The sequence below is a fragment of the Adiantum capillus-veneris genome, chromosome 26 (assembly GCF_014529385.1).
Source record: "Adiantum capillus-veneris isolate H3 chromosome 26, ASM1452938v2, whole genome shotgun sequence".
Taxonomy (NCBI): Eukaryota; Viridiplantae; Streptophyta; class Polypodiopsida; order Polypodiales; family Pteridaceae; genus Adiantum; species Adiantum capillus-veneris.
In genome coordinates, this window is record NC_140956.1 from 68,712,354 (window position 1) to 68,856,532 (window position 144,179).

The following is a 144,179-nucleotide window of genomic DNA, read 5'->3' on the forward strand; positions in this document are numbered from 1 at the left end:
AGTTTATTCTCCCTCAAAGATTGAAAGATTACCTGGAGATGTTGCTTATGCTCCTTGAGAGAATTGGAGTAGATGATGATATCATCAAAGAATACTCCAGTGTACTTGCGGTAAGGCCTAAAAAATTTCTCAATTAGGCAATTGAATGTGGCCGGAGCATTTATGGCTCCAAAAGGCATGACAAGGTATTCATAAAGACCAAACATTGTGCGAAAATCAGTCTTTACAATATCTTCATTCACTATCCTTATTTGATGATAGCCACTTTTTAGGTCAATCCTACTAAAGCAGGTAGAGTCTTGTAGCTTATCAAAGAGATCTTCTACTCGCGGTACAGGAAATCTGTTTTTGATAGTGATCTGGTTTAGTGCTCTATAGTTGACACACATACGATATGTGCCGTCTTTCTTTTGCACTAGTAGGACAAGTGAACAAAAGGGAGAGGAACTAGGCCTCACCATCCCCTTATCTACCGGTTCATGCACTTGCCTCATAATCTCCTCTTATTGAGCTTGAGAAACTCTATAAGGAGGCTTATTAGGCGGTGAGCTCCCAGGTAGAAGCTCTATTCTATGGTCATCATCCTCTCGTTTTGGAAATAACTCCATAGGGATGTCAATGATAAAAACATCTTGGAATCTATTTTGAAAATTAGACAAATCTAATTCTTCTTGATTCCTACCTCTTTGTTTTGGTAAAACATTAGCATCATTTATGAACTCTTTGACAAAAATGATATACGCGACAAAAGCTGGTGAATTTACAAGAGGTATAGTACAACCCGACTCATTGGCATATATATACATGTTATTTTCCCTGCAGGTGAAATAAGTTCTCCTTTCAAGGAACTTCATATTCGGAACCATGCGGTTGAACCATGGTGCCCCTAGGATAACATCCTCATGTTGGAAAGGGAAGACGAAAAAATCCTCTTTGTTAACGTAGCTTGGACATGAAGCCTCCATTTCCCAATCAAGGGAGTAACGGAGGCTTGTTGTCCCTTAAAAGCTCCATCAACAGTTACAGTATCTCCTATCTCAAAAGCTTGTATGCCCAGCTTAGTGGCCAACTCCGTTAATATGAAGTGAGTAGATCCAGGGTCAAAAAAGATGAAGGCATCATGCTCCCTCACCTTTCCCCAAGCATAGGAAAGGGATGATCCTTTGCAATGAGCATCCTCTTTTGGAGCTTCGACCGTGGAAGCTCTAGGAGTCTTATTGCGTGCATTTCTTTTGGGGTAAGAACGATAACCATGCCCTTGCTCCCCACACTTGAAAACATTTATGATCCTTATCGAAAAGCCTCTAGCTCTTCAGGAGAGAGTTTATTTTTACCTTTTTAAACTCTTTTCTCCTTGGTCTTGTTGTTGTTATTGTTGTTGTTGTTGGAATTCCTTGGGAATAACTTTGAGCATTGTTCTTTCCTCTTGAATCATTTCGGTCTTTGTTTTCCATGGGCTTGTCATTCCTTTTAGCCCCTTGTTGGAAATTAATGCGAGAAGCAACCATAGTGTGGTGGATGACTTCGGTGATAGTACTAGGCCGTTGTGAACTGACATACTCGTCCATTTCTTCAAATAATCTTGCACCAAATTGTTGCTTTTGCTCGACGAAGTCTATCTTTTGAAAGATTGTAGCTTTGAGATTTACAACCCAAAACTTGTCCACATATTTGCGGATAGAATCATTGGGGAGTAGCTTCAAACTCCGCCATTCGGTGAGCACTTTATCTTTGGCGTCGCTTACAAGGAATTGTTCCATGATGGAAACTCGTAGAGTTTTCCATGTCTTTGGAGCTTCGCCATTGCCGAAGGCTAGCCCACCATTGTCGAGCAGATTTTTGAAAGCGCATAGCTTCATGACGTAACTTGGAGGACTCTTTGAAGCCCTCGTCTCCAAAGGCGGCATCAAATTGCTAGATGAAGGCCAACAAAAGTTTGTTGTTAGCACCAAAGGTTCCATCATAGGTGAGAAAAGAGATACTCTTTCCTCCCTCTTTGAACTTCTTAAGCTTGTAGGACCTTTTCCAAGCAAGATAGGATTTGTGATGTCCTCTCCTCTTGTATTCTCTAGGAAACTAACCGTTGCTTTCATTGGAAGAGAAGGAAGATACTGAAGATGGAGAAGAGGGTGACCTCTTTCTCGCCTTTTTCTTCCTTTGATTCCTCTCTTCCCTTTCGGTGTGACAAGGGGAAGGACTATAGGATGATCTTTTTCTCTTGGGAGGAATTGGAGATCGTCGAGACCGTCGTCTTTGTGGAGCCACATCTTTAGAGGAATTCGGAGATTCACTGCTTTCTCATTCATTGGATTCCTCTTCTTCTCTTAATGGAGAGAGTCCTCTTTTGGAAGTCTCTACAAGAGGTTTCCTAAGCTCTCTCTTTTCTTGGGGAAATCCCATAAGCACGAAGTTGTTGGGTAACTTCAGCTTGCAAGGCAGGGTTGCCCATAGCTTATTGCAACCTAATAATAAAATAGTTCACAAACATTGGGGCATCATTAGTAGCACCTTCATGTGCAAAATCAAAGTTGTTAGTATTCATTCTACTCTCTTTATTATTGTCAGCCATGCTAACTAAACGTATGTATATGCTACTTTGTGCTTTGGTACCCTCAAAAACCTTAGTTGCTACTCTTCTTTACTTTTAAAAATTAGCTCTCAAGCAGCCACACCCATGGTTTAGAGATTGTTAATTGCAAAGAGTAGTGGAGAGGGTATAACATTGCTCGGTTGATTATGGTTCTTGTTGAGCTTGCTAGTAGCTCAATAATGGTCAAACCAAAGGCAAGCCCCAAAAGACTCCATTATTAAGTCTATATATCCCAATGGTGTACCTCGAACTAAGTCCTTTTCAACCAAGTTAATAGATCCATGTCCCACTTACCCTCTTGCAATGAGTAGGTCCAACATTTCATGGACAACTTATGGACCTCTCTTCTTAAGCAAGAAAAGAGAAACCAATAGCTCTGATATCAATGTAATGAAATATGACTATGACATTAATTGTAACAAAATTGAAATAACAATAGTGAGCAATTCTTTCAAGAGAATTCTTAAAGAGCATAAGAAGAGTACTCGATTAAAGGTAGCAAAATGAACATTACACCTAATTAGCTTGGCGTGAACAATACTTGTAAAAGAGAGAGAGAATTAGAGAAATTGACAACATTTGAGGACCGGATGTACTTGGAGCTGGTCCCCTCTTCAAAAGGCTTTTCTATTATAGATTCTCCCATGAAGAGAAACCTGGTACAATACAATATTTGTGTTCCTTGCAACCTTGTTGGTGCAATGAAGATGGTAAGCTTCATGCACCAAGGTTATGCCATTAACTATCTTACCAAAGCATTAACTTATCTCCGGCTTCAATCCCAAGACCTCAAACACCTTCGAAGGTGGGTTCTCTCTCATCCCCTCTTATGCCCCTCTTATGTAGGGATCCCATTGTTTTTAAGCACCTCAAGCACCTTAGCACTCAAGCATGACAAGCACCTGAAACACCTTAATCATCAAGCATGAGAAGCACCTTAAGCACCGTAGCCAGCAAGCACCTCAAGCACCTTAGTCAAGACAAGCACTTCAATCCTAGGCAAGGTTCCCACCTCAAGGTCAACCCTAGCTTGCCTAAGGTCCTAGGTCTAAGGATTTTTATCACTGACCCTTGGAGGTCTTTACTGAAGCTAACTCTAAGGTATTTTAAGCTCCATTATTTGGTCATTGCACTTTGATAGACCATGTCCCTTTTGGACCCGTTGCCTCCTCTCCCTTTGGCCTCATGTTGAGATAGATCTAAAAGCACATGTCTATATTCTAACTCTTGTTCCCGTTTATTTTCCCACATTAAATGATCAATTCAATATGAGAAAATTATTTGGGTTCGTTAGATATAGATTTTACGACACACCATGTGGATGTTCATTGGCACCCTAATTGAGTAGTGGGTTCCCTTGGCAAGCCCTCTTGTGTTGATCCAGTTTCCCCCATAGAGGAGACAGCTATTTGGAGACTATGGATTTGGGATGGAGTCCCCTTGTCGGAGTTGGTATGGGATCTTGGTGGATGGCAGTGGCCTTTTAAACAGATTGATGGAGAGCCAAAACCTCCTTCTTTGACTATAGTGTTCACATCGGGTGTCGGATCCTTCTGAGGGCGCAACACCCTCCATAAGGTTAGCCCTAGTCAGGGCACTGATATAGGTAGTGCATCTCTCCCACTTTTAGCTATAGTTTTGGTCATGCATTTCGAGCCTTAGTTAGCCAGTAGATATGCTTCTTATGTGTTGGGTTGCACGTACTAGCCATGATCAACCATATCAACAATGTACCACATAGCACAAGGAGTCCCTATGCCATTGCTTTTTATATGCCCATACGCACATCTGGTTTGGCAGGCAATATGTTGTTTGCTTATTAGAGCCAGAATTCATCATAGTTTTGTGACATGGGGGGCGGTTCCATGGCTATTGCAATTTCCTGGGGCACACACTCTTTTGAGGGACCTCCAATAGATCTAGTCTTCTTGCTCACATATTTGAGCTATAGATGAGGCACTCTTGATCCCCTCTTGATATGCTTCCATCCACTATGCATCAGTTTGATCTCCATTTGCAAGATACAATTTTTACCATGATTTGTTGCATTACCTTTTGATAACGTGGAAGGCTCATTGTGCTCACATCTTGGGCTTGCAACTTTCTCCAACACCTACGACTTTGACAACTATCTGCTCAGAGTTGTTACTCTTCGTAGCTGGTGAGATGCATCAAAAAGCTCATCTAGGGAAATGGAGTGGCATAGATACTCTTTTCTTCAGCTATGGGTGTGGTCCTTTTTGTTTTTCAATCTGGATCACAAACACATCACATGGCATTATGCACATCCTCGATGGTTCATACTACATTTTTCCTATATGCCACTGTGACTATAGCTAGTACTCATAGTGCGTCACTAAAATTGGTACTTCTTCTAGGAGATAGGCCCATCGAGCATTGCAAGAGGTCTCTTGTACATAGTATATAGCTTCTTCTTCTTCCACACACACACACACACACACACACACACACACACATATATCGGGTTAACAGACAGTGGCCGGATTATCATATAAATTAGTAGCCCTCTAAATATAGGATGCCTTAAATTCCCTCTCAAGTCTGATAATAAACACACACATTCTTAACATGACAACATAACACACATCTACATCCTATTGGTCCAAGGTATGCATGGACACTCGCATGCTTATTACTATCGGTAAGGTGGTCGTTATACACACCTTCAGGGCCATTATCTTATCCATCATTATCTTGGTTGCAACACTCATATTTATTCGGAAGGATATGATTTCTCTTTAATAATGTTAGCCGAGGCCCCACTTGTTGACCTTGAATTACCTTAGTGCTCATACACATATGATACATTAATGGCAGCTAGCTGGCTTACATAAGTCTATATCCTTCGAAAGGATTTATGTGGTTTTGCATAATACACCCACCCAGACAAATATCTTCACATGAACCCTCATAACTCCTCCTCGTATCTGCCCTGTTAGACTCAAAGCTACGCATGAGATTTTTTTTATTTGACTTTCAAGTGCGCATGGAGCTTTCTTTTTAAACTTTCCAGGCCCCGCTGAGAGCTTGCGCAGGCAGATCCACTCCACACACACACACACACACACACACACACGGTTGCAAGGGAGGCCCCTCTCGGATTGCAGAGTAGCCGCGTGGAGCATACATATTGAGGACCTGAGGGCAAGGAACCCTACTTGGTGACGCACTAGCAGTACGAGTTCTCCTCCCCTTGGGGTTTTCAACTACCACATACGCAAGTATTTTATCATATATAATCTGTTTTTCTACACTTGGTCGATGCACCATTGCTATATCTCTCGAGGATGTTACAAACACACACACATATACACTTCAATTGTTGTTGGCGGTTACTCATGATGACTCGCATCTAAGACCCCTGATTTTCAGAATTCAATCTTGCATAAAAATGCTCTCATTCATGAAAGTGTGTTCTCGAACACACACACCTCTCCCTCTTTCGAGCTATGTACATACTGGGGAATTAGGTCTCTGCAAACTCATGGTATATATCACTCATGAAAACTCTATGAGATGATTCAGCTGTGCAACGGTACACAAACTACCATACTCGACATACACACAAATGCATCAATTTTGTGATTCTATAGGATGTCAGAAACACATGTAGATACACTTCTGCCTGCTGACGGTTACTCATGACAGCTCGCATCTAGGAGTACCCTGCGCTTGGTTTTCTTTCGTCAATCTTGTAACGTAATGTATATTCCACAATTAATCGTATATGAACTATTTTTACATAAAGCTCGATACATGGCTGATGCATGCAGGGACACTTGTGTTACTGACTATTACTCATGATAGCTCGCATATAGGAGTACTTTACCCTTGGTTTTCTGTATTCAATCTCGCATAGTAATGTACATTTCAGGGACTTTGGAATAGACAATTTTGGACCCACACATAGTACAGAAAAATACCAGGCTTGTCGTGAAGAAAAGCTGGATGTAGCACTTGTGAGGTAGGTGCATCTGCACCTACTTAGAACCTTTTATGCATTTACTAATACGTACTAAAAGCTAAATAAAGAAAGAAAAGGATCTAACATAATAAGATTTCCTTGTTCATCTTCATCTATTTTAAAGTTGTTATAAAAATTGTATAATATGGGAAGCAAGAATGAATATCCTCATGTGAGGGTCTCCAAATAGAGATGGTTATTAGCTTGGGTATTTTCAAAAATCAAGATAGAATCTTTTGTATGATATTACTTTGGTCTTTGATAAAATCAGGTTTTTGTCTTAATCAAACTCTTGGATCGATGGTCCATACATAGCAAGTAGTGAATTGGGATATGCTTATTGGACCTTTGGAAACTTGTTTGAAGTACTAACACGCTAATACCATAATTTTATTAGGATGGCCATACATAGTAGAATGTGATGTTATGATGATTTTGATACATGAAATACCTAATTTTTTTTTCTGTTAAGGAAGCCTCACACCTCCCATGGAGGGTCTCAATGTAGGTATTCTCTGTGCTATGGAAGCCTCAAACCTCCCATGGAGGGTCTTAGTTTGAGATGGCATATACGATTTTTTTGAAAAATTACTTGGAATACAAACAAGACTCTGCCCGATTTTTTTCAATCATGGTCAACATACTTTATAGACTTTGGACTTAGTAGGAGTAAGTAGAATATGTGAGATTTTTTTATCTAATTTAGTAGACATCTCAACACATGGTACAATTGTTTATGGGAACTTGATAAGGTTTGCTCCTAGTACAAATAAAATAATGCCCATATTTGTTTTCTATTTGAATCACACTTCAAGGTTGACTCTTTTGTAGGATACTACTTGGGTCCTTGAAAAAATAAGGTTTTTGGTGATCAAATCCTTGGATTGCGGGTCCATACATTAGAGTAGACATATAGGAAATTGGGATATGCTTACTAATCTTTGGAAAGCTTTCTGAAAAACAAACACAATAGAGATTTATCAGGATGGTTCTACGAGCTAGTAGAAATACGACTTATTACTAGTTTTGTTACATGGAATACCGTTTTTCCTATCCATGAAGCTGCAAACCCACTTTTGGAGGGTCTCGTTGAGAGATGGCATTAACTGGGGTTTTGAAAATTTAATCAAATCACAAGCAAGATGTTAGGTTGTTTATATTTGTCTTTAATCCAAAAATATATAGATGTGTGTATCAGATTTGGTTGTAGATACTATCATTTTTTCTTTGGAAAAACTCGGTGAATATTGGATACTTGTGACTTTACAATCAGAGTTTAGCTTATTTGAAAGTTCAACTAAATGGTAAATCCTTAGGGTAAGTTGTAAACTAGGTCTACAAGTGTGACATGGATAATAACTGGATCCAGTGTCGACACTTGCAACACGCACAAACATAGCCAGTTCTAACTGAATGTCTTTGTATGGATGCAGGTAACAACTGGATCCTTCTCCATGTAGATGTAGTGGAAGCTCATCCCAAAAAGGGTGGACACACAAAGATACAACATCAAGATATCAATTTGTAATGATCAAAGATCAAAGTTTTGATCTAAATGACTATATTATCCATTAGATACAGAATGTTGTATTGGTCTATATGAAATGTTAATTCAGTTTTATGACATCTTGTTTTAAAATATTGTTATTTAATATATTATTTAATACAATTGTCTAAGGGTGGACACACAAAGATACAACATCAAGATATCAATTTGTAATGATCAAATATCAAAGTTTTGATCTAAATGACTATATTATCCATTAGATACAGAATGTTGTATTGGTCTATATGAAATGTTAATTCAGTTTTATGACATCTTGTTTTAAAATATTGTTATTTAATATATTATTTAATACAATTGTCTAAGTATGGCTCAATTATGAGGGGATTTTCATACTTAAACACACACACACACACACACACACACACACACACATAATTTTGCAAGTAACAATCACATAGAGGAGAAAGTGGGAGGCGAGAAGTGACATGTCGTGATAAGAAAAATAGCATAAGCAAGAGGGAAAATCCATATTTTAAGACCTTATACAATCCTCAAGCCAAGATTTGTGGAAGAGACTCAACTCCTCTTAGGGATGGGTTGCGGGATTAGTGGGGGGTAGTTGTACACAGGGTCGGACCTTGAATGTAGGAGAACATGTGTGCAAGATTTTCCTTTCTCATTGGTCTACATTTAAAAAAAATAAGTAGAGCTTCTCTTGAACCTAAACCGAGCTTAATACCTCCCTTTTTCAAAGTGGTAGTGGGGTTATCTTTCCCTCTCTTAATGATGGCTTGTTTTTCTCATTTTACAAAAATGGTTAACACTCTACCCCCACTCCCCTACGACACCTTGGTAGCAACAACAATGACAAACAATTATTTTTTGTTTTTTTCAAGTGGTTAGTAGAACTCACATACATGAGATGAAGGTTTTAACTCTGCTACCCTTCACCACAAGGGCCTCTATGGCCTTCTGCTACGGGGCATCCACATTAATTTTAAAAAAGCAATGTGCTTGCTACTTTCCCCTCCACCTCCTGCTTGCGCCATGCGCCTTTGTCCCCCACTTCCGCCTCCTACTTGCATGGTCTCTGCCCCCTCTTTCGCCTCCGGCTTCCACAGCCTCTGCACCCCATCTCTGCATCATATGAGACTAGTATGTGACCCGCGCATTGCTGCGGTTAAGAAAAAGTAAGGTTGGGGGCACAATGGAACACGGAAGTAGAGCTAAAAAGGAGCCTCTTTTGTCGCCCCTCAGTTCACACTCAAGGGTGGAAAAGTACTTAGACCACACTTATGCCACTGCCTCAAGGTTCACACTAAGGCAACCCCAAGTGTGTAACCGCACCATTGCAAAACATTAGTAGAGCACCATAGAACTCAATAAATTGCAATTGAAGGGTGGTTTTTGTTAGCCCAAAATTGAGAGAGAGAGAGAGAGAGAGAGAGAGAGAGAGAGAGGAAGAACCCTTTTTGTGCCTTGCATCAACACTGGTTGTATCACTTATCGTCATAGTCTGAATACCTATAATATCTAGCTATTGCGCTCTCATTGGATATCCAAGATGACTCGCGATTGCCGTCGTGCAATTTGAATCCAGTCTAAGGCCCAATTTTGGTACCCCTACCTAGAAAAGGTGACAACATGTGGAAATATTCTCTATGCATCCAATTCAAGGTAGTGACACCTATATCTTATATGTGTCATTTAAGTGGTAAATTTAAGGTTTTCCATTAACTATCAATAGTGACATCTCTTTCTCACTTAGTACTTCCAATAGTGTTAAAAAAAACCCTAGGTTTAGTGTAATCCCACCTACAAATTTTGGCATTTATTGCTAAATTTCAAATTTGAGGTGAGAAACCCAAAAAGTTTAGAGAAATCTGGTGTTAAAACATTCCAATATAGTCAATTTGACTATTGCCTCGATGCTTGTGCTAATTGCCCTAATGCCACTAAATTTTAAATTTGAACGTGATAAAACCTATAAAATTTAGTGTAAAAACCTTTCAATATAGTCAATTTAACTATTGCCCTGATGCTTGTACTAACCGTCTAGATACTATCAAATTCTAAATTTGAAGGTGAGAACACCTACAAAATTCAAAGAAATTTAGTGTAAAAACGTTCAATATAGGCAATTTAACTATTTCCCTAATGCTTGTGCTAATCGTCTCAATGTCCCATGCGAGTCATTCCTTCCCGATCGGCCGTCGTGAACCATCGGCTATCATCGAATGCGACTTCGAACCTTTCTCTCTATTGTCTATGCGAGCATGACCTTGGGAGGAGATTTTTGCCCTCCTCTCTCTCTCTCTCTCTCTCTCTATATATATATATATATATATATATATATATTGGCGAGAGCACTACATCTTAGCCTTTCTTTGCCTCTCTCACTCTCTCTATCTCCATGCACCGGCAACATAAGTGCTATGGCTCTCTCTTTCTCTATTGAGCACTTCCAACAATGCTTGAAAAGTTGTAGGTTTAGTGTAATCTCCCCTACAAAATTTTATATTTACCATTAAATTTTACACTTGAAGGTGAGAAAATTTACAAAATTTAGACAAATTTTGTGTGAAAACCTTTCAATATAGTCAACTGACCTATAAAAATTCTCATATTTTTGGGAAAAACAATTTCGAGCACCGACTTTGAGTCTCTCTCTCTCTCTCTCTCTCTCTCTCTCTCTCTCTCTCTCTCTCTCTCTCTAGTTTGAGTGCTTACATCAAAAGAGAAGTCTCTAAAGTGATGACGCAAGGTTTTCAACACACAGTGCACACCCATACACACACAAAATGTCACAGCTTGTGGAATGAGTCCTGTCAGCACGGAGTAAGCGAAGTGAGTGGTGACCTCTCATCATCCATGTTCAAATGACCAAGCTATCTAGCAAATTAGGAATCCATTACACCCTGCATTTGACTAATACAAAGTAAAAATCGTTAATCGACCAAAATTGCTTGTTAATTCTTCCTCTAGCTGCCAAAGTATGGACCCCGGCCACTGCCATACCTGCTTCCTCCACCATAGGGCTTTCACTATATATCGGCTAGCTTGCACTCGTGGAAAAGCAGCCTGAGCCAGTTGACAGTCAACTACATTTGGCTGGAAACAATGGAATGAAAAATTCAACATGTTTTCCACTCATGTGCTTCGAGCTCCTGACCTCAACATTTAGGTGCGCTTGCCTTACCATCATGCTACCTGCGTGTGCTTGCGAGTAAATTGGAGCCTGTTGTTGATAGCACCACACTACCTGCTGCGCCCCCAAAAGTGAAGTGACCTGCTGCATCGATCACGTCCACACACAAGTTGGCAACCAAGCCAATAGTTACCCACAGCCCCACCATAGCCATTTCTTCCCCTTTCGTAGTATCCACCACCTCCTCCACCATAACTGTTGCACTATGGCCCACCATCATAGCCTCCTCCATTTGACCTCCCTCCATACCCACCTTCCCAGGCTATCAGAATAGTGTGAACGTCCACTGCTATAGCCTCCACCCCCACCTCCGGATCCTTGATATCCACCTCCCTCCACTAAGGCTTTGGGCGTGGTTCTCAGTGATGCTTTGTCTATCCAAATCTTTTCCATTCGTGACTTCAATTGCGTCCATCATGTCTCGTCAAAACGATCAAAAGGATATGACAATCTAGCTTAATTAAATGTATCCATATAACAATAATACTTGGAACATCTAGATAGTCACTCTACTTCGTGCGTCTCTGAAAGTACTTTGCAAGTCTCTGTCATATGAGAGTATAATGAGCTATCGGACCCAATTCTTCCTCTCGTACATAATGTGGCTCTTGGAAAATTAGCAAGGGAAAAGATACAATGGTGGAGGATTTTCTCTAATTTGTTTTTTCATCTTAGGGCTGGTACATGGCCGACCTCATTTCAGCTCACGCTCATCTCCCGTCTCTCAGCGAAAGCATAGCAAGGGCCTTGCTAGACATTTTACGACCATGTTGATGGTGATTTCGGGATGCCATATTAACCCTCTTATGCAGCTTGTAAGCCCACCCTCGTGAAGACTCTTATGGCTAACCAGTTTTGAGGAGGCACGTGCATCTGAGAGACAAATTTGGTATGCATTGATTGTTGTTAAATTGTTCGTGCTTCCATGGCTTCCATAGGATCAACCACATGTGCACATGGCAAACACGATCAATGTTATATGCCTAGCAGGGATTCTATGTGCTTGAAACTTGCTTTTATCACTTGTAGCTTTGTGCCATGGCCATACTGGCTGCTTTGCATAAAACTCATGTTCCCTACATGATTGTTCACTGCTCCAACCCCCTTGCTAGCAGAGCCATCCCAGGTAGCGATTCTATGTGCTTGAAACTTGCAGCTCGTACCGCCTGCTCTGCGGGCAATGGTTACGTTTCGGGGTGCTTGCCCCTGTGTAGGTGGAGGCCGGTCACATAGTTTTTTTTGGTGAGGAGAAAGGCAAACAAACACATAGGACATCAGTCGCCTCTTACATGCACAAGCGCGGTCGACAGTGTTCACAGAAAAGTGGCCTTTAATGTATTTTTAAAGGATAGAAACTGAAAATTCTTGGTTAGTTTTGAGGGCCGCCTTGAAGGAAACCGATTGAATTTTGAGGATTTCAGTGTAAAAACACATAAGAACTGGCTAAATTTCTCTAAAAGCCAGTAGATTTTCAAATCTCTCCTTTTTCCATTGGTTCCTAAAAACGTTTTTGGTAAACACTGGCGTTTGAGACACACCTCCTGAGGCAGCAAGTGAAGAGTTCGACTCTGTATGCGCTCCGCACTGCCTGCACTTTCAACAGCCTGTGGCCCGCTTGATGTGACTGGGAACCGGAAAGGAGGTGTTTGCCACGAAGGCAAGCACCCCGATATCTAAGCAAATCCCTGCTTTGCGCCATGGCCATATTGACTGCTAGTAAGTAAAACAAAATGAGCATGCACGTCGTCCTCGAGTCCCTCCATGATAGCAACGCCTGCAGCCTCTCCCTTGCGTCGCCATGTCCCCCATCACCGTCTGAATCCTCTCGGATCTCCTAGTTGCCAGAAGAGCATCCGGAGAGAGAGAGAGAGAGAGAGAGAGAGAGAGAGAGAGAGAGAGAGAGAGAGAGAGAGAGAGAGAGAGAGAGAGAGAGAGAGAGAGAGAGAGAGAGAGAGAGAGAGAGGCCATGGCTGTAGGTTAAAAAAAATGAACATGCATGTTGCCCTGGGGTCCCTCCACGACAGCACCTGCAAATTGAGTGCCGAGGCTCGACCATGACAGTGTCCTCCTTTTTAAATCTATGTTTTATATCGTATATTGTACATTTTTGCTGTGGGCAACCAATCAACTGGAGGCGTGAACGAATGGGGAGCTGGCAAGTCATAGCGATAGTGGAAGGTGTGAGAGGATGGCACACTGGAGCCTGCGTCGTTCTTTTTTGCAGCAGTGGAGAGTGACTTACTCAGCAGGGACGGAGAGAGAGAGAGAGAGAGAGAGAGAGAGAGAGAGAGAGAGAGAGAGAGAGAGAGAGAGAGAGAGAGAGAGAGAGAGAGAGAGAGAGAGAGAGAGAGAGAGAGAGAGAGAGAGAGAGAGAGATTAACGAATGTACTCGCCCTCGGTCCCTCCATGACAGCAGCAACTTTAGCCTCTCCCCCTGTGTCGCCATGTGCTCCTGTACCATCTGAATCGTCCTGGATCCCCTAATTGCCAGAAGAGCCATCTAGCTGTAGAGAGAGAGAGAGAGAGAGAGAGAGAGAGAGAGAGAGAGAGAGAGAGAGAGAGAGAGAGAGAGAGAGAGAGAGAGAGAGAGAGAGACGGCCTTGCGATCTCCAACTTGAACGCTGCCACTAACCCTAAGCCTAGAAACGTAGAAGAGGGAGATGAAGGGACTCACACACACACAGGCTGTGCACACATGAGCGCATGCTACCTGTCGTTCTTCTCTCACTCTCTTACACACACACAAACACACACATGATGTGTAATGCTATTAACCGTTCTTCTGATCTCTCTCTCTCTCTCTCTCTCACACACACACACACACACACACACACACACACACACACACACACACACAAACACAGGCTCTGTAGTATGTACTGTAGGTACAGTCATTTGTGTCTTTTCTTCTCTAGACTCTAGACCTCTATCCCACTTCGCACACACTCTAAAACGCCTTGAAAGAGGCAAAAAGGCTGCTGTCCGTGCAAGGCTACTCTGTGTGTGTGTGTGTGTGTGTGTGTGTGTGCGCGTGCGCACGCAAGTGAAGTTGTCAATGCAACTCTTGGAGGAGTTGACATGTGGATGCTCTCTCCTTCCTCAAAAAATTTAAGCTGCATTATGTATAGTATAGATTCCCCTGTTTTATCAAATTAACTCCAGCCGGTACCCCCTACTCGCTCATCTAAAAATAAATTCATCAACTGAAAGATGCCTTCGCATCTTTCAATGCAAACGTCTCCTTTGGCCGACTGCCTGCAGACGCAGAACACAAGCAAGCCTTGCTGTGTGCGACCTGAGAGAGAGAGAGAGAGAGAGAGAGAGAGAGAGAGAGAGAGAGAGAGAGAGAGAGAGAGAGAGAGAGAGAGAGAGAGAGAGAGAGAGAGAGAGAGAGAGAGAGAGAGAGAGATAAGGGACTGCCCCTCCTCTTCTCTCACATCTCAAGGCTTTGACGCGCCTCTTCTCCCTACCCTACTGCGTTAAGTCCCACCTGCGAGAGTTGAGAGAGAGAGAGAGAGAGAGAGAGAGAGAGAGAGAGAGAGAGAGAGAGAGAGAGAGAGAGAGAGAGAGAGAGAGAGAGAGAGAGAGAGAGAGAGAGAGAGAGAGAGAGAGATAAGGGACTGCCCCTCCTCTTCTCTCACATCTCAAGGCTTTGACGCGCCTCTTCTCCCTACCCTAGTGCGTTAAGTCCCACCTGCGAGAGTTGCGAGAGAGAGAAAGAGAGAGAGAGAGAGAGAGAGAGAGAGAGAGAGAGAGAGAGAGAGAGAGAGAGAGAGAGAGAGAGAGAGAGAGAGAGGCCCGGGCTGCAGCTTGTCATGGGCTTTTGTATGTGCATCTGCATGCGCAACCATCCACCTGGAGTTTCATAGCTGAGACCTTTTTACGAGCATGAGGAGAATCTGTGTTATCCTCCTCTTCTTTTCATTTTCAAAAAGTGTATCACCTACTCATGACCTACTAGGTCTACTGCACTTCATTAATTAATTTCCCACGCAGATTCCCTCAATAACTTAACTCTTGAGACTAGTCTCGTAACTGGAGACGCTGCACACGCATGTCGTCCTCCTCTTTCGCGGTCGCACTCATAGTCACGTGCAGATTCTTCCCCTGTGCAAGGCTTTCAGCCTATTTGCATCGCGCTCAACGCTCGGCCTGCCACCAAACTGCTCAGCAAAGTCTTTTTCCTGTTCGCTGAGGCCCCCACCCCATATCCTCCATCGACGCATTGGCCTGCCTCGCGTACAGCCCTTTCATAGCTCCAAGCCTCACAATACTCCCTTGCCTTAGCTACAACAGAGCTCCGACCATGAAAACGCTGATGCGAAGATCGCAGGGCAGCATCCGAAAGCCAGGAGAAGTCTGACTACTGCTCCTCGTTCTCATTACCTGCTCGCTCAGAGTGCCGACAACATACACGTGCGCTCTCTCTTCATGCTCGCTACAGATGTCATGCCCATCTTTCTCTCTCCTTCTCTCTCTCTCCCTCTTCCATGTGCATGCAAACGTGTCTCTGGTCCTCCCCTACTCCACTTGGAGGCCTACTCTATTCTTGGGCTTACTCTTAGCTTCCCTTTTACCTCCTTAAAACAAAGGTATCTCCACAGATTCCTTTGAAAACAAATGGAAAAAAGATTAGGGCCACATACTGGCAACTCTTACCATTTCTACTCAGATTCCCTTGCGGATCTCAAGGCTCAGCCTTCCAAGGACCTCACACATTAAAAGGGCCAATTGATCTTAGGGCGTCCAACGTAGAGAGACTGCTAGTGATTGGCCTAACCACAAGCACTGCCAGCTCGTCGTGCAGCTGTGAGCGATTTGTAAAATAAACAAAAAACAAAACTCTGCGCCTGTGTCTTCCCGCCTCAACCTCCTTCCCCCCCCCCCCCCCCCCCCCCCCCCCCCCCCCCCCCCCGTCGCGTCGCCCACCTTTTCTGCCTTGGATGCCTCTGCCCTCGCTCGCGCATCACTCGCCTCCTTATTTTCCTTCCTCCTATTCAATCACCAAGGGGATCTTCCCCGATTCTTGCTAATAAAACATTTTAAAAGATTGGGTACTCCCTACTCGGTCAATGAGTGAAAACCATCCTCTTTTGAGAGTTTTAGGCTTTGAACTTGAGGCCTTGAAGAAAGTGAATGGTGAATATCGATTCTTACAGTTAAGAGTAGAGGAGAAACGCAGCTCATAGGCATGAAGCGCTTCTTCCCAACACTGCAGCGAGATGCCTCCATCAAGAAGGTGGCCGTGTCGCAGGAGGGCGAGATTATAGCGAGCAGCCCTTCAGCTGCTGCTGAAAATGGACCCCTTCCCGGTAATTCCTGTCCCTTTCCAGAAGCAGCACCAGCAACATCAACAGCAGCAACAACAACCGCAGCTTGTGTTTCCCGCTCAGAAGAAGATGCTGAGAATCAAGGGCCCCTCCGGTTCATGTCGTGGAACGCCAATAGCTTCTTTCTCAGAATTAAGAACAACCTTGAAGAGATAACTAGCTTCATTCAACGTGTTGATCCCGACATTATTGCGATTCAGGTCCTTGCAGCTTCTCTATGCACATGGTTTCTATACAGCAAATTAGTAATACTGGCTAACTTATCACTTATCGATGCACATATCTCCAGTTGTGTTATTTGAATGCATGCATCATCCACACTCTTTTTTGTGGGTATGCTTGCAATGTCTCATTTATTGATATTAGTATCACTAAATGCACATCTTTTCCTGATTTACAATTTTTAACTGAAGAATGTGGCTGTGTTCAAAAGACTATCAGACATGTAGACAAGCACACACACACTCTCTCTTTTGTGCGAGAAATATTGCAGCAAGCTAGACAACCATCCACACCAAAAAGCTGAGCCCATACTAAAGATTTTGAACCCTAAGCATCACTATATGTGAGACAGCTTCATCAATCTGCAAAAAAAAGCCGAGAGAGTAGGACAAGCCGATCAAAAGATCCCCCCAAGCACATTGAAACCACTCTGTGTGTGTGTGTGTGTGTGTGTGTGTGTCTGTGTGTCAGCTATTTGTTTGTATATGGTAGCCGTCCAAACTTGCATGCATTGTGTCTTTCCATCTTTTCTACTAAAGATATCATCAAGAGCCGAAAGCTGTTACATTACAAAACTTTGGACTGTAATTTGAGAGTTTGAGTAACATGCTCAAGAAGCTATGGTAATTATAGTGTGCTTATCTCTGATAACAAGATGTTACATTTCAAAACTTTGGACTATAATTTGAGAGTTAGTAACATGCTCAAGACGCTATGGTAATTGTAGTGTGCTTATCTGGGTGGGAAAAGTATTTGCCTCCATTGGAGTTTGCTTACAATAACAAAGTTCACATGTCTACGAGGAAGGCGCCGTTTGAGACTGTCGAGGGTGGTAGAAAGGTTCCGCCAATTTTGTGCACCAAGGACAAGATTTTTGAAGCAAATCAATACACACAGGATTTAGAGACTGCTTTTGCCAAGGTAAAGGAGGCTTTGTGGAAGTCTCAAGCACGGCCTAACAAGGAAGCAGACAAGCATCCTCGTGACTTGCAGTTGAAGGAGAATAATTGGGTGCTACTTCGGTTTGAGAAAGCATGCCTACACAAGAGGAAGGGTAAGGAGCGGCTTTTCCCAAAGTCCCAGGTGTAGGAGAAGGTTTTATGATTTTAGCTCGAATCTAGTACTTCGCACAAACACAAGGTTACTTTACTTCAATTGAGAGAATTGAACACAATGAGAGAGGCAAAGAGAGAAAAAAGAGAGACTACCCCATATGTCGGGTCCCAACCACCCTCAAGGACCCCCTTGCTTTGTTGCCATAGCAAGTACTTGCTTTAGATTACTTGCGCAAATGCAGATACAATGGCTAAATGCTGAATACTTCATGCTGATGATAGTCGAAACGTTGGGGCTGATCTGATGCAAAAACGCTAGGGCTGAGGCTGATGTTGAAGACGTTGGTGCTGACTTGCTGATGCTGAGGATATTGGGCAAAAACGCAAGGGCTGATAAAAACACTAGGCTAATCTGTCTGGGGATATTAATGGATTGAAAATGTGAGCCTTAGGCTCAATTATATACTAAAAATAGAGTAAGGTGAGCGGCCCCCACGACTTCGCTTAAAAGGGATCATTTATTATTAAATGGCTTTAGTGACTACTCATATGCCTAATTGCTAAAGTGATTGTAATGTGCAAGAGAGGGCATGCAACTATTGACCCGCTTGATCATTTAGAGGCTTACAAAATGCTAGGTCAACATGTCAACGCAATTTGCGGAGTGTCCGTACTGCTACCACGTCATCAGTTCTTGCACAAGTGTCTTTTTGTGTGTGTGTGTGTGGGTCCTGCTTTATTTTAATTCCTTTATGTCAGTTGGGCCCCATCAGACGGGGTCCCATAAGTTGGTAGGACTTCTTCTTCTTCTGTTGCTTATTCTTCTTAGGGTTTAGGCCCCTCGGCCGTGATTTGAAGGTTGGCTCTGTTCTTCAGTGACTTGACAAGTAAACAATTCGTAATAGGGAATATCGACAGAGTGAAGTACAAATGTCAACTGCAGGTTGACGTGTGTGAAACAATTGATCAAGTACTCCAAAGATCTGAAATTTATGAATCTTCGGAGGAATTATTCGCTTGATGAGATTCACTCGAGACCCTCATTTCCCTCTCAAGATGGTAATGAAACAAAAAGCAAAGTGTAACAAACTGTTGACGTGTCAAACCCTAAAGAATGGAGCTAACTTACAGATGTGGCCGAGGGGCCTAAACCCTAAGAAGCACAAGTAGCAGAAGAAGTCCTACCAACTTATGGGGACCCCGTTCGATGGGGCCCCAAGTGACATAAAGGATTAAAATAAAGCAGGATGTCACGTGACACATCCCAACCCTATGTGTCCGTGGACAAGCTACACCACAACAGGGTTCAGTCATTTCAGTCAAGTCTAGATTAGCAGTGATCTGGCACTTTTGTGAGTCTATTCGTAGACCGTGCATGCCCAGTCACTTAGCATAGATGCATATCCTCCGGTTGCACACAGCATGATCATCGGAATTCCCATCAGAATCCATTAGCATCAGTTAGGGGAATTTTCCAGTGCATTTAGCCTATTTTCCTATTTATTGGGATTTTCACTTATTATTTTTAAGTGACTTTCCAACAAAAGTAGGTAGGGCAATTTTGCTAAGTTAATATATAAGCAAACCCAAGTTAGCACTTTCTGGCAGAAGAGGCAGCAGGAGCTTTCGGCTCAATAGGCAACTTCTCAGCAGTACCCCCCTTATGACCCCGCGCCATCCTCCCACTCCCCTTAGCGTTTTCAATCCACAGCAGAACCTCAGCTTCATTAGCGTTTTCAGCCTTGGAATACCTGCACATCCCAGCGTTTCCAGCCTTGGAATACCTGCAGATCCCAGCGTTTTCAGCAAACCCTAAAAACGCAGAAAACCCTAAAAAAACCAGCGTTTTGGGATCAGAAATTCCAGCGTTTTTGGATCAGAGATTCAGCAGTCGAAACGCAGGTTCAGCCTTAGCAAAGGTAGCAGATCAGCCCAAAAAGGTTGCAGATGGTTCCCCATTTTCAGCCATAAGAACACAGCCCAAAACAGTCATTTTCAGCCACCGAAACAGTCCCAGAAATTCAGCATCAAGAAGATCCCAGATTTCAGCCATCGTCGTCGTCGTCGTCATCGTCGTCGTCATCGGCATAGACCAAGTTGCATAGTCCATTGCATACGCATTGTACACCTTTGTGCAATCAAAGTCGACCACTCTCGCCGACGAGAGTGGGGCCTTCGGAGGAGGGTTTTACAACCTCTCGGGTGTCGTATCTCTCTTCTCTCCTTCTCTCAGTCTCATTCACTTGCACGCACAATATCCACTCACTTTGTTCGTGACCAGCACTCTACAAGACGGAAAGCTCTCTCTTTCCCTAAGAACTAAAAGGAACCTTGAGCAATAAAGATCACTAATCTTGAGAAAATACAAAATTCATTCCGCTGCACTTAACATAGGACCCGCACATATGCAAAAAATCTGATGACGTGGTAGATTTTCGAAAATTGCGCTGGCAAGATGACATGGCAAGCTGTACGGAATTCCGCGTTTTGCGTTGGCTGATGACGTGGCAGGCTATACGGATTTCTGTAAATTACGTTGGTAGCTTTTTGGCTTTGCTTTTGGACCAGACGCTTTTGAGTTTGAAGGCTTTTCACTGTAATTGCTTTTTAGGCCAAGGGCCTTTAAATATGAGGTTAGGGCTCATTCTCTGGCATGCTTCCTGGAGAAGGTGCAGAGTCTGGAGTACCGGTTGTACTGTGCTGATGCAATATAAAGAAATACCGAAAGGGGCGCCAAGGTTTGGGGCCAATACTCTCTAGGGTGGAATTTCGCCACTCCGTGTCGCGCATCGTCTCTCTCTTTCAGTTCAGTTGTTATTGAAGTGCTAAAAGTCTGTTCAGTCTGCTCTTTTCTATTGGCACGTGATGCCCGCCTTGTGACAGATGTAACAAACTGCTGACGTGTCAAAGCCTGAAGAATGGAGCCAACTTACAGATGTGGCCGAAGGGCTTAAACCCTAAGAAGAACAAGTAACAGAAGAAGTCCTACCAACTTATGGGGACCCCGTTCGATGGGGTCCCAAGTGACATAAAGGATTAAAATAAAGCAGGACCCTCACATAGGCAAAAAAACTCATGATGTGGCAGATTTTCGAAAATTGCGTTGGCAAGATGACGTGGCAAGCTTCACGGAATTCCGCGTTTTGCATTGGTTGATGACGTGGCAGGGTGTACGGATTTCCATAAATTACGCTGGCAGCTTTTTGGCTTTGCTTTTGGACCAGATGCTTTTGAGTTTGAAGGCTTTTCACTGTAATTGCTTTTTAGGCCAAGGGCCTTTAAAGATGAGGTTAGGGCTCATTCTCTGGCATGCTTTCTGGAGAAGGTGCAGAGTATGGAGTACCGGCTTGTACTGTGTTGATGCAATATAAAGAAATACCGAAAGGGGTGCCAAGGTTTGGGGCCAATACTCTCTAGGGTGGAATTCCGCCACTCCGTGTCGCGTTTCGTCTCTCTCTTTCAGTTCAGTTGTTATTGAAGTGCTAAAAGTCTGTTCAGTCCGCTCTTTTCTATTGGCACGTGGTGTCCGCCTTGTGACAGTGGTATCAGAGCATCAGGCGTGTGCTTTTCTGAAAGCATACCGGTCCGGTCCTACAAAAGAGCAGACAGATTTTATCGGAGGTATCTTCGCCCTCCAACCCGGACTTATTAGCCACTCCCACCCTTACTTCATCGCGCATTGGGCGTGCTCCCGTCTTCATCGCTCATGTCTTACAGGGCATAAGCCATAAAGATCACTTGCAAGAGAAGGATCCAAGATTTGTTCCGAGCCGTTGTTTTTCTCAGAGGCAGTGCCATGCAGATGTTCATAGCTACCAAGCAGCATACTCCAAGTACTTGACAAGCTTTCAAGAATTTTTTTTTGCCCGAAGTTATATGGTTTCTGACATCTTCCTTCGAAGTGCAACTTCTGGTAGAGTGGGGTATCCTGAAATGCTTGCCATGGAGATTATAACTTGAAGTTTCTTGACATCTCCCAGTAGATGTCTCTTCACGATCAGATGACCTTGGAGGTCCAGTGTGATTGCTATCTCTTGGAACTACCATCGCCGCCAAAGAAACACTGTCTGTCCAAGAGCTGATGGACCATGCTGTGCTCGGCTACGACCTCATGGAAGGAACCTAACCCTAATTTTTGGTGCAGGTTTCAAGATGGAAAGTCAATCGACTTTTCAAGCTCGACTGATGTCAAGATTGCTTTTTAAGTTTGAGTTCTGTTTGATCTTGTTTGGTGATCCTGTTTGGAATTTGTTTGAAATGGATGGTATCTGTTTTGAACCTGTTTTGGTGCCGATGTGAATTGCTTGACTCTGGTTTGATACTGGTTTCAATGATTGGTGATTTTACTCCCGAGTGGAGAAGTGAGAAATACTGTTTTGGTATTGTTTGAACCTCGGAACGGTGCAGGCCGATGCTTGGGGAGCGTTTCGTTGTATGTTTGAAAACGTCGGAACGACGGAGGCCGATGCCTGGGGAGCGTTCCGTTGTATGCTAGAAAACCTCCGAACGACGATGCCTGGGAAGCATTTGGTTGTATGCTTGAACCTCCAAGCGATGCAGACTGCGGTCTGGGGAGCGTTTGGTTGTACAATCCTCTGAGCTCATGGCCCGTACCTTTTTAGGTTATTTGCGGGGGGAAGTGACGAGGTAGTCATTGAGTAGCTTCATACCGCAGCCCGTTTGTCTCCAGGGAGTGCTCAACGGCGCTGTTTGTTGTGTCTTGTAACATGCATATGTAAGCATTTGTGTTGCATTGTGATGTGCCGATTACTGAATATTCCTAATTGGATGAGATTGCCTGCGTATATTTGGGTGTGATGGCTAACTACGCCGGAATATCAAGAGTTCCGATCTGGACGAAAGGAGAAGCTAACTCCTTGATCAAAAGAGCAGAAAGGAGAAGCTAACTGAAACCGGCCTGTTCAATCGAAAAAGGGCGGTAGACTTTACTTCAAACCTTGATTTAGCTTTCACCCATTATTAGTCGTCTATTTTACCTGTACTTTCAAGACACAACAAAGGGGAGAGGGATACAGGCTGCTAGATTGCACCTGTATGAGTAGACGGACACCAGATTGGCCCCTAACTTAGGCGCCCCTTTCGGTATTTCTTTATTGTTCAAAAGAGGGAATAAACGCTGTGGTTCCCTACAAGCTGCCCCGCACAAACTCGGCTGAATTTCCACTGTTCTAGCCCGATTTCGGCAGCATAACTGTACTAGAACCCTTCACAGTCAGTATTCCCACGCATTGGCCGACTTTCCCGACGCATACGGGCACTTTGCAAAACCTGGCGAGAATCTGCAGCACGCTGAATTCTCTGTTTTCAGCCCTGAAATTGCGCCAGATCACCTGTACAGCGGTCCCCTTGCGTCCCCGAACCTCCTGGGGGTATTAGGGTCCGTTTAGGGCCAAAACCCTAAACCTGCAAAAATACACAGCAGGCTGTAATTTACTGTTTCGGGCTCCGTTTCGCGTGCCGGTCGCATCCGTAGCAAGCCCTCGAGCTCCCGCACCTGTAGGGATACTTGCCCTTTGAATCGGACGAGATTTCTGGCGTGAAACCTCTCCGAATTCACCTGTACCTGCGGGGGGATTAGCCGCTAGCTAATCCAGTACCTGTGCAAGAGGCTCTTGCCTCGGCAATCGCGCATGAACCCACTCAACTGTACATTGGTCAAATGAAGAGCCCACTAGAGGGGCATAACATACTGCCAAAGGGGAGAGAGAGGGCAGTGGGTAGCGTGCAGGGCATCACTCCTGGCACCGCACTGTGCATAAGAGGGAAAGCAAGCACTCCATAGCTCTTAACCTGTGACAAAATCTGAAAATGAGGCTCTCTCTCCTTCAAATTCAGCGCCACTTCTTGTTGCATGAGGCAAGTGCACCAGAAGGTGCCACTTGGCACATTTATAAGCATTTTCCCGTTTCGGGGTTGCCGTCTAAAAATATCCCAACCGGTTGCCCAGTTGACTTCACGACAGAGTAAGAAAATGTTCCCCTTGTCATTCCGGAGGTAATGACGTCAACACCTTTTCAGGTCCCAAAATAGCAGTTCCCTAAATTTTAGGAGATGCTGCCATTGTATCTTTCTAGGTCATCCGACCCTCTTTGTACACTGCGGCCACATCCAGAACTAAAATGTAGCCTCTGTAGCAAAGGATTCCACTTTGGCTAGTCAATGACCCCACTTGGCTAACCATAGTCCTTGTCCAACCTTAGTGCTCTCTTGCCCTCAGGCCTGGACTCCCTCTGGACAGTTCCACACTAGCTATGCAATGCAGGGCAGTTAGATTTCCCGAGGGGTGTTTCCAAAAAGTGAAAGTAAATAGATAATAAGAAAGAAATCAACAAAAAGGATAGATAGTAGTCACACGCTGGTGACATACCCCCCTCTTGAAATCTCAAACGTCCTCGTTTGCATCTATGTCGTTCATGCTCCTAGTCAACACTGATGTACTCAACACCTGTCGACACATGTACGACACATACATGCTCGTTGTCAACCCTGGTGTATTCAACACCTCATCGACTCATGTATTGCTTGCGAGTGAACCCTGTCCCAAAGACATAGTGGTAGCTTCGCACTCTGCCATTGCTTTGAGTCACTAACTTTCCAATGACAAAATGGTAGCTGCACATTTTGCCACTGTCTTATAGTACACGTTGGATCCCGTAACACTTTCGAGCATACCCAAACCGACAGTTTAAGAATGCAGTTACACATGTACTCTTCAATAGAAGCAATCACTGTATCCTTGATAAACTGACAAGAAATACTCACTTCTATAGCACTAACCAAACTTTTGGACATTCCATAAGAGCAATTGCCAAACTGACAATCTGTACAGCTCTAACATTCATGTAACAGGTATTTGATTTGAGCTCACTTTAAATACCATGTACATCATTTGTTTCAGAAGCCATTGTCACACTGACAATCCATTTAGCTTTGAAACTCAAGGGGTCAAGGTAGGTTGCAAATCGAAGGCTTCAAGGTAAAGTGATAACACAGTTGGTGACTCTGCAAGTTCACCTTCTTCCATCCACTTAGCATCCATTGGTGGATAGTTTCTAAACTTTACCAAGTAACGCCTAGCAACCTTGCCTTTCACTTTCCTTTCTTTGTGTGCCAAAATCTGTTCAGGGACCAAGATCTCGTCAAGTTCCTCGACTTCCGGCTGATCTTCAGCTGGCATATCTTCTGGCACATCACCCACATAGGGTCTAAGAAGACTCACATGAAACGCATTGTGAATCTTCCAACTGTCAGGCAATTTCAGCCTATATGCAACATCACTGATTATGTCGCACACTTGAAAAGGCCCATAGTAACGCATGCTGAGCTTTGGAAACAGTCTTTCCTTGCCCTTCATCTTCTTTAACCTTGCCTTTTCAAAGCGTAAAAGCACCCAATCACCAAGTGAATATACCACTTCACGACGGTGACGATCAGCTGCTTTCTTTTGCTTTGCTTGAGTCCTTTCTAAGGCCACTTTGACCTTCTTGTACATTTCATCCATGTCCTGAACATACTTATCTGCTTCAAATATCTTGTCCTTTGTATGCAGTATGGGAGGAACTTTCTTGCCACCTTCAACTATCTCAAAGGGTGCCTTGCCAGTTGATGAATGCACTGTATTATTGTATGCATACTCCACCAATGGCAAATACTGCTCCCACTTTCCTTTATGCTCTGACACATAGCACTTCAGCAGATCTAGGACAGTAGAATTTGCCTCTTCTGACTGCCCATCTGTTTGAGGATGAAATGACGAAGAGAATTTGAGCGTGGTGCCCATATTCTCAAACAAACCTCTCTAGAACAAACTTGTCATGCGTGGATCACGGTCGCTAACAATCGACTGTGGCATGCCATGATACTTGAAAATATTGCTCATAAACAAGCGTGCCATCTGATCTGGCTTTATCTTCTTCCTGACAGGAATAAAATGAGCCTGTTTGCTAAATCTGCAAATAATGGTCCAAATACCATCGTTTCCTATCTGCGTTCTCGGAAGATCAAAGATAAAATCCATAGCAATACTTTCCCATGGTTTATCTGGAATAGGTAGTGGTTGCAATAACCCTGGTGCCTTTTGCCTGTCAAACTTGACCTTTTGGCATATTAGGCATTCTCGCACAAAGGCATCCACATCCCTTCTCAATGTAGGCCAATAGAAGAATGTCTCAACCGCTTTAACTGTAGCATCAATACCACGATGCCCTGCATACGGTGGGACATGACTCTCTTCCATAACTTTGCGTCGCAATGGCTTTGTGACACACAATCTGCCATGCATCATCATGAACCCGTCTATAAGAAGATAGTGTTCATGACGTTGTCCATCCATTAGTTGCTCGAAGACCCTTGCAAAATCTTCATCATTTGCATACTGTTCTCTCATATCATCAAGTTCATGATGATAAGGAATCGACACAGCTGAAATTTGTGGCTTCCTTGACAAGGCATCAGCCACAACGTTCTTCTTGCCTTCCACATGCACAATCTGAAAATGGAACATGGACAAGATATTTGCCCATCGCATATGCTTCTCAGATAACTTTGTTTGTGTCAAGAAGTATCGCAAGGTCTGATGGTCCGTTTGGACAACGAAATCTGCACCTAGCAGGTAGTGTTTCCAACTTAAGAGCGCATGAATCACAGGCAGTAACTCTTTCTCATAGACCTGCATGGTCATCTCTGGCCCTTGCAAAATTCTGCTCTCATAGGCTACTACCCTGTCATCTTGCATTAGCATTGCACCAATGCTACTACCACAGGCATCACACTGGACCACAAATGACTTCCTAAAATCTGGCATCACAATGACTGGATTTGAAGTCATCTTTTCCTTTAAGAGATTAAAAGCTGAAATCTCTTTCTGTGTCCATCTAAGGGTAACTGCCTTCTTTTGAAGAGCATGTAAAGGTGAAGCAATCTCAGTGAAATTTCGGATAAACCTTCTGTAATAGGAGCATAGTCCCAAGAAACTTCGGACATCGTGCACCATCTTCAAATATGGCCATGACTTGATCGCTTCAACTTTTGCAGGATCCATTCTGACACCATCCTTTGAGACAATGTGTCCCAGAAAGTGGATCTCTTCCAGAAAAAATTCACTTTTCTTTGCATTGATGAGCAACCTATGACTGCGTAGCTCTTCGAACACAATGGCCAAGTGATGCCTATGCTCCTCTTCATTCTTTGAGTAGACTATCATGTCATCAAAGAATGTACCAACAAACTGCTGGTGTGGACGGAAAATTCTGTCCATCATCCTATTGAACGTAGCAGGAGCATTTGTGAGACCAAAGGGCATCACTAAAAATTCGTAAAGGCCAAACGTCGTTCTAAAAGCAGTCTTGTGCACATCCTCTGATCTAATGCGGATCTGATGGTACCCACTCTTTAGATCTATCCTGCTAAACATAGCTGCTCCTTCTAATTTGTCCATAATATCATCAATTCTAGGTATAGGGAACCTATTCTTGATGGTATTCTTGTTCAGTGCACGGTAGTCGATGCACATACGCCATGAGCCATCCTTTTTCTGCACCAACAACACTGGAGAACAGAATGGAGATGAACTGGGCTGAATCAGCCCCTTTTCTAACAACTCCTGTACTTGGCCCATTATCTCTTTCTGCTGAGCTGCACTAACCCTGTACGGAGGCTTATTTGGTGGGCTACTGCCTGGCACCAAATCTATCGCATGGTCCTCGGGTCTCTCTGGCGGTAATTGAGACGGTAATGAATCGGAAAAACAGTTACTATACTGTTGTAAAAACATTGACCTTTCTTTATCTAGCACAGATAAATTTGATTCATCACAATCTGACACTTCACGTGCAAAAACCAAGTACGCAGAAAGATGCTTTTTCATTACAGAAGTAATAGCAGAAGCTGATACAGTAGGAATAGACTCCCCTTTAAGCTTTACATCCAGAATGTGAGTCTTTCCCCTGCTCTGTACAGTGATCTTTTTGTTGTAGGCATCCACGATTCCCTGTACACGAAACAACCAAGGAATACCTAACAACACATCACATCCGTCCAGTGGCATGATGTAAAATTCTTCAGCATCTACATAGGACTGGATATGTAGACGCAACTTTCCAATGATGGTTGTCACAGCCTCTGTATGGCCAGGACATGCCAAACCTGCCTCTGCTGTATACCCCATCTCTTCAGGTCTGATTCCCAACTTTGAAGCCAATTCTGGGGAAATGAAGTTGGCTTTGGCACCTGGATCAAAGAAGATAAGCACTGTTTGATCCCTGACCTTTCCCCATGCTCTGCAAAGCTCACTTGCATCTGAATTTGGCTTATCGCCCACCATATCTGGCACTAGACCAGCCATGGGCTTCTTTCCTTTCCTGTCCTCCTTGTCTTCAGAATGAGCTGGCCTTTTCTTTGTAGGACAATTGTAAGCAATGTGGCCAGGCTGCTCACATATAAAGCATTTGTTCTCTGTCCTCAGGACCTTCTTTTGCTCTTCTGACTTGTGAGGAAAACGTCTTTTCCATTTCTTTGCTGGTCCTTTTTCTGATTCAGCCGTAGCTTTGTCTTTCCCTGCGTTGGCCGACTCCTGAGTCCCTTTAGGAGCCTCATTGGGAACGTGCTTCTTGGCTGAATTTTTCTTGCCTGATCCTGCCTTGACGCCAGTGTTAAATTCACAATCTTCTCCCTTGAGCAAACCATTGCCAGTGTTTGCTACCTCGATGAGCTGCGTCAAAGTAGTGACTTTTGTCTTCGTGCAGTATTTTCTCAATCCTTTGGGTAGGCCACAACAGTATTTTTCAATCTGTTCTGTCAATGGCACAAACCTATAGGAAGTTACTGGAAGTAGAGCTTTCCAAAACTTCCGATTGTAATCATCCAGGTTTCTGCAAGTGGCAGCATTAAGCTGGTGCCATTCTGTCATGACATCTGCTTCAAAGTCATCAGATAACCATGCTGCTGTAAAAATCTGCTTGAAGTAAATCCATGTGGACGGAGCTTGCCCTTGAAGCAATAAAGTTGTCCACCATTGTCCCGCATTCCCTGTCAAGAAAGTGGCTGCCTTGCGGACCTTTGAAGCCTCTGTAAAGTTTCCCCTTGCATAGGCCTTGTCAAACTGTTGGAGGAATGAGAGAGCCTTCTTCCTGTCATCAAACCCTGTAAAGGTCGTGAATGACACACCTTTGCCACCTTCTTTGTATGGAGTTGGCCTCTCCAACGGCGTTAAATTGTCATATGGAAGTGACTGAAACATGGGAACACTATTAGGGTTCATCTGTGCTCCTTGGCCGCTATTAACTTGACCTGGAAATGCCATATTTGGCTGCTGATTTGTAATTCCAGCCATACCAAAATTTGCCTGTGGCATCCCAAATTGGCCCTGAGTGCTCTGAAACCCTGGTTGCATACCCATGACACTGTACATGGGGTTAGGCATCATCGTTTGAGCACCCCCAAACACTGTTCCTGGCGTGTAAAACTGATTTCCAGGTGCATGACCAGCCATGCTCTGGAATACCGATCCACCTCCAAAATAGCCAGGGTGTATTGAAGGTGGTGGGAAGACCTGTTGCATAGCCTGTAGGTTGCTTCCCTGCCCATTAGAACCAGCTATAGGCTGCTGAAAGGTGGCGGGCTGAATTGGTACAGCTTGAAATATTGGCATCTCAGCCACCTGTTCTTGCACCTTAGGCATAGGTTGTGGAGACTGCATGTTCTCCGTCAAGTGTACAGGTGTTTCCATTGACTGTGCGGTATGAATCACCTGTGCTCGAGCCTTAACAGGCTTTTGAATATGATCCAGTGACCCAACTTGCTGAGACGGAACAGGAGGTTGCAGAAAGGCTAAAAACCTTGGGTTCTGCATTACTTGTGTGAACATAGCCACAGCAGTAGCCAACTGGGTCCTGAATATATCGTCATCTGTCTGTGGTGGTCTTGAGGACTCACCCACTTCATGTGTCTGTTGACCCTGTGAAGAGGAAACCTCTTCAGTCACATCATCTGGTCTGTCAGCCATAATTGCAATTCCCTGTGTCTGGTTTATGATCCCCTGTGTCTTCAAGTCCAAAACTGACCAAGGCTCACTTCTATGGGAAAAAGTGATTTAATCCCGTCAATGGAACCATGAAACCGGCCTGTTCAATCCAAAAAGGGCGGTAGACTTTACTTCAAACCTTGATTTAGCTTTCACCCATTATTAGTCGTCTATTTTACCTGTACTTTCAAGACACAACAAAGGGGAGAGGGATACAGGCTGCTAGATTGCACCTGTATGAGTAGACGGACACCAGATTGGTCCCTAACTTAGGCGCCCCTTTCGGTATTTCTTTATTGTTCAAAAGAGGGAATAAACGCTGTGGTTCCCTACAAGCTGCCCCGCACAAACTCGGCTGAATTTCCATTGTTCCAGCCCGATTTCGGCAGCATAACTGTACTAGAACCCTTCACAGTCAGTATTCCCACGCATTGGCCGACTTTCCCGACGCATACGGGCACTTTGCAAAACCTGGCGAGAATCTGCAGCATGCTGAATTCTCTGTTTTCAGCCCTGAAATTGCGCCAGATCACCTGTATAGCGGTCCCCTTGCGTCCCCGAACCTCCTGGGGGTATTAGGGTCCGTTTAGGGCCAAAACCCTAAACCTGCAAAAATACACAGCAGGCTGTAATTTACTGTTTCGGGCTTCGTTTCGCGTGCCGGTCGCATCCGTAGCAAGCCCTCGAGCTCCCGCACCTGTAGGGCTACTTGCCCTTTGAATCGGACGAGATTTCTGGCGTGAAACCTCTCCGAATTCACCTGTACCTGCGGGGGGATTAGCCGCTAGCTAATCCAGTACCTGTGCAAGAGGCTCTTGCCTCGGCAATCGTGCATGAACCCACACAACTGTACATTGGTCAAATGAAGAGCCCACTAGAGGGGCATAACATACTGCCAAAGGGGGGAGAGAGGGCAGTGCGTAGCGTGCAGGACATCACTCCTGGCACCGCACTGTGCATAAGAGGGAAAGCAAGCACTCCATAGCTCTTAACCTGTGACAAAATCTGAAAATGAGGCTCTCTCTCCTTCAAATTCAGCGCCACTTCTTGTTGCATGAGGCAAGTGCACCAGAAGGTGCCACTTGGCACATTTATAAGCATTTTCCCGTTTTGGGGTTGCCGTCTAAAAATATCCCAACCGGTTGCCCAGTTGACTTCACGACAGAGTAAGAAAATGTTCCCCTTGTCATTCCGGAGGTAATGACGTCAACACCTTTTCAGGTCCCAAAATAGCAGTTCCCTAAATTTTAGGAGATGCTGCCATTGTATCTTTCTAGGTCATCCGACCCTCTTTGTACACTGCGGCCACATCCAGAACTGAAATGTAGCCTCTGTAGCAAAGGATTCCACTTTGGCTAGTCAATGACCCCACTTGGCTAACCATAGTCCTTGTCCAACCTTAGTGCTCTCTTGCCCTCAGGCCTGGACTCCCTCTGGACAGTTCCACACTAGCTATGCAATGCAGGGCAGTTAGATTTCCCGAGGGGTGTTTCCAAAAAGTGAAAGTAAATTGATAATAAGAAAGAAATCAACAAAAAGGATAGATAGTAGTCACACGCTGGTGACACTAACTCCTTAATAAAAAGAGCAAACTGATTGTCCCTCGGAAATTTTTGAGCTAACTTGAGTTGTTTTGCAGATATGTTGTAATCGCGGACGATTACTCTCTTTCAAGAAGTTTGAGATGTAACAAACTATTGACGTGTCAAAGCCTAAAGAATGGAGCCAACTTACAGATGTGGCCGAGGGGCCTAAACCCTAAGAAGAACAAGTAACAGAAGAAGTCCTACCAACTTATGGGGACCCCGTTCGATGGGGCCCCAAGTGACAAAGGATTAAAATAAAGCAGAACTTGCACATACGCAAAAAAAACTGATGACGTGGCAGATTTCCGAAAATTGCGTTGGCAAGATGACGTGGCAAACTGTACGGAATTCCGCGTTCTGCGTTGGCTGATGACGTGGCAGGTTGTACGGATTTTCGTAAATTACGTTGGCAGCTTTTTGGCTTTGCTTTTGGACCAGATGCTTTTGAGTTTGAAGGCTTTTCACTATAATTGCTTTTTAGGCCAAGGGCCTTTAAATATGAGGTTAGGGTTCATTCTCTGGCATGCTTCCTGGAGAAGGTGCAGAGTCTGGAGTACTGGCTTGTACTGTGTTGATGCAATATAAAGAAATACTGAAAGGGGCGCCAAGGTTTGGTGCTAATACTCTCTAGGGTGGAATTCCGCAACTCCGTGTCGCGTGTCGTCTCTCTTTCAGTTCAGTTGTTATTGAAGTGCTAAAAGTCTGTTTAGTCTGCTCTTTTCTATTGGCACATGGTGCCCGCCTTGTGACACAAGGCCGAGTGTAGAGAAGCAGAAATTGTACTCGCAGAAAGAGTTTGCCAAAGCTCTTGAAAAGAATACAAACTAGTTGATGAAAAGCTTAAAGCGCTCTTGGAAGAAGAGGAAATCAACAGATTCCCCCAGTTATTTGGGCCGGAAGTCAACTTTCAAGGTGGTAAGAAGATCCAAGAAGCGTGCTTGTTTCAAGGATGACCCAAATTTTTCTTTGTCTTTCGAGAGTTCCAAGAGTTCGTTGTCCTCTAATTCCAGAGAGGATGAGAAAAAGCAGAAGCGGAGAAAAAGCAAGCAAAGCAGTTTTTTGAAAAAAGTCTAGAAGGTACAGGGAGCCATCTAGCAGTTTAGAGGAGGAGACTCCATCCTCTTTCGACAATTTAGACAGTGAGCAGAAGAACAAGAAGACCAAGGAGTTCAAGGATGGGGTTGCGCAGTCAAGTTTGACATGTTTTCAGGCTACTAGGACACCCATCGAGCCCTTCGATTCATACAACAGTTTGACATTGCCTTCTTGGGAGGTGGTTTCTCGGAACGCTCCAAGGTGCGAAGGGCGACATCTTACTTGAAAGGAAATGCACATACATGGTCTACTCTGTTGTTGCGCAGAGAAGCACCTAAGAAGTGGATGAAATTTGAGAGAGTTTTCACTTTTTCGTAGATAACGGAAGGATATGAGGAAGATGTCATCACGGCTTGGCGTCATCTGAGAATGACTATAAGGAAGACACTTTGGATGACTATTGCTAGGGGTTTTGGGATACCTATTTGCCAATGTCCTCGTTTTGGAGGGTCGCTTTGAAAGACCAGATTGAGCGGTTTTGTTGTGGTTTGCCAAACTTGATTCAACGGTATTGTTTGCAACAGAAGTCCGACTCCATTCAGAGACTTATGGGACATGCCAAGCAAGGAATTGGCATGCATCCGGCTCATTGACCCATCCTATAAACAAGCAAATGTCCACCTCAGCGGGGTAACAATCTTCGAGCGAAAAGAAAGAACCAATGGAACTGGATGAAAGTTCACCATGAAATTTCAAAGAAGTAAGGAATCAGAGACTTATGGGACATGCCTAACAAGGTTTATGGGACATGCCAAACAAGGTTTTGGTATGCATGACTCCATAAGTCTCTGACTCCATTCAAAGATTTATGGGACATGCCAAACAAGGTTATGGTATGCATGCCGGCTGGATGGGGAGGAGAGCATCGTAAATTCTCTTCAGTTTTGAGCTGTACCTTAAAGCTTTTGGATTATTATCAGTGTTTATGCCAAAAATTACCGATGAATTAGCAAGTTGAATCTGGTGCAGTGCGGATTGCACAAGAGGGGAGCCACTCCACTCTTTTGTCACAGATTGCTAGATTGAATAAAGTCACTAATTTCTCCTTGAGATTTTAGGGATACTGACAGACTGACAATATTTTGCGGAATGACTTTATGAAAATATGCACATTGAATTGGAATTTTCTTGGAATTGAACACCCCTTTCATGTGTGTATTTGTTAGTGTAGGAAAGATGAAATGTATGCAGCATTTTAACGGATGCTGTTAGAGATCAGCGAGATCTAGACGTGATGGCTAAGTGAATGAGAACTAAATGTGATTCTAGTGTATCAAGATTTCTATCTAGATAAGATGACTGGATACTGTTGTCACTTGTGAGTGCATCAAGAGTTCCGGAAGGATGAGATGGCTTGATAGGGATCTAGGTGCATCAAGAGTTCTCGACGGGATGAGATGGCTAGATTGAATGATTGAAACATAGTGCTCAATGTGAACCAACTTTGTGATTTTGTGAACTGCATGCTCTGGGAATGTACTGTCTTGTGGGGATGGTTAGGGGCATGGTTTGTTTGAAATGTGAAAAGAAAGGATGGTAACAAGATTTAGTATATCAAGACATCTGTGAAATGATCAGCGCAGTTTGGATGTGATTGCTAAATGGTTACAATGATCATGATTTGTATTTGAGACCCTCGACGAGAAAGTGATACGATCAATGACTGATGTTGTCACGAGGATGTGGCAACTGCTAACCTTAGTTGTTGGTTTCATTCCAATGATTTTTGTTTAATTTTTGAGACCTTTTTGAAGTTGCAAATGGTCGAACATTGTATGGCCAATGTGAACGGTAGTTCTACCCGCAGACGGAAAGTTGGTCGGTACTAGAACTCGTCAAGTAAAAGGATATCTAGGCTCAGTTCAAGATCATGTAGGTTCCCCCGTCGCACTTAGCAAGTTGGTGGAAACTAGGAAGTGAACTCAATAAAGGCATAAAGTCAAGGTGGGATCACCAAAAAAAAGTATCCTATAGTTGGGCAACATTGCACTTTTGGATGCGGTCCCAATGAGGATAGATGGTCAGAAGACCAGTGGGAGCCCAACGGAAGCATGGCCATGAAATCTGTTGGCGTCATTAGCTTCAGAATGACAAGGGGAATATTTTATCACTCTGCTGCAAAGTCAACTGATGCACCAATTGAGAGATTTTTAAGCAGGAAGCCCAATGCGGGGAAATTGCTGTTGGCGTCATTAGCTTCAGAATGACAAGGGGAACATTTTATTACTCTGCTGCAAAGTCAACTGATGCACCAGTTGAGAGATTTTTAAGCAGGAAGCCCAATGCGGGGAAATTGCATGCATGAGTGCCAAGTGGCACTTTTTGGCCACTTTACCAGTTTGGGAGAACAGAACTCGTAACTGACTTTTTGGAGCAGTTTTGGAGGTTGGTAACTCTGATATTCAGCCATTTCTCTCCACTTTTGAGCTTCCCATGACTTTACCTAGGACCAAGGAGCTCATTTTCAGCATTGGAAGGCATCAGATGCATGTTTACAAGGCTGTTTTGTTGCGTTTTCAACGATACGCAGGTTTTGGCAGCCATGGAAATCTTTCCCTTTTTGCATCTATTTGTTCACAGATGCATTACAGGTCAAGCGTAGAAGAGGGGGTGCTTGATTAATGCTGGGGGGATGCTTCATTGAGAACCTGTCATAGGTTAAGAGCTATGGAGTGCTTTCTTTCCCTCTTATGTACAGTGCGGTGCCAGGAGTGATGCCCTGCATGCTACGCACTGCTGTCTCTCTCCCCTACGAGCAGTTATGTTATGCCCCTCAAGTGGGCTTCTCATTTGACCAATGTACAGCTGTGGGGATTTATGCTTCTGTGCCGAGGCAAGAGCCTCTTTGAACAGGAACAGGGATAGCTAGCTGCTACTCCAAAGCAGGCACCGGTGAGAGTCATAACTTCACCGTACAGGTGCATTTTCAGCGCTGTGTATGCACTGTAAATTGACTGTTTTTCAGCCATACGGACGCCAAGACCATTGGGAATAGTGCCCCACTGGTAGTGGACAGTTAGAGGATTGTTTGGGGCTGAAAACAGGGCAAAAACCAGTAAATACAGCATGCTGAATTTACTGTTTTTGGGCAGGATTCAGAGGGTTTATGCCCGTGGAAGTGAGTTCCAGCAGGGGAATTGGTTTCGCGCAAGTTTGGGTTTGTTATGTTGCCGAAATTTGGCGAAAATAGGTGGTATCTAGCGGGATACTGGTAAAGGATTCCTAGGACTCTACTTTGTAATTTACCCTCTCAAAGTATAAAGAAATACCGAAAGGGGCGCCAATTTTGGGGCCTACAAGTTGTCGGCGTCTGCTCGGAGCATTCTAGCTTCCGAGCCGTGTGTGTGCTTAAGTGTTAATCCCCGTCGTAGGTTTCCTTTGCACGTTCTCTTTGTGTGTGTCTAAAGTAAAAAATTTCGGGTGAAAGCAAAAGTCTTCCGCTCTACGGGCCGATTTCAGATGTCTTTGTATAAGTGCTGGATTTGTGGAAGTCTAGTGCATGGGTACATAGAGTGAGTGTCTACTAAAGAAAGTTTGTGTCCTTTGGTTGCTTTGTAGGCGTAATCGAGGGCGATTACAATTTTTTCAAGAAGGGGGTATGTCACAAAGTGACGATGTGGCGTGTCCAACTACAAAGACTGGTCGAGAGGACAAGAAGAACTGAACCCAAAACAAAAGGAGTTAGGGTTTAAAAAAAACCTAAGGCTACCCAACTTATGGAGCACTAGTCGAGGGGCCTAAATACTAAAACTCAAAAGCTTGAACACTGGAGCTGATTTTCGTAATTTGCGTTGACATGCTGACCGTGGCAGGTTGTACGGATTTCTACGAATTGCGTTGGCTGGTTTTAACTTTTGCATCTTTTCGCGTGGGATTTTTGAGAAGATTCTTTTGAGTGCAAGAGGCTTTTAGAACTAATGCTTTTGGGGCTCTGCTTTTGGGCATCTATTAGTGGCCAGAGGGCCACTCTTCTGAGAGCATCTGGACGCATAGTCTTTGAGAGAGTTGGACCATGGGGGCGAAGCAATAATAAAAGAAATACCTAAAGGGCGCAAATGTGTGGGGCCAATGCATCTGGTTACGGAACTCCGTCGTTCCGTGTCGACTCTCCTTCTCTCTCCAGTCAAGTTCAATTATTTGCAGATTTTGTTTGTGTCTTGCTATTGATTTCTCGCTTGGAGTGTCCAAGCCTGTAACATGGCTCAAGTGTAATGTGCACATGACACAAAGCTTAGTGTGCGATACTATGGGCCCTTCAAGATTTAGGAAAAGATAAACGATCTATCGGTCCGATTGAAGTTGCTAGATACTTGGAAGATTTACAATGCTTATCATATGAGTGTCTTGAGACCTTTCATAGGTGAGGTGCTAGAGGACAGGGAGCGAGTGGAGCAACCAGAAGTGGAAGAGACAAAATAGTTTCTTGTTCCAAAACATTGACAGGCCGACAACATTTTGTGGAATGACTTTATGAAAAGATGTATTCCTAAAATGAACTTGTTACATGTGCTCTTATGTTTGTATTGTTTGAGTATGTGCCAAAAAGATGAAATGATTGCAGCGTTTTATCTATTTCCCCTGATGGGTGATGTGAATGTGATAGTAACAAGATTTAATAGATCAAGACGTCTGTGGGGTACGCCACAAGTGTGATGATGTGGCACATGTACATGGTTCAGGTGGACCATAATCGGCCCACTATAGAGGCCGGACCGAACTAGGATAAAAGGTCACGCCCAAGTCAGAAGAAAACTCAGTGCAAAATCCCTTGCAGATCACGAGTTGACGTGGCAGTATGTATGGTAGTCATAGAGGACGCCGTTCTTGTGAGATTTTGGAGCCTTTGCTTTTGGCCAGTGAAAAGCACCTTAGGGCACCCAGTTTAGGGGCCCATGTATCTATAAAAGAGTGGCTTGGGGTTTCCTCCCTACAAATTAGCTTGGGAGTAATTGTAGAGAAGGAGCATTCCCGACGGTTGTACTTTTGTGATCATCAAGAAGAAAGAATACCGAAAGGGCGCTAATCTTTGGGGCTAGTGCTTTTGGAAGTGGAACTCCTCCGCTTTGTGTCAACTCTCCCCTTCTCTCTCTCTCCATTCAAGTTTAGTTGTTGCAGTTTTTGTTTGTGTGTGGCTATTGATTTATCGCTTGGGTGTCCAAGCCGGTTACACTTCCAGTTTTGGAACCCTCTTGCATAAATGGTTTATGCATGCGTTTTGACAAGATGTTATCACACTTCAATGGTGATTTGGAAAACGAGCATGTAGATTAGGTCTAGAGGAAGGTGTTGTCGAGTTTCCAAGTCAAATGGATCACTAGTTATTAAGATACGACGTGCACAATGCTAGAAACTCACTTATTTGGACATCGCACATTCTAAGGCAGCCAAGGTGATGGATGTAACAATAGTCGCTTTGGCGGTTGTTATTACACTTTGGTGGGCATGTGGCAAAACGAGCTTGTAGATTAGGTCTAGAGGAACGAGTTGGTTGAGTTCCCAGGTCAAATGCATCACTGGTTAGTGAGATACGGCCCGCACAATGCTTGGAACTCACTTATGTGCACATTGCACATTCCATGGCAGCCAAGATGACATCCGGAATTCGAGGCTGAATTACCCCTATATAAGTGACCTTCCCTCTCTTGTTTCCTCAAACTTCAAAGAGACTAAGCTCTTCTGCAACCTCAGCCTTTGGCCTTTTGTGAGCATTGTCACCTTCCCCTTCTCTAGCATTTTCTGAGTGGAGATTGCAGCCAATCTTGGCAGTGTTTTTCAACAGCAAGCGACTCCATTTGCAGACAACTGTGGCAGCCCATTGCCCTCCTTTCTCTAGCGCCCCATTGCTGGAGTCTTGAGCCCCATCTGGTGCCCTTAAAGTCCCTCATCGGTCACATCAGCTTTTAGCCTGCGGTAATGCCAAACCTGCTGCGTTTTCAGTGTCTCGGATCTGTGATTTTGCAGCCCCTATTTAGCCCTTGAATCCTCTCATGTGGGGTGTGTAAATCAGCCTAGATCTACCCCTTGGTGTCCACTTGTAACTCTTATGGAGCCGGATTCTTCTGGTGCATCTAATCAGCCCTGTAGGTGCTTCATTCTGAAGAGTTACTGTTGCTACGTCGAGTCAAGAAGAGTCTGTACATTCCATAACACAATGTCAGGCCCTTGAGAGGGTTGGTTGGGACCTATCAATGCATCTCTCTCTCTCTCTCTCTCTCTCTCTCTCTCTCTCTCTCTCTCTCTCTCTCTCTCTACATCTCTACCTCATCTCTACATCTGCATACACTGAGATCAGAGGCAGGTATGAGGCCTTATTCAGAGGACAGCCCACTCTCCGAGAGATCATGGACTCTCGAGATCAGAGACAGCTCGGACGTTTCTTACTAGAGATACAGAGCCATCGGGACACACTACTACAGCCACACACTGCTACACAGACAGAGGGGAGATAGTCGCAACTCACAGACTTCTTTCAGAGGATTGCCGCCCCTCCCTCACCAGACACTCAGAGGGGAGTGACACTCCCACAGGCGGAGGTGAGCCGAGCTAGACGACGACCACGAGTCATAGGCTACAAGGGCGCAAGGACAGATCGAGGAGATCCGAGCCCGGGAGCGCCGTGCCACTGAGGAGCGAGTGGCTCAGATGAGGGCCGACCCGACAGCTTTCATCCGGGTAGCCTTGGCACCAGACCCGCCCATGTACCACATCTTACATCCCCCCATTAGTACAGGATGGAGCTAGATAGCTTGATGCATTCTCATGATTGTACTACCTTGAGCATATAGACATGCATATACCCCTAGAGATAGAGCTCCATCCATCCCTCCTCAGATACTCCACTACCTACATTCAGTTCAGTTTTGTATCAGTTTTGTTTCATTTGTCTTTCCGATAGACGGATGACATACACACCATGTACATTTGATTTGTCTCATAGGCCGATTTCGGCCTGACATAGACGTTAAAAATCTTTCTTTCTTTCTTTCTTTCTCTCGAGTATCTAAAAGGAACCATTGATAATGCAATGCTACATTCATTAACGCAAGGAAAGAACAAAGAATTATGAAAGTGTGATTGCTTGATTCTACCTACTCTCTCAATTCCGCTGCATTTGACAGTAAATTTATCTCTAAAACATGTTGAATAAGTTAGGTGCCGACCTTTAGATTCTAACAAAAGTTGAACATTTGGCATCCCAACTATCAAAGAAATGACGAAGAGAGTGGCAAAGCTCATCAAATGCATAAATTTCATGGTGTGTGCAGGTTTATGCAAGTGGAAGCTAGGTGTACCTTGTTATATTTGGATATTTAGAACAATTAGATGCAGGAATAGTGAAGATATAGGTTGTTGACAAGGAGGAATTCACTGATGATGTGTATACAGACAATGATAAATATTATGCAATTTTTTTTCTTTTTAATGTGGAAGAAACACTGGTGGATGTGGTTCTTGAGTTTTAATTTTTTTAATCCATAAGGTACAGAACCATTCAAAAGGTACAGCTCCACGATTTTCTTTATGCAGTTTTTGCAAACTCTGTGTAAACACAGCATTGTGTAAAAACATGGTTTATCTATATGGTGCTTTAGCATCCTGTTGAGAAGATTCGTAATAATTGATCCATGGTTTTGGGTTATTCATACCTTGGGTTCTATGTGTAGGAGGTTCGTATTCCAGCGGCAGGTCGAAAGGGTGAGCCTAAAAACCAAGGAGAGATGAAGGATGATACGAACCCTGCCCGAGATGAGAAGCAGGCCAGTTGTCAATCAGGCAGACATTGAATTCAACTTCACTTTCTGTTGTTATAGGTCATAGCTTGAATGAATATTGTTAGTGGTTTTGAAGTGGAAGGTGGTTATTGGTCTCAGATTCTTGATCCTTTGTGCAGATAATGATGAGGGCACTCTCACGGCCACCTTTTGGAAGCTATAAGACCTGGTGGAGTTTGGCAGATACCAAATATGGGGGCACAGCCTTACTTGTGAAGCATTGCTTTAAGCCATTGAGCGTTAAATTTTCTCTGGATGAAATAGGTACACACTGGGCATGCTTTTCTTTGGTGGAATGTTGTTGCTCTTGTGCCAGTTCATATAAATCTTTGGGAAGGCTTATTAAATGGGGAAACAAGAAGGGGGGTAATTAGAAAGAGCCAATGGGTTGTCTGCTGTTCTCTTTCAAAGAGCTGTCCTCTCTATACTGATTAGGAAGTCCTCATGCCCATATCCTGCCCAAGCTCCATGGAATCAATCATAGTAATGCTGTTGTATGTAATTATCTTTAGTCAGGTTTCCCTTTATTGTCGCAGAGGCATGGAGTGACTGTCAGAAAGTCGGATGGAGAGGGCTCTCATCGTTGCGCTTATTAACGTCTACGACTTGCTGGATGGAGGGCTGAATTTTGTTTCATTTTCTCTGACTTCAATGCATGTATTGTTGCATGTGTCTCTGTGTGGTCTATCTGTCTCTCTCTGAGCAGCAGACACTAGACTGACTAGAGCACATGCAACATTGGGTGGATTGGAGAGGATGTGTTCACAGATTCAGTTTCAGGAGCCTCGGACAAAACTCTGGCTTTTTGACACTTTGGTGGCTTCTGCATTGCTCTATGGAGTTCAGTATGGGGGCCTTCATTGGACCATCATGGGAGGTCGGGTCGCATTGATGGAGAAGCCTCTAGTTTCTATGATCTCGTGGCTTATTAGAGCCAAGGCTTCAGTACCACCTAACATTATTCGAACAGAGCTAGCTGCCTCCCCACTAGTGGTTGAGGTGCTTACTAGATCAGTCTCCTTTTTACACCGCTTGTGGGACCTCCCCAGAGAGACAGATATGCCCACCTAGCACTTGAGTCCTCTCAACCGTTAGCTTTGCAGGGAGACACATCATGCTGGTATGGGGAGATGACATCATGGTTTCAAGTACATGGGTTCGGCATGGACAAATTGCCCCCCTTCGAGTACTCATTGGATGCACCCTCTCTGACCTTATACAGTCCGAGATCACCAGGCTCATCCACCAGGACCTAATTGAGCTAGATACTAGGAGGACTTGGATACACCCGGCTCAAGAGTTGGGCACGAAGGTGGCTCTCTATATTGGGCACGAAGATGGCTTTCTATAGAGAGCATCTTCTCCAGCTTACTGAGGATGGTTTTGTGACGAGGCTCAGATACATGGACTCCCACTTATCTCATGGGATACGATGTGCTATTGGCCAGATACGCACATATTCACACCAGTTCGGATCGAGACTGGTAGATACAGCGGAGTACCAGCAGAGGCCAGGACATGTCCCCTATGTCACATGGAGCCTGAGATAGAGATGCACTACACATGCCACTGCCGAGTTACTATGAGATACGAGGCCGCTTTCATTGACTGTTCAAAGAGGGCTTTGGACCACTCTCTAGAGTCATGGGGTATGAGGACCAGAGATGTCTGGGTCTGTTTTTTTCTCGAGCTGCACTGACACACAGAGAGCCCAATGAGAGGAGAGGCTAGCTAGTCTCAGAGACGGATCACAAACTTTTTTAGAGTGGACATTGGGCAGCCAGAGGTGCAGCTACCATAACAGAGCTCACATTCTCCTTACACAAGAGGCACGTAGATTGATTGAGCTAGGGAGATCTAGATGCCCACGACTATGGAGGACTACACAACATCGACGGAGACTGCATCAGAAAATTCGAATCACTTTGGGCCGACATGCACGACGCTCGGTCAGACTATTGACCATGGAGGAGATTGATAGAGATTGCTTCAAATGAGAAGGCACACATATCAGAAGAGGAGCTGACACAAATCCTTGCAAATATCTTTATCGGAAGATTTGAAGATGCTGATGGAACAAAGTAAAGACAACAATATTTCCGAAAGAGCCTTGGAATTTACACTGATAGCAAGAAGTGATTGAGGGATCATGATGCCTCTAGATGGATGCTTTTTTCCTACTACAGCCATGGGGAATGGACTTCAAGTGGGCCCATGAGTTGATGTCCTCTATCCAGTACAACGGGGAGGCAATACTGACTGACAAAGATGGAGCCGAAGTCAAGGTCCAACACTTTGGATATGATGAATCATGCAAAAGATAGCACTTGGCCTTTATTATCCAGTCAATCTTCAATGAAGTAGACACCTTTTGTTGCAAGGAAATAGGCCTTACTAGGCTCGTGGACAGCCAATGGCTTGTGGACTGAGCTTCAGTGAATACTTTCCAAACAAAGCGAATTAGAACCATCATTCAAACATAGAGTCCAATGAAGAAACTCTACAAGCTTTTTCCATGCTAAAATCAGTTTTGTAGAGAGTGGACAACCAGGAATCTTGCCATCAAAATGACCAAAACTGCATCCCAATGTGTGACTGTCTGAACCTAATGCGTGGCTGCGAAGAGTATGCAACAACTTAGTCTAGAGGTCTCTTTTGTCCCAAAATACAACCCCCTTTTCTTGCAAAAAAAAGGCGCACGCGCGTGCGCACACACACACACACACACACACACACACACACACACACACACCTACACACATTGAAACCGGCCCTTAGGGTGATAGACTTTAGCTTTCACCCGATCATTACTTTTAACTTTGCGATACAAAGGAACTTCACGTATAAGCTTGTGGTTGGAATTCAAAACTTCAAAACAAAACACGGCTTGGCAGCTAGAGCGCTTCCAAGGAGACAATGACACCCTGTAGGCTCCAAAGACTAGCGCCCCGTTCAATATTTCTTTATTCTTATCACTTGAGAAAAACCTGTAAACTTCTACAAGCTTTCCCACTTTTATCGGGCTGAAATTCCCCTACTCTAACCCGATTTTGGCAGCATAACCACAATAGAAGTATCCACGGACAATCCCAAGTAAAGAGTGACTTTCCACGCACTTTAGAGCACTTTGCAAAACCTGGCGAGAAATTACAGTGCGCTGAAATCTCTGTTTTTGGCCTCAAATTTGCACCAAAACACCTGTTCAGTGATTTTCTAGTTTTCCCGAAGCTCTCGGGATCTGTAGGCATCAAAACTGGCCAAAACCCTAAACCTGCAAAAATTACAGCAAGCTGTAATCCTCTGTTTTGCGCTTCGATTCGTGTGCCGATCACTCCTGTGGGTAACCCTCAAGCTCCCGCACACGTAGGGTCACTTGCCCTCTGAATTAGACGAGATTCCTTGCGGGAATTCTCTCTAAATTGTCTTGTACAAGCATCCAAGGCTTTCACGAGGCTCCCTTGGCATTACATTGCAAGTTAGATACGAAACCCTAAACGTGCAAAAAAACACAGCAGGCTGCAATTCTCTGTTTCGCATCATTTTGAGCGGAGCAAACATGTGTACGCGTGTGTCAAGAGCTCCCGCACGCAATGGGACAGTTCCCTTTTGAATCGGACGAGTTTTCACGCGAGAAAACTCTCCAATTTCGCATTCCCTCGCGATGGAACTGTGCATACTTGAAGGGGATTAGCATTTAGCTAATCCGGTTCCTGTACAAAAGGCTTTTGCCTTGGCAAACACACATAAAACCCCCAGAACTGTACATGGTCATCTGAGAAGCCCAACAAGAGGGGCATTACCATATGTGCAAAGGGGAGAGAGAGATGCGCGAGAGCAAATCATCACGCTACATAGAGCAAGGGAGAAGGCAAGCTTTCCATTAAAGCTGTGATCACCTGCACCCACTACTCACACACATTGTGTGGCATACTTATGAAGTCCAAAAATCAATCCCCACTAAAAAATGGGTGCCCCCTCTTAGATGAGGCTTCTAGAAAGTGTGTTGGCCTTCATGCAGCTTCCCTACTGCCAAGTGTCCATTTGACTCCTTTTGGTTTAGTTTCCTAGTACCCACCAACTTATAAAGTCTTGCCGAGGGGCCTAAATGACTTTGAACTGAGCCTAGCCAACCTTTTACTTCTCAGAGCCATGCAATGTCCGAGCATTTGTGATTTCAACAAGAGGGTCCCAAAAATTAAATAAAAATGAAGGGGAAGAAACCAACAAATATATAAAGTGGTTGTCACAATCTCGTGACATACCGCCCTCTTAAAATCGCAAACGTCCTCGATTGCATGCCATAGATGATTTAGTGTGGTTAGCACCCTTTTATCATGGCATGCATCTGCAAGAAAGACTGTCAAACATGTGTACAAATGACTTAAGGTGACCTTCATACTTTTGTCAAGTAATGTACACTTCTATTGCACCAAATCCTTACGTACATGTGAAGTGCTGGCTCTATCATCACCCCTCTTTTTAGCACGTGTCAAGCCCTTTGACCTTTGCTCTACTGAAGTGACCTGAGTTGGGGAATACGTGGGTTGTAAACCAAAAGCTTCAAGGTAACAGTGCAATACATTTGGTGACTGTACATGCCATAGATGATTTAGTGTGGTAAGCACCTTTTTATCATTGCACGCATCCGCAAGAAAAACTGTCAAACATGTGTACAAATGACTTAATGAGACCTTCATACTTTTGTCAAATGATGTACACTTCTATTGCATTGAAACCCTTGTTGGATGCCAATGTTACCATACATGGGTTTGGCATCATGCCCTGTATACCCCCAAAGACGGTTTTTGGCATATATTGCTGGTTTCCAGGCGCACAAACTGGCCATGCTCTGAAACACTAATCCACCTGCAAAATACCTAGGATGCACCGTGGGTGGTGGAAAAACCTGGTGCATAGCCTAAAAATTGGTTCCCTGTCCATTTAAACAACCATTTGGGCATGCGGCGGTTTTCGTAAGTCTGGGATTTTCCAGCCATGTTTAGCTCAGGGTTTTTGTCACAAAATGATGATGTGGTAGTACTGCTCGGGACAGAGGAAAGCTGACGCGGTAGCAGGTTGTATGGACAGGCCCGGGATTTGCACTGATAGGCCCGGGATTTGCACTGATAGGCTGACGTGGCAAACAATATGGATTTCCGCATTATGCGTTGGCAGTTGGTGACGTGGCAGGCTGTATGGAATCCCGTAATCTGTGATTGCTGCTTTTTATGGCAGATTTTTGGACCAGATGCTTTTCGGACAATTTGCTTTTGAGTTTATTGTTTTTAGGGCATCCCTTGTAAGAATAAATAGACCCAAGGGGCCTCACTCTCTAGGGCATTTGAATGCAGAGTGTGAGCAGAGTTTCCCTCGGGAGTTTTATTTTGCAATGATTAATGATAAAGAAATACTGAAAGGGGCGCCAGACTTTGGGTCCAATACCTCTGGGCACAAAACTCCGTCGGGCCGTGTCGACTCTCTCTCTCTCTCTCTAGAGTCTGGTCACACATTAGCTAGGTTGTATGCATCCATTCTTGAACAAGAGCTGAGTAGATGGGCAGAGCGAGAGGGCATAAGAGCACCAGGGCAAGCAGGTTTCAGGAGAGGTTTCTCCACTCTTGACCAGATTTCGACACTCTGAGCTATTATTGAGGAGGGTAGACACCATGGCAAGAGGATCTATTGTAGCTTTGTGGATTTCCGCAAAGCTTTTGACACAGTACCGAGAGCCAGACTTATACGCAGATTATAGGACATGGGTGTGCCTATAGAGCTGATTTGGGGGATTTTGGCTCTATACAGGACAGTGATGGGGCGGGTACGCACCACTGAGGGAATGTCTGACATGGTACTCTCCACTATTGGAGTAAAGCAGGGATGCCCCTTATCCCCGACTCTTTTTGGGATGTATGTGGATGAGTTTTCGGACTATGTAGAGCGTCAGGGGGGCTCAGCTCGCAGGGACATGGATTCCGCTGTTACTATATGCTGATGATATTGTGCTGATTTCTGACTCACTAGAGGAGATGCAGCGTTATTTGGATGCTCTGCATAAATTTGCTCGTGACAGTGGATTGTCTGTCAATCTGGGGAAAACCATGGTTATGGTGTTCAACACCACACCACTGTAGGTCAGGAGGTCGGCACCCACATTTATGTATGGCTAGGAGACTGTGGAGTACATAGATACATATACTTATCTTGGGGTAGTCTTCGGTGGACCGGTGTTTTCACCAAGGAGAGCATCAGAGACTAGACTGACGAGAGCATATGCAGCTTTGGGAGGATTGGAGAGAATGTGTTCGCATGTTCAGTTTCAGGAACCTCGAACAAAGCTTTGGCTTTTTGACACTCTAGTGACTCTAGCTATGCTCTATGGAGTTTAGGTATAGGACCCTTAGTAGACCACCATGGGAGATCTGGCAACACAGATGGAGAGGCCCCTGGTCTCTATGATCGCTCGGATGATTCGGGCTAAGGCCTCAGTACCACATGAGATTATCCGAGTCGAGCTAGTTGCCCCCCCCCCCCTCGTGGTGGAGGCATTGACGAGATCAGTTTCCTTTATGCACGGTCTATGGGATCTCCCCAGGGACAGATACGCTCGGCTTGCCTTGGAGTCATCTCGACAACTAGCTCTACAAGGCGATACAGCATGTTGGTAATGGACAGATAACAGCATTGTTTCAGTCGTATGGTCTCAACATGGATAGATTACCTCTGCTTCAATACTCCCTGGATGCACCCTCCCTGTCTCTCACACGGACAGAGATCACCAAACTCATACATCAGGATCAGCTTCAGCTAAGTACGAGGAGCACATGGATAGAGCCGACACAGGAGTTATGCACGAAGATGGCCTTTTAGCATCTTCTCCAACTCACGGAGGACGGCTTTGTGACTAGGCTTGCATACATGGACACACACTTATCTCATGGGATAAGATGCGCTATTGGACAGATATGCACATCCTCACATCAGCTCCAAATCGAGACAGGCCAATTTCGAGGGGTGCCGGCAGGAGCTAGGATATGTCACCTATGTAACTTAGAGCCAGAGACAGAGGTGCACTACACATCATTGCCCGGCATACTATGAGATACGCGGCCGCTTCCATTGCCTGTGCAGAGAAGGGTTCAGACATTTTTCTAGAGTCATGAGATACAAGGATTAGAGGTGTCTCGGATTGTTCCTGCTAGAGCTGCGCAGACTTAGGGAGAGCTTGCTGAGGACATCAGAGAAAAGACAGTCTCAGAGACGAATCACAGATTTCTTTACACCAGCCAGAGGAGAGCCAACGGAGCAGTCATTACAGCAGATCTCAGAGCTTACTCATACTAGAGGTACACTGCTTGATCGAGCCACGGAGCTTTGCAGATCCAGACGTCCATGACCTTGGGGGGTCTCCCACCACCGATGAAGGCTACAACAAAAGATACAGATCACTCTAGCTCGACATGCAAGACGCCCAACTAGAGTACTGACCATGGAGGAGATCGATGAGATCTGACAGCGACCGATGAGAAATTTCATCTAAACCCACAAACTCCCCCTCCCCCCCCTATTTCCTTTCTCCTTAGTGTTTTAGTGTTAGTTCTTTGTAACTTTGTAATTTCCGTACTTAGACATGGTATCGGATTCACCAATTGTAACTTTTTGGTCTCATAGGTCATTTTGGCCTTTTGAAGACGTTAATATAACATTTCATTTCATTTCATTTCTCTCTCTCTCTCTCTCTCTCTCTCTCTCTCTCTCTCTCTCTCTATTAAAGTTCATTGATTTTGAAGTTTTTGTTCGTGTGTTGCTATTGGTTTCAGGCTTGGAGTGTCCAAGCCTGTTACAGTGGTATCAGAGCTCGGAAAGGTTCTTCTTCTACGGAGGAGGCGATCCTTTTTGTAGCTGTAAGGATTCTAGGTACTAACCCTTAATTAAGTACTTAAACCCATTATTAAGACTTAAGAAACTTGATTTGAACTAAGAAACAAGACTCAGAAGACTCTGTGTTGATTGATTGAATGATTGATACAAGGGCTCCTTATATAGGAGACGAAGAGACATAAATGAAAAGACACGTCTCTTGGTGAAGAGACATGACTTTAGACGTAAAGACACACCCTTTCGGTGAAGAGTTGCAACCATTGGACGAAGAGTCGCTCTTGTAGAGTGAAGGGGTGTGACCAATCGTCGAAGGAGTGTGGCTTTTGGCGAAGAGGTACGTCTCTTTGGTGAAGGGGTGTGACCATCCAAGCGTAGGGGTCCTCCTTGGCATGGCACTTTGCGTATCTGCAACTAGGAGTAGATGTAATGCTCTTAACATAGTCACAATTGTGACATTCCCTCCCATTTAAAATGAGAGCCCGTGTCAAAGAAATGACTTCTGATGTTGATAGAACTCTGGAAAAGCATTGAATCTTCGAAAATCTTCAATCTTTAATAATGTACTCTGCAAAGCGAAACTGAGTGGCTGCCAGCGTAAGAAATTCCCAGCGTGGAAATTCAGCCAGCCAGCGAAACATTTCAGCCTGGCGTAAAAACTCAGCCAGCGAGTAAATATTCAAGAACGCTGCCAAGGCTGCCGCTTGGAGAATTTGTTGACGCTTGGTGAGTGCTGCTTTACTGCTGCCGCTTATGCTTTTGTTGATCGTCAAAGGACACATCCTTGGGCATGAAAGGGCATGCTGTTTGTGAAAGGGCGTGCCTGCAGAGTGAGGAGGTACATGGCTGCACATACAATGCTTCCCTTTCGCGAAGAGGCAAGGTAAAAGTACCATGCGAAAGGTATTCCAGCAAACTGCAACCTAGCGATTCAGCCAACCTGGGTCGACACCAAAGGGCACGGGAGCATGCAAGGGGGAATTTGTGGCCACCACTCCATCTCAGCCCGGGTAAGCACGTGGACTTTTTCATCATGCCTTTGGAAGGGTGTGACGTCCTCTGAGGAATCCCTTGGTTAATTGAAAGGTGAGTCCGTCCCACTTGATGAAATCCAGTTTTTTTTTTTTTTTTTGTTTACTCGATTTTCTTGAAAGAACTGAATGATGATTAAAGGTTGAATATGTCAGACCTCGAAAAAGAACGACAAGATTTTTTGCAAGCTCAGGTTGACTCTTTCTCTGAGGGCTTACCAGGCGAGTTGCGTCCTTCATGTCCTGAAGATCACACGATTGATTTGATTCCCGATAGTACACCACCGAACCGGCCATCTTACCGACCTAGCCAAGCCCAACATGAAGAAATAATAAACCAGAACAGATTTTCCCATTCCAAGGATCGATGATATACTCAACAGACTTCAGGGTTCTACTTGCTGAATTGATCTGAAGCGTGGTTATCATCATATCCGAATTGCTCTTGGAGATGTCTACGAAACAACTTTCAGGATGACTTTTGGTTTGTATGACTATTTTACGAAATGCTCTGGCTACATTCAACCGCATGACGAATAGGATTTTTCAGAGAATACCGATCATTTGTGGGCACTTTCTTTGACAACATTATTGTCTTCTCCAAGAATAAAGAAGAGCACAGACACCACATGTTGCACGTTTTCCAGGCATTGCGGAACCATCAATTGGTTATGAATGCGAAAAAGAGCGGATTTTTCTTGCCTGAGATACATTTTTTGGGACACATCATCTTAGCAGAAGGAGTAAAGATGGATCCGGCCAAAGTTGCGACTATTCGTGATTGGCATGATTTTGAAGTTCGAAGCTTTTTGGGCTTGTGCCCATATTATCGGCGGTAATGAAATCCGGCAATGCAAGAGGAAATGAAATCCTTGTATGAAAATGATACTTGGGATCTGGTGCCATTGCATAAAGGGAGAAAGGCTCTTTGTAACAAATGGGTGTACAAGATTAAGATTGTGGATAAAAAACCCAAGTACAAGGCAAGATTGGTTGCAAAAGGATATGCACAGAAAGAAGGAATTGATTTTCAAGAAATCTTTTCCCCTATTGTAAAGCTTACAACTTTACGTGTCCTTTTTGCTCTCGTTGTAGTGCTTGATTTGGAATTGAATCAAATGGATGTAAAGACAACGTTTTTGTGTGCTGACATTGAAGAAGACATATACATGAAACAACCTGAAGGTCTTGTAGTTTCTACATGCGAGGAACTTGTATGCAAATTGAAAAGGACTCTGTATGGTTTGAGACAATCATCACGGCAGTGGTATAAGAAGTTTGACACTTTTATGCCGTCTCAAGGCTTTAAACACAGCCATGCAGATCATTGTTTGTATACGAAAAGGGATGAAGATGGTAGTCCCATCATACTTGTTCTCTATGTTGATGATATGCTACTTGCCGGGAAACATAAGACTAGTCTTGATGCTCTGAAACGTAAGCTAAATTCAGCATTTGCTATGAAGGATTTGGGTGATGCAGAGCATATTTTGGGCATGCGTATTAAAAGAGATAGAAAGCTGAAATTGCTGTTTTTATCTCAAGAAAAGTACATTGCAAATGTACTTGACAGATTTAATATGGCTGATGCTAAGTCTCTTGGAGTACCTTTACCTCCATGCACTAAGCTTAGCAAAGCAGATTGCCCAAAGGATGAGGTGGCATTGAAAGCAATGAAGGGAATCCCTTATGCATCAGCTTGTGGTTCTTTTATGTATGCTATGGTTGCCACTCGTCCCGACATTGCTTATGCAGTGGGAGTTGTTAGTCGATACATGTTGAATCCTGGCAAAGCGCATTGGGAAGCTGTCAAATGCATTCTGAGATATTTGAAAGGTACACAATCAAAGTATATTTGTTATGGCAAAAGTGACTTAAAGTTGTAGGGATATTGTGATGCAGACATGGCATGTGACATGGATACCAGGAAATCTACCAGTGGATATGTATTTTCCATTGCTGGTGGTGCAGTCTCTTGGTGTTATAGGTTGCAGAAAATTGTGGCATTGAGTACTACTGAGGCTGAATATATTTCAGCCACAGAGGCTTCAAAGGAGGCCATTTGGTTGGGTAGACTTGCAAAAGAACTTGGCATGCCTGCTCATATATCCGTGTTGGGTTGTGATAGCCAGAGTGTTGTCTACCTAGCCAAAAATGCCATGTTTCATGCGCGTACCAAACACATAGATGTGCGGTACCACTTCATACGTCAAGTATTGGAGGATGGTCTAGTCACCTTGACTAAGATCCATATACAGGATAACCCTACATATGTTCTCACCAAGAGTCTTGCTAAGGCTCAACATTAGTATTGCGTACAGTTGGTGGGAGTTGGTTAACTTAAAGGCGTCATTTATGCCTTTAAGTGGGAGGTTGTTAGGTTAAAGGTCCTAAATGACCTCTATTGTATATTTTTATACTTTGTCCAGGTTCACATTGAACTTGGACACATTTTTTAAAGTCATATATAATAAAAGTGGGAAAGCCCAAAAAACTCACTAAGTGAGTTTTTCCCAAATCGTACGAGCTCTCTGTGTGTGTGTGTGTGCTTCGATCTCTAGCGCTAGTCCTCTGCTGCACTGTGCCTCCTGCTTCTTGCCCCAATCCTGCACTTCATCGCGACGCTCACCTACCGGTACCCTCTGCTTCGCGCTTTCAGGCAGACCCTACTTCTAACAATTTCTCTATTTATTGGGGCCTCTTTCTAGCCGTGAGAATTGAGGGCTTGGGTTGGGCAGGCGGCTACCTCTTCTATATACAACAGTTAGAGCCCCGGGGGGGGGGGGGGGGGGGGGGGGGGGGGGGGGGGGGGCCTCGGGTGCCGATATGGCTAGAGTTGGTAGCTAGAGCAGGGTGCATTCCTTGCGTTTTTGGTCAGCATTTCTAGCGTTTTTTAGATCAGCCTCAACGTTTTTTTGTTAGGTTGTAGAGGTAGTGTATGGAGACCCTCTTACGATGTAGTACCCTCCTCAAGGAGGTCTTATATAGGCTTTGTGATCATGTAGTGGCAGAGTTTCTTATCGTAGATCCAGATCTTGCTAGGACCAGATCTATGCTCTTAGAGCATATTATAGGTGGTAACCATGTGGAGAGTGTGTGAGCGGTCTCGTGTGCAAGAACAAATGGCAATAGCAGTTGTAGTTTGTGTGTACCTTGGGTCTATCCATTGGGCATGTCAGATCTATGCCGGACCATCCTTGGTCACTTGTATGAGCAGTTTGTTATCAGCATGGAGAGCCTTTCCCAGATCTCTCTCTCTCTCTCTCTCTCTCTCTCTCTCTCTCTCTCTCTCTCTCTCTCTCATTCTCAGATGTCTTGTCTCTTGCTACCTTAGTGATTTCTCTTCTCTAAAGTTACCCCAGGAAAGAAAAATATAGTAGCCGATGTCACCAGCGTGTGACTACTATCTATCCTTTTTGTTGATTTCTTTCCTATTATTTATTTATTTCCACTTTTTGGAAAACGCCCCTCGGGAAATCTAACTGCCCTGCATTGCATAGCTAGTGTGGAACTGTTCAGAGGGAGTCAAGGCCTGAGGGCAAGAGAGCACTAAGGTTGGACAAAGACTATGGTTAGCCAAGTGGGGTCATTGACTAGCCAAACTGGAATCCTTTGTTACAGAGGCTACATTTCAGTTCTGGGTGTGGCTGTAGTGTACAAAGGGGGTCAGATGACCTAGAAAGATACAATGGCAGCATCTCCTAAAATTTAGGGAACTGCTATTTTGGGACCTGAAAATGTGTTTGCGTCATTACCTCTGGAATGACAAGGGGAACATTTTCTTACTCTGCCGTGAAGTCAATTGGGCAACCGGTTGGGAGATTTTTAGGCGGCAACCCCGAATCGGGAATATGCTTGTAAATGTGCCAAGTGGCACCTTCTGGTGCACTTTCCTCATGCAACAAGAAGTGGCGCTGAATTTAGGAGGAAGAAGGCTCATTTTTCAGTTTTGTCACAGGTTAAGAGCTATGGAGTGCTTCCTTTCCCTCTTATGTACAGTGCGGTGCCAGGAGTGATGCCCTGCATGCTACGCAGTGCCCTCTCTCTCCCCTATGGCAGTATGTTATGCCCCTCTAGTGGGCTTTTCAATTGACCAATGTACAGTTGTGTGGGTTCATGCGCGATTGCCGTGGCAAGAGCCTCTTGCACAGGTACTCGATTAGCTAGCGGCTAATCCCCGGCAGGTACAGGTGAATTCGGAGAGGTTTCACGCTAGAAATCTCGTCCGATTCAAAGGGCAAGTAGCCCTACAGGTGCGGGAGCTCGAGGACTTGCTATGGATGCGACCGGCACGTGAAACGAAGCCCGAAACAGTAAATTACATCCTACTGTGTATTTTTGCAGGTTTAGGGTTTTGGCCCTAAACGGTCCCTAATACCCCCAGGAGGTTCGGGGACGCGAGGGGATCGCTGTACAGGTGATCTGGCGCATTTTCGGGGCTGAAAACAGAGAATTCAGCGTGCTGCAGATTCTCGCCAGGTTTTGCAAAGTGCCCGTATGCGTCGGGAAAGTCAGTCAATGCGTGGGAATATTGACTGTGAAGGGTCCTAGTACAGTTATGCTACCGAAATCGGGCCGGAACAGTGGAAATTCAGCCAAGTTTGTGCGGGGCAGCTTGTAGGGAACCACAACGTTTATTCCCTCTTTTAAACAATAAAGAAATACCGAAAGGGGCGCCTAAGTTAGGGGCCAATCTGGTGTCGGTCTACTCATACAGGTGCAATCTAGCAGCCTGTATCCCTCTCCCCTTTGTTGTGTCTTGAAAGTACAGGCAAAGTGGGCAACAAATTAAATGGGTGAAAGCAAATAATGTTTAAGTCTAGAGTCTACCGCCCTTTTTGGATTGAACAAGCCGGTTTCATGGTTCCATCGACGGGATTAAATCACTTTTTCCCATAGAAGTGAGCCTTGGTCAGGTTGGGCTTGAAGACACAGGGGATCAAACAGTGCTTATCTTCTTTGATCCAGGTGCCAAAGCCAACTTCATTAATCAGACCTGAAGAGATGGGATATACAGCAGAAGCAGGTTTGGCATGTCCTGGCCATACAGAGGCTGTGACACCCATCATCAGAAAGTTGTGCCTACATATCCAGTCCTATGTAGATGCTGAAGAATTTTACATCATACCAATGGACGGATGTGATGTGTTGCTAGGTATTCCTTGGTTGTTCGGTGTACAGGGAATCATGGATGCTTACAACAAAAAGATCACTGTATAGAGCAGGGGAAAGACTCACATTCTGGATGTAAAGCTTAAAGGGGAGTCTATTCCCACTGTATCAGCTTCTGCTATTACTTCTGTAATGAAAAAGCATCTTTCTGCGTACTTAGTTTTTGCACGTGAAGTATCAGATCGTAATGAATCAAATTTATTTGTGCTAGATAAAGAAAGGTCAATGCTTTTACAACAGTATAGTGACTGTTTTTTCGATTCATTACCGTCTCCATTACCGCCAGAGAGACCCGAGGACCATGCGATAGATTTGGTGCCAGGCAGTAGCCCACCAAATAAGCCTCCGTACAGGGTTAGTGCGGCTCAGCAGAAAGAGATAATGCGCCAAGTACAGGAGCTGTTAGAAAAGGGGTTGATTCAGCCCAGTTCATCTCCATTCTGTTCTCCAATGTTGTTGGTGCAGAAAAAGGATGGCTCATGGCGTATGTGCATCGACTACCGTGCACTGAACAAGAATACCATCAAGAATAGGTTCCCTATACCTAGAATTGATGACATTTTGGACAAATTAGGAGCAGCAGCTATGTTTAGCAGGATAGATCTAAAGAGTGGGTACCATCAGATCCGCATTAGATCAGAGGATGTGCAAGACTGCTTTTAGAACGACGTTTGGCCTTTACGAATTTTTAGTGATGCCCTTTGGTCTCACAAATGCTCCTGCTACGTTCAATAGGATGATGGACAGAATTTTCCGTCCACACCAACAGCTTGTTGGTACATTCTTTGATGACATGATAGTCTACTCAAAGAATGAAGAGGAGCATAGGCATCACTTGGCCATTGTGTTCGAAGAGCTACGCAGTCATAGGTTGCTCATCAATGCAAAGAAAAGTGAATTTTTTCTGGAAGAGATCCACTTTCTGGGACACATTGTCTCAAAGGATGGTGTCAGAATGGATCCTGCAAAAGTTGAAGCGATCAAGTCATGGCCATATTTGAAGATGGTGCACGATGTCCGAAGTTTCTTGGGACTATGCTCCTATTACAGAAGGTTTATCCGAAATTTCGCTGAGATTGCTTCACCTTTACATGCTCTTCAAAAGAAGGCAGTTACCCTTAGATGCACACAGAAAGAGATTTCAGCTTTTAATCTCTTAAAGGAAAAGATGACTTCAGATCCAGTCATTGTGATGCCAGATTTTAGGAAGTCATTTGTGGTCCAGTGTGATGCGTGTGGTAGTAGCATTGGTGCAATGCTAATGCAAGATGACAGGGTAGTAGCCTATGAGAGCAGAATTTTGCAAGGGCCAGAGATGACCATGCAGGTCTATGAGAAAGAGTTACTGGCTGTGATTCATGCGCTCTTAAGTTGGAAACACTACCTGCTAGGTGTAGATTTCGTTGTCCAAACGGACCATCAGACCTTGCGATACATCTTGACACAGACAAAGTTATCTGAGAAGCATATGCGATGGGCAAATATCTTGTCCATGTTCCATTTTCAGATTGTGCATGTGGAAGGCAAGAAGAACGTTGTGGCTGATGCCTTGTCAAGGAAGCCACAAATTTCAGCTGTGTCAATTCCTTATCATCATGCACTTGATGATCTAAGGGAACAATATGAAAATGATGAAGATTTTGCAAGGGTCTTCGAGCAGCTAATGGATGGACAACGTCATGAACACTATCTTCTCAAAGATGGGTTCATGATGATGGATGGCAGATTGTGTGTCACAAAGCCATTGCGACGCAAAGTTATGGAAGAGAGTCATGTCCCACCGTATGCAGGGCATCGTGGTATCGATGCTACAGTTAAAGCGGTTGAGACATTCTTCTACTGGCCTACATTGAGAAGAGATGTGGATGCCTTTGTGCGAGAATGCCTAATTTGCCAGAAGGTCAAGTTTGACAGGCAAAAGGCACCAGGGTTATTGCAACCACTACCTATTCCAGATAAACCATGGGAAAGTATTGCTATGGATTTTATCTTTGATCTTCCGAGAACGCAGACAGCAAATGATGCTATTTGGACCATCATTTGCAGATTCAGCAAGCAGGCTTATTTTATTCCTGTCAGGAAGAAGATAAAGCCAGATCAGATGGCACGCTTGTTTATGAGCAATATTTTCAAGTATCATGGCATGCCACAGTCAATTGTTAGCGACCGTGATCCACGCATGACAAGTTTGTTCTGGAGAGGCTCGTTTGAGAATATGGGCACAACGCTCAAATTCTCTTCGTCATTTCATCCTCAAACACATGGGCAGTCAGAAGAGGCAAATTCTACTGTCCTAGATCTACTGGATTGTTATGTGTCAGAGCATAAAGGAAAGAGGGAGTAATATTTGCCATTGGTGGAGTATGCATACAATAATACAGTGCATTCATTAACTGGCAAGGCACCTTTTGAGATAGTTGAAGGTGGCAAGAAAGTTCCTCCCATACTGCATACAAAGGACAAGATATTTGAAGCAGATAAGTATGTTCAAGACAGGGATGAAATGTACAAGAAGGTCAAAGTGGCCTTAGAAAAGTCTCAGGCAAAGCAAAAGAAAGCAGCTGATCGTCACCGTCGTGAAGTGGTATTTTCACTTGGTGATTGGGTGCTTCTACGCTTTGAAAAGGCAAGGTTAAAGAAGATGAAGGGCAAGGAAAGAGTGTTTCCAAAGCTCAGGATGCGTTACCATGGGCCTTTTCAAGTGTGCGACATAATCAGTGATGTTGCATATAGGCTGAAATTGCCTAAGAGTTGGAAGATTCACAATGCGTTTCATGTGAGTCTTCTCAGACCCTATGTGGGTGATGTGCCAGAAGATATGCCAGCTGAAGATCAACCGGAAGTCGAGGAACTTGACGAGATCTTGGTCCCGGAACAGATTTTGGCACATAAAGAAAGAAAAGTGAAAGGCAAGGTTGCTAGGCGTTACTTGGTAAAGTTCAGAAACTATCCACCAATGGATGCTAAGTGGATGGAAGAAGGTGAACTTGCAAAGTCACCAACTGTGTTATCACTTTACCTTGAAGCCTTCGATTTGCAACCTACCTTGACCCCTTGAGTTTCAAAGCTACATGGATTGTCAGTGTGACAATGGCTTCTGAAAGAAATGATGTACATGGTATTTAAAGTGAGCTCAAATGAAATACCTATTACATGAATGCTAGAGCTGTACAGATTGTCAGTTTGGCAATTGCTCTTATGGAATGTCCAAAAGTGTCCTTAGTGCTATAGAAGTGAGTATTTCTTGTCAGTTTGTCAAGGATACAGTAATTGCTTCTATTAAAGGGTACATGTGTAACTGCATTCTTAAACTGTCGGTTTAGGTATGCTCGAAAGTGTTACGGGATCCAACGTGTACTAAAAGACAGTGGCAAAATGTGTGGCTACCATTTTGTCATTGGAAAGTTAGTGACTCAAAGCAATGGCAGAGTGCGAAGCTACCATTATGTCATTGGAACAGGGTTCACACGCAGGCAATACATGTGTCGACGAGGTGTTGAATACACCAGGGTTGACAATGAGCATGTATGTGTCATACATGTGTTGACAGGTGTTGAATACATCAGTGTTGACTGTGAGCATGCACGACATAGATGCAAATGAGGACGTTTGAGATTTCAAGAGGGGGATATGTCACCAGCGTGTGACTACTATCTATCCTTTTTGTTGATTTCTTTCCTATTATTTATTTATTTCCACTTTTTGGAAAACGCCCCTCGGGAAATCTAACAGCCTTGCATTGCATAGCTAGTGTGGAACTGTTCAGAGGGAGTCAAGGCCTGAGGGCAAGAGAGCACTAAGGTTGGACAAGGACTATCGTTAGCCAAGTGGGGTTATTGACTAGCCAAACTGGAATCCTTTGTTACAGAGGCTACATTTCAGTTCTGGGTGTGGCTGCAATGTACAAAGGGGGTCAGATGACCTAGAAAGATACAATGGCAGCATCTCCTAAAATTTAGGGAACTGCTATTTTGGGACCTGAAAATGTGTTTGCGTCATTACCTCCGGAATGACAAGGGGAACATTTTCTTACTCTGTCGTGAAGTCAATTGGGCAATCGGTTGGGAGATTTTTAGGCGGCAACCCCGAATCGGGAACATGCTTGTAAATGTGCCAAGTGGCACCTTCTGGTGCACTTTCCTCATGCAACAAGAAGTGGCGCTGAATTTAGGAGGAAGAAGGCTCATTTTTCAGTTTTGTCACAGGTTAAGAGCTATGGAGTGCTTCCTTTCCCTCTTATGTACAGTGCGGTGCCTGGAGTGATGCTCTGCACGCTACGCACTGCCCTCTCTCTCCCCTATGGCAGTATGTTATGCCCCTCTAGTGGGCTTTTCAATTGACCAATGTACAGTTGTGTGGGTTCATGCGCGATTGCCGAGGCAAGAGCCTCTTGCACAGGTACTGGATTAGCTAGCGGCTAATCCCCCGCAGGTACAGGTGAATTCGGAGAGGTTTCACGCCAAAAATCTCATCGCCCTATAGGTGCGGGAGCCCGAGGACTTGCTACGGATGCGACCGGCACGTGAAACGGAGCCTGAAACAGTAAATTACAGCCTGCTGTGTATTTTTGCAGGTTTAGGGTTTTGGCCCTAAACGGTCCCTAATACCCCCAGGAGGTTTGGGGACGCGAGGGGATCGCTGTACAGGTGATCTGGCGCATTTTCGGGGCTGAAAACAGAGAATTCAGCATGCTGCAGATTCTCGCCAGGTTTTGCAAAGTGCCCGTATGCGTCGGGAAAGTCAGTCAATGCGTGGGAATACTGATTGTGAAGGGTCCTAGTACAGTTATGCTGCCGAAATCGGGCTGGAACAGTCGAAATTCAGCCAAGTTTGTGCGGGGTAGCTTGTAGGGAACCACAACGTTTATTCCCTCTTTTAAACAATAAAGAAATACCAAAAGGGGCACCTAAGTTAGGGGCCAATCTGGTGTCGGTCTACTCATACAGGTGCAATCTAGCAGCCTGTATCCCTCTCCCCTTTGTTGTGTCTTGAAAGTACAGGTAAAGTGGGCGACAAATTAAATGGGTGAAAGCAAATAAAGTTTAAGTCTAGAGTCTACCGCCCTTTTTGGATTGAACAGGCTGGTTTCAGCCGATGCAATGTCAAGAAAGCCATATATAGCGGTCATTTTTATTGCCTCTCACAATGATTTATCAGTGATTTGTGAAAAGTATGATACAAATGCTAATTTTGCAGCTATATGGGCTGATTTGATGGTTGGTAATTCACATGTTTCTTATGTTATAAAAGATGGATATTTAATGAAAGGAAATCGCTTTTGTATTGTAACAGAGTTGAGTCATAAAGTTCTGGATGAGTGCGATGCTCCTACTTTTGTTGTTTATAGAGGAATAATGCCTACAACACATATGGTAGAGCGATATTTCTTTTGGCCAAGTATGTGGCAAGATATTGATGCATATGTATGTGAATGTATTACTTGCCAAAAGTTCAAGTTTGATGGGCATAAAATGCTTGGTTTACTTCAGCTTTATCTTTTCCCTCGTAGCCATGGGAAAGCATTACAATGGCCTTCATAATGGATTTGCCAAGGAAATGCAGTTGCTTTCTGAAAAAGTGAGTTGCTTTTTGGGAAAGCAAATGATTTCCCATATATGAGTCTATGTTAGCATTGCATTTGTGCATGAGACTGCATCCAGAGATGCCTGGGTTGTGATATTGTAAGCGTGCTTTTCAGCTTATAAATATTTAGTTTCTGGCAAGTTCGAACCCTTTTTAAAAGTGTTCGGCAGCCCACTTAATAAGTGGGCAGCCACTAAAAAAAAGGGCTTTATCAAAAGCTGGGCAACCCCGGCGCCCCCATCTACTCCTATATCTGGCATAAGCGACCTCTCTTCCCCCTCTTCTTGGCGTGGGCAGCAAGCCATCTCTCTCTCTCTCTCTCTCTCTCTCTCTCTCTCTCTCTCTCTCTCTCTCTCTCTCTCTCTCTCCCCCCTATTTTTGCGGGGGGAAAGAGACCAGGAGCAGCCATGGGCGTTGTCGGCAACGTCTTCTCGGTGAGCTGAAATCTGCAGCAAGAGGGAGTGAGGGCTGGCGTCTGCTTTCTCTAACGCCAAAGAGTGAGAGAGAGATTGTTTTTGTAGCTCCTGGCGGCCTGGCAAGAATAGGGGCCCTAAGTTCACCAGTTAGAGATTGTTTCCATTGCAATAAGTTACTGTTTTTCTCTGTTTTCAGCCCATAAATGTCATAAACAGGGCTGCTTTACGAGAAGGAACCCGAGAACACCCTTCTTTTGTGTGTAGGATATGAAGAGAAGCTTTTGTGCATAGATACCTCTTGCGGGGAGTTGCTTTCCGAGAAGCGAGGTGCTTTCCGAGTTTCGATCTTCAAAGGTGATGCTTTTCATGTTTTTGAGTTTTGAGTGTTTGTTTGTTGGTGCACTTCCTCTGCACAAGGAAGTAGAAGCAGAGGAAGGCATGAGCGTGTGCAAGAGAAAAGCGCTTTGTGTAATCAGAGCCAAATCAGCCCAAAGGTTTGCACCCTAGGTTTGGGAGTAGATCCACAAATCTGAGAGTTGTAGGCTCTTGAGTTGTGATCAGGGAGTAGAGATTCTAGAGGAGGGACTTCAAGTCCAGGATAGTAAAGTTGATGCTAAGAATTTTACGAAAGAGGACTTTGGGACAGAGTCGGAACATAGCTATAGGGGTGCCATGCTGTGATACTAGATGGTGGGTTCCAGAGTTGAACCTTGGTTCTTGAGGATTCTGAGTAAGGAAGAGAGGTTCCTAGGACTAGGGTTTTGCCCTGAAATTAGGAAGCAAAGGTTTCCAAGTTCCATCGGGTCTGAGACCTAGAACAGACGTGGTAACATGTTCGGTTCAAGTGCTTGTATGATGACTTCTCTCCAGTGATGAAGATACTCTTTTGGGGGGGAAGGGGGGGGAAGACCGGCGGTGGCGGTGCAGAAGGTGTGCTCTCTACTAGGTAGTGGGTAGAGCCCCATGCTCTCCTTCACCCTACCTTTAGTTGGCATATGGACTTGGATAGAGGCTTCTGTTATAGAGTTTGTTCTTCGCCATACTTTGCAAGCCATCCAAACCTAGGTAGGTTGTCACAAACTGCTGACATGTTAAACAAAGCCCTGAAGAATGGAGCCAACTTGTAGATATTGGCCGAGGGGCCTAAACCCTAAGAAGAACAAGTAATAGAAGAAGCAGTCCTACCAACTTATGGGGACCCTGTCCGAAGGGACCCCAATGACATAAAGGAATTAAAATAAAGCAAGACCCACCCACACACACATGCGATGACGTGGCAGCAATACAGACGCTCCGAAAATTACGCTGACAGTGCTGACGTGGCAAGCCGTATGGATTTTCGCGTTTTGCGCTAACATGCTGACGTGGCAGGTTGTACGGATTTTCGTAAATTACGCTGACAGCTTTTGGGCATTGCTTTTGGACCAGAAGCTTTTGAGTTTGAAGGCTTTTCATGTAAACTGCTCTTGGGGCCTAGGGTCTTTAAATATGAGGCCATGGGCTTATTCTCTGGCATGCTTCCTGGAGAAGGTGCAGAGTCTGGAGTACTGGCTTGTACAATGTTGATGTAATATAAAGAAATACTGAAAGGGGCACCAAGGTTTGGGGCCAATACTCTCTGGGGTGGAATTTCACCACTCCGTGTCACGTGTCGTCTCGCTCTCTCTCAGTGTAGTTGTTATTGAAGTATTGAAAATCTGTTCAGTCTGTTCTTTTCTATTGGCACGTGGTGCCCGTCTTGTGACAGTGGTATCAGAGCATTAGGCGTGTGCTTTTCTGAAAGCATACGGGTCCTACAAAAGAGCAGACAGAGCTATTGGAATTTTACTTGAAGTATCTTCGGGTCCTAACCCCGGACTTATTAGCCACTCCCACCCTTACTTCATCGTGCATCGAGCGCACTCCCGTTGTTGGGCGCATTTCTGACACCCCGTTTTTTGTAAATTTGTACATATGGACATGACACCCGATGTCAAAAGGGCGTGTGGGCTTTCTTTTTGTGGGTTTTTTAGCTTGCCTTAGCAAGCACATGTACATGCACTGCAAGTCGCTACTATAGTGACAGCTGTCGGGCTACTGTAAGTGCCCGTGAGTGAGTTTTTTGAAGTGAGCCTTGTATATAACAAAAACTCATGTACAAACTGAAAAAAGTTCAGCCAAACATCAGAAATTTGCAAGTTTTAGCTCGTTGTGCCTCCTTGGTGCTTTTTGATGCAGTTTTTTTGCCCCGACTAGTCTTCTCTACGTGTAGTCGTGCTTGGACAGCTTTCTGTTCGCGTCAATTTTTTTCATGGCAGCGTATGGAATCAATTTTGGTCATCTTCAGCTTTCTCGCCAATCATTTTTCCAAGCTTTAAAGTGCCCCAATTGGAATGGTGCTCTTCAGGTTACGACTAGTTCTTTGCAAGGTTATGGCTATGGCAGCCTAGTGGCAAATTGTGTGTAGACAGATTCGGAGGGCATGTATCTACGAATTGTGGAATTGATGTTGAAGTTATGGGTTTGTGTTGTTTGATTGTGAAAGGAGAAGCTCTCGTCTTCATCTGCATTGGTCGGCGTGTGCTGTAAATCCGTGCTTTGACAGGGTTTTGCTCCTATGTGACATAGTCTCTTTGGTGGGCGACAGCTAGTAAATTCCCAAGGCTCTACTCCTATTGGACTTGTGGTGTTTCAAAAGGATTTTGCAAAGCTTTTGGTGTCTTGTAGTTCTCTTTCAACGCTCTTGTGTGACATCACTATAGAGGTGTTTCAGTTTGTTTGTTTCCCAACAGTGTTTTGGTGCCCGCCACCGAGGAATCGCTTCAAGTTACCTTCAGTTTACAGGTTTTGAAGACATGGTATTTAATTTTCCGGAGTTTAGTGGGAAATCAAATGAAAGTTCCAAAGCTTTCATTGAGAGAATGGAGTTTGCTTGCCTTCTTGCTGACAAGCAAGATCTAGCGTTGGTGCTGCGAATCTTCTATTTCTGTTTGAAGGGAGATGCTAGGGAATGGTTGGAAGGTTACGAAAAGGAGCTACAATCAGCCCAACCTCCTCAAGTTATGACTTATGAAATGGTAAGGCATGCTTTTCTTACACACTTTCAACGGGTGGAAGACCCACAAAAGGTATGGCAGTCTATTCAAGGCTTGGTATAGGGTGAAGGCTAGACCATAGAAGACTTTGTGAAGGCATTCAATGCGTTATGGGCAAAGTGGTGTACATCTTTGGGGGCTGAAATTCCTCGAGCCATGTTGAAGAAGGACAGGTTTCTTGCAAGCTTGAGGAGTAACCTACGCTTGAAGGTAGAGCTTAAGCAGCCAAGGACCTTTGAGGAGGCAGTTGAAATTGCAAAGAATAAAGAGTGGAAAGCAGAGCGTCTTCATCAACTTGGAATCAATGTCGAGCCAAAGGTTGAAGTGAAAGCGGTAGAGTAACCAAGGGTCCTCATTAGGGAGCCAGGTTATGATCAACAAGCTTCTCATGATGTGAATGCTTTTCGCAAGGAGATGCAAGAGGTTGTAGGTCTTTTGAAGAATCTTAGTGTGCATATGATGGGAGGTGGAAGAGGTCAAAGCTATGGATATGGACGTGGTTATGGAAGCAATGAGGGTTTTATAGGTGGTAGAGGAAGAGGCATGGCTGGAAGAGGGGATATGTTTCAATGTTATAATTGTGGTGAATGGGGTCATAAAAGCCCTCAATCTGACAAGCCAAAGAGAATGGGTGGTGACATGTTTCCTCTTCCTCCACAAATTCATTCTCGAGCTCAAGATTATGGTATTGAGATTAAAGGGGAACCAGGACCAAGTGGTTTGACAGCAGAAGAAAAGAGCAAAACAAAAGTGGTAAGCATAATCCGTTTGGAGAAGAAAGAGGATGATTTGGGAGCTATGGTCATGCCTGTAGGTAAGAGGGTTACAAGAGATCATGACATGAGTGATGCAAGTCCTAGCCATAAAAGAGGAAAACAGGTTGAAACAGGTACAGGTAAAGAGAAGAAGAAGAGAAAGCCGAGGAAACATTACAATGCATCTGACTTTCCTTTGGGAGAAGGGCAACCAAATTATAGTTTAAGGGCTGATTTGGTGGGTAGAAAGGCTGACGTTACCTTTGGGCAACTCATGGAGATGTTCCCAAGTTAAAGAGGCAATGGAAGCACGTAGTCAACCCCATGAAGAAGGAGCCTACAAGGGGGTCAGTGAGAGTCCTATCTTTGAATGAGCTACCTGATATATGCCCTACTATGGATGCATGGCATAAGAGGAAGTGCATCGGAGAGGCTTATATTGATGGAGGTGCACAGGTATGTGTTATTACTCAAGCTTGTGTATCAAAGTTGGGACTCAACATGGTGAAGAATTCAGGTTTTCGCATAAAGCTTGCCAACCAATCAAGGGTGAGGTGCTTGGGAGTTGTAAAGGACTTGGAGGTGGATGTATTTGATGTTAAAGTGCTGGTCAATTGCCATGTTATGCCCGCAGGTATTGGTGCTTTCCCTCTCATCCTTGGAAGACCATGGTTACAGGCAACCAAAGCTATACAGGATTGGGGACATGGTACCATCACTCTCTACAATAGAAGGGGTGATAAGAAGAGGTTTGACATGGCTAGCAAGCAATCTTTGGATGCTGATTTTGATGAGAAAAGTGATGAAGAAGAGTCCTCAAGTGAAGAAGAAGACAATGGGGATGATGGCAGTGAAGTGGAAGATAGCAGTGATAGTGATCGAGATGTTTCCTCCTTGTTTCTTGAAGAAGAGCATGATGAGAAACAAAGATTTCTTGGCCTTATGGAGAATGAGGATATCTCTGGTCCTTATGAGCAAATTGAAGAGCTGATGCAACCCAAAGTTCAACCTAATGTCAAACAGGAGGTGATACAAGGTATGTTGTCTCCCGACTTGACTAGTCATGAGAAGGGTGAGTACCTACATATGATATAACAATTTCTCCATTTATTCATCACTTCTTATGAGGAAATTAGAGGCTTTAAGGGAGAGGAAATCCACATTCCAATCAAGGAAGGAGCTCAGCCCGTACGCCAAAAGCTAAGAAGAATGGGACAGGTACAACTTAATGCTTTAAAGGAAGAGGTAGACAAGCTTCTTGAAGCAGGTTTCATATGTCATGTGAGCACTACAGAAAGGGTGAGTCCTGTTGTTGTCACACCCAAGAAGGATGGGAAGTGGAGGATATGTGTTGATTTTAAGCCTCTAAACGCAGCCATGAAGAGGGATCCATACCCTCTTCCTTTCATAGATGACATACTTGATTCTATTGTAGGGCATGAGAGGTATAGCGTATGTGATGGATTCTCTGGATATTTTCAGCTCACCTTGGCTTTAGAAGATCGAAAGCAAACCACATTTATCACGCCATGGGGATGCTTTTGTTATTGTGTGCTTCCTTTTGGTCTTATGAATGGCTGTGCGTGGTATCAAAAGCGCGTCAACAAGGTGTTCTCTCCCTTTCTTGGCAAGTTTGTGAAGGATCTTATTGATGACTTTTGTGTTTATAGCTCTAGAAAGGATCATTGTGCAAAGCTTGGGATGGCATTGAAGCAATATGATGAAAGTGGAGGTCAACTCAACCCAAAGAAGTGTCATCTTGCTCAACCAAGAGTGAAGTTTTTGGGGCATATGATCTCAGAGAATGGGATTGAAGCGGATCCTGACAAAGTGAAGGCTTTGGTGCTCCTCCCATCACCTAAAGATACAAAGCAACTTTCTACTTTTATTCAAAAGGTGAAGTATATGGCAAGGTTCATTCCTTTGTCCTCTCAACTTCTTTATCCTCTACAACAAGTAGCAAGGTTGGATCCTCTACAATGGACAAATGAATGTGAAGAGGTTTTTCAAGGTATCAAAGAGGTTCTTGGTTCTCTTCCTGCTATGCAAGCTCCTAATTGGGATAAGGAGTTTTATGTGAATCCATCAGTAGGTGAGGATGCTATTGGAGCTATGCTTCTTCAACGAGGTAACAATTCCCACTACATGAAGTCTATCTATTGTGCTAGCAGGGTGAAGCTAGAGGTGGAAAGAGGCTATACTAAGGTGGAGCTCATTATGGTAAGTGTGATTTATGCATGTAGAAGGTTTAGGCACACTACCTTCTCCCTAAACCATTCACATTCCTCACTAGCTACACTCTTCTATCTCAATTGGTGAATAGCTCTACTTTGTCAAAGAGGCTCATGAAGTGGATTGTGGAGCTACAGGAATTCCAATTCTCTTTTCTTGTTGAGGAGAGTACAAGGGCTACATTGGCTGATTTGCTTACCTATAAGGAAAGCCCTCTTCTTCTTAAGGAGGATGCAGTGAAGAAGCAACACATGGACGCTCCTGACATAGACAATGCCTATGTATTGTTTTTTGATGGCTCTTACAGGAAAGCGCATGGTGAAGCTTCAGGAGGTGTGGTAATCTATGATCCTCAAGGTGCTTTGGTAACTAAAAGGAGTTTGAAGCTTACAGCGCAAAGCAACAATGAAGCTGAGTATGCTACTTTGGAGAAAGGTCTCAACCTTTGCCTTGAGCTTGGCATCTGTCGTGTGAGGGTAAGAGGTGATGCTCTTTTGGTGGTTAAGCAAGTACTTGGGGTGTGGCAAAGTAAGAATCCAAGGCTGAAAAATATGTGTTTTCAAGTGAAGAATCTGCTTAAGCATTTTGAAGCTTGGAGCTTGAGGCATGTGGACAGGTCTCAAAATGAAGAAGCACATGGTGCAACGCAAGCTTCAATTGGGCAATTGTATGTGATAAGGGCTGATTCTCCTCTTTATTTGGGAAGGGAAGCTTTAGAGATGGAGGAAGAGTTTCTACAAACATGTATGCTTCCATTAGAGTTGGAGAAGCCAAAAAAGTACGCCTTCCTACGTCGTGCCAAAAGGTATGTGCTACTTGGTGATGCCTTGTATATGAAGGGGGCTGATCTTGTGATGAGAAAAGTGTCTCGGAAAGAGGAAATTTTTACAAAATTTTAGAGGAGAATCATGAGGGTTCTTATGGTGGTCACTTTGCTTCAAAGATTACTTTGCATAAAGTCTTGCAGGAGGGTTATGGGTGGCCAAGTGTTCAACGTGATGTTTATCATTGGTGCAAGTCTTGTAAAGAGTGTCAAAGCATGGCAAATAGGGTTCTCAAATCAGAAATTAGAGGCACCATTGTGGCTTATGATGTGTTTGAGAAGTGGGGTATTGATGCAATAGGTCCTCTACCTATGACAGCTAGAGGCAAATGTTACATACTTACTGCTGTTGACTATCTATCCAAGTGGGCCGAAGCCAAAGCTGTTAAGCACATCACGAGTAAAGATGTTTCCTTATTTATATATGAAGATATTTGCTGCAAATTTGGCATGCCATTGGAGTTACTTTCTGACAAGGGTCCAGGTTTCAGGGGAGAGTTGGTGGATTATCTATGTGAGAAGCTTCATGTGCATCGCAGATTTACTACTCCATATTATCCCCAAGGCAATGGCATGAATGAAAGGTTTAATGGAGAGCTCATAAGGATGCTTACAAAGATGACAAGAAACAATGTGAAGACTTGGGATTTAGAGCTACCTTGTGCTCTATGGGCTTACAGGACTGCCATCAAATCAGGTACTGGTTTTTCTCCCTTCCATCTAGTTTTTGGCAAAGAGGCTTTACTTCCTATTGAGGTGGAGATACTAGCCTTGAAGATGATGCTAAAGCTTGAAGAGGAGCCCAATGATGCATTCAAGGAAAGACTTTTATATTTGGAATGTGTACAATTAGATAGGGTGTTACCTTTTGAACATTATGAGCAGGTCTTGAAGAAGAATCAAGCAAAGGCAAATGAGAAGGTAAAGGACTAGGACATCAAGAAGGGTGACACGGTGCTTCGCTACAATAGTAAGCTTGATAGCACTTTTCAAAAGAAATTTCAAATCAAGTGGCAAGGTCCTTTCTTGGTCTTAAACAGGTTTCCAAATGGCAAATATCAGCTTGCTGACTTGGATGGTACCCCGCATAAAGCACGTGTGAATGGCTACAGGTTGAAGAAGTATATTGCAAGGTTGATGACTGTGATTGAGGATGAGCCTTCTTTTGAAGAATTTTCTGATCATGTTTCTAATGATGAAGATGAAGTGAAGACTCCCTCATGTGGTTTACAGGATCTCTTTTGTACTGCTGATCATGAATGATCTAGCAGGCTGGGGTGTGGCAAACTATGTTGGGTGCATTTCTGACACCCTGTTTTTTGTAAATTTGTACATATGGACATGACGCCCGATGTCAAAAGGGCGTGTGGGCTTTCTTTTTGTGGGTTTTTTAGCTTGCTTTAGGAAGCACATGTACATGCACTGCAAGTCGCTACTCTAGTGACAGCTGTCGGGCTACTGTAAGTGCCCGTGAGTGAGTTTTTTGAAGTGAGCCTTGTATATAACAAAAACTTATGTACAAACTTAAAAAAGTTCAGCAAAACATCAGAAATTTGCAAGTTTTAGCTCGTTGTGCCTCCTTGGTGCTTTTTGATGCAGTTTTTTTGCCTCGACTAGCCTTCTCTACGTGTAGTCGTGCTGGCGCGTCAATTTTGCTCATGGCGGCGTATGGAATCAATTTTGGTCATCTTCAGCTTTCTCGCCAGTCCTTTTTCAATCTTTTTGCTTTAAAGTGCCCCAATTGGATTTGTGCTCTTCAGGTTACGACTAGTTCTCTGCAGGGTTATGGCTATGGTAGCCTAGTGGCAAATTGTGTGTAGACAGATTCGGAGGGCATGTATCCACGAATTGTGGAATTGATGTTGAAGTTATGGGTTTGTGTTGTTTGATTGTGAAAGGAGAGGCTCTCGTCTTCATCTGCATTGGTCGGCGTGTGCTGTAAATCCGTGCTTTGACAGGGTTTTGCTCCTATGTGACATAGTCTCTTGGGTGGGCGACGGCTAGTAAATTCCCAAGGGTCTACTCCTATTGGACTTGTGGTGTTTCAAAAGGATTTTGCAAAGCTTTTGGTGTCTTGTAGTTCTCTTTTAATGCTCTTGGGTGACATCACTATAGAGGTGTTTCAGTTTGCTTGTTTCCCAACACCGTCTTCACCGCTCATGTCTTATAGGGCACAAGCCATAAAGATCACTTGCAAGAGAAGGATCCAAGATTTGTTTCGAGCTGTTGTTTTTCTCAGAGGCTGTGCCATCCAGATGTTGATGTCTATAGCTACCAAGCCGCACACTCCAAGGACTTGGCAAGCTTTCAAGAATTTTTTTTGCCCGAAGTAATATGGTTTCTGACATCTTCCTTCGGAGTGCAACTTCTGGCAGAGTGGGGTATCCTGAAATGCTTGCCATGGAAACCCTAGCTGATTATAACTTGAAATTTCTCGACATCTCTCAGTAGATGTCTCTTCACGAGCGATGACCTTGGAGGTCCAGTGTGATTGCTATGTCTTGGGACTACCATCGCCGCTAAAGGAACACTATTTGTCCAAGAGTTGATGGGCGATAGTATGGTCGGCTACGACCTTATGGAAAGAACCTAACCCTAATTTTTGCTGCAGGTTCCAAGATGGAAAGTCAGCCGACTTTTTGAGCTCTGCTGATGTCGAGATTGCTTTTTAAGTTTAGTTTTGTTTGAACTTGTTTGGTGATCTTGTTTGGAATTTGTTTGAAATGGATGGTATCTGTTTGAACCTGTTTTGGTGCCGATTTGAAATGTTTGACTTTGGTTTTAATACTGGTTTCGTTGATTGGTGATTTTTACTCCCGGGTGGAGAAGTGAGAAATATTGTTTTGGTATTGTTTGAACCTCGGACGACGCAGACGGGATGTCTGCGGAGCGCTTGGTTGTATGCTTGAAAAACGTTGTTGTTGTGACTCGTGGCCCGGACCTGGATGGTTATGCGGGAGGAGTATTAAGAAGTCTGAGCAATGGTTACTCTCAGCACCTCCAAATGACGTAGGCTGCGGTCTGTGTGGCGTTTGGTTGTAAAAGGCTATATATCTCCCGGCCCGGACCTTTTTAGGTTATGTAGGAGGAGTGATGAGAGAGTCGTTGAATATTTCCCGGCCCGGACCTTGTTAGGTTATGCCGGAGGAGTGTTCATTGGCGGCTTTCTGTTTCTATGTCTCATATGTGAGCATTTGTGTTGCATTGTGATGTGCCAACCACTGAATATTCCTAATTGGATGTGATTGCATGGGTATGTGATTTTAGTGCATCAAGACACCGTGGAAGAGTAGTGCGGTTTGGGTGTGATGGCTAATTTTACTACGGCGGAATATCAAGAGTTCCGATCTGGACGAAAGAAGAAGCCAACTTCTTGATCAAAAGAGCCGAAAGAAGAAGCCAACTCCTTAACAAAAAAAAGAGCAAACTGATTGTCCCTCGGAAATTTTTTGAGCTAACTTGAGTTGTTTTTGCAAATATGTTGTAATCACGGACGATTACTCTCTTTCAAGAAGGGGGGATGTCACAAAGTGCTGATGTGTCAAAGCCTTGAAGAATGGAGCCAACTTGCAGATCTTGGCCGAGGGGCCTAAACCCTAAGAGGAACAAGTAACAAAAGAATAAGTCCTACCAACTTATGGGTACCTCGTGCGATGGGGCCCTAGTGACATAAAGGAATTAAAATAAAGCAGGCCCCACACACACACGCGTGCAGCTGATGACATGACAGCAATACGGACGCTTCGGAAATTACACTGACAGTGCTGACGTGGGAGACCGTACGGATTTCCGTGTTTTGCGTTGACATGTTGACGTGGCCGGCTGTATGGATTTCCGTATAGCTTGTATTACGCTGGCAGGTTTTGGGCATTGCTTTTGGACCAGAAGCTTTTGAGTTTGAAGGCTTTTCATGTAAACTGCTTTTGGGGCCTAGGGCCTTTAAATATGAGGCCATGGGCTCGTTCTCTGGCATGCTTCCTAGAGAAGGTGCAGAGTGTGGAGTACCGGCTTGTACAGTGTTGATGCAATATAAAGAAATACGGAAAGGGACGCCAAGGTTTGGGGCCAGTACTCTCTGGGGTGGAATTTCACCACTGCGTGTCACGTGTCGTCTCGCTCTCTCTCAGTGTAGTTGTTATTGAAGTGTTAAAAGTCTGTTCAGTCTGTTCTTTTCTATTGGCACGTCGTGCCCGTCTTGTGACAGTGGTATTAGAGCGTCAGGCGTGTGGTTTTTTGAAAGCATACCGGTCCTACAAAAGAGCAGACAGAGCTATTGGAATTTTACTTGAAGTATCTTCGGGTCCCGACCCCGGACTTATTAGCCACTCCCACCCTTACTTCATCGTGCATCGGGCGCGCTCCCGTCTTCACCGCTCATGTCTTACAAGGCATAAGCCATAAAGATCACTTGCAAGAGAAGGATCCAAGAATTGTTTCGAGTTGCTGCTTTTCTGAGAGGCAGTGCCATCCAGATGTTGATATCTATAGCTACGAAGCCACACACTCCAAGGACTTGACAAGCTTTCAAGAATTTTTTTTGCCCGAAGTTATATGGTTTCTGACATCTTCCTTCGAAGTGCAACTTCTGGCAGAGTGGGGTATCTTGAAATGCTTGCCATGGAAACCCTAGCAGATTATAACTTGAAATTTCTCGACATCTCTTAGTAGATGTCTCTTCACGAGCGATGACCTTGGAGGTCCAATGTGATTGCTATGTCTTGGGACTACCATCGCTCCTAAAGGAACACTATCTGATGGGCGATACTGTGGTCGGCTACGACCTTATGGAAAGAACGTAATCCTAATTTTTGGTGCAGGTTTCAGGATGGAAAGTCAGCTGACTTTTTGAGCTCGGCTGATGTGGAGATTGCTTTTTAAGTTTAGTTTTGTTTGAACTTGTTTTGGTGATCTTGTTTCGAATCTGTTTGAAATGGATGGTATCTGTTTTGAACCTGTTTTGGTGCCGATGAAATGTTTGACTCTGGTGTTAATACTGGTTTCATTGATTGGTGATTTTTACTCCCGGGTGGAGAAGTGAGAAATATTGTTTTGGTATTGTTTGAACCTTGGACGATGCAGACGGGATGTTTGGGGAGCGTTTCGTTGTATGCTATAAAACCTCCGAACGATGCAAGCAGGATGTCTGTGGAGCGTTTGGTTGTATGCTTGAAAAATAATGTTGTTGTGACTCTCGGCCCGGACCTGGATGGTTATGCGGGAGGAGTATTAAGAAGTCTGAGCAGTGGTTACTCTCAGCACCTCCAAATGACGCAGGTTGCGGTCTGGGGGGCGTTTGGTTCTAAAAGGCCTCTATATCTCCCGGTCCGGACCTTTTTAGGTTATGTGGGAGGAGTGATGAGGGAGTCGTTGAATATTTTCCGGCCCGGACCTTGTTAGGTTATGCGGGAGGAGTGTTCATTAGCGGCTTTATGTTTCTATGTCTTGTAACATGCATATGTGAGCACTTGTGTTGCATTGTGATGTGCCAACCACTGAATATTCCTAATTGGATGAGATTGCCTGGGTATGTAATTTTTGTGCATCAAGACACCGGGGAAGATCAGTGCAGTCTGGGTGTGATGGCTAATTTTACTACGGCGGAATATCAACAGTTTCGATCTGGACGAAAGGAGAAGCCAACTCCTTGATCAAAAGAGCCGAGAGGAGAAGCCGACTCCTTAACAAAAAAAAGAGCAAACTGATTGTCCCTCGGAAAATTTTTGAGCTAACTTGATTTGTTTTTGCAAATATGCTGTAATCACGGACGATTACTCTCTTTCAAGAAGGGGGGATGTCACAAAGTGCTGACGTGTCAAAGCCCGAAGGAATGGGCCAACTTGCACATCCTGGCCGAGGGGCCTAAACCCTAAGAGGAACAAGTAACAGAAGAAGAAGTCCTACCAACTTATGGGGACCCCGTGCGATGGGTCCCTAGTGACATAAAGGAATTAAAATAAAGCAGGACCCACACACACACACACACACGTGCAACTGATGACATGGGCAGTAGTACGGACGCTTCAGAAATTACGCTGAAAGTGTTGACGTAGCAGACCGTACGGATTTCCGCGTTTTGCACTGACATGCTGACGTGGCAGGTGGTTCGGATTTCTGTACAGCCTGTATTACGCTGGCAGCTTTTGGGCATTGCTTTTGGACCAGAAGCTTTTGAGTTTGAAGGCTTTTCATGTAAATTGCTTTTGGGACCTAGGGCCTTTAAATATGAGGCCATGGGCTCATTCTTTGGCATGCTTCCTGGAGATGATACACATGCCTTCCTGGAGAAGGTACAGAGTCTGGAGTACCGGCTTGTACTGTGTTGATGCAATATAAAGAAATACCAAAAGGGGCGCCAAGGTTTGGGGCAAATACTCTTTGGGGTGGACTTCTGCCACTCCGTGTCTCGTGTCGTCTCTTTCTCTCAGTGCAGTTGTTATTGAAGTGCTAAAAGTCTGTTCAGTCTGTTCTTTTCTACGTGGTGCCCGTCTTGTGACATAGGTTGCATTCCATCATGCATTGACACTTATAGCCTCATCCACTGGATCATGATGGGTACATTGAGGTAGCATAACACAAAAAACACAATGTTAGAGACACAATGGAGTTAGTGCAATTGAAATGGTTAGGAAAAGAGATACGATGGGCATCTTATGTAGCCCTTGAAGAGGATCACAAGGTGTCTTACAGAGACGGGCTGAATAAGATTTGGGAAAATAACCAAAAGGATAAAAAGTACTTTGGTTGAAAGATTATAGATAGGGTTTCTGTACAAAGACGTAATTGTAGATAGCATAATTAAACCAACATCCACTAGGTTAATCATGGGCTTGTTTGCTTATAATGAATGTACTTGATAGCTTCTACAATGATTGGTGTGCATTCTGAAACCACCTCCTTTTGCTTAAATAAGCTTGACTAAGTTCCATGCTAATTTTAGGTGACGCTTTTATTCTTTGACAGTTACTTTTTCCTGATGCACAGATATAAGAAAGCACGAAACTGATGGAAGAGCTATTATAGCTGAATTTGAACATTTTTTGTTGATGAACACATACGCTCCAAATAACGGTTGGAAGGAAGAAGAGCTCTCTTTTCAAAGGAGAAGAAATTGGGACCAAAGAATTCTCGACTTTGTTTTGAGGATATCGCATAAACCTTTAATCTGGTGTGGTGACCTGAACGTGAGGTAATAGTTAGACATGCTATATATCGAAAGTCCATTTAGGATGTTTGTCTGGTAATGTTTGCAGTAACATAATCAGCTCTTTTCATTTGTTTGTGGGTGCCTATGCGCAGTCATGAGGAAATAGATGTAAGCCATCCGGAATTTTTTAAGAATGCAAGACTACCAGGATATATTCCTCCGAGGAAAGAGGTATGTTTCCATTTGTAAAGCGCACCAGGTACATTCAACATTTTTTGTGATCTAGAGATCAAACTGATCAAAAAAATTATTTGGTGTTCATGCTATAATCGTATTGTTTGGTTCTTGGAGGAGTAAAGGGGGTAGTAAAAGTGGGAGGCCTAGAAAGAGGCTTGATAGGAGAGGATAAAATAGCTGTCAAAGCTCTGTGCTTAGTGCAAGTTTGAAGTTTTCTGTGTGCCAGTTCTGATGTTTAATTTAATTATGGATACTGATTGTACATTGTCAAGACACTACTATGGCTGAAGATGAATTGCATTCAGCATGTGGTATATTACAGGCTACCTACAGCTAGCTAAGGTTAAAGGAAGAGCTAGGTGCGAGAAGGTCAACAGGCCAAGGAGGTGGAGAAAGATAGAAGCAAGTGACACAAAAATATCGGAATAACTTAAGAGTAGGATCTCACCATCTCATTGTTTTAATCCCTCATGTATGAGATTTTCAGTACAATTCCTCATGAGTTATTGGTTGTGGTGGTTGAGGACGGTAGACTATTAGCTCATTGCATTGCTTCAGTGCTGAAAAAGCACTTGGTAGATTTATGGGTGCCATGTAGTAAGTTTATGTCATGCCGGTAATTTCGAAGAGTGAACCTGGGTTCGTGAGCTCGCTGCTGCTGTTTCCCCCCCCCCCCCCCCCCCCCAGCGCTGCCCTGCCTGCCCTCGCACCTCCCCTGCTCGTCCGCGCGTTGCCCCCCCTGTTGCAGCCGTTCGCGTCCCTGCCGGCCCCACCCGCTGCTGCCCCCCCTGTTGCAGCCGTTCCTGCCACTGCCGCCCCCGCCCGCTGCTGCCAGTGCCCCCGCCATAGCCCCCCCCCCCCCCCCCCCCCCCCCGCGCGTGCTTTCTTTCCTCCCGATAGCTTCCTGCAAGTCGGCTCCTACAGCACTGAGTCTTTTTTGGGGCAATGCTCTGCGCGCCAAGTTGCAGAATCCTCCCGCCGCCCTCTTCTTACGCCACAGCAGTAGACACAGATGGAGGCTCCAGCTTCGCCACAGGGGGACTTGCCCAAAGCCCCCTCGCCCGACCCTGCTGAGCCCACCATTCGACTTGCTCTTTCGTCGACAGAGCAAGCGAGCCTTGCCGCAGAGGTAGAGCGATTGCAGGCGACTTCGGTCATTTGCAAGATTCTCGGCACACCTAGCAGAGGAGAGCTACGTGACCTTCTCCAGGCCCGCCTTCTCGCAGAGGTGGGCAAGATCTTGGATGTACAGATTCTCGGACGGGGTTACTATCAGATCGAGTTTGAGACCTCCGAGATGGCGTCCAAGGTCATCGCCATGAGTCCACTGACCATCCGAGCAGCACGTGTCCACTTTCGACAGTGGAGACATGGTTTTGACCCGGCTTCAGATGTTCTTGTAGAGGAGGCAGACATCCCCATCTCGGTCTGCTTTCAGTGTTTACGGAGGGAGTACTTACCACTTCTATCCAGGATCGGCTCAGCCATTGGGACTGTCCTGGAACTCCTCGTACGGCAACATCAGTAGCTGCCAAGGCGGCTGGCATTCCCTCAGTTCGAGTTTTGGTCAGAGACACCCACACGCTCCCGAAGGTTATTCTTTTGCCTCGGGTGAGTGGGGGTTGGTTTAGACAGAGTGTGGAGTATTCGGGCCTCCCGAACCAGTGCTTCATTTGTCGATAGATGGGCCATCTAGCGAAGGCCTGTCCACTAAGGAGGCCTTGACCTGCACCACAGCCTCAGCCCCAGCCTGCCAGGGCTGGCCGACAGCCACAGACAGAGGCACAACGCACACATGCAGAGCCACCCTCCGAGCCTGGGGCTCCAGCAGAGGAGGGATGGCAGCAGGCCCGTGGTAGACGACGACAGGGGCCACAGCGTCAGTCTGGCACTCAGAGTGGCCCTCAGGCGCCTACTCAGTAGCAGTGGGTTCCCACGGGGAACCGCTTTGGTCCTCCTGAGCAGGAGGAGGTCGCTGCTCCAGCCCCCACCCCAGCTTCACCCTCGACAGCCTGCCCCCCCCAGAGTTCCCCCCCTCTTCCTCATCCTCCCCCCCGCCTTCTGCTCCCGTCGCCTCTTCACCTCGCCCCTCTACCTCTGTCGCCCCCTCCCGCCCCTCTTCTCCACCGCTTCCCCCAGCTCCTTCTCCCCACCCTCCTACTCCAGTTCCACAGTCGGCCCAGGGGGCAGGGCCTTCTCCGACGGCTAGGAGATCTCTTGGCAGCGCCTTTGCTACGGTCGCCTAGCGAGAGAGGGCCAGCCTTTCTTACGGCCCCCTCTGTAGGTACAGACATCTTCCCTTGCAGCTATCCCTCGTGGTTTTACGAGCATTGACATCCGGCGCCGCTGGGACTTCTTCGACTACGGCTTCACTCGTTTTCTCGGCGATTCCTCAGTAGACCATGAGGCAGCCTGCTTCAGGGTCCATACTCTGTTCCTTGCCGCTAGGGGGACAGAGGCCTTGGACTCAGCAGTTGGTTTCTCCTCCCCCCTTTGCGGCAGGGCCGAGACAGAGTGGACTCTTGACTCAGTGTTGGGATGGTTGCATACACAGGTCCTAGAGTTCTCTCACCACATGGGAGAACTAGGAGTTACAGACATGCTACAGACTTTGTGGCCATTGGCCAAGTTTGCGGTGACATCCCTATACTCAGCAGGATGTAAGCACATTGTGGTTTACTTCTTTGCTGATACGCAGTGTTTGCCATGCTATGTATACATTCATGAGGACTCCTGGACAGAGGAGGTTGCTTTACGCACGGCTCGCTCTTCTTGGGCTTGGGCTAGGCACTCACTGCAGTCACGCCTATCTAGAGGACGCTCGGATGCGGATTACTCCCCATCCAAGCCAGCCTTAAAGATAGCCCGTCTAGCTGCTACGGCAGCATGTGTTCTCTCTCGCTCCCCATGAGGATCGTCTCATGGAACGTGCAGGGACTAGGTGGGCCCCAGTTTCAGCGTCAACGGGGCCGATTGCGTCAGGAGCTTCAGCGTTGCCTTGTGGGAGGAGAGATTGATCTCCTTATGCTTCAGGAGCACCATCTGTGTGAGAGCCGCATTCGGCGATGTGGTCAGCTTTTGCGTGGACGATATGATACTTTTTGGTCAGCTGCTTTTGGACCTGGAGGCATCCAGGGTGGGGTATGTATGACTATTGTGGACTCATTGCAGCAGGCCATTGTGGGCAGAGGGATTATTGTGCCAGGTAGGGCTCAGTGGACTACTATGCAGGTTCAGGGTGGCCTTGTGGGTTTCTTGAACATCTATGCGCCCAATGTGGCGAGTGCTCGTGCACAGTTTTGGTCACAGATTGTTGAGTCTTTGCCGCAGGCAGATCATTGGTGCATAGGAGGGGACTTCAACATGTTGGAGGACCCTTCTGACATGATTGGTGGCAGCCATGCTACTGTGCATGGAGTCGAGTTGGCAGCTTGGGAGAGGTTTTGTATGACTCTGAGGGTCTCGGATACATGGCAGCACTCTGGTGTTGTGAGGCCCCCCGACAGTCTTGCCTTCTCGCGTTCGGACCGTAGAGTGGGAGGAGTGAATCTATCGCGGATAGATCGCTTCTACACTAGTGACCACTTCAGTGACTTGGGAGGATTAGTGGGCATCCTGGCAGGGACCTCCTTGGACCATGCACCAGTGATCCTCACAGTGGCAGACAGGCAGAGGAGTGGGAGCATGATGCTTCGCATCTCAGAGAGGGTCTTGTTGGACTCAGCACTCAGAGAGAGGGTAGAGGCTCTTTGGACAGAGGGCATGGACAGACATAATTCTCCTGCTGATGACAGAGTGGCCTCAGGCCTAGCTCAGTTTAGCCATTTTTTTCTTCAGGAGTCTCTGGCTCGCCGGGCTGCAGCGAGAGAGACGGAGCAGCATCTCAGACCGGGCATTGCTTCATTACAGAGGATGCAGGAGCAGCATCCAGACAGTCCCTGGTTGGAGGAGCAGTTACAGCAGGCTCGACAGGAGCTTGCTAGCACAGAGGAGAGGCGACATGAGTTTGCTTTCCACCGACAGGCATCTCAGTGGACTCAGGTGGGTGACAGAGTGATTGGTGCTTTCTTTGAGACGGTGGGACCTCGGCACTCGCATGCCAAGGTCAGTCAGTTGCTTGTGAGCCCGATATGCGTGCAATTGCTACTGACTTCTACCGTGAGTTATTGTCTACAGAGCCCCAGTTAGAGCGGCAGGATGCATGCAGGGAGCAGGTTTGGGCACAAATGCCTTGTCTTGTGACTGAGGAGATGCGTTAGAGGCTAGAGATGCCACTTCAGCTTGAGGAGCTGCACACGGCTTAAAGGGCCCTCCCCCGTGGTAGCTGTCCAGGTGAGGATGGGTTGACTCCCAGCTTTTTCTTGGAGTACTGGGACCTGCTTGGCCTAGATCTCTGTAGTGCTTTTCAGTACATTTTGCACACAGGAGTGATGCCTGACAGCATGAGTGAGGGCCTGATCTACCTCATTCCCAAGGAGGGTGGCTCCTTGGATGAGATTTGACAGTGGTGTCCCATCACCATCCTCAACTCAGCCTACAAAATTCTTGCCAAGGCTCTGAGTTTGAGGATTCGGCCACTTTTAGAGAGCCTTATACATGAGACTCAGACAGGTTTCGTCAAGGAACGCAGTATCCTTGACAACATCTTTACTTTTTGGGAGGCTTATGTCCTGGCACGGCTCCGTGGTGAGGACCTCGTGATTCTTCTTCTCGATTTTGAGAAGGCATACGATAGAGTTGACTGGGACTTTCTAGAGGGCACTCTACGCAGGATGGGCTTCTCAGATGCTTGGATGAGAGGGGTGTCAGTCTTGCACAGACAGGCTCACAATCAGGTACTTTTGGCAGGAGGTAGAGGTGATCGCTTCATGCTTACACGCTCGGTCAGACAGGGCTGTCATCTTGCCCCCTTTCTCTTTCTGTTCTATGCAGAGGCGATGAGCAGATTTTTGGTGTCACAGCAGGTTGGTCTCCGGGGCTTAGCACTCCCTATTCGGGGAGATGAGCTATTGGACGCTGAGTTTGCTGATGATTCAGCCTTGTACTTAGATAGCCAGGAGGCCAATCTTCATAGATGTGAGCAGGCTTTGGAGACCTTCTGTTGTGCATCGGACGCACTGATCAATTGGAGAAAGACAGTGGCTTTCTCGGTTGGTAGTGCTCCTGTGCTAGATTGGACGCCCGGATTGGATGCGCGGAGAGGGTCTCACGTGGATTCCTCCAGGGACTTCAGTTCGGTACTTGGGTTGTGAGGTTGGTTTGGACTTGTCTCCCGAGCAGCAGATTGCTCCCCTTCTCCTGTCTATCAAGAGAAAATTGTTACATTGGAGCTCAGCACGACTTTCTCTGGCTGGCAGAGTAGTAGTTGCCAACCAGGTGTTGTTGGCGACTATGTGGTACATCACTTCCTGCTGGATCTTCTCGAGTTCTTGTATCAGCCAGGTAGAGAGGCTGATCAGGAACTTCCTTTGGTCAGGACGTGACACTCAGGTAGCCCGAGCCAAGGTGGCTTGGCAGGTCATCACACTTCCTTGTTCTCAGGGAGGGCTTGGGATCATTGATCCAGCACAGCAGAGCAGAGCCCTTCTTGGGAATTTCATCGTCAGAGGACTTCTTCCAGGTGAGGAGCCCTGGAAGGAGTTCTTGCTACGGCGGCTTCGTGCCAGGGTGCCTCAGCCAGGAGGCCCTTGGCAACCTTCGACCAGAGGGATCTTTACAGAGATGCGCAGAGTTGGTTTGAGCAGGAGACTGGAGGACCACTTCGCTGTGAGTTTGCTTCGATCTTGGGAGCTCTTACGACGTGGCCTAGAGCAGAGATAGCCGACGTGCACGGAGGAGCGCCTACGGCAGCCCCTCGTCTGGAACCCCATGGTTAGCACTCAGAGAGGCCACTTGGTTGGTAGTCGGCCTCGTGTTTCCTGGGGTCCCATGGGAGCAGGTCCAGCGCGCTCTCTAGGTGATTGGGTAGAGTTCACAGGTTTGTCAGAGGAGGTGCAGGGGTTCCAGCTACAGGGCATGAGAGGGGTGCAAAGCATGTGTCAGGACATCTCAGAGTCAGTTCCAGCTGAGTGGCTCACGCCTCTCGAGCCAGTAGCACCCCGGTGGATGGGAGCCTTCACACGACTGGAGGTTCTCATCTCAGTTAGGGCCTGCTCAGAGACTGTCCCAACCCTGTTCTTCGAGCTTCAGGGTGGGGGACGACTACAGCGAGTTGCAGTAGAGGCCCCGCAGGTAGTAGAGTGCTGTTTTCAGAGGATCCGAGTAGTGGGCATCTGTGGGAGGACTTGCGTCATAGACCCTGACCGAGCAGCTCTTGAGACTGGACACTGGAGGCTATGGGCTTGGGAGTGTTGTCCACTAGCACGAGTACAATGGGATCCCGGTGAGTGGCTATGGAGGGACCCCTTCTCTTCTGCAGACCACCCAGGATTCCCGTTCTTTCAGTACACTGTTCGACTGGGACGTCATATACTAGCAGCACAGAGAGAGGTCCGCCCCGCTGCACCACGTCATTGGCAGGAGGAGGGTCTCACAGTCGAGTTCTTGGCAGCCCTTTGGGAGAGGTTGTGGGACTCTAGACAGCCGAGGCGAGTCACCTTGTTTCAGTGGCTGGTCGCACACAGAGCTACAGCAGTAGGGAGCTGGCTAGTGCATAGTGGTCTCTCGGCCGCATGTGCAGCTTGTGACCACTTAGTGGAGAGTCAGCGTCACTGTCTTTGGGACTGTCCCTTGGCCCAGCAGGTGTGGCTACGAGTTCTTCGGCTGATGCCTGCTCTCTCCACGGCTCGACAGTACCCTTGGGGGGCAGCGGCTTGGTCCACCCTCACGGGCCCGGCACTTCAGTTTGAGCTATCTTCCACCAGCATGATGATAGTGATGCAGGGGGGGCAACCTACACTGCAGCCTGCTATAGAGCTTACTCCACAGGAGTGGTGCAGTGAGAGAGAGGAGTGTTGGGAGCTCATCAATGGCCTGACACTATGGTTCATCTGGCGGGCCCGCTGTTTCCGCATCTTTGAGGCTCGCCCTGTGCCACCAGCAGAGCTTGTTCGTGACTTTTGGCTAGAGCTGATCCATACTCTCAGAGGACAGCTTGAGGGACTACAGGGCAGCTCCGACCGCATGCGGGAGCGCCGCGAGGCTTTCCTTCGACTCTGGCGCCCTGGGCCTTTCTACACCGCAGTCCAGGGTGTGCTCAGATGGCACTACCGTCCACCTGTGTGGCTCTTCCCTCCTCCCATCTCTTGATTTAGCCTCATTGTATATATGCTGTTTTTTCATTGGGAGAGTCTCCCAGTCCAGGGTGTGCTCAGATGGCACTACCGTCCACCTGTGTGGCTCTTCCCTCCTCCCATCTCTTGATTTAGCCTCATTGTATATATGCTGTTTTTTCATTGGGAGAGTCTCCCCATCATGTTTGTTGTAGCCCTCTCTTGCGGAGGTGGTTGTAGCCCTATGGGCAGTTTTCATTAACTAATAGAAGGATCTTTTTCTCGGAAAAAAAAGTTTGTCATGCCATCTTTACCACTAACTGTAGCACCTTTGAGCTGTACAAAAATGTGTTTCTAATGTGCCTAATGCTGCATACCCTCGTGCCAATCTGGCCTGAGCTGTCTCCTCATGGAAAATCGGCCACTCTGTCATTGGACGCAGATTTGTGCTTTCTTTATCTGTGAGACAGGGCTGCCCTCTTGCACCCTTTTTTTTCTTATTTCTGGCAGAGGCTATGTCAGTTTTCCTAAGAGCTCAACAGCCTGCCCTAGGAGGTTGGTCATGCCGTTAGCAGAGGAGTCGGATTTGGTGGATCAGGAGTATGCAGATGACATCTTGTTGTTGTTGTTGCAGTACACAACTGGTACCTTGGATGTGACTTGCAGAGCTCTTGATGTTTGTTGCATGGCTAATGATGCCTGCAATCACTAATACAAGTCATATGGCATCTTAGTGGGCTTTGATGATACGCCTACATGGCGGGTCACAGAGGGCTTCACTTGGTTGCGCCCTCGATAGACATGTAGATATTTGGGCTCTTTGGTTGGAGTAGATATCTCTCCTCAGCAGCAATTTGCCCCTGTATTGCAATCTATGAGAAGGAAGCTGTCACTGGTTTCTCAGCATTTGTCATTAGCTGATAGAGCCCTGGTGGTGAATCAGGTCCTCCTTTCATTGGTATGGTTCATTGCTTCGCGTTGGATGCCTTTTTCAATTAAGGATGGAAGTTCCAGTTCCGGCACGAGTGGTCTCTTGCTCATCTGGTACGTAGCAGTTTAGGTGCATGTTCCAGTGCATGTGTTGGATTTGGTTTTGGCAGGCAGAGGGGGATACTCTTATCTCTAGAACCACTTCTTGTTTGATCATCCGACTTTCTTGGATGAGGTTTAGACGTGGAGCATGTGGTGCCAGACCCTTAGCCAACAAAGACAACATTTCGAGGAGGTTTTGTTGGAATGTGGACTTCTCCTATCTCCATGTTCTCTCCTTGCTCGATGGTAGTGTGGCTCTACAGATTTGGTCATTTCTTTTCCCTTTTGTGATCTTGTTAGTACTAGTTTGTGGGGCGGGTTTGCAACCTATTATGGGTGGTTTTCTTAATGTTCGACAACAGATTTGTCGAGATCCTTTGGATGACAGGTTTGCACGTAGTGTCGACAGTTGGTGGGGTCATGTAGTTCCTACTCCTACAATTAGCAACATTTGGATGCTTCTTCCATACATCCCTTTGGAGAGCTCCAACCTTGAGGGAAATCCTTCGGGTGCAGATCTAGCGCAAGTATGGCAGGTTCTTCCCTTGCAGTTTTTTGCCCAACTTTCTTGCATGTTACAGATCAGTCCCAACTTTCTTCACGCGCTTGTTCCCCGAGCCGGTTCCTTTACTCTTTCCATGAGTATTGGCGTCATGTTGTGTATTGGATATAGATTGCACAATTGATTGGTGGGTATGATCTCAATTACAAAGAACTCGTTTGGTGACAATTTTAAGGAAGCAAGTTACAACAGTGGGAATATATGTGGTCTTTTGAGTCTATATGCAGTTTGGCATAATGTATTGGATTGTACCTACAGGTTTGATCTTGGCAGATGTAGAGAAGCGGCGGACATTTGGTTTGATCTCAGGGAGTTTACTTGAGCAGCTGGGTCCTTTCTGGACCCCGATTGCTTCTTTGGCACACATGATTCTCAGATGACGAACTTTCAGGTCTTTTTATTCTTAGTAGTCCAAGTTTACCGGTGGTGTGATTCTCTTTGAGTCTCGAGTTCCTTGAGGTTAAGGTTTTACTATTCAGTTACAGAGGAAGTAGTTTTACTCCAGGCTGTCTCAGACTTCCTTCGATTGGTATTCATTCTCTTTTCCCAGGATTGAGTAGAAAGGGGGGCTTCCTATCTTGGGGGGAGCTCTCGGTTTTAGCTGTGGAGCTTTCAGTGACAGTGTTTGCTCTGTTCCAATGTGGGATTGAGTCAGTTGTTACCTCATACCGTACTTTTGAGGATACTTCTCTTGTAAAGGAGGCTTTCAGGTTATCATCTTCAGTCGACTTTCGGTGCTCCATCCAACAGAGTACCATGCACGGTGTCTTCTAGTCTTTGGTTTCCTTGCCCATTTCTTGCAGCTTCGGATGGTATGCTTTAGCCCACAGTGCACTTAGTATCTCGGCGGATGTTTTTTTTAGCTATGCCTTGTCTTCCAGATTGATCCCTGGAGGCTGTATCATTCTAGACACACCTACTTCCCTTATCCTTAGATTGGCATGTTGTTTCGTACAGGTGGATAGTGGTCCTTTAGGGATTAGGAACCGATTACAATTAGCCGGCATTCTTTACAGTGGGGAGATAGTCTTCTTGGTTCTCCCAGATTTGCTTCCAGGTTCCGCAGTATATTTTTTTTCAGATTCACCTCTCTCGGGTGATAGGTAGAGATTGTTGGAGAGTTATGACAGTTACCCACGGTTCGGGTGTTTTCCATTCAGAGGGGGGTGTGGAGCGAGCTTGTGAGTTAGTTTTCGGGACTACTTCCTTACAGTTCTTGTGGCTCCATGTGCAACGGACAAGATTGATAGTCTATTTGGCGGCTTTCTATAGTACCTTGTTCTTCTCTTAGAGAGCTTGGGTGCAGGGTATCTTCATCTTGTTGTGTTAGCTACAGTCTTAGTATTGATGTGTGTTACTTTTTGCTAGATGTTTATTCCCGATTCATTCTGAGAGTGGGGTGATATCCTCTCGAGCAGTGTTCCAGACATATGAAGATCAATAGCAGTTTCACTCTAAGTTCCGATGAAGTTCCTTCATGCAGTTTGCAGTTCCTCCATTGTATATGATGGTTGGTGCAGCTCTTTGGTTCTTTGTCATTGGACAATTGATTTCTCAGAAGGTTTGGTTGCCCCTTTCTTTGGACTTCCCGTAGCAGCTTGGAGATTGTGGCATGCGGTATATGACCGGAAGTGCAGATTTTTGACTCTTTCCTCGAAAGTGAAGTACTTTAGACTTGGGAAATGATCCATTAGTAGTCTATGCCTTTACCCTTAGTTTTGATGCATTCTCTTCGAGCGGTCAGCAGCAGTACCTTCTACAGATGTTGGTTGTGCGACTTATGAGTCGGTTGAGTTGAGGTGATTCTTGATAGAGCTAAATTTAATTTCAGCGGACAGCATTTTACTTCCCTGACGTCTTTCGGGGATAGTAGTTGTATCGTATTTACTGCAGGATACTTTTCTATTGCAGAGACTTGTTGCACGTATCCTCATCCATGAAACCCTCTCTTTACAGCTGTAGATTGTTCACTCCAGCTTCCTTTCCAGGAGCTGAGGGGGTGTTAGAGTTCATGCATCTCTTTGGATTCGTATAGTCGCTCCTAGTTTCTCCCAGGGACAAGTGTTAGGCAGCGGCGGCTGTTTTGTGGTTGTGCTCGACCAGTGTGAGGTAGGTTTCGCATGTTGGGTTGTGTCTAGCCATGTTTTGCTTGTGTTTTAGGCTTGGTTCCATGGTCATTAGGCTCCTACAGGCTGGGAGTATTTTCCCAGCCCTGCCGGTACTTTTTTCCTATAGCCCATAGGGCTTCCGGTGCCTTTTCTTCCTATTTCCCATTTTACCAGGTTGTGGGGGCTGGTGGACAGCTGGCCGACCTGGACATTTGAGGATATATAGGTGTGGGCAGGGCGCTAGGGGACGTATGTACACAGAGTCTTCTACAACAAGGCGCCCCCATTGGATAGCCCTCATTGGGCAGCCCTGGAGGGTGTTTGGAGGGCGGGGGGGCAGCATGTCCTAGCTTTTTTACTGGCTGCTCCCATCCCTAGTGTTTTTCATCCTCAGGTGAGAGACGGCTTTCATGGGCAAACCTATGCAAAGCATCCAAGTGACGTTGCATCCCCTCCGGAGAGTCCGAGATCAACACAATATCATCAGCATATATCAATAGCGGAATCCTTGTCCCTGCCAGCGGTGCACCTCTATCACCATCTCTCTCAATGTAGTCAGAAACCTCATCCACATACATACCAAATAGAGTAGGAGAGAGCGGGCAACCCTGCTTCACCCTAATAGTGGAGTGAACCAGTGTAGATAGACCCTCTGAGGTGCGTACATGCCCTACTATTGATCTGTACAATGCCATGATCCCCCAAATGAGCTCTGTGGGTACTCCCATCTCTTGTAATCTGCGCACCAATCTAGCTTTGGGAACTGTGTCAAATGCTTTGCCGAAGTCCACAAAGCTACAACAGATCCGTCTCCCATGGGATCTGCCCTCCTCGATGATGGCCCTGAGTGTCAAGATATGGTCAAGAGTAGAAAAACCTCTCCTAAACCGTGCGTGCCCAACAACACACATTCCCTCCCTCTTTCCCCATCTACTCAGCTGCTGCTCAAGAATGGATGCGTACAACCGTGCCAATGTGTGTCCAATCATGATAGTGCGATAATTCCCAGGCTCCATATGGTCTTGTGACTTGAAGGTAGGTACAATCGTAGATAGGCTCCAAGTATCAGGCAAGCCCTCACACATGGCACGGTTAAACATAATTGCTAGAAGCTTTGCTAGTAGATCTCTGGTATGCATGAAATGCTCAGCCACTAAGCCGTCATGATTATATGCTCTCCCAGTCCTCATCCTGTCAATGGCGTTCTTCACCATCTCAGCGGTGAAAAAAGCACACGTGTGTGGGCATGGATTTGGGGGGTTGGGAAGAGGCGGTTGTCTAGAAACTGTGTACAAAGATGATGCGTATTGACCCCAAGTCTCTGTAGAGGTAATGGTGGGGGGGGGGGGGGGGTTGGGGGGGGACTGCTCATGAAAGAGCTGCCATGCCTCATGCGAGTCCTGACTCAAGTATAGTTGGTATAGATCGTGCTGTAGTCGAGCCAAAAATGCCCTCTTCTTTCGCCGCACTAGGCGTCGGAAGTCAATCTGTGACTGTCTGTGAGTGATGTTCCCCAAAAGCACCTCCCTCTGAAGTCTAGCTCTAGTATGACGGCATTCCTTATCATACGAGTTGTTCTGAGGCATGCTCCTAAAACGGCGTCTCTGCTCAGGTTGGGTGTGCGGGTATGCCTCTGCTGCTGCATCATGTAATGTCTGTGTCAGTATAGTAGTAAGCTCCGTCGCCCTGGCTCCTCAATGCATAGGCGTCTGTAGATCCCGTCTATGTATACAAAATCCGTCTCGCGCGTGAAGGTGTAGCGAGTAGGGGCTGCTACCCGTGGACTGCGTGCTACACTGAACTGGAAGGAGATGGTCAATGACACAAGAGCATGATCCACTGCCACCCCAACAGGTCTGGACCCAATTATGAGATCCTGGATACTAGAGATGAGGCTCGGCTGTGCTATGACATAATCCACTATGCTGGCTCCATGTCTGTGTGGAAAGCATGTGAAACCTCCCGCAACCGGAAATTTTTGTAGGCCATTCAAGATGGCCAATCCATGTGCAGTCCCCATGTCTATCAAGTGCCGTCCATACTGAGTATGTTCCCCATCCTGTGATAGTTTGGATAGGCCCGTCTCCGCAACATCCAACTCTCTCTAGAGAATTCCCATATGTCATCATCCAAAATAGAGAAGGGGGACTGTCCTTTGGGTGGTGCATATACTTACGTACTTGGGGGAAGTAGCAAATAGCAGTGTAAAGATATCTGTCAGTCTGTGCTCTCAATCTCACCCACATGTACCTAGCTTGCTCGTCCCTGCGGGCTATATGTATCAATGGCTGCAACTCCTCCTTGAATAACACTGCCACTCCTCCGGAGCCCCGCTCTTTGTGCTCTGATCGTGTCTCTTGTCTACACGGCTGTCTCCCATTTGTATCCACTAATGTGAGGCATAGACTGCTCAGGGGTCTGATGTGTCTCAGAGTAGAAGATGATGTCTCTCCCGATAAAACTCTCCTCAAAAGCACTCACATCAGACGCATAGATCCATTACAATTCTAGGTGGTAATTTTCAGTGTGGTCCCATAGGCCTTGCACCGTCATGTGGAGCGTGGCTCCAACACCACTCTTCCATCTTGGTAAAAAGCAATGTGAGAGGGTAAGGTCATCCTTTAGAAAGATATCCGTCGTCTTAAGAGTTGGTCTCTTCTTCAAAAAGTCCTTCTCTTCCATTGATGGAAAACGAAGGATGAGTGCGCTTTCTTTCAAGGTTTCCCCCTTGCTCCCATTTTCCTTGGTGCCTACTCTCCGAGCTCTTTAGTGCATCGGCTCATGAACCCCCCATCAAAGCCATGAGTTCTTTGACCTCTTTGTCTACATTATCTTTGTCTTTAAGGCCGCAAATTCTCACATGTAGAGCGCGTACATGTCTTCTTTGCTCCTCTTCTAGTGTCAGGTTGATAATGGTGGGTGTGGATGTTGTTTCCTTGCTTTTCCCTTTGTTGGCAACCTCAATCTATTTCTCAGTCTCATCTGCTTTCTGTTGAGTCTTTGTAATAACGTCCACCCAAGAAGTCGTCATTTCTTTATGCTGCTCTTCCCCCTCTTTGATGGCTCGCACTTGCTCTTTGATTGTGTTGAGTTCTTCTATTACAAAGGGTTGCAATTCTCCCTCTTCAAGCGTGTTTCGTGATCTTGCCTCAGCGAGCTCCTTCTTGAGTGATGCAATCTCTTCGTCTTGGGTCGTCACACGATCTCCCATTGCAGTGATCTTGCTTTCTTGGGCCAAACGCAATCTTCGAGCATTTTTATTGTCCCTAATAGGTGGCGGTTGATCTTGTTAATGGTTTCGGCCATTTCTTCTTTGCACTTTTGAACTGCATCTTCTAAGGGTCGGGCTTATCATTTTGTTTCCTCATGTTTGGTTGTTCCAAAAACTAGAGGAAATTTTGTAGCGGAAGGAGATCTACACGCACAAGTGCTTCCACATTATGCATACATGGTCTCCTGCATTAAGCATACATGGCGTACATTTTCTGTGATTTCTACAAATTTCAACAAAAGCCCGCTTTATCAATTTCTGTCAATTCTGCACCTCTGCAATTTCTTTTGCAATTTTTGAAAACCTGCAATTCTGCAATTTCTGAAAACCTGCAATTCTGCAATTTGGGGGGCTGGGAAAAGGAGAGAGAGAGAGAGAGAGAGAGAGAGAGAGAGAGACGAGAGTGACGAGACGAGACGGGCACCACGTGCCAATAGAAAAGAACAGACTGAACAGACTTTTAGCACTTCAATAACAACTGAAGAGAGAGAGAGAGAGAGAGAGAGAGAGAGAGAGAGAGAGAGAGAGAGAGAGAGAGAGAGAGAGAGAGAGAGAGAGAGAGAGAGAGGCGGAATTCCACCCCAGAGAGTATTGGTCCCAAACCTTGGCGCCCCTTTCGATATTTCTTTATATTGCATCAACACAGTACAAGGCGATACTCCAGACTCTGCACCTTCTCCAGGAAGCATGCCAGAGAATGAGCCCTAACCTCATATTTACAGGCAGTTACAATGAAAAGCCTTCAAAGCTCAAAAGCTTCTGGTCCCAAAAGCAATGCCAAAAGCTGCCAACGTAATTTACGGAAATCTGTACAGCTTGCCACATCATCAGCCAGCGCAAAACGCGAAAATCTGTACAGCCTGCCACGTCATCAGCCAACGTAATTTCTGGAACTACCGTACAACTGCCACGTCATTAGCTTTGCGTGTGTGTGTGTGTGAGTCCTGCTTTATGTTATGTGCAGCGGAATGATTGTTTGCGCTTTGCTCAAGATTAGTGCTCCGAACTGTACTCAAGGTTCCTTTTGTTCTTATGGAAGGGAGAGCCTTCCGTTCTTAATGAGAGAATGCTATGATCACAACAAAGTGAATGGACACTGTGCGTGCAAGTGTATGAGACTGAGAGATAGAGAGAGAAGAGAGATACGACACCAGAGACGTTGTAAAACCCTCCTCCAAAGGCCCCACTATCGTCGTCGACAGTGGTCTACTTATTGATTGCACAAAGTGGTACAATGACGATGCAATGGACTGATGCAATCAGGGACTATGCCGATGACGACGACGGTGACGACAACGACGACTTTAGGGCTGAAATCTGTTCTAACTGCTGAAAATCTGCAAATCTTTGGGCTGTTTTGGGTGGCTGAAAATGACTGTTTTGGCTGCGTTTTTATGGCTGAAAATGGGGGATCTTCTGGAATGGATCTAGGCTGAATCTGCTATTGTGTCAAATGCTGAAAAACGCTGCTGCTCTGCTCCTTTTGTGGCTGAAAATGAAAACGCTGCAGCAAGTGCAAAACGCTAGCAAAAAAGGCTAGGTTGTCTGAGGAGTTCCGGCGATGGCCACTGTAAAACGCTAGGGCATATGGTACTGTTGCTAGCGATCTACAAACGCCAGGGCTTGGAGGACTTTCGGCGATGATGCAAACTGAAAACGCTGGCTGATGTGTGGCGAATGTGGGGATCCAAAAACGCTAGGGATACTTCTAGGGTCCTACTGAGAAGGTGCCTGTTGAGCATGTGCTCCTGCGGCCTCTTCTGCCATTTAGTGCTAACTTGGGTTTGCTTATATATTGACTTAGCAAATTTGCCCTACCTACTTTTGTTGGGAAGTCACTTAAAAATAATAAGTGAAAAATGCCAAAAATAGGGAAAATAGGCTAAATGCACTGGAAAATTCACCTGACTGAATCTGATGGATTCTGAAGGGAATACTGATGATCATGCTGTGTGCAACCAGAGGATATGCATCTATGCTAAGTGACTGGTCATGCACGGTCTACGAATAGACTCACAAAAGTGCCAGATCACTTCTAATCTAGACTGACTGGACTGACTGAACCCTGATCATGCTGTAGCTTGTCCACGGACACATAGGGTCGGATGTGTCACGTGACATTCCCTCCTTTTCAAAGTGAGGTACTGGTACCGAACTGTATGGCGTTGAGGGAGATCGCTAATAGCATCCGGAATCCTGGAAGGGACTCTTCGCCGGCCCACTCTGATGTGCTGGTCGTGCGGTACTTGAACTTCATAAAGGTCTGCAACGCTTGCTTCTTTGGGCTGCGCCGAAAGCGACAAAGTCTTCTGTGGCTCCTTGCTTCAATTTCGTTTAGAGACCTGCTTCTTTCGTCTTCAAGAATCTCCATGGCTGAAAATTCCTGACACAATCTCCAACACAAAACCATGAACATACCCATTCCATGTAAAGTGAAGGGAAAAAATCTTGTCTTCTCTAAAGACCGTGTATGCAATGTAGATGAACATAGAGACGGAGTGACAACCCGTTCATCAAACACATGCAAACAATGCAATCGAATCTTTCTCTTATGATCTAGAGCAATGAACTGTGGCAATTCACAACGGAAATGCCCATGCTTGGTGCTCACACTTTCATGTGCTTGTTCGGAAACTGTGTCATGCCAAGGAAGAGACATGGAATGTGACTTCCTTACATACATACTTTTCAGTTTTTCACGAAAAATCCGCATACTTTCGTGTTCATCCATGAGAGAAACGTGCTCAACATACAATATGTCATGCCTAGGAAAAGGGACCACATAACGATGTTGACTAAAATACAGGAAACGATCACGAATGAAACACTCGAACAATTCGTGCGTATCAATCATCCGAACACATAATACTTCCTCTGAGGGTTCTTTGGACCAAGGCTCGAGAGCCAAGATCGATCCTTCGTGATTGATCAAATCTGCAACGAGGTTAGCTTCGCTAAGGTGCTTGTTGAGCACGTGCTCCTGCTGCCTTTTCTGCCATTTAGTGCTAACTTGGGTTTGCTTATATATTGACTTAGCAAATTTGCCCTACCTACTTTTGTTGGGAAGTCACTTAAAAATAATAAGTGAAAAATGTCAAAAATAGGGGAAATAGGCTAAATGCACTGGAAAATTCCCCTGACTGAATCTGATGGATTCTGAAGGGAATACTGATTATGCATCTATGCTAACTGATTGGGCATGCACGGTCTACGAATAGACTCACAAAAGTGCCAGATCACTTCAATCTAGATTGACTGGAGTGACTGAACCTTGATCATGCTGTAGCTTGTCCACTGACACACAGGGTCAGATGTGTCACGTGACACTTTATTTTAATCCCTTTATGTCATTGCGGCCCCATCAGACGGGGTCCCCATAAGTTGGTAGGACTTCTTCTTCTTGTGCTACTTGTTCTTCTTAGGGTTTAGGCCCCTCGACCGGCATTTGTAAGTTGGCTCCATTCTTTAGGCTTTGACACATTAGCAGTTTGTGACAGAGAGATTGATTTTGGCCAGCTATTCTTATTCAGTTTCGTGTGGTATTGAAGTCACAAAATTACACGAGTTATGGGTGAATCTGAGTTTTTTGCTTAATTTACAGGATTGTGGACAACCAGGGTTCACACAAGCTGAGAGAGAACGGTTTTCAAAAATTTTGAAAGAGTATGTACTCTTTGTGCTCAAAAAGAGGATTATTAGGTCTCCAGGCTGTAAATCACTTTGAATGAAACTCGACTGTGGCACCCACTCTTATTTACCACGTAGTAATAAACAATTTTTAACAGGGGGAATCTGGTTGATACATACCGGTGGCTACAACAACAAAAAGACATGGATGGCGGTTTCACTTGGTCAGGGAATCCTGTTGGCAAGTATGCTGTAACTAGTCTTCTCACTTTCTCTTTATTCTACAGTAATTTTATGCACATACTGCTTGATGGAATATTGAGACTCTTATTTCTGCATGCTTTCTTATAGATATCGAGGAAAACGTATGAGGATAGACTACTTCTTGATATCAAATATGCTGCTTCCAAATCTTGTAAAAAGCACTATCCATGGTCGTGGTATTGAAATGGAAGGTAATGTCTGCAGCACTTACCTACAGAAGCTATTTTTGTTTTATTAAGGTCTGTGTGCACATGTGGTCATGCTTCAGAATTGCAATGTGATCATTACACGTGTACTTGTTACTGAATTGCAAGGTAGTTGTTATACTATGTGGACCACATGTGGTCATCTTTACTGAATTGGAAGGCAGTGTTGTTAACGCCAAAAGTAATGGAAGTTACGAGACTTAGAGATGCTCCCCAAAGTTAACCATGATATATCTAGCTTTCAAGAAAATCATGTTATAGAGGAATTGAAAATAAAACTGGCAAGCAACAGAACAGTTGCTCATCACTGAGTCTTTGGTTCTTCTCTTTGCAAAGAAAAATAATTTTGCAGAAAAATCTTCACCTTTTGATATCAAATGCAATGTATATGGTATATTCTCAGTTGCAGACGGTAAACAAAGGTGGTGGAAGATATAAACTTAGAATGCCCAGCCACTCGACTTTCATTTTAGAGTGCCCTGCTTCATCTCTAATGCCAAGGCAACTCTAACACCAATCAATTCTGTACTGAGAAGTGCCTGCCTGCTGTGCACACGCCTCACCAGATTACAAGAAATGTATCATTGCCTTTAGTCAATGAAGGCAGTTAGCCTTGCACCTAATCTTGGTGTTGTCTCTCAAGGGACCTGTCACCTCATAGAAAGTGAGACTTTGCCCCTAATCAGCCTTAGTGCTTTGTCCGCCCTGAAATTTGGTTCAATTACTGACATTGAAACTTGTTCATGTGCCTCCCTCAGGTAACTTTGATGCTAGTCTCCTTTCTAGGTCCTTTTTTCTGTCTCACTAGCTCCATATCACCCCGTGAGCTATCTAAAGAAAGTTTAAACCCTATGGAGGGTATGGTTATATCCATAAACCCCTCTTGCAATCTCCCATGCTTGTCTTGGGCCTCGGCTGTTGCTCTCCTCCCCTCCCTTCAGCTGACATGCCTTATTCAAATCCCGTTACTTGATCACTATCCTAACCTGGATTCAATCTCAAGGCTCACCTTCAACCCTCCCCTCATACCTCCATCTACTTTTGGCCTTTTTGCTCTCTCGTGCTTAGGTTCCACCTCAAAAATTCTGTTGCCTTTTTAGCTCTCTCACCATATCGACGTTCAACTACCTTGCCCCCTCCATCCATCTATATTCCTCTGAAATTTGACACCCATTACCAAGTCGTCAGTTAAGGAATTTATGGTCCTGCATATGATAATGTCTCAAAGCTCCCTGAATGTCAAGAAGTAACTAGTCTTCGTATTAGACTACCTTGCCATATTTTGAAGGATTTGGAAGCTGAAGCTTTTCTCTTTGCAGAGATTACAGAGCATATCAAGTAGATTGCAGTAAAGTCTATATGGAAGCTCAAACCATTGACCATACTTTCACACTCTCAGGATTGGCGGCCTAGACATTCAACTAGCCAATAGTCTCTCCATGGAAACGCATTGTCAGCCATTGACTCTATGGAGGCACAATGACTACTCTATCAACACAATGGCATCCTGCCAAGCGTCCACAATCAAGATACATATGCCATGAGGGACTCCCATAGTGCAAAAAGCGGCAGACCAAAAGGTTTCATACCGACTGTCAAGCAACAGACCACGACACCAAATAGGGCTCTACAAATAGGATGTTCTTGTATCATCAAAACATTAATGCATCCCCCAACCAAATGACTTTTGAAGCTTCTACCACAAGCGACTCCAATACCATGTAAACTGGGATCTATTAAGTCCCTATACATTACATGATGATCCTCATGGGGATTTTGAGAAAGGGATCTGGTAAGCCCTTGTATATTCCTTGAGATGATCCCCATGGAGATTTTGAGAAAGGGATCTAGTAAGCCCTTGCACATTCCATGAGATGATACTCATGGGGATTTTGAGAAAACCAAGGTTGTTGCAACAAAAGAATGCGCAATCTGTGTAAGTGGCTTGGACAACGATTAATCAACACCTCAACGAGGCTCCAAGGCATTTTATGCTCGATTGCCAAGGCAAGAGCCTCTTGCATAGATACCGAATCAACTAATCAGTGACTCAAAGTAGGTACACACGCTATTTAGAGTGCTTTCTTGTGAGAAATCTCATCTAAATCAAAGGGCAAGTAATCCTACAGGTGCGGGTGCTGAAGAGCTACCCACAAGAGCGATTGGCACGCGAATCAGGGCACAAAACAGAGAATTACAGGGTGCTGTAATTTTTCTGCAGGTTTAAGGTCGGTCACTAAATGTCCCAGGAGCTTTGGGGAAGCTAGGGAACTGCCAAAGATGTGTTTTGGTGCATTTTAGAGGCCAAAAACAAAGAGTACAGCATACTGTAATTTCTGGCCAGGTTTATAAAAGTGCTATAAAGTGCATGGGAAACCTCTGTTTACTTGGCTTTCTATCTGTGGAGACTTCTATTGTTGTTATGCTACCGAAATTGGGCTTGAGTAGGGGAATATCTGCCCAAATAAAAGTGGGACAGCTAGTAGAAGTTTACAGGTTTTCTCAAGTGCAATAAGAATAAAGAAATACCAAAAGGGGCATCAGTCTTTGGGCTAATAGGGCGTCTTTGTCTCAAAGTTACACGGAGAGGGAACGGGGGCCTCTGGAATGTTTACGAAACAAAAAAGGGGCGGGGGGGAACGCAGGCTGGAACAATAAGCTTAAAATATGCTTAAATTAGGTCGGATTCAACCTATATGTTACTAGAGAGCTACACACACCCATTAGTCCAAGTAGAATCCTATTTAGGCATGCTTTACAATGATGCGTAAGTCTTAAGGCTTACAAGCGATTGCGCCACACGCCGACACAATAACCGGTTGCAAACGCACTACACACAACACATGAACTGGGATCATCCTTCACAAAAGCATCTTGATTCTTCGTAGAAAGAACATCAACTTAAAGCTGAATAGATTCTAGACTCCATACAAAAGCTTGCAACAAAAAGATGATAGATCATGAAGATGGCTTACAAGGCCAGCCAAGGTCTTACAAGTACCTAAAAAAAGATATGTAGAGGTTGGAGTGAAAAATAACAACTGTAAGAGTCACTAGGTGACATGTAGACTTAATCACTCATGTGGTGGTGCAATACAAACAGGGGACAAAGCCGGCGGCCACAAATTCAACAAAAACCTATAAGCAATGAGTTATGACTCATGCCTGATGTTCACCCTGGGTAGGGCAGAAGAGCATCCCGTCTCCCAATTTGTAGTGGTGTCCTCGATGTCATGAATATCATCCCAATCCTCATGCACAGGTTCATCCTCATGCATAGATCCTCTTGCCTCTCCAAGCACCTCTACCTCTGCCTTCATCGCCCACTATAGAAAAGGTTTTGTCGCTTTGGATGCTAACTTGCAGAGCATTCTTAAGTTTGCAATGACAAAAACAAGGTCATTTGCTTTCTCCATTCCAAGTCGGTTCCTCTTTCTAGATGCAGTGTGGCTATACACACTCCACAATGCTCCAAGCAAGAGGATCTACCGCAAGCTGCTGAAGATCTGGACCATCTGAACCATTTTCTTGCCACCACAAGATAGGGGAAACAGTGATGCGATCAATTTGGGCATCGGCTGTCCCAAATGATCCTCGCATATCCTTGTAAAATGCAAGCCGATCCTTGATTTCGCGGTGCATGTCACGATCAGGGTGAAGCTTCTTCAAGTTGGTGTTCTAATGTGCATTTACCTCCAAATCATGCTCCTGTCCTGCACCTTGGAACTCTGGATCCAATACAAAAGCTGCACCATGAAGAGGTGAACTATAGGCATTCCACTTGCTGCTGCAAAGGTCTTTGATTTCTTCGAGCCTATCTGGGTTCTTCTCAAGCACCTCCACCATACGATCCATTGCTTCATAGACCTTGTGAACGCAAGGTTGCATACCATCCATCCCTCTAAGCTAGTGGATCACTCGTTTCACCATTTTGTCAAGAGTCTTGAGAGACTCTCAAAACTTAGGATCCTCTATCTTCCCTGTACAAATGATCCTTGTGGCTGTACTTGCATAAGAAGTCTCAACAAACTCTGTACTGATGAAGAGCTGCGGCACTCACTCTTGACACTCTACAAAGCGGCTTACCATAAGATAGTTGTAGGCAAAGCGGGTCTTACAATACTTTAGCAGCACTTTACCCCCTGACCTCTTCAAGAACTTGGCTTGAAGCATGTTGTGGTTGTTGATAAAAGAAACCACTTTGGACGTAGATGCAAGGAGAAGCTCTATCCAAGGTAGTTTGCTGAAATTCTTTAAGAGATTGTTAAGGCAATGTGCCATACATAAGGACACTGTGATGTGAGGATAAATGCCTTCTAAAATAGCTCCGGTTGCCTTGTTTGATGCCTTCCTGTCATAAACTCTAATATCTAACCAACCCAAATGATTTTCTCATATTAAACTGATCATTTAATGTGGGAGAATATACGGGAACAAGGGTTAGAATATAAACATGTACTCTCAGGTCTATTCCGACACGGGGCCAATGGTAAAGGGGCCAAAATGAGAGATGGTCTGTCAAAGAGCAAGGCTAACCAATGCAGCTTAAAAGACCTTAGGGTTAGCTTCATTGAAGACCTCCAAAGGTTAGTGTTAAAAGTCCTTTGACCGTAGGTAAGCTAGGGTTGAGCTTGAGGTGGGAACCCAGCCCAAGCTTGAGGTGCTTGTCGTGCTTGATAACTAAAGTGCTTGAGGTGCTTGTCGTGCTTGCTGGTTAAGATGCTTGATGTCACAAAGTGATGACGTGGCTACCGAGAGCAAAAACCCTAATTTCTGCCATAAACCCTAAACCTGCAAACCCTAATTTCTGCCAGAAACCCTAACCCTAACTGCTGGCTGAAACCCTAAATGTGGCTGAAACCCTAAATCTGGCGGCACAAATGCCACGTGGCAGCAGTACGGATATTCCAAGATTTGCGACGGAAATTACGGAACAGAAAAGCCAGCTTTTGGCGACGCAAATTGGAGCATAAAAGAGAGAGAGAGAGTCCATTGCTTTATTTTAATGAAAGCCCTAAAGAGGGTTTGAGAGAGAAACAAAGTCTGCTTTATTTTTGAAGCTTTTGAGGTTCTGCTTTTGGGCATCCCTTGTAAACTTTAAATAAGTGGTTTAGGGCTCACTCTGGAGAGCATCTGGACGCAGAGTTTGAGAGTGAAACCCTAACCGCTCTCTTGTACTTTGACATTGATTAATACAAAAAGAAATACCGAAAGGGGCGCCAGTCTTTAGGGCCACTATCTCTAGGCACGGAACTCCGCCGGGCCAGTGCAAGTCTATTGTGATCTGTGAATTGTTTTGAAGTGGTTATTTGATGCTGTCGTGATTGATTCTTGACTTGGAGTGTCCAAGTCTGTTACAGTGGTATCAGAGCACGGCCGATTTCTCTTCTACGGGAAATCCGATCCCCAATTTTTTTTCCGCGGCACCTATGGCTTCACGCAAGGATCAGTCGACTCCCTCTGCATCTGGAGATGCGAGCAGGGATCACAACGAAGATTTCGACAGAGAGTATTGGCCGCCTCGGCCTACTCAAGCGGAGCAAAGAGAGATGAAGTGTCGTCAATTGATCGGCGATGCAACAAAAGATGATGCTCAGTTTTGCAAAGGATCCGAAGTTGGCAAAATATATGAGCGAGACTTCTTTTCAGGAAGTGCATGCACAGTGGCAGAAAACCACACCACCACCCCCGAAACCCGCTCTCAAGAAACCTTCTGATCACAAGCAATATTCTGAGAAGGACTTAGAAAAGGTGGTTGATGCACGGATTGCTCAGCTTTTTGACGCGCAAAAGAAAGCCAAAAAGCACGGCAAAAAGCAGAAGAAAGGCACTGACATCCCGGGTGGTGGCAATGGAACACTCAGTGTCTTTCCCTTCTCCATATTGAAACGTCGCAAAACCTTGTCAATATACTCTGTTTGAGATAACCAAAATCAACTTCTTTGATCTGTCTCTCTCAATGCGCATACCAAGTATATGACTTGCCTCACCCATGTCTTTCATGTTAAACGATTTTGCCATCTTTGACTTCAAAGCTGAAATTTCTTCCAAGTGCTTGCCAGCAATCAATATGTCATCCACATACAAAATAAGGATCAGCCAACTACCATCCTTAGCCTTCTTTGTATATAGACAGTGATCGAACTCACTACGTTTGTAGCCTTGAGAAAGCATAAACTTGTGGAATTTATGGTACCATGCCCTCGGTGATTGTTTTAAGCCATAAAGACTCTTTAACAACTGGCATACCCAATCTTCCTTGCCTTTCTCAACAAACCCTTCTGGCTGCTGCATGTAAATTTCCACATATGTGAAACTTAGTAAACAAGATTGTCCTGTGTCTGAGGAAGAACAGGCTGAAATGGATAAGATTCCATATGCGTCTGCAGTGGGTAGTTTGATGTATGCAATGATTGCTACTCGCCTAGACATTGCATTTGCAGTGGGAGTAGTAAGTCGATACATGTCAAACCCAGGCAAGAAACATTGGGAGGGAGTGAAAGGAATATTGAGATACCTGAAAGCTACAAAGAGTATGCGTATATGCTATGGGAGTCAGGAGCTAAGTGTAAAGGGTTTTACAGACTCAGATTATGCAGGTGACTTAGACAACCGAAGGTCTACGTCAGGGTATGTCTTTACATTGGCTGGTGGAGCAGTATCATGGCGTTCTAGATTACAAGATTGTGTTACTCAGTCTACTACAGAGGCTGAATATGTTGCAGCATCAGAGGCATGCAAAGAATCAATTTGGCTTAATCGACTAGTAACAGATTTGGGAATCAAAGAAGAGATGCCTGTGTTATATTGTGATAGTCAAAGTGCTATACAATTGGCTCGCAATCCAGTTTATCACTCAAAGACAAAGCATGTGGATGTGAAGTATCATTTCATCAGGGAAATGCTCGAGGATAAGCAACTTCAGCTTGTCAAAGTTCACACCACAGAAAATCCTGCTGATCTACTTACAAAAGGACTTCCCTCAGAGAGCTTTGCGCATTTTCGCAAGCAGTTAGGTGTAGGGTAGTACATCACTTCTCTACATCTTTTGTATATTAGCTTGTATACCACATTGGACTTTAAGTGGGAGGTTGTTGGGGTATAAAGCCCAATGTGGTCGCCCAGGTAAGTGGGCGGGCCGCCAGGTATGTACACATATTCTTTTGTAAAAACCTAATAAGAACTCACTATGCTCTACACATTACAGTAGAGCGAGTTCACCATATCGTCGTGCTCTTCTTCTCGCACTCTCTCTCGCGTCGCACTTCTGCTTGTACTCCTTCATGGTGTTCCCATGTTGCCTTGTGCTCTGAGACATAACATTTGAGTAGGTCCAAGACAGTAGAATTTGCCTCTTCTGACTGTCCATCAGTTTGCGGATGAAACGAAGAAGAGAACTTGAGCGTAGTGCCCATGTTCTCAAACAATTCCTTCCAGAAAAGACTCGTCGTACGTGGATCCCTGTCACTGACAATTGACTGAGGCATCCCATGATATTTAAAGATATTGCTCATGAATATCTTGACCATGTGTTCTGGCTTTATCTTCTTCCTAACAGGAATGAAATGGGCCTGCTTACTGAACCTACAAATGATAGTCCAAATCCCATCATTTCCTGTTTGCGTCCTTGGAAGATCAAAGATAAAGTCCATTGCTATACTTTCCCATGGCCTAGCAGGGATCGGCAATGGCTGCAACAATCCCGGTTGCTTTTGTCTGGCAAATTTGACTTTTTGGCATACTAAGCATGATCTTACAAATGTGTCAACATCTTGACGCAAAGCTGGCCAACAGAAGAATGCCTCAACCCCTTTCACTGTCGCATCAATTCCACGATGCCCAGCATAAGGTGGAGCATGACTTTCCATCAAAATCTTTGGCCGTAACTGTTTAGTAACGCATAACTTTCCATGCATCATGAGAAAGACATTCTTAAGCATATAGTGCTCATGATGTTGCCCATCAACAAGCTGGTCATAGATCCTTGCAAAATCTGAGTCTTCAGCATATTGTGTCTTCATTTCGTCTAGTTCACAATGGTACGAAATTGACACTGCTGAAATTTGGGGCTTTCGTGACAACGCATCAGCCACCACGTTCTTTTTCCCTTGCACATTCACAATCTGAAAATGGAACATTGACAAGATGTTTGCCCATCGCATGTGCTTCTCAGACAACTTCGTCTGTGTAAGAAAATATCGCAAGGTTTGATGATCCGTTTGGACAACAAAATCAGCCCCTAACAAATAGTGTTTCCAACTAGTGAGAGCATGAATTACTGCCAGCAATTCTTTCTCATAGACTTGCAAGTTCCTTTCAGTCTTCAAAAGAATTCTGCTCTCATATGCGACTACTCGGCCATTCTGCATCAGAACTGCACCAAGACTATGGCCACACGCATCACATTGAACCACAAAAGGTTTAGAAAGATCTGGCAAAATAATTACCGGATCTGAAGTCAGCTTCTCTTTCAAGTGTTTGAACGCTAAAATTTCCTTGGCTGTCCACTTGAAAGTAACTCCTTTTCCTTGCAGTGCATGGAGTGGAGAAGCAATCTCAGCAAAATTTCGGATGAACCTCCTGTAATAGGAACATAAGCCTAGAAAGCTTCGAATGTCATGTACGGACTTCAAGTCTGGCCATGACCTAATTGCTTCCACTTTAGCGGGATCCATGCGTACCCCATCCTTTGAAACAATGTGCCCAAGGAAGTGAATTTCTTGCAAAAGAACTCACTTTTCTTCACATTAATGAGTAGCCTGTTCTTACGTAACTCATTGAAAACTGCAGTCAAGTGATCCCTATGCTCCTCTTCAGACTTTGAGTACACAATCATGTCATCAAAGAAGGTACCCACGAAGTTTCTATGTGGTCTAAAAATTCTGTCCATCATTCTATTAAATGTGGCAGGAGCATTTGTGAGACCAAATGGCATGACAAGAAACTCATAGAGACCAAATGTTGTCCTGAACGCAGTCTTATGGACATCTTCTGGTCTAATGCATATCTGATGATACCCGCTCTTTAGGTCTATTCTTGTAAACAATGACGCTCCCTCAAGCCGATCAAGAATGTCATCTATCCTCGGTATGGGGAACCTGTTCTTGATAGTATTCTTATTCAAGGCGCGATAGTCAATGCACATGCGCGATAGTCTAACTGCTTGCTAAGAGTACAGGCGAACAAAAAGGGGATGAATTGGGCTGAATCAGCCCCTTCTCTAAAAGCTCGTTGACCTGACCCATAATCTCTTTCTGCTGGGCTGCACTAACCCTGTATGGTGGTCTATTCGGTGGACTAGAACCTCGCACAAGATCTATAGTATGATCCTCAGGTCTCTCAGGAGGTAACTCCCCTGGCAAAGAGTCCGAAAAACAATCACTGAAACCACTCAAAAAAGTTGACCTGTCTTTATCTAAGGTAGACAAATTAGATACAACTTGAGGTACTTCTTTTGCAAAGATCAAGTACGCAGAAAGATGATTCTTTATTACAGATGAAATAGCAGAAGCAGAAACAACTGGAACAGACTCGCCTTTAAGCTTTACATCAAGGACATGAGTCTTTCCTCTATGTACAAGGGTAATCTTTTTGTTGTAAGTATCCACCATAGCATGCAACCTGTAACACCATGGGATACCCAATAACACATCACAGCCCTCAAGCGGCATAATATGAAATTCTTCCGCATCCACATAGCTCTGAATGTGCAGACGAAGCTTTCCCAGAATGGGAGTAATAGGCTCTGAATGTCCTGGGCATGCCAAACCTGCTTCGCCTGTCATACCCATCTCCTCTGCACGAATGCCCAACTTTGATGCCAATTCTGGTGATATGAAATTTGCACGGGCTCCTGGATCAAAGAAAACCAGCACTGTCTAGTCTCTAACTTTGCCCCAAGCTCTGCACAGCTCCGTGGCATCTGCGTTTGGCTGATCTCCAACCAAATCTCGAACAAGTCCTGCACTCGGCTTTGGCTTCTTCCCTTTATGGTCTGACTTGTCATCCTTATCCTGTGACTTCTTCTGTGGGCACTCATTTGCAAAGTGTCCTTCCTGTTCACAAATGTAGCATTTTTGGCCTCCCTAAGAGCTTTCCTTTCTTGAAAAGTTTTGCCAGAAAAATGCCTTTTTTGTCCTTGTCCTCGTCCCGAAGAAGACTTAGACTGCTTCTTGGACGTATCACCTTCTTCAGTGGAGGGCTTCTTTGTGGGAGGCTTAGAAGGCTTTGCTGCAACATTGCCCTTGGCTGAAAACTGTTTGCCCTGGGACCCTTTCTTGTGGCTATTAAATCCATCGGAATCTCCCTTCGACAGATTGCTGGCGACTCTTGTATTCTCTATCAACTGAAACATATTCATGACAGTAGTCCCTGATTTTCTTGGGCAATCCGCAACAGTACTTCTCAATCTGTTCTGACAATGGCACAAACCTGTAAGAGGTGACTGGCAACAGTGCGGCCCAAAACTGTTTATTGTACTCTTCCAAATTCGCACACTGTTTAGCATTCAACTCGTGCCATTCTGTCATCACATCCACTTCAAAAGTGTTTGTCAACCATGCAGGCGCAAAAAGTTGTTTGAATTGGACCCACGTTGTTGGGGCTTGACCCTGGTTCAACAATGCGGTCCACCATTGGAGCGCATTCCCTTTCAAGAAAGTGGCAGCCTTGCGTATCTTTGAAGATTCCGTGAAGTTGCCTCCAGCATAAGCTGCATCGAACTGCTGTATAAAGGTCAAAGCCTTTAATTGGTCTTCAGTTCCTTTGAAAGTTTCAAACTTCACTCCCTGCCCACCTTCCTTGTAATCCTTAGGCTGACTCAAAGGAGCCACATTATCATAAACAGGTGCCTGTAACAGTGGTGCTCCATGAGTGTTCATTCCAGCACTCGCATCAACTGTTTTCCCTGTCATATCTGCATTTTGTACGTATGGCTGCGAAAAACCAGCCATACCAAATTGTGTTCCAGGGACTCGAAACTGGCCATAGGCACCCTGAAAACCAGGTTGGACACCCATGTTCGCGTACATAGGGTTACCCATGCCTGTTTGCATTGTCCCGAACACATTCCCTGGCATATAACCTGTGGAAGGTCCAGCCATAGCTTGAAACATTGAACCACCTCCAAAATAACCAGGATAAGTATTAGGTAATGGAAGGGTCTGACGCATAGCCTATTCATTGCTCCCTTGACCATTCACAAACGGCTCCTGTCCAGCTAAAGCAAGTTGCTTTGGATCATTGGACACCGCTAGTTGCTCAACCACATGGGCTTTCCCTCGAGCATCATAAGTCCTCTGCGCATTGGAAATCTCCTTTTCCTGCAACGGCTCAGTCATGCCCTGTGTAGGAGGCTGAAAACCCTGTGTCGGAGCCTGTAAGAATTCCTGCATCCTTGGGTTGTTAGCCAACTGTTGAAACATGTCCATGCAACAACGCAGTTGAGTTCTAAACAACCTGTCCTCTTCTTGAAGAGTTGAAGGAATTTTCTCTGTGCCATGTGAGGAAGATCCCTCTTCAGGTACTTGGTCTCTCTTCTCTGCCATATCGACAAGCTCTGTGTTGCTTTCACCCACAACAATCCACGCTGCACTTTTTGAAGAAAAAGTGACTATCCCGTCGATGGAACCATATAACCGTCCCGTACAACGTAGAGGGCGGTACTATTTGAATTACCTGTTAACTTTACACAGAGCACTGAGAAGGGAAGAGAACACAGTTGCGTCCAGCGACTAGAATGTCACTGCGCACACGAGACCGACACCCTGTAGGCCCCAAAGACTGGCGCCCCTTTCGGTATTTCTTTATTCAAATTAAGGTAGACGATCTGACCACTTAGCACAAGCTTTCACAAAGCTGTCCAAACCTGGCGAGGGCTGAAAACGCAGGTTTTCGACCGGATTTCGACAGCATAACGGCGCAAAAACCCCTGTAGGTCAAAAACACTTGTCTAGGACGGATTCCCTCGATATCTGGAAGCTTTCTGGTGAGCTGTCACAGAAATTCAGCGGGCTGTAATTCTCTGTTTTTCACTGCCGGGAGCCCAAAAGCCTGTACACGCATCCCAAGGCTCTCACGAGGCTCCCCCGATGTTCCCTTGCAGTTTAGGTGCGAAACCCTAAACCTGCAGAAAAACACAGCAGGCTGTAATTCCCTGTTTCGGATCGTTTTTAGCGGAGCGAACACGCCTACGCGTGTCCCAAGGGCTCCCGCACGCAATGGGACAGTTCCCCTGTGAATTGGACGAGTTTTCACGCGAGAAAACTCTCCAAACTCGCAATCTTTCGTGATGGAACTGTGCGTACCTGTGGGGGATTAGCAATTAGCTAATCCGGTTCTTGTTCAGAAGGCTCTTGCCTTGGCAAACGCGCATAAACCCCCAGAACTGTACATAGGTCAAATGAGAAGCCCACTAGTGGGGCATAACATACTGTACGTAGGGGAGAAAGAGAGCAGTATGTAGCGTGCGGGGCATCACTCCCGTCACCATACTGTGCATAGAGGGCAAGGTAAGCATTCCATAGCTTCTGTACCTGCTACAATCCACCTGAGGCTGAAAATGGCGTCCCCTTTGTTGATATGCAGCTCGTTTTTGCCTCCCAGAGTGGCAGAATCGCTCACAGGCTGACACGTCGCCCAGTTTCCGAGTTTGGGCTTTCCCTGCTAAAAATATCTCAACTGGTGCGTCAGTTGACTTGGCAGCAGAGCAATAAAATGTTCCCCTTGTCATTCCAGAGCTAATGACGCGAACACATTTTCTGGTCAAAAATAGCAGTTCCCTAAATTTTAGGAGATGCTTCCATGGCGTCCCTATCGGTCTCCTGACCATCATTGAAGACTACCATTTGACCACCATCTACAATGTGGGTTAATTTACTGGCCCCTTTCAACTTATAAAGTTGCAGTGACTTGACGAGTGGCCCAAATTCCAGTTTGGCGCACACGAGCTTCCATACTCATCAGAATTCAGTGCTAACTGGTCCGGGCAGTCCCTGTCTGACCGACCTAGATCCCCGATGTGAGAAACCCATTTGGCTGCAGCCGTTTCACACTGGCCATGCAATGTCCACTTGCACCTTTACAAGGGTTTTGGGACAAACAAGTAAAAATAAAATAAATATATCTAATACTTATTTACGGAAGGCAACAGGAAAAATACACCTCCTGGTGACACGTGACATCCCCTATTTTCAAGGTGAGGAATAGTACCGAGCTGTATGGCTTCCATATAGTCTCCCAATAACTCCTGGGAGTGTGCGAAGAGCTCTTCGCTGGCCCACTCTGTTGTGTGGGTCTTGCGATACTTGAACTTCAGGAAAGTCTGCAATTTGGGCCGCGCTGAAAGCAATGCAAAATGATTTTCTTCGGCTCTATGTCTTCAACTTTGTCTACGATTTCGGGTTCACCTTCTTCAAGAATCTTCTAATATCCTTGATACCACTTCAAACACAATATTATAGACACATTTGTTCCTTGTCGAGTGACTGGAAAAAGACTATGCTTCCTAAATGATTGCAGATGGAATGCAGATGAAAAATGTGACAAAGTGTTAAACCTTTCAATAAGTACATGCCAAAAGTGCAATCTAAACTTGACTTTTCGACCTAAAACTATCAATTGTGGCAAACCACAAAGGGAATACCAATGCTTGATGAACAAACATACTAGTGCTTTTCCTGTGACTGTGCCCTGTCAAGGAATGAGCATGCAAAAAAAATCGACATGACTGACAATGATGAAACATCGTGAATTCCTTAAATGCAAACGTTCTATCTTTTCTAGAGTGATCTTCATGCATCTGTGCTCATCTGTGAGTGAATCGTGTGCATCGTGCAATATGGTTTTTCTATGAAAAGGTAACACACTAAGACAATGATGAAAATACAAGAAACTGTCACGAATGAGAGACTCGGACAATGCATACTAACGAATCATGCGAACAAAGGATACTTCCTGAATGGGTATTGTGGACCTCGACTCGAGAGCCAAGATCGGTCCTGCGTGACTGAATCGTATCTGCAATTGGGTTAGCTTTACTAGGAACACTATTAATCAAACCACCAAATTGCTCACGAGACTGGAACCATCTAGGTTGACGGTCACTCCAAGGTGTACTCGATACAGACTGGAGCAACTTGAAGGCCTGATGATCCTTACGAACAATCACATCTCTATCATGCAAAAAATGTGTATCATGCGTTTGATACCATTTATCTAAGAACATAGCGAGCGAGACTTGCACACAAAAAGTGGGGGGGGGGGGGGGGTTTGTATGGAGAGTGGGGGGTGGGGTGGTAGTGGGACAGTGTACTAAGAGAGACTATGAGACTGCGTGTTTTATCCTCTTTCAAAATATGAGAGTGAGAGATTAATGACACAGATGGAATGTTCGTGTCACTGTGAAGAACCACGAGAGGTGCTCCTTCAGCTGTGAGAGAGACAGAGTGTTTTTTTTCCAATCAATTTGTGGATTATAATCTTTAAACCACTTGATGCCAAAAATCAAATCACGTCCTTTGAGATGAGAGCCGACAAACTTACGACGAAAACCGACATTTTGAACTAACACTATCACATCTGAACATTCATTCGTGAAAGAAGAGTGCATGCCAAGAGCAAATCCAGAGATCACGATAGGATCTATTGGAAGAGCTTCTATACGTGCGCTCTTCATGAGAGAGTCACTAATCACATCATGCATACTACCTGAATCAAACAAGATCACAATGTGTTGACTATTCACATGACCATAACATTGCATGAGAGACTCATCTATATGATCATGAGAAACTTGGGACACATTAGTGTTCTCACTGATTGCATTTACAGATGATGTGGATTGTGTGGGTTCTTTAGGTGCTTTCTAAGGACAAACTCGTTTTATGTGACTTTTAGTGTGACATTCAAAACATCTTCCTTCCCTTGCATATTTGGTTCGTTCTTCAAGAGTTAACCAACCTCCTAAGATTCCTTGAGCAGATTTTTCATCAAGTATCAACTTAGGGGTGTCTTGAGTTTTAGCCTTTCTTTTATTTTCATTTTGAGAGTTCGGTGCTCTAGGTGTAGAAGAAGATTGAGAAGAAGAAGAATTACCGTTATGCTTACCATTGGTCTTACCATTCGGTTGGTCTTGAGGGTACTTGACTTGTTCTCCTTTGGCTACCTTTGTTGTGCTTCATCTCTTGCACGAGCGATTCTAACAGCGTCATTGTAGTCCGTAGGGTTGAAGATTTGCACATCGAGTTTGATGTACTCATCTAACGCAAAAAGAAAAGCCTCCGTTTGTTCTGCATCTGATTTGTGCAATTGAATGCCAATCTGCAAAATACGGTTAGAAAAAGACATAACAAGAGTGCCATTTTGCTTAAGACCACGCCAATCTTCTTTTAACCGATCAAGGTACTACAGTGGCATAGAGTGAGCCTCGAGCTTGTCTTGGAAGTCGATCCAACTGAGAGAGAGGGGACGCCATCCGCGACATTCTCAAGGTGCTCAATCAATTGTGAATCCTGCCAAGCTTGATACCAATTAATGGTATCACCTGCTAGATACATGGCAGCAGTCAAAACTTTACTGTTGCTTGTTTTCTTGTTAGTCGCAAAGTAAGCATTAAATTGATGCACCCCTTTCTGAACGCCAACTTCTCAGTGGCTGGATTGTTGGAGTCGTCGCCACTACTTGTGCTACGTGATGATTCAACGGCCTCCATGAATGGCTCTATCTTTGGGGAGAGTACTTGTAGGATCAACTCCTGGAGGTGTTGGTCCCGCTTTTTTTCAGCCACTATGCGTTGAGCCCTCGCGTGCTTGCTCATGCTTGAGCTCCGTAGCTGCCCTTCTTTCTTCGGGCGCTATGCGTTGAGCTTCGCATGCTTGCTCACGCTCAAGCTCCATAGCTGCCCTTTGTTCTTCACGGTCTCTATCCAAGGCGGCATGCTGAGTCTCTTGTTGTAGCATCATCTCCAACATCAACTTGACCAAAGTCTCTATAGGGCTTGGTGCAATCTATGGCGTAGATGGGGGAGGATCGGGGAACAATCCTCCTGGTGTAGGGACTTCTATGTCTCCAATTCCACTCTCATCACCTTCACGCAAAGTATCCAGTCCGCTTTTGGTGATGACCATGCATTGAGTACTTGGGTTCTTGGGTACTTGCTAGATCCAGAGCTTAGAGAGCAGTGGTGGCACTTAGGACGCTTGCTGAGCTTAGTCGCTTCTTCCTTAAGAGTCTGCAGCTCGCTTTGGTTGCAGCCAAGGAGGAGGAGAAGCATCTCCGACGAGGCATTGCTTCCTTACAGCAGATGCAGAAGCACCACCCAGACTGTCCTTGGTTGAAGGAGCATATGTAGCAGGCTCGACAGGAGCTGATTAGCATTAAGGAGCGGCGTCATGAATTTGCCTTTCATCGGTAGGCATCTCAGTGGACCTAGGTGGGCGACAGAGTTACTGGGGAGTTCTGAGACTGTGGGGCCTCGCCATGTGCACACCAGTGTCAGCTAGTTGAGGAAACCTGATGGGTTAGTTGCTTCAAAGCCTGAGGATATGCGTGCAGTTGCTATTGACTTTTACCATGATTTGTTGTCAACTGAGCCACAGTTAGAGCGTGACGATGCATGCAAAGAGCAGGTTTGGGCACAAATGCCTTGCCTTGTTACTGAGGAGATGCGTCAGAGACTAGAGTTGCCTCTCCAGTCTGAGTGTTATGTCCCGTTTACAAGAGAGGGGATCTAGCCTAGACATCGTCGGGATTGGCATCCAGTGTCCGGGCGGACGTAGTGTGAACCTGGCCAATGTGGTCGGCCATTATAATAAAAAAGAGGCCAAGGCCTCATTCGTAGTGATCGACCCCCACTTGCAGAGTGCCAGTGGTTAGCTCGTGAGACTAGGAGTGTGCGAGGTCACCTTGAGGAGGTGAGGCCGGGTGGTATGGACGTTGGTCTTACAGGTGCACGCCTACATCCTCGGATGTTGGCCCAGCACGGGGGTGCTACTGGATGGTGGCTATGGTCGGGTGGTTCGTTCGACGCGTGTCTGTAGGAGGTCCATGTAGCCGGGAGATCCTCTCCTTGTGTTCATGTCATCAAGGAGCTTCATGAGGCCCTCAGGGCATTCCCTCGAGGTAGCTGTCCAGGGGAGGATGATTTGAGGGAAGACGAGCTACTTGACGCTGAGTTTGCTTACGACTCAGCCCTGTACTTGGAGGGCCAGGAGGCCAGTTTGCCCATATGTGAGCAGGCCCTTGAGGTGTTTTGTTGTGCATTAGGAGCCATGATCAAGTGGAGGAAGACAATGGAATTCTGGGTTGGCAGTGCTCCTACGCTTGATTGGTCGTCGGGTGAGGGCTTTCTCCCAAGGACTCCTATACGCTATCTGGGTTGGTGTTGGGTTTTCAGGTTGGCTTGAATTTGTCCCAGAGCAGTAGACTGCTCCCCTCCTCCTGTCCATAAGGAGGAAACTCCTTCATTGGAGCTCGGCACGGCTCTCTTTGGCGGGCAGAGTTGTAGTGGCCAACCACGTGCTGATGGCTACTATGTGGTACATCATGTCTTGTTGGATCTTCTCAAGCTCCTACATCAGCCAGCTAGAGAGATTGATCAGGAACTTTCTGTGGTCAGGACGCGACACCCAGTTAGCCCAGGGCAATTGGACACATGGCTGAAAGAGGGTCACTTGCCTGCCTAGTCAGCATCCAGGAAGCTGAGGCCAGCTTGCGGATGCCCAAAAGAGAGATAGGGAAGATCATCTTATTCAGTGAATGGATTTTCAGGCTTGAAGCTTTGATGGAAAGCTTGCCTTCTCCCTTGTCTCATGTATTTGATGATTCCATTCTCGTGCTTCTCTCCCTCCCTTACACATTTTAATGCCCCACTAGTTCGGCTTCTCAGATGACTATGTGCAGTCTTGTGGGTTTTATGCGCGTTTGCCTTGCAAGGCAAGAGCCTTCTAAACAGGAATCAGATTAGCTAATTGCTAATCCCCCACAGGCATGCACAGTTCTATCGCAATGGACTGCGAAACAAGAGAGTTCTCTTTCATCCAAATCAAAGGGGAAATGTCCTATTGCGTGCGGGAGCTCTTGAGACACTCATAGACGTGTTTGCTCCGCTCAAAACGATCCAAAACAGAATTTCACTGGGTTCGTCTGAACCCGGCTTGAGATCGGAAGCATGTGTCCGTGTTTTGCATGTATATTCTAGTGAGGGGTGTGTGCTATGAGGCTGTCTCTTTCTATGCTGGTTTGTTTTTGTTTGGGTGATTGATTGTTTGCCTGTCTTTCGTCACAAAAGAAAAAAGAAAAAAAAAGAGCTTTGGTCTCGGCATCTTGTGCATTGATTTCGCAAGGTAGTCTGACCTCCTGTTTGGTGATGGTTTCATGGCTTGGCCCTGGAATTCTCTAATGGGCTCCATCTTGGTTGTTCTTAAGGAGGCGCTTCACAATGGTCTGCAGCAGCTATTGGTGGTTGATGATTCGGCTTCTACAGACAACGGCTTTGCTCATCTGTTTGATTAGCATGATAACAAATGTAAACAAAAGGGCATGCACATGCACAGTGATAACTCGAGGTAACCCAAATTGATACTTAATCGCAATCATTTATTATGTCTTGCAGGTTTTTATGGAAGTGATCACTGCCCCATCACAATGCAATTATCATACGAGCAGTCGCCGTAATTTTTAGAAGAGTATGAGCGGGCATACGTCAATTGGGGTTTACAGAAGGGACGACTGCCTCATCATATGATTTTTTGTTAATCTTATTTCATCAAGGGTGGAAAATTTTGAACAAGGAAAAGGTAAGAAACATATACTTGCCCTTGCCCCCCCCTCTCTCTTTCTCTCTCTCCTCTCGTCGGCTAGATATTTAAGGTCTCTTGGGATAGTTTCCTACGATGTTAAAACTCTCTTCTTCTCTTCTTCTTCTTTTCTCTCTCTCTCTCACATACACACAAGCAGCACCCTAAATTGAGACACAAACACAGCACCTCAAAATTCGTTTGCTGCAAGAAAAGTGGTCTCTTCGTCGGTCTTTTATGCACAGCATAAACTTTCAAGAGGTAAGCTATCTGATCTTTTTTCCAAGGTCTTCTTTACCGTGTTTTACTTCATCTTGTTTTTTCTTGATTATCTAAGAATCCATAGGATGTATGCTTCATTTGCCAAACATCATTCCACTCAAATGTTCAAGTGCCGTTAACTTCTTGGGGTACTTTATGAGCATCCAATTTTCAAAAAGAAGATTGGTCGATGAGATACATCCAAGCTTGTTCAAAGAAGGTACCTAAGTAGATCGGTCCAGTAAAGCATATAATTGAAAGCGCACATTGGGCACCCAACTTGCTTTGGATTGATCTTGATCATGTCATAATATTAAATTGCTCAGACACACAACATTGTTCATTGGTATGCATCTGAATGCACAGAAACATATATCTAACAAGGTGATCATTCAGCAGCCCCCTTGCTTTCAACAGTAAACGCTTTCCCGTAATTCGATAGCTTCGATTGTTTTCATTAGAAAATATACAAGCGTTACTTTTGGGACCACAAGTCCCACCAATGGCTGAATCTTTTTAAGAAGTAGGGAACTTGGGTACCTGAACAAAAAAAAATCCCAATTCCATGGGAATTTCCAATATGGAAGATGCACTGTCTTGAAAGTGTATCAGCTGATCAAGTATACAAAACTTTGTAGATAGATGATGTTCACATTATTAAACATTGTATTGGTTTTTTTTTTATATACTTTCAAGATGGAAAAATGTGGTGCCGGTATGCAAGAAACCGATGTTAAGTAATCATAGTAATAAGGTTGTCAACGAATATAAAAGTAAGATCATGCATTCTATCACATAGTATTTACACACGTATATATAGAGCATGAGATTGCCAGACTACACATTTGGGAAATTCTACCCGACTCCTATGTGGCATTTAGGAGCGCAATATGGACATTAGCCAAAGAAAAGAGGATGGACCATGCAATTTAGGGTGTAAGCCTATGACCTTTTCTCAAACTTTTAGAATTGCACATAAAGTTGTTAAATTGTATGCAAATAACTTTGGAACTATTGGAGGCTCTATCATTACATTAGTAGAGAATTTTAGAGCTAGGTTTTGGCGGGATTTCAATGGAGAACTTAATGGCATATATCATAAGAACAATTCTAGTGCAATTCAAAACTTGGAAGATGTTAGATGTATTGCAATGCACATGCATGTTGTGGTATGGACTATTGGGATACAACATTGTGCATGCATGTTGTGGCGTTAACGTAAACAGAAACATATCTATGAGAGCACAATGATTATCTTCAATAGAAGCAAGCTTGGTGGGCAATATAGGTAGATGAAGCTCTCAATTGGTTGTTGCTTAGGGTTTCTTTTCATTCATAGCAAATCCTATGACTGATTTGTTGCAAGATAAAGGTTGATTTTGAATGGACTAGCAAGCAACAAGAAAGTTTTGAATAGCTGAAGCAAGCAATAGGTTCAACCCCGGTACTTAAGGTTGTAGATCTGGAAAAACCTTTCGATCTATACAATGATGCTAATAGTATCATTGTTGCTACAATACTAAGTCAAGATGAAAGGCCAGTGGTTTTTGAGAGCAAATCTATTACTTTCACTATAGTCTGTCTCTTGGTTAGTCCCATTTGTTGGTCGGTCTTTGGTAGAGCTCAATTGTATCACTCAAGTCATTGGAACTCTTTATTGTCTTGTAATTGAGAATTTAGTGTAACATCAATTGTACTTTTGAATTGAATCTATTCTTTCAGTTTAGCTCTTTTCTATTTGACTTTTCCATCTAATCATCTAAATTCCTTCCATCTGATATGATATCTGATATTTGACTTTGATGTTTTAAACCTAGGATAGTTGTCAAGTAATCAACTCATTCCAATGATGTCTTTGTTTATAGTAGCAATTTGCAAGAACATGAACCACATTTGTATGCAGTCTTTAAGATTTGATAGAGACAAGTTTATATGCCTAATGTGGAGAAGACTTTCTTATTTATGGCTAAGATTGAAATATCATTTTGTCAAGGGAATCAAGATGCATGTGCCACAAAACATAATAGCTTTGAGATCTTTTCATGCTGTCTCAAATTTTTATTGTAAGTTTATTGATAGGCAATAGATTGTGTGGAAAAAAAGGTCATGAAGATGTATGAAAGCTCTTTTACCGAAGGAAAGAAAATAACGAACAAAAAGGAAACTAAACTCAAATCGAAATCACAGAAAGGAATTGAGTCAAAAACAACTAAGGTAGAATGCAAAAGAAAATATTAAGAACTAAAATACATTTTATAGGAGGTATTGACGACAAAAATGGAAACCTTAGGAGGACACCCAAAAAAATCGAATAAACATTCCATCTCACTATAAGAAGTACACGATTCAACAAAAACGGATTTTCATACCACCACTCATGGGATAAGTGAAAGAACTAGGGACATCATGCGATGGGCCAAAGAAAGTCAAGAGAATTAACTTAGCAAAATAGCACATGAAAACGACTTTGCTTTCAATCTAAAGCCTCATAGCATTGCACATCATTCTAAACCCAGCATAAAGTAATGTACATTGGAAATCTAATTTTTTGACTTTTAGAAAAGACCCAAAAATCGAGAATCTCACAATGCAACAAGTTTATTTGACCTTTGAACCTAGGGAGTTCACCTTAAAATATGTAACTGGACCATGTGAGTTCATGAAGAAGGTTTTTTTATTTTAAGAAAGTTACAAGTTTATATCAATAGAAGGGGAGTTCAAAATAACTTTTGAAAAACATAAACTTTTAGGTTTTAAAGGAAGAGGGGTCATTTAATTCATGAAAATGTGTATATGAAAGTGGTTTATTTAAATACCCTTCGAATACACGTGATATAAAAGGGTTTTTATAACAATGGAAGCGCCGAGCCTTTGAGGAGGAGAATATGCTCTCTCTCTCTCTCTCTCTCTCTCTCTCTCTCTCTCTCATGCACGCGCACACACACACACACATACACACATTTTCAGTCCATACCACTCCCTATACACCTTTCCTTCTAAATCACTTTTTGGAGACTCCACTATCAATTTGATGTCCCGACTCTTCAAGCATAAAAATTTATTGATTGGTTCAATATAAAGCATGCAAATTTTTTTGTTTGGTCTAATAAGGAATATTTGAACATCAAGGATGATAACAACTGGCTCCAGACATCACAAAAGTATTTGCAAAACCATTTCTGTATTCTAATTATTTATGTACAAATTAGTTAGGATAAAGTATCATACCAGTAAACTATATCAAAATAAGAAGTCAGTCTGTAGATAAACTAGTTCTTCATCTTCAAGGTCTGAACTACTGCAGCAAGCCTAAATATTTTTAAGCAACAATAGAACTCACTTACATCCATATAAATAATACAACAGATTTGGTTAGTGTTGGATATGTTTTACAAGTGTCAAAGAGCCTATAAGTTGTTATCCATGTCAAATACTTCAACATAAGTAGATTATCTACAGTCGTATAAATTCAAAAAGAAAAATTGAAGCAATGATTTTGAAAAATATAAGTGAGAACCAAATAGGCAATGAAATCCTCTAGGGTCCTAATAAGTGTTGTATATAGAAATATGTTTTATTTTATATATATATATATATATATATATATATATATATATATATATATATATATATATATGCTTTTTCTTAAATCATGATAACCTAAGTGCTAAGCTCTAAGCCCTAAATCATAAACCCTAAGCCATGAACCATAAATTATAAACCCAAGCCCTCTCCGGTCCTAAACCAAGACCCTAATGCATAAATCCTAAGGCCCAAAATTTCAAGTCAAAATTATAAGCCTTAAACCCTAAACCCAAAGCCCCAAAAGTATGGCCCTAAAACCTAAACTTTAAACCCTAAGCCCCGATTACCAAACATTAATAGCTTCTCTTTACGCCCCCAAATTTCAAACTAGAATCCCTACATCATCAACCCTACGCTTTAAGTTCCAAAGTTAGGATCCTTATCCTAAACTATACACCCTAATCCTTATCCTTGAACCCTAAACCATACACCACAAACTTCCAATGATTAACTCTTTACCCTACATCCCAAGCCTTAAGTTCAAAACCTAGCCTAAATCCTAAGCCATAAAATTTGAGTTATAAACCATAATCCCTAGTTCATGAGTCCCAAATCTCAAACCATACACCCTATACTTTAATCCTTTAGCCATGTTAATCAAAACTATGGTAAATCCAACATACATATACATAGTGATAAAACTCATGGAATTCAACTATTGGTCAAGTTTCCGAGCAAAGTCTTCCATTATGTTCACTACTATGGATACCTTAATACCCCCTAAAAAGGATGAGAGTTGATAGCATATGGTAATGTTTACGCATGAGATTCTGAAGACTAGCAAAATCTCATTGGATTTGACCGATATTTGGCAAGCTTGCAATGGTTCAAGATGCTACCATGTGGCTTTGAGTTACGTTATAGATGTGTATACTAGAACCAATGTGAACTTATGTAATGAAGACCTTGATATGTTCATGGAATCCATGCTACAATTCAAACTAAGTTTAACTAGTGCCTTGGCAATTTTTGATAATTTGGCTTAATTGACATGTAGTCTGAATGCATTCACATCCTTCAAGGGATAAGGGTCGATAGCACGGAGTCATAAATGTGCATGAGGTTTGGACGGGTGGCCAAATCTCAAGGAACTTGATAGTTGTTTGAATTTTCTTGCACATACTAATTATCCTAGTGCCAAGCTTCTATTCCGCATGAGGTCATGTGGACTCTACTGTAGTGCCTCATTAAGCTCGATGCGGGAGATTTGAACGATCAACCTAATGTCATGGGAATTAAATGATAGCTAGGCTGGCTTGCAAAGCTTTAAGATTTTGCCATCCGCCTTCAAGATATGTTACAAATATATGTATTAAAATTGATGTGAAATCATGTGTCAAAACCCTTGATATGCTTATAGAAACAAGGAGTAGAAAGAAAGCGGATTGCTGGGATTGTTGCTTTTGCATATCATGGCCTTGGCATTATGTAAAAGAGTATGATTCCCATAGAGGTTGACAAAGCCATTGAGGAATGAAACTTCAGGGGAAAGAAGCCTGAGAGGACTACTTGCCTCCTCCTACCATAAGCATGGATCACTTTCTTCAAGCTTGAGAGGTGGTCAAGAACATAATTCATCTTGTCGTCTAGCCAAAGGCAGAAATTGACATGAAAAAGAAGAAGTGGCGTCGAGTCAATCAAGCTGGTGATTTAAGAAGTGAGACAGAAGGCACCTGAGAATCAATTTCCTCGTTTTCTACACAAGATTGACTTGATTAAAGTGGATGAAATCGGTCAATGAAATAAAAGATTAGAAGCATAAATGGAAGCCTGTGAAAGTAATGGTTTAGCACATAACTGCTCTTGGAAATGTGACAGGGCTAGGGAGGAGGGAAGCTTGTTGTGATAGCAAAGAAATAGACACGTTGACTTAGGTAGACAGAGGTTGCATAGCTTGTACACTTCAACTGCCTCATTGGAAACCTTAGATCTTGTTTATACAACTCACTTTAAAGTCAAGAAGTGGATAAAAACTCTTGATGTATTTGATAGAAGTTGCTGGTAACTTGCTGCTTGAAGCCTGCATATGGATCCTTTTTGACATTATCGGCCACAATTGTAAATTGCAGGTCATATGAGGCCACCTCTCTAGCTTTTTTACTCCAACAGTTCTATGCTCTAATTGGCAATGTTTCCAGAGCTAGCTATTAAGTGATGGTGCTTTTAATTTTCTTTTAGGATTGTATTGATGGCTGAGCAAGTAGTAAGTTGCCTTTCTTGTGCTGGCCTTGTTTTGTTTCCACAAGGTGAGTATTTCCCTGTTTGTACAGGTGGTAGGCCAAGGCACAACCTTGTTTGGCCTGCATTGATGGCTGAACAAGCTAGGTGCCCTTCCTTTGTCTGCCACATTCTGATACCGCTGTGTCTACCTTGTTTTTTACGCTGGGCTTTCTACAGGGTGATGATTCTATATTTTTGCTGACATTTTCCTAGGTACTTGGCCATGCTACAATCTTGTTCAGTTCACATGGAGGAATGGATTACAGATGCTACTTAGGTGTTCTGCTGCTGCAGGCTATCTAGTTTCTTGACAAACTCATGCATTGAGGCTCATCTACGCTAGTATCGATGCATGCATAGGTTGCAGATCAGTAGAAGTGCATATTGATGTGTTGCTTTTGTGCTACATTTCAGAAGCCCAAACCCAGTGGCATGGTTGAGGATGGAGTCCCAGGTACTTCTTTTGATAGGAACAATGCTGCAAGCAATGGTAGGGATCTTTTCAGGTTTCTCTCTCTAAGCATTTAAATAGTGTGTGGTGCTTCCGCCTTCATAGAGCTCAAGGTGTCCCTTCTCAATGACAACAGTTGGGAAGCCATAAAACAAATTGGTGAATCCTGAAGTAACCACTGGAGTGGCTCATGTAATGATTTCAGCGTGGTTTTGTTAAAATTTGATCAGAGCGGTGGAAGTGCGACAGATTATAACTGCCAGACTGCAGGGAACCAATCATGATAAACAGTGGGTGTAGCACGCTGATAATAAGAGCAACATGCAAGTAATACAAATAGGCACTGAAGTTGACGCCATTGATGCAAACAGTTTATACCATAGTACATTACTGCTGTAGACAGCTGTGGAAGCGTGCCTTCGGCAGGCCATTCAAAGCTTTCTGCTGCAGCTTCCCTACCTTAATGTGCACTTCAATGTAGCACTCTGGTTACTTCCCACACAAAAACATGATTGTTCAATACGATAGTTCCAGCCATGCTCAAAGAAGGTACCAAAGCAGATTACTCCAGTAAAGCATATAATAATTAGGCCACTGGCACACATCCAGCGGCCAACATGCATTGGAAATATCTTGTTTCGCAACATTTCAATCCACACCTGGGCATGCTGACTTACGTACATTGGTCCAATAAAACAATGCTTGGTTGCAAACATTGGGCAGCTCACCTCCTCTTTAGGGACTCATTTACAAATTTACAACTGGCATACAAAACTTGCAACCCTATCTCCCTTCTCCTAAGCATGTTTTACAGTTAGCATTCCAAAAAGTAGAGCTTCAAACATCCTGGAAGAAACCCCAAGTTGCACTGCCACTTTAAAACAGAGCAGTTTGAGCCCACAACTTACTAGCATGACCATGAAAAACTAGAGGATGTAAGAGCCAGCAGAAGGAACCATACCTCTCAAAAAAAACAACCATCTTTTTTCTTGGAGCACTCAGAAAAAAGGTCCAGACTATCTCTCTTTCAATATCAAAGAACGCGAAATCTTATATACACAATTACCAAGTAGCTCAGCAACAGTGAAATTGGCAGACGAAGGCCTTCATCTACTACTTTTTGTATCTAAAAGAATAATTTAGGCAGGGAAGGGGAGAATCGATCTAGCCTTGATTTACTGAGATGAACGTAAAAGTCAATTCATCGATGAGCTATGCAAAAACAAGGCCACAAGACATATACATTAGCAGCATAGCCGCCGCCTCCTCATCCTTTCCGGCCACTAAATTCAAAGCTGCAGAGTTCTCATCTATTGAGAGCCTTTCAAAATGTGATACAGAGGGAGATGAGACTGCTGAAGGTGAATGCAAGTTCCACGTGAGAGAGCTTTCATTGCTGCTTCCCGTTAGCTCACCTTTCTGCGCAACATTTTCGTCTTTCCTAACGAGTTGTGACCATCTCCTTTTCTTCACTGCTTGAGTGGCAGCAGCTCCATTTGTTAGTGACGACTTACTGAGATGTGTATCGACATTGATGAAGGGTGTGTCTTGCTTCCTTTTCACAGCTTTTAGAGAGGACTTTGCTGAAGGACTTGTTTGTGAAAGGGGAGCACAATCAGCACTGTCACTAGAGCCTCTCCTTGCTTTCTTGAATCGAATTCCACAGGCATTGCATAATGACTGCAGAATTGACGATCAATATTTCAAAAAAAGCACACTCTGTACATTGTATGCAGGTGCCAGTGTGAATGCATGTGGTGTGTGTGCATCCATTTGAACAGGAGAAGGACCCTGGTGGTGGTGGTGGTGGTTGGGGGGGCACACTTCAAGCATACTATTGGGATCCATCTAATGTTGTAAGCCAAACATACCCTCACATGAAAAACAGAAAACAAAGTAATCTATGCACGCACTGAGAAGTATGAATACCTTTGGGCCCTGCGGACCACTTCTCCAAAGAGGAGTTTTCGAAGTCCCACAAACCGTACAAGTTCGCGAAACAGTGCTGCATGGCGCCTCATTTCTACGTACTTCACCTTCAACCGCTCCAAGAAGCTCTCCCCTTCCGTGTGAAATGGAAGGCACTGCACTCTTGATTGGATGAAGAGTTCCTGAAGAAGTTTTGAGGACAGCTATTTTTTCAGCCGGTGCTCCATCAAACATCTTCGCCTCTGCCTCTAAAAAATACTTCTCTGGGAGCTGAAAGGGCACAGCAAAAGGAGTAACAGTCTCTAATTCGCTAAAAAATCCCACACCACATTTAGAAGGTCCTGAGCTAATAGTGAAATCATCTGGAATCTTCCCGTGCTGATATCCCTCCTGCTAAATTAATGCACAAAAATACTATTAAGACCATAACCGACATGTAAATGACATGTTAAACACACACACGCGCACAAAGATTATCTTTTCCCAATCATTTAAACGCCCTTAAACATATGCATACTATATACACAAATTCAAGTCATGAACCCCTCTAGTCATCATCTATTCAGACACCCATCTGTCATCCAACTGCGATGGCTACTATTGAGTGAAAATCACTGACAGGCTTCACACTTTAACCAAGATACAATGTTATATACTTCTAACATATGCTCTCCAGCAAGAAGAGGCAAACTAAATAGCCTTGACTCCAGGACTGATTCACTAATCAAATCAGAAAAACAAGAAATGCACGGTGCATCAAAAGCTCGAGGATCTAAGCTACAACATCCATCACAGTTCATAGCAAGCAGCATATCATAACCCTGTCTAGTAGGCACAATTCAACCATCTTCAAAACAAAAAGCGAAAGAAAAACAGAGTACAGACCAACCTGCACAGAATCACTACTTAGACGAGGGTCTTTGCTAGAAAAACAGTCATCCATTGCATTTTCAATAATTTCCTCCTTCGGAACACGTGGAGACGTAAAATCCCCAACCAGCAGCTGATCTCCAAATCCAAAAGAGGAGTCCCACTGAGATGTATACACAGAGTTTGTATCCTGTCTACAAGGAGAGTTCACTGACATTCCATTGCCGTCCACAACCAAGCAGTGCTTCTCTTCTTTTAAAGAGCTAGAAGAATTGTTTGGTGATGAAGGTCTAACTAAGCTTCGAGATTGCTCCAACCGGGAGGGTGGACTCAAAGATTCTGCACATGTCACAAGGCTAGTGTGCCTGGCCATGTTAAAGCAAGCAGGGCCTGATACTAAGTGGCGAACTGGTAAACCTGGAGGTGTAGTGAGCGTCCTTGTATTTGTGTTTCCTACACTAAACTGAGATCCCTGCTTGCTTTCATGGCCTAGACCTGAGGAGTTACCATTATTTCTTGAGGGCGAAGGTGCTAACAGAGCCTTGTTCTCTGTCTCTTTCTGGTTCTGCATTAACCAAAACTTCTTGAAATGACTGTGGCCATACACCTTCGAGAGAGGAGTCGACTGCAACATGGTGAAAGGGGCCACAACTTCAACAGAAAAATACTGGTTTGCCGCTGATTACTGCAGAGGGAGGTGAATAGGGTACACCATGCTACGTCTAATATTCATGACCCTCCCATCATTTGAGCTGCAAACCTGCTAAAGCTTACTGAAATTCAGAAATGCTCTGAAAAAACTTCTGAGTAATGAATACGGCCCTATCCCTTCCCTGTCTTTCTTCTGAGAGAAAGCAGTAGGCCATTTCCACATGAGACCGCAGAGCAGATTATAGGCGGAAAGAGAAGAAATCAGAGAAAAAAAAATTCAATAGAAGGGAGAAATCAGACACGCTCGCAAGGAGGGTGAATTTGAGATCAAGAATCCTCCTTCCAAGAAAGCTTCGGTAGGCAATAGAGCATGTACGCCTCGAACATTTCCTTCTGCAGCAGAGAGGGACGCGGTACGAAGCTTCAAAGTCGACAAGAAACAGCAGATCTCAAAAACCCTAGAAATTCCGAGAAGAGAAAGCTCAGCCCTGAAAAGAGGAGAAGTAAATGGAAGCTTGGCTGTATCTGTGTGTAGAAGAAGAATGGTGGGGAGCGCAACGGAGGACACTTGTGTACATGCTACAAGACAGAAGAGGTGGAAAGAGGCGAAAAGGAAAGTGTAGAAAATGCCAAAATTCGGGGAAGCTCGATTCTCGAATGGAAGGAGGGCTGCGCCGATAAAAAGATTGGCTACTGTAAAACTAGCTCGCCATGTTGACGTATCCCCCAAGGGTCGCCAAATTTAGCTGGGAGTTTTAACTTGGAGGTTGGAACACCACTCCAAATGTTAGGCCCTTGTCACACAAACCCTTGTGTGATCAATCACACTCTCTGATGCTCAACTAAAGGCCAGTGTCACATTGGGACGGGCACAAGGTGGTTGTGCTAAGATGGAAGGGCAAACAGAGAAAGTCTCAAAAGTTTGTCAAAGCGCGACCTCACATGCACGGCCAGCTTTACACATGACCTAGCCAACTTCAAAACTAAGCACAACAGAGGGGAAATATGACTGAATTGAATCCTGACTTGGCTACTACAGCGAGGGAAATGGGCAATACCTTTTACCTTATTGCAGTGTAGCACTAACTTGTTGGCCACACTTCAAGAGTAAGATGGTAGTATGCATGATGTGATAAGTGACTCTCTTGTCGAAAGAGCTCTCTTGGAGGTTCGCAAGACATCTCCTTTCGAGGTGTGCTGTAGAAATCGGGCCCACCTCACTACTAAGAAGGAATGTGGCACTTAATGATGGGACGCTGTTGGAGGGAGAGAGAGAGAGACATGGCCTTGATGTCCTTCACACAAAGCGGTTGAAAGAGCCCAAATGAAAATTTCAGAAATAAGAATCTAGTTGACGCATGTATTAGAAACTACTCCAAGTGTTAATGACTTGCATGTTCTTGTCCCTCGCTTGAGTAGCAAAACATGATGGCACTATGTTAGCTCAGTCAATGTTGCTCGCGTTTGATAGCAATCCTAGAAGGGATTCAAACAAGGCCTCCCCCCCCCCCCCAAAAAAAAAAAGTCACCCACAAAAGTTTGATGATAGGCCCACACACTTTTTTTGCTAGGTGAAGGGTGATTGTGCCCAGGCCAAAATGGCCGATCGCCCAGTGACTAAACTCACAACCTGATTTTTTCATTATCTCAACATAAGTGAATAAAGAGCACACGGTGAAGGCTAGCTATAGCAATGGCATGAGTGAAGGTTGGCTCTGCCCATTACCATTGTTGCTTTCCTCTCTTCTCTCTCTCGCACTCTCTTTGCACGCATTGCAAGTGAAACAAGTGATATGATAGCCAACAGTTTCGACTTGAGTGCAGAGATGCATTTAACAAGATTAGGAGCTTGAGAGCTAAATTCAAAGAGGGAATGATCAACATAAGCATGTATGTACTTGTGGAAGCTCATTAGAGAGTGTGGTACAGAGTGTTGCAAGTGGCTGTGAGTGGAATATTGTTTGTGCATAGAAACATTGTTGGAGCATCAAATATCTCTTTGTAGAATGCAAGCCTAAGAAATGTTTTCAATGAGACCATTTGTTTTGACGAGATCTACAGCTTTGCAGAAGGAAGTTTTTTCAAATTCCGCATTGTTTTGCAAATAATCCGCATAGAGTGACCATATATTTGTAGAAAATTTCAAGTCTTATGTTTCTCGCATTTGTGCAAGTGCAATGCGCTTTTGAAAACAATATATGTGGTTGAAGTTGCATGTGTGATGTGAATGTGGGCATTGAGTAATGGTATAATGGTTATGTATGCTTAGTTTATGGAAGTTTTGGTAGTTTTCTTTCTCTTGTGAGTAGATGCCTCTCGTGCAGTGCGTAAGGTGGACTTTGGTTCATGTGGGAGCTTAGTTCAATCCATCAATGTTTTGATCTATATCTCTCACTCTTAATTCACAAAGTTTGAAGATATTGTATATCTGCTGTCAAAACTTTGCTAAATATTTTCTTGACTTTGCCATAAACTCAATGCTTGAGTATGGCAACCTTTGCGTCAGATAATGAGCTATATGATACACGTACGTTCGATGGTAGTAATTTTTCTTTGTGGAAAGAGAAAACCCGAGATGTTCTTTTCCAAAAGAAGCAGTTAAAGATGTTGTTTTGCTTGCCATCTAAGCATGCTAGCATGTTTGACGAGGATTGTCTAAAGTCAAATGCAACGTCAAAGTCTACAGTTAGACTGCACTTGGCAGAATCTATTTATTTCACAGTGATTGATGAGAATACCAGTCCATCCCTATGGACAAATCTTTCTAGCAATTATGAGAAGGAAATTGAAACAAATAAGGTTTACCTAAGAAGAAACTCTTTGATTTGAGGATGAAAGAAGGCAACAATATTGCATTTGAATGAGTTTAATAATATGTTTAGCAAGTAACATTCTCAATAGTTGAACTTGCATGAGTAAGTGAAAACTATATGTTTGTTATGCTCATTACCATCTTCATGGAATGGATGTTAGTGTTGTCATTAATTCTACACCACGTAATGGTTCCCTAAAGTGTGATGATGTAGTTGGCAGTTTTCTTTTTGAAGAGAGTAGATGGAAGTCTGTGGATCAAGGCAAGCAAAGTGTCGCCCTCATTGTTGATTGAGGGAGAAAGCAATTTAGGTGAGCGTAGTGAATCTCATGGACAATCACAATAAGTCTCGGGATAAGAAGGACATTGAATGGTTTCCTTGTCAGAAGAAGGGTCACTTCAAGAAGAACTGCTATAAGTGGAAAGAAGAGAAGAAAAAGGAAAAGAGTATGGATGGCAAGAAAAAGGACAAGGGTAACGCCAAGATAGAGGAAATATAATCTATCATTAGTGATGACGGGGATAGTATGTTTGTCTCTTCTCTATCTTCGTACTTTTTGACAAGAAAAGATGGCTCATTCACCCTAGATTGGATCTTGGACTTAAGTGTGTCCTTCATGTTACTCCTCATAGAGAATGTTTCACTACCTATGATGATAGAACACGTGGACATGTACATTTAGGCAACAACTTTGCTTTTGTGATATTCTTGGTGTAGGAGACATACATTTGAGGCTTGCGAATGGTTCTCAATTTGTGCTCAAGAATGTGAGACACGTGCCTATTGTCACCAAGAGTTTGATTTTTGGAGTGTGGCTATCATACATGCTTTGTCAATGGCACTTGAAAGATTTAGAGGGGACCTTTGGTCTTGGCAAAAGAAGATAAGTGTGGTAATATTTACCCTATCATACATGCTTTGGCAATGGCACTTGAAAGATTTAGAGGGGACCTTTGGTCTTGGCTGAAGGAGATAAGTGTGGTACTCTTTACCCTTCATATGTGTGTACAATCCAAGATCGTGTTTTCAATATAACCGAGCAGCTAGATACCTCCTTGTTGCATAGCCAATTAGGCCATTTGAGTCCAAATGGAATGAAAGCTCTATTTTGTTTGGGTCACTTACCTATTTTCAACTTTTCAAATGTTGACGTGTGAGCATATTTAAAATGGTAAGTATGCCTGATCAAACACGAAAAAACTTCAAAAGTTAGATCTAGTGCATTCAGACATTTGTGGGTCTATGTTTGTCGAATCACTAGGTGGTGCTGCATAATTTATCTCTTTTGTAGATAATGCAACTTGAAAGGTTCGGGCATATCCATTGAAGCATAAAGATGATGCAACTTGTATTAAGCAAAGCTAGATTTCATTTGTTCAAAATCAATTCGACAAGAATCTTAAGTACTTAAATGTTAGGAAATAAGACGTAGCTAAATAGATAATTGAGTAGATTACTTAATGGAGAGAGACAGATTTATATACACGATATTATAGAGTAGAGAGAGAGAGAGAGAGAGAGAGAGAGAGAGTACACACGATATACGTGGTTCACCCAATGTGAGCTACGTCCACGGGAAAGCATCCACTCAATGGCTTTAGTACTTCAAAACAAGAAGTAGTTTACAAAGGGATTATACCCTTAATGGAGCTCCCGCCTTGCTTCACTCTCACCACCTCACACTCACCTTGTTGCATCAACTTCACACTATGAAATGTGTGTAGAAATGGCCTCCTTTTATAGGCCAAAAGGGCTGCCCTCTCTTATGAGAGACAGCCATGTGTAGCCGCCCTTGTGCGAATAAGTCCAAATCGGACCCTCCAATCTGCCCATGTGTGACCGCCCTTGAGAAGACAAGTCCGCTTTTGAATTCGGCCACCGGCCATTGAATTCGGCCACCGGCCACCGGCCATTGACTTCCGACCACCGGCCAACCGACCGGTTGTTTTCCGACCACTTTCCGGCCGCCGTTCGGCCATAATATTCCTGCGAAAAAAAAGTCTCGGGGGCCTCCGCCCCCGAGGCCTTTAAAGTTGCCCCTGATTCTTGTCCGTGAAAATTTTGGTTTCCGGTGAGTGATTTTCCTTCACGCACGATGCTTCTCCTCATAATGGGGGCCTTACAAATGTGCGCTTTTACTACAGAAAATTACAAGGGTAAATCAGGCTCCATACTTAACAATCTCCCACTTGGAGACTGATCTCCAAACCAAACGTGTGACTGCTTTCCATTCTGGCTTCTTATCCTTGAATGCCGATTGAAGATGAGCAAAAGCTCAACTTCTCCTTGTTGACCACCTTTGTAAACATGTCTGCAGGATTTTCACTTGTATGCACCTTTCCTAGCTTTAGTTGTCCCTCTTCCAAAAGAGTGCGTATGAAGTGATATCTCACCTCAATGTGCTTTGTCCTTGAATGAAAGGCTGAGTTCTTCGCAAGATGGATAGCGCTTTGGCTATCACTGTACAAGACACAATTGTCTTGTTTGAATCCAAGCTCTTCTAAGAATCTGTGAAGCCACAGAATTTCTTTGCTTGCCTCCGTCATTGCTACATACTCTGCTTCCGTGGTAGAAAGTGAAACCACTTTCTGCAGCTTTGAAGCCCAGCTTACTGCTGTGCCTCCAACCGTGAACACATAGCCAGTAGTGCTCCTTCGAGTATCTTTGTCACCTGCCATATCTGCATCAGCATACCCTTTTAGAAAAATATCAGTTCCTCCAAAATACAAAGCATTTGTTGTTGTCCCTTTTAGATACCTAAGTATCCACTTCACAGCTTGCCAATGCTCTTTACCTGGGTTGTCCATGAACCTACTCACAACTCCCACTGCATGTGCAATGTCTGGCCTTGTCCAGACCATAGAATACATTAGAGAACCTACCGCTGCAGCATATGGAACTTTAGACATATAGGCTATCTCCTCTTGTGTCTTTGGACACATATCCTTCGTTAGTTTAAAATGACCAGCCAAAGGTGTAGAAATTGGTTTTGCATTTTGCATTGCAAACCTTTCTAGTACCTTCTTGATGTAATCTTCTTGAGATAGCTTTATTGTCTTCTTCGTCCTGTCCCTTGATATTTTCATACCAAGTATCCTCTTTGCAGCACCTAAATCTTTCATTGAAAAAGATTTGGACAGCTCCTCTTTTAGGTCTTTGATGTCCTGCATGTTAGCACTTGCAATCAACATGTCATCAACATACAACATTAGGATGATGAATTTCCCATCTCCCAAATTCTCCGTGTAGACGCAGTGATCCGAGTTGCATCTTGTGAATCCATGATCCAACATCCATCGATCAAACTTCAAGTACCATTGTCTTGATGCTTGCTTTAAACCATACAAGCTCTTCTTTAATCTGCAAACCATTTTCTCCTTACCTTTTACTTCATACCCCTTTGGTTGAAGCATGTAGATTTCCTCCTCTAAGTCACCGTGAGGGAATGCCGTATTTACATCCATTTGCTCGAGATTTAGATCATGAGCAGCCACAAGGCTTAAGACAAACCTAATTGAGTTCATTTTTACAACAGGAGAAAATATTTCATTGAAGTCAATACCTTTCTTTTGAGAAAAACCTTTTACCACAAGCCTAGACTTGTACCTTTTCTTCCCACCTTCTTCTTCCTTTAGCTTGTACACCCCTTTGTTTTGAAGTGCCCGCTTACCTTTAGGCAACTCAACCAACTCCCATGTTTGGTTGCGATGTAGTGAGTCCATCTCCACTTGCATGCTCTTCGTCCATTCTTCTTTGGATTCATGTTGCATTGCTTCTTCGTATGATTCCGGCTCTCCAGAATCTGAGATCAAGAGATGGTTGAAGGAAGGAACAAACCTTTCTGGAGGTCTACTTGCTCTTGTAGATCTTCGGGGAATAGGTTGAGGCTCTTCATTTGGTTGACGTTGTTGCACATTGTCACCGTTTGCAGTCCTTGAGTCTTCACCGTCCTCAAGCTCCATGTACTCATCACCTGTTTCTTTTGTTTGTTTTCTTTCCAAGTAATCTTTGTACATATTTTGTTCGTTAAAAATGACATCCCTACTCCTTAAGATTTTACCATCTTCAGGATTCCATAGGCGATACCCAAAGTCTCCTTCTCCATAGCCAATGAAGAAACACTTTTTGGACTTTGCATCTAACTTTGATCTTAGGCTTCTATCTATGTGCATGAAAGCCTCACACCCAAACACTTTGAGAAATGCATAATTCACCGGTTTACCTGTCCATGCCTCTTCTGGAACCCCCCCATCCAATGCCGTTGAGGGTGACCGATTGATTAAGTACACAGACGTACTTACAGCTTCCGCCCAAAGCTCAAGCGGTAGGCCTTCATGTAGCCGCATGCTTCGTGCTCATTCCATGATTGTCCTGTTCATCCTTTTCGAAATCCCATTTTGTTGAGGTGTCCTTGGGGTTGTCCTTTGCCTCCGAATGCCATTGCTAGCACAAAAGCTTTCAAAAGCTTGGCTGCAATATTCGCCTCCATTGTCGGATCTGAGGCATTTAACCTTGGTACCTGTTTCATTCTCCACAAAGGCTTTCCACCTTTGCAATATGGAAAATACATCGGATTTATTCTTCATGACATAAACCCATGTTTTTCTAGTCGCATCGTCTATGAATGTTACATAGTACAATGAGCCACCAAGTGATGGTGTACTTGCAGGACCCCAAACATCAGAATGAACCAACTCAAGTTTTTTATTTTTTCTTTCATTTCCTGATTTTTGAAATTTTACCCTCTTTTGTTTACCATAAACACAATCTTCACAGAACTCTAAGTCTACTTCTTTCAAACCTGGTAGAAGCTTCTTTGTTTGAAGGATTTGCATTCCTTTGGCACTCATATGCCCAAGTCGGTAGTGCCACACCGCACTGTCAACTTCTGTAGTTGCTGCACAAGCTGAAGGTTGCGTGCTAACAGTACACAAGTAAAGTGTACCGACTTTTTCACCCTTGGCAACCACCAAAGATCCCTTTGAGATCTTCCACCGTTTGTTTCTGAATGCAATGTTGTGACCTTCATCGTCCAATTGTCCTGTAGAGATCAAATTTTTGCGAAGAGAAGGAACGTGCCTAACATCTTTAAGCTTCCATTCATTTCTGTTAGCAGTTTTGACAAAAACTGTACCTTTGCCAACAATCTTACAAGCTTCATCATCTCCATACCCAAAATTACCTTTGGTGTAGTCTTGGAAATGTTGCTTGTGTGGTGTCGCATGGAATGAAGCCCCGTAATCTACTATCCAGGAATTAGACACATTGTCTAATGAGAGAATTAGAGCATCTTGCTCTACTTTACCTGCCACATTGGCCTCCGATGTTGGCTTGTTGTCTTGAGACTCTGTCTCCTTCTTCTTCTCGGACCAGCAATCCTTCTTGACGTGGCCCTTCTTGCCGCAGTTCCAACATTCAAGAACTGACTTTGTGCGTGACTTGCTCCGCCTTGAGCGATCACGACCCTTTTGGTTTTTGAACCTCTCCTTAAGCCTTCCTCTTGTTTCCACTGATAGTGCAGCACTTGATGATTCTCCTGTGCTTCTCCTTCGCATTTCCTCGCTTAGGAGAACACCCACAACATCATCAAACTTAAGAGTATTTGTGCCAGAGATAGAATTACTTACAGCCATCACAAGGCTGTCCCAACTATCCGGTAGAGATGATAGTATAAGGAGAGCTCGCACTTCGTCATCGAAATTGATTTTCACTGATCGAAGTTGACTTATGTTTGTGGTAAAGTCATTTAGGTGTTCTGCAACTGAACCATTCTCTGCCATCTTTAGATTGAACAAGCGCTTCATAAGAAATACCTTATTGGATGCCGATGGTTTCTCGTAGAAGTCGTCAAGTGACTTCATCAAGTCCTGTGTGGTCTTCATCTCCGAAACATTGAAGGCCACCGTTGACGCCAAGCTTAACTGGATTGTTCCCAGTGCCTTTCGATCAAGGACAATCCATGCTTCATCTACCATTGTTGCGGGCTTCTTCGCAAGACCGCCTAGTGGCAAATAGAGGTCCTTCTGGTAGAGATAGTCTTCAATCTGCATCTTCCAATGTTGGTAGTTTTTGCCGTTGAACTTCTCAATCTTGAGCTTCCCTTCCTCCGCCATAACTCCCACTCAATTCAAGGAATCCTTTCCTTGAGATAATTTAGCTACGAGCAAACCTTGCTCTGATACCAGTTGTTAGGAAATAAGACGTAGCTAAATAGATAATTGAGTAGATTACTTAATGGAGAGAGACAGATTTATATACACGAGATTATAGAGTAGAGAGAGAGAGAGAGAGAGAGAGAGAGAGTACACACGATATACGTGGTTCACCCAATGTGGGCTACGTCCACGGGAAAGCAGCCACTCAATGGATTTAGTACTTCAAAACAAGAAGTAGTTTACAAAGGGATTATACCCTTAATGGAGCTCCCGCCTTTATTCACTCTCACCACCTCACACTCACCTTGTTGCATCAACTTCACACTATGAAATGTGTGTAGAAATGGCCTCCTTTTATAGGCCAAAAGGGCTGCCCTCTCTTATGAGAGACAGCCATGTGTAGCCGCCCTTGTGCGAATAAGTCCAAATCGGACCCTCCAATCCGCCCATGTGTGGCCGCCCTTGAGAAGACAAGTCTGCTTTTGAATTCGGCCACCGGTCATTGAATTCGGCCACCGGCCACCAGCCATTGACTTCCGACCACCGGTCAACCGATCGGTTGTTTTCCGACCACTTTCCGGCCGCCGGCCGGCCATAATATTCCGGCGAAAAAAAAAAGTTTCGGGGGCCTCCACTCCCAAGGCCTTTAAAGTTTCCCCTGATTCTTGTCCGTGAAAATTTTGGTTTCCGGTGAGTGATTTTCCTTCACGCACGATGGCTTCTCCTCATAATATTGGCCTTACAAATGTGCGCTTTTACCACAGAAAATTAGAAGGGTAAATCAGGCTCCATACTTAACATTAAAGACTCTATGATGGTGGAGAGTATGTTTCCAATGACTTACAGTGTTATTGTGGTGCACATGGCATTAGGAAAGAGATTACTACTCGTCATACACCTACCCAAAATGGTTTTTCTAAGAGAATAATACAGCAATTAACAAATCACCGACAACCTGAAAGTCAAAGCTGGAGCATTTCCATTGCAATTATGCAAGCACCAACACCAACAACTTGAAAGATGTAGTATGACAATGGAGATAAAATACATTGCCTTTTCCTTTTGGCAGATAGAGATGAGAGTGTTGCCAAACAAAAGAGATGCGTGACAAAAACAATTGGGTAGAAAAGATTATAGAAAGCATCCATCGAGAATGTTTGTTTGATGCCTCATGGGTATGCTCCTAAAGTGTTGAACTTATATAGTTCTCTTACTTGCAGTAGTAGAGGTACTACATGTTTGTGGCTGCACTTCCAAAACATCCATCATAGGGACAAGGTACCACAAGAGATCATATTTATTTTGGTACTTAGTCTAGTTTATGAAAATGTGCTTTCATGCTACTGGTCTTACACCTTCAGGTTTAGGGTAAGCTAGGCAAAAGGGTGAAGATTACTTAAAGTGACTACTTGGAAGGTACTCCTAAATCTACCATGATATTATCCTTGTAGATCCAAAGGTACTACTTTGCTCCAAAAGGTACTATATTTGTATACTTCAAGGACATACAAAAGAATGGCAAAAGGTGCAGAGTCAAAACTTCATAGACTTAGTACTTTATCACTACCAATCTTGTACATTCAAGTGCCATGAGGATACTTGAAGATCACCTAGAGTAACTATATATAGGTAGTTTTATAGGATAAATAAGTAGGTGCCCCTAGACCTCTAGAAAAAAAGGGATGTGTTCAAGATGTTTGTTGTTGAGGATATGGATGGGGACAAGTACCCTGTTAAGTATGGAGCCCGATTTACCCCTTGTAATTTTTTGTGGTAAAAACGCACATTTGTAAGGCCCCCATTATGAGGAGAAGCCATCGTGCGTGAAGAAAAATCACTCACCGAAAACCAAAATTTTCACGGCCAGTCTGGAGCCCAAGCTCGAGACTGGCTTCACCGGAATATTCCTTTTCACCGAAATATTATGGCCGGTCGGTGGTCGGAAAGTGGTCGGAAAACGTTCGGCGAACGGCGGCTGGAAGTCAATGGCCGGTGCCGGTAGCTGAATTCAAAAGCGAACTTGTCTTCTCAAGGGCGGCCACACATGGGCGGATTAGAGGGTCCGATTTGGACTTATCTACACAAGGGCGGCTACACATGGCTGCCTCTCATGAGAGAGGGCATCCCTTTTGGCCTATAAAAGGAGGCCTCTTCAACACAAAAATGGATTTGTGAAGCATTGTGGTGCATTGTGAAGTTGATGTCAGGTGGTGAGAGTGAAGCAAGGTGGAAGCTCTACAAGGGTATAATCCCTTTGTAACATACTTCTTGTTTGAAGTACTAAAGCCATCAAGTGGCTGCTTTCCCGTGGATGTAGCCGTGTGTACTCTCTCTCTCTCTCTCTCTACTCTATAATCTCTTGCGTGTGAAAATTATATCTCTCCATTAACTAATCTACTCAATTATCTACTTAGCTACGTCATATTTCCTAACAACTGGTATCAGAGCAAGGTTTGCTCATAGCTACATTATCTCTTGATACCAAGGTTTGCTCATAGCTAAATTATCTCAAGGAAAGGATTCCTTGAATTGAGTGGGAGTGATGACGGAGGAAGGGAAGCTCAAGATTGAGAAGTTCAACGGTAAAACCTACCAACATTGGAAGATGCAGATTGAAGACTATCTCTACCAGAAGGACCTTTATTTGCCACTAGGCGGTCTTGCAAAGAAGTCAGCAGCGATGGTAGATGAAGCATGGATTGTCCTTGATCAAAATGCATTGGGAACAATCTGGTTAAGCTTCGCGTCAACGATGGCCTTCGACGTTTCGGAGATGAAGACCACGGAGGACTTGATGAAGTCACTTGACGACTTCTACGAGAAACCATCGGCACCCAATAAGGTATTTCTCATGAAGCGCTTATTCAATCTAAAGATGGCAGAGAATGGTTCAGTTGCAGAAAACCAAAATGACTTTAACACAAACATAAGTCAGCTTCGATCAGTGAAAATCAATTTCAATGATGAAGTGCGAGCTCTCCTTATACTATCATCTCTACCGAATAGTTGGGACAGCCTTGTGATGGCTGTAAGTAATTCTATCTGTAACATTTAATGGTCTAAAAACTTCTGTGTAGCGGAAATTAGCATGAACATAGTGGGCATTTCATTAGAATAGATTCCTAATGAGAATTACAAGAGTGCTTGGGTGGACAGAGCAACAAAAAGCATAACACCTAGTTAGATAGCATCAACAATACTTTCAAAAGAGAGAGAAATTAAGCTATTGCCAACAGTTGAGGACCGGATTTGCGTGGAGCCGGTCCCCCCTCCAAAAGGCTTTGTATTATGGTTTCTCCCATCAAGAGAGACATTGTACAATACAATTCTTTGTGTTCCTTCAAGACTATCTAGTGCAATGAAGATGAAAGCTTCATGCACTAAGCAAAACACTTAGTAAACACAACTTTATTTATCCCCGTTCTCAGACCCAAGACCTCACACACCTTCGAAGATGGTGAGAGCTAGCAGGGTATGAGAGTAGATTGAGAGCAAGAAGGAGTATCTTACAAGAAAGATGTACATCTCCTCACATAATCACTCATATTAGCATAGCTTTAGCTTAGTAATTAGCTTGGTAGAGGAGATGAGCATGCATTGAAGCTTGTCTCTTGGTTGGATTTTCATCCACAAGCCAAGAGTGTGTCGATGTAGGCTTCTATCTCACAAGCTTGGAGTAGGTGATGAGCTCTCCATTAAAGCTTGGGAAGAGATAGTCTTCTCTTTCTTCATACATGAGATTGTGTGAGTGTGTGTGTGATAATGCCTTGCAAAACTCAGCTCCTTCTCTCTCTCTTGGGCGAGCCCTCATGCTATTTGCTGTTGCAGGCTCCCCATTGGACCTCCCCAAGTCAAGCCAATGGCTATTAAGAAACATAAGTGATAGCCTTCTGACATGTGTCTCCCTTTCCCCTTTTGTGAGAGCTTTAGGTAATTTAATAATTAAACTAAACTCTCATTGGACCCCTTTTCCTCCTGGCCAATAGGAATCAGGCAAGCCATTGGGCTCCTGAATGCTCATTGGACCCCTTGGGAGACTGCCCAATAGTCTTCTAGGAGACTTAATTCTCATTGGTTCTTTTATTAAGTGTTTTTAAATTAATTAAACTAGATTTACTCTAGCCTAATTCTCATTGGTCCACCTCCAAGGCCATCCAATAGGAATTGGGCACACCTTGTGGGCATCTGGGCTAGGGAGCTGACATGTGTCCCTAATTCCCTTTGTGTAAAGGGAGCCTGTGTGTGTGTGTGACTTTCTCTCTCATCCCCTAGAAGAAGGGCTCGCCCCCTCCCATGTAGCGATATGCAAAGACTTTTTAGTTACACACAAAGCATCCAATTTCCCCTAGGGTTGACCTTTGGACACAACCTTTGAATTTTGGAACCTTAGCATTTTGGAAGTCTTAATGGGCTGAACCTTAGGGTCTTTTTAGCCCATTGTTGCACATGGATCTTTTGTAGATGGCCCCCCCTTTGGATCCCTATTTTCCCTCCTTTGGATCCCTACTGTGGTCTGCTAGCTTAACCAATATTCTAGCTTTTTCTCCCCTGGCTCTTCCCCACATTAAATGATCAGTTTAATATGAGAAAATCATTTAGGAGAATTAGATATTGATTATTATGACATTACCTCTCTCTTGAAACCATAGTCGTCCTCGACTATGGTGTAGAGAAGATAAAGCATATTCATGAGTCCTTTTCTTAGCGGGTAGAGGATCCCTATGTTAATTTATGACATCATTCCACAATGGATGACTAGTCCATTTGGCGCTTGAGAGCCTGAGGCTGCCGCAAGAATGTCTGCACATTAGTCCTATCAGTCTTCCATAGTAGAGTGACAAGCTCTACTTGGTGTTTGGGAGACGTCGTCTCAGCAAACTTGATCTAAGCATGCATACTACTTCATTTTTGTGCACAATAAAGAAAAAGAGAGTCTTATAAGACAAAAAAAACTTTGCTCATTTTTAACATTTTGTACATTTGCTTACTCTTGGGAAGCATTGTAAGCATTGACAAGGTTTAGGTTATCCTTTAATTGTATGCCTTGCATCCATCTAGCATCTTCAAAAGGATGATTCTTAAACTTAATAAGATATCGTCGGATAGTCTTACCGCCTCTTAATACCTTGTCTTCATGTCGGAGAATGGACTCGGGCTGCAGCACCTCCTCTTGGTCCTCGATCTCCGGTGGGTCTTCAATAGTTGGTTCTTGAGGTGGCTCTTCTTTGTAAGGCTTTAATAGGCGCACATGGAAATCATTGTGTATGAGCCAATGATTGGGCAACTTGAGTTGATAGGCCATCTCATTGATTGGCCTAAGAATCTGGAAGGGACCATAGTACCTTTTTGCTAGTTTAGCATAGTACTTTTGGTGGCCCGTAGGATTCTTGCCCGTCGTGTGCCTTAATCGAGCCTTGGGAAACTTTAACAAGACCCAATCGTTTTCTTTAAAGGCTTGGGCTCTTCTGTGCTTGTCAGTAGCAGCCTTTTGCCTTTGTTGTGAGATAGAGATAGCATCCTTAATCTTTTGAAAAGATTCTTGTAGGTCTCGGCTATACTCATCTGTACTTTAAGTAGCAAGGGACTTTTTGATCTTCCCTCAATTACCTCAAAAGGTGCTTTTCCCGTGGAAGTATGTACAGTGTTATTGTAAGCATACTCCACTAAGGGTAAGTACTTATCCCATTGGGATCTTTGATCTACTTCCGTTACATAGGCTTTTAGTAGATCGAGAATTGTTAGGTTAGCTATTTCACTTTGGCCATCTGTTTGTGGATGATAGGCCGAAGAGAAGTTTAGCCTTGTTCCTAAATTCTCAAAGAGACCCTTCCAGAAATTACTGGTCATTCTAGGATCTCTATCCAACACTATAGACATTGGCAAGCCATGGTACTTGAAAATTTGTGAAATGAAGAGGGTTGCCATTTGATGGGCTTTGATAGTCTTTTTGACAGGTATAAAATGAGCTTGTTTACTGAACCTGTCTACTATCGTCCATATTCCCGTATTCCCATGGATAGACTTAGGCAATCCAAAGATAAAATCCATGGATATATGCTCTCCCATGGTGAATTAGGGATTGGCAAGGGTTGAAGCAATCCAAGTTGCTTCCCTCTATCAAATTTTGTCTTTTGGCAAATCACACATTTAGAAACATACTCTTGTATGTTCACTTTCATGGTAGGCCAATAGAAATATGTTTCAATTCCCTTTAAGGTAGACTGAATCCCTCTATGCCCCGCATACGGTGGAGCATGAGATTCATACATTACTTTCTCACATAGTGAGTCAGTAACGCATAGTCTATTGCCATAGAGAAGATAACCATCTTGTAAAGTAAATGGTTCTTCTTTTCCCTTCCTAATGCAAGGGCTGAAATCACATCTCTTAAATCGGGATCAATAGCGTACTCATCTATCATTGAAGATAGATCATTGTGAGTTGCTATGGAAACCTCATTCACTCTCGGCCGTCTTGAGAGTGCATCAGCTACTTGATTATGCTTGCCAGCAATGTGAGCAATATGAAAATGAAATTGCGAAAGGAAATTTGCCCACCTCATTTGTTTGTCGGAGAGCTTGGTCTGCATCATGAAGTACTTAAGACTTTGGTGATCCGTTCGCAGAATGAAAGGAGTCCCCAATAAATAGTGCTTCCATGAGTCTAAGGCATGTAGAACTGCAAGGAGTTCCTTTTCGTATATGCCTAAAGCTTGCTCAACAGGGTCGAGCCTTCGACTCTCATAGCCTATGGCGTGTCCTTCTTGGAGCAAAACAGCTCCAAGGAAATCACCACAAGCATCACATTGGACCTCAAATGGTTTTGAGAGATCCGGTAGTGTAAGCACAGGTTGAGAGATAAGCTTTTCTTTAAGCTTTTCTTTAAGCTTTTTGAAAGCATTGTTCTCCTTAGCAGACCATGTATACCTAACGATTTTCTTTGTTAGGTCATGTAATGGTCTCGCAATTTGTGAGAACTTTTCTATGAAGCGTCTATAGTATGCACACATACCTATAAATCTTCTTACTTCATGAAGATTCCTTGGTTTAGGCCATCCTTTTATTACCTTTAACTTTGATGGATCCATTTGGATGCCATCTTGAGAGATAATATGACCTAAATACTGAATCTCTTGCAAGAAAAATTCACTTTTCTTTCGATTAACATAAAGTTTATTCTCTCTCAAAACTTGAAATATTACCTGGAGGTGTTGCTTGTGTTCGTCTAATGAATTAGAGTAGATGATAATATCATCAAAGAACACTCCAGTGAAGGTTCGATGAGGCCGGAACAGCTTCTCCATCAAGCGGTTGAATGTGGCTGGTGCATTTGTCAAGCCAAAAGGCATGACAATGTATTCGTCAAGACCAAATGTGGTGCGAAATGCGGTCTTTACAATATCTTGATCAACTATCCTTATCTGATGATAGCCACTTTTTAGGTCAATCCTACTGAAGTAGGTCGATCCTTGTAGCTTATCAAATAGGTCTTCTACCCGTGGAACGGGAAACCTATTCTTGATAGTGATCCTATTTAGTGCTCTATAGTTGACACACATACTATATGTGCCGTCTTTCTTTTGCACTAATAGCACCGGTGAGCAAAATGGAGATGAGCTAGGCCTAACCATGCCCTTCTCAACTAACTCATGCACTTGCCGCATAATCTCCTCTTGTTGAGCTTGAGAAACTCTATAAGGAGGTTTGTTAGGCGGTGAACTTCCTGGAAGAAGTTCAATTGCATGGTCATCATTACCTCGTTTAGGAGGTAGCTCACAAGGGATGTCGTCAATAAAAACATCTTGAAACCCCTTGAGAAAATTGGATAACTCTAATTCCTTTTGGTTGCTTTTATTTTCTTTTGCTAAAGCATTAGGTTCATTTTGAGAATCTTTAACAAAAAATCATGTACACGGAAATAAAGCTCTTTATTGACTTGTTGAAAGCTGGTGTATGTACAATGGGGATAATGTTACCCATTTCCTTAGCATCTATATACATGTCTTTTTCCCTGAACTTAAAGGAGATTCTCCTTTCAGGAAATTTAACATCGGCAGCCAGACGGTCGAACCATGGTGCCCCTAGGATTACATCCTCATGCTTGAGAGGAGAGATAAAGAAGTCCTCTTTGTCCACATAGCCTTGGACATGAAGCCTGAATTTCCCGATTAAGGGAGTGACTGAAGCTTCTTGCCCCTTGAAGGCACTGTCTGCGGGTAGGACATCTCCCATCTCGTAGGATTGTATGCCTAGCTTGGTGGCCAACTCTATAGATATAAAATTGTGAGTAGAACCAGGGTCAAAGAGAATAAAAACATCATGTTCTCTTACCTTTCCCCAAGCATGGCATAGAGGAGATCCTTTGTGATGAGTTTGGTGAGTCTCCTCCTATTGGATTTCAACCAAGGAAGCTCTAGGAGGATCTTGACGGTTGTTCTTTTGGGGACAAGTGCGGTACGCATGCCCTTGTTCGCCGCACTTGAAACACCGGTTATCCTTGCGATAACGTTGGAGAGGGGGAATGGGGGAACACGCCCAGCACAAACAAAAGGGCCTCTCTATAGCTCAGGGCACACACAACACCCCAATCCACTTAGTGAGCACCTTCGACTCACAGAATTCACACTATCGCACACACGATCAAACACAACTTGACACACTACAGCGCACATGCACTCAAATAGACCACCAATCAACCCGCACCCACAAAACGGCTGCAATCATCGCCTACCCTTGCACACATACCACTCTCTCTCTCTCTCTCTCTCTCTCTCTCTCTCTCTCTCTCTCTCTCTCTCTCTCTCTCTCTCTCTCTCTCTCTCTCTCTCTCTCTCTCTCTCTCTCTCTCTCTCTCTCTCTCTCTCTCTCTCTCTTTGCACACACATTCATCGGGGGGGCGCACACGCCATCACACACCCGGTATCACATGCAACAGAACAGAGCAGGAGAAGGGGGGGGGGGGGGGGGGGGGGGGGGGGGGGGGGGGGGGGGAAGGAAATAGCACGACAAGAAACGCCCGTTTTCAATGGGGGGAACTCACTCCTTGCTCAAAAAAACACTATAGCCGCACTCGGCTTCACAAAATATATAGGGGGAGGCGCCCTCTCGGCCCTCTGCAGACAAAAAACCACTCTTGGCTCTTTTCCCTATGGCTTCCAAGCCTCACGAGGCGACAAAAAGCCACTAATTTGATCATTTTTTGACTTTTATAGGGTGGGGGGTTCAATTTGGGAAATTGCCCTCTAATTGGTCCATGTGGCACTTTTTTTTGGTATCTCTTGGGGAGGGGGCACCGCCTTTTTCATCTGCTCTCTTTTGCTCTTTGGGGGGGGGGGGCATTAGCGACGTCGCTATTGCCCCCTAGGCTCTTCATTTTTTATTTTTTATCCTTTACCCTATGGCCTCAACCTTGCACTACCCTTTATGCTTTGACTTTGACTTATCCTCTCTAACCGACTCCTCTTTTGCCACTTTGGTCCAGCCTTACCTTGCCCTTGCTTTATTCACTTGGCCCTCCTTCAACTTTTGCTTGCCCGGATGCCCTCTGCCTTGGTTTGTCCTGCTCCAAATGGTCCTTTGAACTTTGCTCAGCCCACTTAGCCTTCTCGGATTCTCTCTCTTCTCTCTATGCTTGATCTCCGCGGGACTTGCCTCTTAGCTGAGGGGGGGAGGCAATAGCGACGTCGCTATTGCTCCCTCTCTCCTCCTCAAAATTTCGGGCCTCGCGGGACCATCCACTGCCACGTCATCACTGGCTCTTCCTCACACGCGGGCACGCCGCCTCAGGCTCCGCCTTATCTCGCCAAAAACCATCGCCATAAGCCCCGCAGGGCCGCGCACCGCTCGGCAGAGCCAACCTCCGCCTGCGCAGCGCCAACGACGCTTTCCTCCATAGCTTGCACAAAGGGAGCCTACTCCCTTGCTTCAAACCCCAATGAAGGCCATGCCTCTACTCTTATACAGCGTGAACCCGGCCCGTAACTGCACATATGGGATCTCCCCAGCGCCATGTGGCAACGTATAGTGACTCCCCCTTGTGATAGCCTCCAAGGCCTTCAATTTTTTTAAAAAAAACTCCCCTGGTAAAATCAACTTTCCTCCCCTCTTTGTCTTGTTTGCCGATTGGCACCAGGTGATCCAATCACCAAGTTGTAAATTGGTGCCGAGTCCCCACTTTGCCGGTCCCTGGCCGTGCCAACCCCACTTTATTCCGATACCCTGGAGTTCGCTATCCAAGGCGACTAGAAACTTGAAAAATTCTATGCACACCTTCCACTGCCATCGGCTCCCAACTTCATCTCCCTGTATCTGGTCAACCGAATATCCGATTGACGTGAAGTCAATTCCGACTAGCTCCACATAACGCACACTTCTACCGAGAACCTTGGTGAGGCCGCAAAACTGCCAGATGACACATCCTCCAATGCGGTCAAGTGAGCACAGACCCGGCCCCTGGAAAATCTTCTAATGGCCATATCCTGCTATCCAGAGCTCTGATTCGCAATCCGAAAAGACAGGCATGCTCCACAACTCGAGCACTACACACATATACACTGACATCAACCCGGGCCACCTGTCCCCAGGTGCCCTGTCCGTCGGGGATCTGCTACACACTTCAACTTTAAACTGCAATATCTTGAGCACCGGGGCTCCGTTTGACAAGCCGTCTGGACCGGCTTGGAAAGCACACTGAACACTACATTCTCGCACATAAAACCCACATCTCGGGCACAGTTGGCCACCAACCTGCTTGTCCGTCTGCAACACACCTTTGGCCTAAAAAACCACTTTGAGCATACACCTCTGCTATCCTTTGGCTACCTAGGGCCTTGGCACCTGCCCTAGCCTTCTGCACTGCACTCACATGTTGCCTCTGCCTAGCATTGACCATCTCCTAGCTCGGACCAACTTTGGCTGCACCATCATTGCCCACCCCCTCGTTGAACATTTATGTTCAACCACACATGGCCTTATTGCACTAAAAAACTGCACACCACAAACAAACTCTCTGTACACTGCAAAAACACCTAACATATGTACAAAACTGGCCCCTGCTACCCGATTTCTTTGCTCATGCGGGTTGCCCAACCCCCTGCTTTACCTGTAATCACCCACCTGGGTCGAACACTTTGCATTGGTCTTCTCCATCCATTTGCAACAACCTTGCATAGTGCCACACCAAGGCACATATCCAACTGCATAACCAAGCTGCCATCCACATGCTTCTACCACTCCAAGCACTCCTTGACAAATTACCCAGTCGCAACCAAACACCTTCAAGAACACCATATAGAGCACCCTCGTGCTCACCATCCTGCTCAATCAACACTTGCGACATACCTAACCCACCCTCCCATCCATGTAAAGCTAGATCCTTGTCTAGCAGATCCTGTACCTGCTCAACAGCATACTACACAGCCGCTTTTACCACCATTCCTTTCAACCACCACTCACAGACCTCCTTACAAAGCTTGGACACCATCTTGGAATCCCCATTACCTGTCATAGAAGGCAATGACTTCATAGGGAGCACCTCTAACTTCGACTTCACTTCGTCCTTCTCACCTGCCATGAACTCAATTCCAGCATCGTCGAGCTCCTCCTCGTCAATTGGTCCTTCAAGGTCGATAAGCAACGCTTGCTTGTCCGCTTCAACCACCTGCTCTTCGACCACTGCATCCTCAATCTCTGTCAAGGAAGAGAGAAATTCGTTCTCTATCACCTCCTCCTTATCCTCCTCCATAGGTACCACTGCTCTAACCCTTTTGGCAAAACTTTGCACCTGCTGCACCACCATGGCATACTCCATAGCTACCTTCATCAACATGGCCATTAGCATGGCATTGCACACTAGTTTTACCTGCTCTTCACCACCTATAGGCCTAGATTGCTCCACTCGGTCTTCACTAAGCACTTTGGCTTGCACTTCATGCTGCTCCATGCACATATTCACTGCCTCTCCATTCACATGTAAGAGGTCGAACTCATCATACCTGGACTGGGATGACTCGGTCTCCCAACTCGTATCTGCGTCCATAGAGCTACTGTCACTCGACCCAATTTCTTCTTCGGTTTCAAGCTCAAGAATCTCCTCTAGCTTCACCGCTTCAACCTCGTCTACAAACCGCACTCGTTGCTCTTTACCGCACTTCAATGGAGCTTCTATGGCTGCACTTGAACTTGGCAGCACTTCCTTTGTCCACTCTGGAACCACCTACACTTCCTCCACAATTGGAACTGCTCTAGCCGGCATCTTCGGCATAGGAACCATTCTGTCTCTTTGCAGCCAAAGAACCCTTGGTTCTTCTCGCACTTGCACTTCTCTTTGCATCACCTTTGGCTCGGCTACCACCGCATCACACTACTTTGGCATCACAGCATTTGGCAAACACCTCTTAGCCTCACGCTTCTTCAAAATCTTCTTGGTTCGCCCTTTCGCTAGAGCTACCGCCTCCTCATACGACATTGGGCCATCTATTTCCACTTTATCTCGCACTTCCTGATGCAGGCAATCCATAAACTTACACAATTTTAAAAAACTGGCATTTTCTGTAGCAGTTACCTTGATTAATTTTTCCCATAGGGCTTAGAACTCCCACTCGAATGCTTGAAAATCTCCCACCAAGCTCTGCTTCAAACCATCTAGCTTCCGCGTTACTTCATCTAGCTACGCATCCGCTACAAATCTACTTCGAAAAGCCGCCTCCAGGGCTTCACAATCTGTTTTTTCCTCTTCACCAAGGCTATCGAACCATAGCTTTGCTTTACCACGAACCAGGAGCGGGAACACCTGTACCGCACCATCTTCTCTCGATAAACCACTTTCCAACACGAACAATTCGTAGTCTTGAAGCCAAGTTTCTGCATCTTCAACCCCAGTGAAAATGGGAAATCCCGCCCAAGCCATCGCTAGCAGCACCTGCTCTTCAAAGGCCGCACCTTTGGTATCACCAAAATCACTGCTTCGACTTCATCTAGGAGCATCAGCATACTCCTCCGTGGGGGCACCACAAGATGGAGAGGGGGAATGTGGGAACACGCCCAACACAAACAAAAGGGCCTCTCTATAGCTCATGGCACACACAGCACCCCAATCCACTTAGTGAGCACCTTCGACTCACAGAATTCACACTATCGCACACACGATCAAACACAACTTGACACACTACAGCGCACACGCACTCAAATAGACCACCAATCAACCCGCACCCACAAAACCGCTGCAATCATCGCCTACCCTTGCACACATACCACTCTCTCTCTCTCTCTCTCTCTCTCTCTCTCTCTCTCTCTCTCTCTCTTTGCACACACATTCATCGGGGGGGCGCACACGCCATCACACACCCGGCATCACATGCAACAGAACAGAGCAAGAGAAGGGGGGGGGGGGGGGGGGGGGGGGGGGGGGAGGAAATAGCACGACAAGAAACGCCCGTTT

At 44.6% G+C, this 144,179-nt stretch overlaps 2 protein-coding genes across 3 annotated transcripts; one reads left to right on the top strand and one right to left on the bottom strand.

Moving 5' to 3' along the window:
• Window positions 1-16,418: 16,418 nt before the first annotated feature.
• On the top strand, window positions 16,419-112,693 carry LOC147423614 (DNAse I-like superfamily protein). The gene is made up of 12 exons (XM_086501747.1): window positions 16,419-16,820; window positions 40,283-40,375; window positions 40,510-40,654; window positions 74,333-74,537; window positions 74,648-74,726; window positions 92,518-92,579; window positions 92,702-92,788; window positions 92,895-92,998; window positions 111,624-111,681; window positions 111,782-111,807; window positions 111,994-112,068; window positions 112,154-112,693. The coding sequence occupies exons 1-12, from the start codon at window positions 16,482-16,484 to the stop codon at window positions 112,294-112,296; spliced, it is 1,416 nt and encodes a 471-aa protein (XP_086357873.1). The 5' UTR covers window positions 16,419-16,481; the 3' UTR covers window positions 112,297-112,693.
• Window positions 112,694-119,362: 6,669 nt separating this feature from the next.
• On the bottom strand, window positions 119,363-122,366 carry LOC147423615 (uncharacterized). 2 transcript variants are annotated; one of them, XM_086501779.1, is made up of 3 exons: window positions 121,143-122,366; window positions 120,254-120,646; window positions 119,363-120,004 (listed from the first exon to the last, which is right to left on the bottom strand). In XM_086501779.1, the coding sequence occupies exons 1-3, from the start codon at window positions 121,755-121,757 to the stop codon at window positions 119,537-119,539; spliced, it is 1,476 nt and encodes a 491-aa protein (XP_086357905.1). In that variant the 5' UTR covers window positions 121,758-122,366; the 3' UTR covers window positions 119,363-119,536. The 2 variants fall into 2 exon arrangements, with proteins under 2 accessions (XP_086357905.1, XP_086357906.1); XM_086501780.1 differs by having other exon boundaries at window positions 120,254-120,643; window positions 121,143-122,364.
• Between the last annotated feature and the right edge of the window lie 21,813 nt (window positions 122,367-144,179).

Excerpts from the sequence above, each read along its gene's own strand:
- LOC147423614 (XM_086501747.1), top strand. The coding sequence starts at position 16,482 with ATGAAGCGCTTCTTCCCAACACTGCAGCGAGATGCCTCCATCAAGAAG. Across the intron at positions 74,538-74,647 it reads TGTGGTGACCTGAACGTGAG|TCATGAGGAAATAGATGTAA; the intron begins GTAATAGTTAGA and ends GCCTATGCGCAG. Across the intron at positions 92,789-92,894 it reads TCAGGGAATCCTGTTGGCAA|ATATCGAGGAAAACGTATGA; the intron begins GTATGCTGTAAC and ends GCTTTCTTATAG.
- LOC147423615 (XM_086501779.1), bottom strand. The coding sequence starts at position 121,757 with ATGTTGCAGTCGACTCCTCTCTCGAAGGTGTATGGCCACAGTCATTTC. Across the intron at positions 120,647-121,142 it reads TAAGTAGTGATTCTGTGCAG|CAGGAGGGATATCAGCACGG; the intron begins GTTGGTCTGTAC and ends GCATTAATTTAG. Across the intron at positions 120,005-120,253 it reads GTGGTCCGCAGGGCCCAAAG|TCATTATGCAATGCCTGTGG; the intron begins GTATTCATACTT and ends TCAATTCTGCAG.